This window comes from Coloeus monedula, assembly GCF_965178545.1.
Source record: "Coloeus monedula genome assembly, chromosome: 3".
Taxonomy (NCBI): domain Eukaryota; kingdom Metazoa; phylum Chordata; class Aves; order Passeriformes; family Corvidae; genus Coloeus; species Coloeus monedula.
The window spans coordinates 91,157,696-91,301,874 of NC_138783.1; the positions used below are offsets into that span (position 1 = coordinate 91,157,696).

Genomic DNA, 144,179 nt, shown 5'->3' on the forward strand with positions numbered 1-144,179 from the left:
AACAGGCAGCAGGGCTGTGTCCTTGGCTTCCTCAGATCTCTGCAGAGCTGGACAGAATGTGATAGGACTGCTTACAAATGCCTTCAGACTCCTTTTGGTATTAAAACACTAAGTCGATACATTAGATATTGCTTCCTTAGTAAAATCATTAAAGACAACGTTTCACCATAGAGACTTCATTAAAGTAGTGGGTGTATGAAAACATTTCAACACAAAAAGATATTGCTACCAAGTAAAGAGACCATGAATTGTTGTGTTAGAGCACAGCTTTGCTTTTATTTAATGCAACATTGTTTAATGAAGTCAGGAATCTCTGTTTAGTTTTACTTCATTTTTATCTTCTAGCATTTTACTAAAGTTTAATGTCAAACTGCATGAAGTTGATAGAAGACCAGAGGGAAAAAGTCATCAAACCCAGGCAAGGGAGCCCCTGAGGCAGGGCCCAGCCTGCACTGGTCCAAAAGCCACAAAGCTCTGCAGCCAGGGAGACATAGAAGAACAAGGTGTGGCCAAGTAAGGGAAGGTGGCCGGGGACCAACAGAAGCCTGGGGACAGAGCAGACTGGCAGCCCCTGAGAGCTGGAGGAGCATGGTTCATTCCCAAGGGGGTGAGAAGCAGGTGAGTGGACTGAGCTCTGCAACTTAGGAAGTCATTGAAGTTTGTTCTGCTTTGACAGAAGTGAAAACCTGACTTGATAAGACACAAGGTGGGGAATTTGCTTGCAAACCCCTAAAACTTTCTCCCTACTCAACTCCTGAGCTTTTTCCACTTCAAAATTGTTCTGGCTCATGATTTCATTAGGCCTGACTTTTGCATTCAGAGCCCTCTTGGTACTTTTAAGGGCACCTGTGTTGGAAAAAAGGCCCTGTCATCTTTTTGGCTGCTTTCAAATTTTGTCATGGCATGGCTTCAATTAAGAAAATCTTCCCCTTTTCCCTTCCACAGGGAGGAAAGTTATCAGCACAAGTGATTATTTGTACGAAACCCTACACACTCTTGTGATTTGATATCAGGCAGATAGGAAAACTAAAAGTGTAGGGTATTGAGGCATTGATAATTAACAGCAGCTTAACAAGAGACTCCTCCCTCCTCTGGGACTGAGATTTCTTTGGTTTGTAGTTTTTAGTTTTGACCATCTGTTCTGGTTTTGGATGTGATAGAGTTAATTTTCTTCAGAGTGGCTGGTATGGGGCTGTGGTTTGGATTTGTGCTGAACACAGGGTTGATAATACAGAGATGTTTTTGTTATTAGTGAGCAGGGCTTACACAGGGCTGTGTGGGTCTTGGCTGCTGGCTGGGGTTAAACCATGACACCAGCACAGTTGTATGGCCATTCACATTACAGAGTGAGCAATTGTGAGGAGAGGTACTGCTGACACACTGACTGGAGTATCTGGGGGGGATGTACTGAGTGGCTGCTATCCAGAACAAGAGACTTCAGGAAGGTTTTGAAGCAGGAACACTAAAACTTCTGCTTGACAAATCAGCATGTCACAAAAGGCCATAGAGATGCTTTGAAATGAGATATGACAAGTTAAAACCTAAAGATGGATCAAAACCGTATAGAAATGAAAACCTCCTTTCGCTTCGCAAATATAAATCCCCAGTGAATGACACCTTTTAAAAAAGCAGATACAAATCCATCCTGTACTCCTCCCTCCCCATCTTCAACTGCTTGTGATTCAAGTAGAAAAACCCCTACTTCTGTCACACTCTGAGATCTTTCTGGCATGGCACTGCAGAGTAACCCTGTATGTTAGAGGGACTAAAGGGATTGAAACATCTTTGCATGCTGTCTGTGACCTTCAAACAGATATCAAGAATTTGCATTTTGTTTGAATATACTTCTCCAGGTTAGAGAGGCACCAAGTGCATAATCTTGAATCTGTCACCAGTAACTTGCTAGTTTTTAGAAATTCCCTGTTTATTTAGTCTTTCTGTAATATTTGAAAAAAAATAAAAACCAAAACAACAAAAACCCAAACCACAAAACAAACTGAACTATTTATTCAAAACAAATGTACCTTTTAGCCTTTTACCTTTCTTTACCAGAGAGTATTTTGGATGTTTAAGCAATATATTCCTCTGGCAAAGACATGACAAGAAGACACTTGGACCCTTCCCAATTTGGTTTCAAGCTTGTCAGCACTGGTCTAAAACAAGAGAAATAACCCGATACAGGGTGACCCTGCATCAAGTTGGGCTTGGACAACACCACCTCTGAAGAACTCAGCCAGCCTAGATTTTTCTAGGATTTTAACATGCATTGGGATGATCAGACCCCGCTCAATGCAAATACCATGTTGACAAGGTGGTTACGGGACAATATCTTCAGGGGGTTATTGGCAATTACAGGCACTGGTAATGATGTTCATGACTGCTATTGGATTTTTAGGCACTATAATCAGCCTTGTTATCTAATGAAAACCTGCCATGTGTTCAGCCATCAGCTTTCTGCTGGCAGCCCTGGCCTCTGACCCTATGCTGTCCTGCAGCTACAGTTGTTGCAGTGAACTGGACCTTTGGGACTCATTTCTGCCTAAACTCAGCTATACTCTATTGATTACTTGTCTTGGAAGGAGTTGCCATCTGGATGATTTGCATGGACCATCTTCTAACCACTGTCTAGAGGCAAAACCAGCTGAAATCCCACTGTGCTGGAGTCACAACTGGGTTTTGGGCTTTTTTTAATGCTTTCTGCATTACCTTTCGATGGATGGATGGATGGATGGATGGATGGATGGATGGATGGATGGGGAAAAGCAAACCGGGCCTCTCCAGGGTGTATTTCCTGCTGGCTGAGCTAATAAAGTCATGCTTGTAGCAGTAGTTTTTCATTCCTTTCAGCATCATGCTGCACTAAGCATCTGCATCCCAAACACCCTCTGTAAGAGCATCCTGAGGACCCACCAATGTTCCCCCTGCCTTCGCTTCAGCCAAAGGAACAAACTTCACCTCATAGGCTGTAGAAACCTTGTCAAGTGACCACAGACCTGAACTTCACAACAAGAGCCCTTCCCTCTAGCTCCCACTGTGTTGGATTTTTGCCCCTCTGGATCCCCAGTTATGCTGTGCACACAACCCATCCTCAGCATCCAGGAGATGCCTGCAGCACTGCCAGTGCCTGCACTGCCTGGCAGAGTGGGGCTGGACTGGAGAGCAGCTGAATTAGGTCACACCTGCATGTCCTAAGCACTCCTTTAGCACTTCTCCTTTGCATTCCTCTGTCCCTCCCCTTGGAGATCACACGGGTTTCCTTGGCTTACCACAGACTCTTTACCAGCCCTTACCACCCTTCCTTTCCTGGCGTTTCCTTACCAGCAGGTCCTACAGTGCCACTGTGGTGGCTCCTGCCCCTCTTGCTGGAACAGGAGGACACTTGGTCCTTTGGCCCTGAAGCCAGGGCCATCAGTCCTAAGTGGTGAGGAGGAAGATAAGGAACACTGCTGCCTTCTGCAGGGTATGTAAGCACCAGCCTCACTTCCACATGTCAGGGATCTGACTCCTCTGTCAGTCACCCTGATGAATCCTCTATTTATCAGTAGATAATCTTTTTCCTTCACTTGGACATTCACATTCCAGGGTTTATTTATCTATGAATCCATGACAAATTTAATTAAAAGATTTTTTTTATTAAAAATCAATATATTTATACATTTGTACATTCCACATACTGCTGTGTATGTTCACCAATATAACCACTAAGTCCAAAAGCCTTAACAGAACAGACTTCCATCTGAACAAATTTACTGCAGGGGAACTTCAGTTTTGAAATCAATCATACATTACAGAATGTTATTAACTTTTCTTCTTTTCCCTTAAAAAGTAGCAGCACATTTAATTACCAGTGTTCACAAGGCATAAGCCCCAAAGTGTTGTACAGCAAAATTAATTAGCAAATACAAGCAATAGGAAGAGAGCTCACAATGAAAACGTATTAGTTGCTGCCTGTTATGAACAGCAGGATGTTAATAAAACACTTAGAGCCACGCTGAATAAGACTGCAGCAAACCGAGAAGAGTTATAAAATAAAAAATTCCTTCTTGATAGAACTGTATAAAACAAAATATTTTTAATAGGATTCAGGATAGGAGTCCTGTGAAGAACAGATGTTGTTATAAAGACTCAGCAGTCAGGATAATGCTTGTGTGTTTAAACATGTAATAAAGTTCTCAGAAAACATACACATATTCCATCCCTACCACCACCTTTCCACAGCTCACATTAGTAGGGATTCATGTGGCTGAGTAATAAAGCGACATTTTACTGAAAACAGATGTGCTCCTGAGTCCCTCAGACCTCTCAAGATTTGTACCCATGTCACTTAAGTGCTAGAAGAGTGACATTAATCAAGTAACAACGGCTGGAAATTTTCTGGAGATTGGGAGCAAGGGAACAAAGAGAGAAGTTCTCATTGTATGCTGGAATCTTGTGCACACCTGAGCCACCTCAGTACGGGCTGCCTGAACAAGTCAGTTCATAGGTACCTGTGGTGTGCTCTGTGTAACAAATCCCAAATGCTTATTTCCCCCTGGCTTAGACAATATTACAAGAATACTGATCTCAATGTGACAATGTATCCATTTACACAAAAAACAGGAAGATGTAGCAGAATCCTTTCTCATGAATATACAGCCATGATTCTTATTTTGAGCTGAATGCCAGATTCTGAGCAATTTTTTTATTAGGGTTTTTCCGCTTTTTGACTTAAAGAGGCAAAACCTGCATATGATGATGTACACACATCATAGGGAATTTTTATGTGAGGAAGCGTGGAGATATGAAAGTGTAGAAGAAGGTTAAACAAGTCCTTTCTGTATGTACCGTCATGTGTTGCAGTGGATTACTAAAAAAAAAAAAAGTCAGAGCCGCAGTATTTCGGTGACTGGAGGCTACGTTAGACAAATGTGTCTTGGTATCTGCAGAGACATCAGTGTAAGAGACTAATCTCATTTATTATGACCTGAATCACAGACATGGTGTCACATTAAAAAATAATCTGCACTTCTGTTTTGGTTTTCACACATACAAAGCTGGAGGAGACTCATTGGAAAAAGTGAGAGAGATGAATTACAAATAATTTAGCAACAGCTAAATTAAGGAGAAATATTCTGGCAGAATCTCCAGTCTCCAAGGGCAGGTCTAAGACACCACATTCCCTAACTGGAGATAAAAAGATCACATCAAGCTTAAACTTCCAGAAAGCATTTAATTTCCAAACTAGAAGAATGCTCAAAGAAATATTCCTCTTTCCTGCCTCTCCTCCTTCACAAATGCAGTCATGCAATTAATAACCAAATCTGGTTCCTTCCCTGTTCATTCCCTCCGTGCTGCTGCAGCCATACCAGAACTTACCACAGTAGCAATGCTGGCCCAGGATTGCAGGGACATAAACCAAGAATGATCAAACTGACAGTGCCAAAACAAAAGAAGGAATGAGCTCAGGTTCCCCAGAATGAAGCTCTCTTACCCAAGAGGTGTTCAGTTGTCCCACCTAAGGAAATCTGAATGCAGACCTTTCATAAATTTCCTGGTGACAAAGCACAGAACACCACACAACCACTCTGATGTGGGCCGACATCTCCTCTGGTTGAGAATTATCCCAGTTGCTCACGTACTGGACACACACGGGAAGAGCATCGTCCACCTGCCTGCTGAGCTTTTGCTCAGCCTCAGCCTCACACTGGTTTCCTTTGCTTTTTCCTTTAATTACCATGGGATTTCCATATAAATTATTCAAATGAGTTCTAGTATAAAACTTAACAAAGCAACATATGAATACAATATCAAGTTTTCCAGTCCACGCTTTGGGGGAACTGGGCTTAAAAGAACTAGACGCCCCCAACTTAAATATTAATCACACTTTTGATAGCAAAAATGCTACCTTGCATTATTCTGATTTCTGTATTTGTTCTGTACATACAATTATTGGTTTTGCTGCATTTTAGCCGAAGTACATATCTGCAAAAAGATATTGACTATTAATAAGGAATTGTTTAATCTTTTATGGACATATCTTTTCATGCAATAGCATGCATGAAATGGAATGATATGATCTTTATTCCATTGCAGCAGTAGTTCAACAGTGGCTAGAATTACTCTAAATCATGGAGAGGGGTCTTTGTTTTAGTACCTCCTTACTAAATAGAAAAAAAAGAGAATACTGAGGATGCTGGCAGCAAAAGAAAGTATTTCTTATGAAATGCAAGCTAGTGTACACAAAAGGTTTATAGGGTCTTTTTAAAAATTACTTCCACTCTTATCAGCAAGTATTTTGAGGACAGGGGACTACAGATTTTTCTACATCATCACTGTCAGTTGTATACACAATGTTCAAAACCCATGACTACGAGACAGTGAATCTGCTTATACCAGTGTCACAGCAGAATCACTCATGCCAGAATTGAGTCAGAAATGCCCACACTTGACTTCTTTCTAAGTGCCTCTCACTAAACTTGGCTTACACGTCTTAGTACAAAGCACTACAAAATTCCTTAGTCAGGCTTTTAAAAATAAAAAAAATTCAACACAACAGTTATACTTTCCTAATTTCAAAATCAGGAAAAAGAAAGACGCAAAGGTCTTTTGCTTTAAAGCAAAGTACTCCCCACCTTGAGTACAGCTCTGCAACCCACAAGAAGGATGTTGAGCTGTTGGAATGAGTTGAGAGTAAGGCCACAATGATGATCACAGGGCTGGAGCACCTCTCCTGTGATGACAGGCTGAGAGAGCTGGGGCTGTTCAGCCTGGAGAGAAGGCTCTGGGAAGACCTTACAGCACCTTCCAGAACCTGAAGAGAGCCAGCAAGGGAGCTGGAGAGGGACTTTGTACAGATGCATGCAGTGATAGGGCAAAGGGGAATGGCATTAAGCTGAAGGAGGGCAGGTTTAGATCAGCTGTCAGGAAGAAATTCTTTACTGTGAGGGTGGTGAGGCACAGGCACAGGTTGCTCAGGGAAGTTGTGGACACCCCATCCTGAAGTGTTCAAGGCCAGGTTGGATGAGGCTTTGAAGAACACGGTCAAGTGGAAGGTGCCTATGGAAGGGGGGTTGGAATAGATGATCCTTAAGGTCCCTTTCATCCCAAACCATTGTATGTTTCTGTGAAAGAGATGGATTTCTTTTTCCCCTGGATGAGGTCTGGTTGCCCCCCCTTGGAGGCAGCACTACACTTAGAAGGCAGCTTTCTAAGCCAGCCTTTCCGTACAAGGAGGCTGCATATGGACAACACTGAGCCCCATGTGGGGTGTCCTGTGTGGGGCCAGGAGCTGGACTCAATGATCCTGATGCATCCCTTCCAACTCAGCTTATTCTGTGAATCTGGAAAGGACAATGCAGACACTCTATTCTGCTGAAAGCCTCCACTGATTTGGAATTCTGAAATGGGGAACAGCAGTACTAACTCAACTGCATGCTGGTCAGTAAGCCTGGTATTTATTAGAGCTTTACAGAATTAAAAGAAATGCTTTCACTTTGCAATACTTAACTTTTATTTAAAGTTGTCATTTTTTTAACCTCTCTTGGGGGAAGCTGTATCTTTTAAATTAACTGTTTTAAAATAGTTAAATAGCAATGTGAACACATATGAGGGCAGTTAAGTAAGGGGTTTGTGTTATTTGAAAAACTTTAGTTTACAGAGTATTTAGTAGACTGTAACAAATCCAGTATCCCTGTAGTGCATTTTTGTAGATTTCTTAAAATTTTATACCTTCTTTCTGTAGTTTTGATTGCACAAAGTCATCCATAAGCACTAAAACCTATTTTTGTGGAGTTCCAACCTGCCTAAGTTATGTTATAGCAAACACTTCGCACATAATCTGTACACTTATGTATCAGCTACATCTTAATCCTCCAAAGAAATGCTAGAATGATAAGATCAATTTATTCAACTGTATGTACAGCATATTTGCATATTAATAAATAAATCAATATAAAGGTAGGATCTCTTCCCCCATATAAAAGTGACTACAGTCTGACCAGACAATCTTTCTTTTTTTTTTTTTTCTTCCAAGCTCACCTGTGTGTTTGAGGCTACTGGTTTCCACTCAGTATGTTACAGTAACTGCAGGAGCAGAAACCTAACAGAGCAGTGCTTACATTTAAATTTCATATAGCAGGTGGATGGGAGGGAGGTACTAAAAAGTGCATCAAAAGCCACCATTTTGTAGAGCAAAAAAAATCAAGTTTATAATGTGATCCTGGGGAAGAGAATCCAGCCCAAAAGAAGACATGCTGCAGCAAACACTATAATCGATGCACGTTTCTGTCTTCGTAGCAAGCTGCACGATGCTGATCTTGTCCCATCACTCTTCAAGAATTCCAACTCTAATAGATGCCATCTTCCCCTCCACAAATTTACCAACACCACAGTCAGTGCAAAGTGACAATTCTTAAAATAACTGTTTGCCTTCACTCTGTAACATTCATCCTCACTGTGAAGAAAAGGCTCCTTTTCTCGTAAGTGTTGATTCCTATTCACAGAAGAGCCCATATTTGCACCTCTCCATGTCTGGTAGTGAATTTTCTTTTCTATCTACATTCATTAGAAATCAAAAGGGTAAGTAGCAGTATTTCATATTTACTGGAAGTCTTCCCATTAACCCAAAAACTAGCTGTCCATCTTGATTTATACTTAAAGTAGCTGCACTTTTGTCTTTCCAGACCACTTTCAATGGGGTATAAGTCATGGGAACTGTGGGAATATTTCAAGTCTGATTGCTGGAGCTGGGAGAGTGAGGAGTCACATTGGAATTGAGATGTCTGTTTGCAGCACAGTGTGTGTGGGCCATACTCCCATTCGGGTATCTTACAAACACAGGCTCGCAGAAAGGATTTTGGCACACCTGACACACCTTCTTGTCTGAAAGATGAATCGGGGATCCTTTTTGTTTAACCTAAAGAAAGGGGGAAAAAAAATCTAAATGTGAATCTAACCAGAAAGGAAGGGAAATGATGGAGCATAATTGCCACTGTACCAAATAGATAAAACAAAAACAATTTTAAGAATCTGCTGTGAACTCTAAGCAATATTGCCCTAGCTAGGAATAGAAGACAGCTTCACAACTGAATTTACCATTAACAAAATCTACTAGCAAGCTTCAATTAATACGAAGTGCTGGATAATTTTTTTAACAAATTTTGACAGGTGACATTGTAAAAAAACTGAATTGGAAATTCTGACACTCCCTCCTAGTGAACAAAATGCTAACTCACATTTGTTAAAGTTTCTGCAAGAACTTTGTTAATCTGCAAATCCCAGATTCACTTCATATTCAGCCCAGAAGCTCACCAAGGTTATTCCTATTTCAAGGCCCACATTTTCCCTTTTGTTTTACAGAGAAAACATACAATTAATTTTGAATCTAGTAGTCATGGCAAAAAACCCCTAATAAATGCCAAAGACATGAAGACAACTTTTGTACTAATTCTTCAAACTTCTTTTGATGACTGTATATCAAAGGACTTCACTGTAAAGCTTCAAAATGCTTTTATTTTAAAACACCCCAGTAACCTACCTTCTCATGCTTGTAGATTAAGTTTTCAGCTTGTGCTAACCCAAGTGCCACCTGAGTCATTCTTTTTGTGTGAATGCTTTGTCTCACTGCTCCAGCCAGGAATGGGGAGAGGAGCTGCACTGACCAGCTGTCAGGCACCACCTGCAGAACTAGACCTGCATCAAATTCCGCAGCATGGTTATTCAAGAGATCCACAGCAGCCATGACGAGTGCACAATCTGAAGTGCCTGGAGTTAAATACACTGACAGCAGCATATGGAAAAGCCTCTGTCTGTACTGCACATCTCTCTTCTCAGAGTTCCATATACAGTATTCTTCAGCAGCATGGAAGTCCTTCAACTCATGGACAAGGATATGCAAAGCCTTCTCGTGTTCCTCTAATTTCCCATATAAAATTGCACTTTCCATATGAAGGTCTGTGCCCTGGATTTTTTCTGTAAAATGAGAAACAAGGCAATATTTGCTCAGTGGAGTAGACAACTGCTCCCTCTCCCAGTCAGTGCAACTGTAGAGAAGACAGATGCTTGTAAGTACAGGAATGCCCAGATGTATGGAAACACATAAAATCAGAGCACCACAAAATATGGGACAAAGAAATTACTAAATAATAATGATGAACCAGTGTCACTGACATCTTTTAAATTCTAGCAGACACTGCTACCATGTATAATGAGCTGTGAGATGAAGCTGCAATATTTTTAATCTCTGCTTCTCCCAATATAGGAGGTCACAGAATAAACTCCATAAAAGACAATAAAAATCAAATAGTACATCTCTTTAAGAAAAGGGCACTACGAACCCTTAATCCAGTTTAAAGTTTAAGTGTCAGCAACAGGCAGATAGAGTGGCAAGTTAATCTGACATTTCAAAATTAAGTAGAAAATCATCTAATTATTGTAAAGGTGATAAAGATTTGGCATAGGCCTATGTAAAATGCACGGAAATACCAGGTTTTTCTCACCAAAATGTTTTGGTTATCAGGGAGGAACACACTAGCTTGCACTGATCTCACTTTTATGTAATGTAAGAATTGTCAGGTAAGAAATCCTTTATTTTGGAGTACATGGATTTCAAGTAATCCATTTTGTAACTCTTGCCCTGAAGAATTTGCTTAAAAACTAACTAAAAGATGAAAAAGAACAAGAGTTTCAATGACTGTGCCTCAGTGACTTGTACATTACACATCATATAACATTTTGCTGCCTGGAAAGGCAAGGAAACATTAAGCATTGGTAAATTATTTTAGTCACTACTCAACTATTTTGATTTCCAAATACACTGGATTTTTTCCACTGAATTTCAAAAAATCATTTCACATCTTTCAGTTCAATAACAAGTCACTTCCCTTTCATCCACTATTCCATCATTCTTCAGCCATAATCCTCCATACCAGAGAGGATTTAATTTAAACACCTGGCTTGCTTAATTGCACTGTATGTTTGCATTCCAGTGGATAAAACATTAAAAATTAACCAAGATAAGCACTGACCAAGGAAAATATTTAGCTGAACTGTTGTTTGCCTTTTACCAACAGTAATATGTATGTCACACTTCTCACCTAAGAAGATGCTGATATTTTTATTTAACATGAACCCCAGAGTGAGTTTCAGGGTTATGGATAACAAACAAGTCCTTGGCAATTAGATTCCTCAAAGTTTCCCTTCCATTCACTAGAAACAGGCTGCTAAATAAATAGACTTGTAGGTCTTTCATTTGCAAAAGGTTGTTACAAGTTACATGCTCATCATTAAACAGAAGGTGACTATTAAGGAAATTATATTTGTTCTGGCCAACTGGTATTCTGTCTCTGGTGCAGTGGCAAACACACCAGTGGAGCTATGGAGACCAAGGACAACACCAACAGATATTCTTTCTAAATTAACCTGTGTCTGTTAGAAATACAGCCTATCAAACAAACACACATAGAAACCCTAGATCTTTCAGTTTTCTATGCTTGCAAGGACTATTATTTTGTGTCCAGCTGGAAATGACATACAGCATTTACAACAGACAACATGCAACCTACCTAAAATAAAACGAATTCTATAAAGATCAGATTTCTGAAGCAGACTGCGAAGTTTCAACAGCAGTTCAGTTGTTTCTGTACAATTATCTGTGGTCACAGATTTTAGCTGAAGTATTGCCTCCAAGTACAAGACAGCTAGATGAGTATGGTACTTTTCTTTCTACAGATGAATAGAACAATGTTAGCTCAGTTTACAAAGACAATCTCTTGTCCCCAGCAATAACACTGATGAATATTTACTTAATTACATAGAAATGTGGTTTAAGTTATTTAATTTGAATTAATCACAAAGTATTTTGTCCCTATAGATAGATAACTTATTTCAGAGCAGCCTCACAAACTACATTGTAAATATGGGATCCCTCATATTCAGGTTTGTTCTTTGACCTTTTCTATTTCTGCAATAAAATCTGACAAAGCCACCCGAGGTAGAAAAGCACTCTGAAGGCACAGTGCTTTCTTTTGTTATCCACTATCAAATATTCATCAAAACAAGCTAATGATTTGACTGTTTTAAACATTCTCACTAAAACATTCACAATAATCTAGTAATTTTTAAAGACCAAATTAATTTATAACCCAGCCTTTACTAGCAGATAGATCTAATTGTAAAATATTTTCACAAATATTCTACAAGGCACCGTGTTTAACTCAAAAAGTTTGTTGGGAAATATCCACAACATCAGAGACTAATACATTCATCAGTCATGGTATAACACACTTGCAATACCAATAAGGGGAAATCACTGATCCGATATGTATTTGAAGAACGTGAATTAGTCACTGACCATCAGTTCTGCAGAGTTCTTTCACTGTTCATTTCCTTGCTTTATTTCCAGGTTAAAAAACTTCTGTGCTTAAAATGTCTCATAACCAAATACATAATTTGGCTGCTTTTGTATTGAGCTAAAACCCCCAAAGGTGTAATACACTGTCACTTAGGACTTGTGAATGCATCTTTTGGGCATTCAACATCAAGAGTGGTTTGGAATTCTAGTGAAGGGTGCATGGTTTAATTTGACTGCTAATTGTTCAAATCTCTCCAGAAAGACAGAATGAAACATTCTCACTTGTAAAACACTGAACTAGCAATTTTAATATATTGCTGCCACAGTGCAATAGGATCAGCAGCTGCTCAACCTTTTGTTGATCATTTTCCATGATCTTACCAGAAGGAGGTTTGAGCCCCATCAGTGAAATAGAAAATTATGCAATGACCATATGTAAAAAACGCCCTAAGTCTGAGGGGACACAAGCAACTGTCTTGCTATCACAAGCATTGAAAAATTCAAAATAATAAAGGTATCCATGCCTCACCTTCTAGTTTAATCTTAAAAACACTCCTAGCCTACTCTGAGTACATTTGAAAGACTTCATATTATGCCTATTTCTTCCAGACATTGCCTATTTTCAGGCTTGTTGATTATAATCTGCATTCTGAATCCTATGCCTACTTTTAGCATTCTCACAGAACTCACCTCTACTTTTCTTTCCAGTACTAGATGTTCTAGATATTTGACACGTGCTTTAGGGTATTTGTTAAGGCAACTGACTATATCATCTGGATTAATGTTGTTTTTCTCCTGTTCTTCCAAAGGTCTTTTAGTGAAAATCTGTACGCCAACCTAGAAAGAGTTAATTGCATTTAGGAACTCAATGGCAACCATTTTATTAAATAAATACTTAAAATGAAAAAGGAATAGCATTTGTTAATACATTGTTCAGGAAGATAAACAAAACCCTGCCCAACACCAGAGAATTACACTACTCTGTGCTTATCATGGTCTCACTCACTCCTATCTGCACTACCTCAATTTGTAGACTATACATTGTCCAGCTGATAAACTTTGGCTTGGGCACAACTTCCACAAAAAATATCGAATGGATTTGCACAACAGAGAGACCAGAATGTTCTAAGCCTCTTCACATGTGATGACATAGACGGAGCAAGAGACTTTTGTAATTAAACCAAATCAAAAGCTTAGAAACCTGCCACTGCACAAAGTAACTAAGCTTAAAATTAATAAAAATCAGGCAGCAACAAGTTCCAACAGCACAGACTGTCTGATACAGCATCAAACATCCCCACTTAGCAGCACACATGCTGATGGATGTTACAATTATTTTGGTTTTTAATTTTGGCAGATTAATTTAATTCTTTTAGCAATGAAGTTTCATCTTGAATGGGGGCTATTTAGTCCATGTCCTGGTGTACACAGATACCACCCATCCCCTTTAAAATAAGAAGCAGCAGCAACAGCTAACCTGTCAGGTGATTTATTTATTTATTTAAAGATTTGAAAATTATCTCAATAATGAATATCTCAATATGAAGAAAAAAGATGACATGCTGTATTTTTCCTACCCTAAACTTTGATTTCAGAATAAAAAGAGGCAATTTTCACTAGCACTTGCTAATAGAGGGACTTGGAAGAATTGAGAAACCTGCAAGTTTTCTTCTGCTGATCACTGTTTGACTGGCATTAAGTATGCTGCAAAAGGTCCAATCAGCTATCAAGAAAAACCAATATTAAGGGAAAGCCAAACACCACTGCAGGGAAATACTGATGTTCTGTGATAAGTGTATCACTCACAAACCTCTTCATTTTTTTGTAGAATCCATTCAGAGTACTTCCACACTAGGTCCTGGTCCGAGCAGAATGTAAGGAAGTCTACTATGTACTCATAGAGATCTGAACGTGTAGAATCTTGAATATCTCCATCAACTATTTTCACCCATAACTGCAACAAAAACACACAGATTAAAGTGATTAAAACATATACTAGCTCTTCCACCTCAAAATTTATGTGAGCTACTGAAAGACTTAGTACAAGACTTGTGGAATTAGAAAGAGTTGACAGGAACACAAATTGCAAGGAACATCGCTGGTCACTCGCTTTTGCCATCACACCCTTTTGCACCTGCCATATTCACCCAATTCAGACCCCATATCATGTGGGCTGTCATTGTGAGAGCGACTAAAGGAGGTACACTAATCACAAAGAAAGCTTTTATCAAAAGTCCGTTTCTCCAATGCATAGTATACTTTTCATGTGTTCTGTGTGTGCAAGATTAAAAGCAAATTATACAAGCAATTTGGAAGAAAAACTGGTTTCTGCTTTTCTTTCATTTTGGCTGAAGAACTGCAAGTTCCATGTGATATTGTTTTCATGTACATTATAATTGGAATTAAAATGTGCCACACCTACCTGACCAGTTTAGCAATAAACCTTGTTTTTTCCAGCATCAAGATTCTTCCAAGATTTCTTACACATGACAAATGTACATACTGTTTTTGTTGCCCTTATTGGTTTTCTGCCCAGGTTATTATTACTATTTATATAACTGACCTGAATGCATCTGATGGGGTTACTGTGATTAATGTGTTCAAGAAGCCACACAGTAAGGCAAACTTAAAATACTGGATATGGTCTGAGACACATACTATGCACTCATCAAGAATATACTGATTTCTCCAGATGAAGTTTTGCAGACAGGAACAACAGAATTATTTAGTCTGCAGTGTACAGGCCACTGCTAGTATTAGTGACATCAGTTGGAAGATCCCCAAAGGGATTACTAATCCATCTAAAACCCATAGATCTTGCAGAATGTGTTCACTCTTCATCACCAGATAAGGGAGTAAACTCTCAGTTGCTGTCAGTGTCTGCCATTAGGTTACAATGCTGTTTTGCTGTGTGTATACAGATCAGTCAGCACAGGGCATGCTCCTGGAGTCCCATAAATATCTTTTAAAGTGAGTGCTTGATTATTTTAGCACTTCTGTCCATCTTTTAGGAGTATAAACATATGTTCTGGTATGTACAGTTTTGCTTTAAAAATATGATACAAGCATCTAAATAACTGCCAACTTCAGTAAGCTCTTCAGACTTTTCACATCTAGCATATTATTTTATTCAAGGAAGTCTTAACATAAGTTTCAAGTTATAATATATTTTTCATATACACACACACATATATACATACACATCACAACTTTTCAAACAGATAAACTAAGACCTCAGATTTTTTTATCTCAGACCTAAAACAGTATTTTGGAATGGTTTACAGATTACACTAAAAGCTTTATTCTAACCTGCAGTGCTGCAGCATCCTGACCATTGTAGTGATACAGGAGACCAAGTGCAAAATACCTGTAAAGAAAGAAAAAATTAATATTAAAATTGCTAGAACTTTCCCACTAATTTCATTATGGACTGATTAGCACAGAGTACAACAAATAATGGCTTACAATGACATGCACATGGCCATGTCTGTACTTGAACAAGTCTCTGTAGGCTGTTTTTATGAATCAAAGGAGAGAAGTTCTGCCCTAAAAGTGTGTCTCCGTCACTCCTGTAACTAGAACCTGTCTTGGGGACTAGAGCCAACTTACACCAAGTATATGCCCAATTAGAGATATTTCCCACACCATTCGGTCAATTTTATGTACAGACTTAACACCTACCTCCAAGCAACTATTCCTCCAATAGTTCATCAGCTGTCATTAAATCAAATTTTATTATGTGTTTATTTAAAACTCTCTTTTACTACCAGAAACTTTTTTCTTTACTGTGGCAGGGAGTCAAGTCAGGCAAAGAAGAGCTTTGTATGGTGCTATTACAGAGTGGGCTTTGTGTACTCTAAGAAAAATACAGCCAAATTCTGTAATGGCTGTCCTCACAGAACAATGTTCTAACATTCATTCAATTCAAAAGTTTGCCATGCAAACCACACTTACCGAAAGGTTTTAACAAAACACCTAAAATAAATGAAATTACCCTAAATATAACCACAATGAAAGACTCTGCCTCACCACTATAGCTGCTACTACTGCACCAGACAGTTTAAAGCTAAAGAAAGGAAAACCAAGATAGACATACTACCTATGGCTGGAGTTTGTATTTTACACATTTACTACCTAATGTTTCCTGCTTAATGAGAGTCAATTCTCTGCCCACTGGCATTTCTGGTTTGAAGTAATTTGCAGTCATCTTAAGGAACCTCTTTTTGGTCAATCAGTGGAACACAAGGTTCGCAATTCGGAACTAAGAGCTCCTTCCTTGAATAAGCAACTACAATTTCAAAGCCACTAACTGGTTAATAGCTTTTACCCAAGGTAGTGCACGCTTTAAGGCATCTTTTCATTCTGTGTACAACTGCTGCAGCCATTCAACTCCCCCATTATCACAAGGGCAAACAATTAACTTTTCCCTCCCAAGCTTGTACCAATTCTTTATTTTTGTACTGGATACAGAAACTTCCATGGAGAACTCTGCATTTCATTTACCAGGATAAGACAGAATGCATTTCCTTTACCTCAGACTGTCAATTAATAGCTTTTCACCAATATTTTTAAATGCTAACAATGTTAATTCAGACTGAGTCGTCTTTTGGACAAGTGTAAGCACAGAAACTACAAGTACTCAAACACATTGTTCTAGAAGCCAAGAGCATCTAACACAATTTTTCCTCTGGTCCAGAAGGCGCCATAATGAAAAAATCCACTCACTTTTTGTGTTTTTCCAGCCAAGCAGCACTATCTGTTAGAAGACAGAAGTTCTCTGAAACTAGGAGATCCAGCAGGCTTTCATGATTTGCCTCTGCATACAGCTTGAGTAAAGCTGTGTCGATATCCTCCTTGTAGCCATTTGCAACCTCAGTGCTGCGGACTTCATTCAAATAACTCATGAGGAATCGTTTGCATTTTGTCATCTTCTCCTGGTCCCCTTGGGTCAGCTGGTTCAGGTCCGCGTACTCGTGCAGAGGGGGATGAGACCGGATAAATGAAGAGGAAGTAGGCAACAGGAAGGGGTAGAGAGAGATCAGCTCCCGGACATCAAGCTGGCCGCTTCTGCAATTACAGTGTCAAACTAGATGAAGCAAAAAGAAAGAAAAAGTATACATAGGCACAAAAAAAATGTGTGCTCACATATGCTTAGAGTCAGGACACTAACATGTAGTCAGTTTCTGGAGTATTTTTTGCTGTATCTTTATTTATTTGTTTATCATTGCTCTTACTCCTCTAGACATTGGCCAGTCTCCAAATTCTCAGAGCTTTCAGCCCTTTGCTTTTGACCTTCCACAGCTCCTCTCTAGCATGTACAAAAATCAGCTGAACAGCCCTATAGCAGTCCTAGGACTGTCCTAGACTTCATCCATACATTGTGGGAGCTAGTCTTCTGATGGCAGCAAAAAAAATATAAATGGAGAAAGTGAACCCTTTCAGACAAGCCACAAAAGACTGTCAGTGTAATTCTGAAGAAAACAGCAACTTCCTGTACAAAACCGAAGCTTTCAGAACATGTGTTTGGATAATGAAAACATCTCCCCAGCCCTGAAATGCACCAGATTCCTCATTTGGCTCTCTTCCTACAGAGGTTCTGTAAACAAAGCACAGATACCGATTATGCACTTTAACCAATAAGTCTGTTGTACAGGCAGAGGCCTTGGGTGCACATCTATGGAGGCTCCTCTGGAGTGGCTTTTCCACTTCAGGTGTGAAGGACACCCTATACTTTTATTCTGCAGCAAGTTGTGACATAGATACACCACAAAAAACATTTTTCTTTCAGCCTAGACTGAAATTCCTCAAGCTTTTAAAGAATGCATGTTTTGACAGAGTAATTTTTTTTTTTTTACACATGGTAAATAATCCCTAATTTTCACAGCTAGAGTGAACCCTCTTTCCAGGCCTTACTTTAGAAGAACAGCAAGACATCAGAATTTATATTTTATAGTATTTTATTTCACTGTCAATGTTTTTATTCAGAATTCACCTTTAAAAATTAATGTTCCTGAAATGCAGGAAATACTGTCGCTGAAAAAAAAAAAAATCAACATTAACTTGACATTAATCTTTCTCTAAAAGAAACCCTGTTTAGTTATTTTGTTGCAAATAACTTTTTAAAAATAATTTTTATCTATCTGGTGATCAGCAAACTCAAAGACTTTCTCTTCACAACTTTGATTGGAATGAATTCCAGGAAGAAATAAATGAAAACGCAGAAGTAGAAAAGCAGCAGATTTCTACAGGCAATAAAGTGTGAAAGATCATCATAAACAGGCTCATCCCTTCACTATGGGCACGCCCTGCATCGTTCACTTCTTGCTAGAGACACAATTCCAAAACAATCCAGGAAATATGAACTAGTAGGAACCATCACCATGACAATCCCTATTTAGAACTTTTCTTTCAAGTTAATATAGTCCTTTGGCTCCAAAAATCTATACCAGAAGAAGGAAATTCTGGGAGACAGCAGCAACAGCAAATTTAAAAGCTGCATCCTCTCCTCCAGAACCTAGTGACTTCAAAGCACAAGAGTAGCAACATAGCCAATAAAGAACCACAACAGACAAAAATGGGAAGCCTTCCCATGAGGAGAGGTTTGAACAGCAGGTTTTCCCAATTCATACACAGGAATCCTACTGCCTAAAACCTACCTCCACAGCAGAAAGGCCTACCTCTAACCAAGGGTAAAGCATTCAGGTCTACTTCACAGATTTCTGCAGTTCAAATTTCTTTTAATCCCTCTTTTCGCATTTGGCTTTGAAATTCTTCGATCTACATTATGGTAAGAGACAGAATAACCAAGCAAGTTCTGTCAGTGTCATGACCTGATGGTTTCAAGAATATTTGAGTTTTCAGTATGAACTTAATACAGTAACTTAACTGCAGTTTTAGCTACTGCAACTACTCTGAAATTTCAAGTCCTGAGGACCACCAGATTAAATATGAGACACATCACACTGGAAAATTAACCCTATTTGAAGAAAGAAGAGATTTTTTTCTCCCTCCAATCCAAATGAATCTTCTCTGATTTGTTTTAGAACAAAAGCTAAACCGTAACTTGAATAACATCCACAGGCTGCTCAAAATTTGTGCAGAAACAAGGAGTCTTAATAAATCTGGAGAAATTCAGATACAAACATTGGTTCCCTTGCTGGTTATGCTGTCAAGTATTTGGAGATGGCCTAAGATTGAGTTGGAGACTATGACCATGGAGATGGATGAAGTTAAAAAAATGCTGTATTTAATATGCCACTTTTAATACATTTTAAAACATTTTTTAACTTCTACAGTAGCTTCTGAGTCCTTTCGTCTTCTCATCCAAGTTTTCCTAGATGATGAAGTAGTCAGCTACTTTACCTCTGACTTCACAGATTCTGGCCTCAATGATAATCTGTTTCCAAAAGGAGAATGAGCTTTCAACCTGGGCTAGTCTAAAGCCAGGGCTGTGAATCATCTGTGGTTTTCTCAGCAGGTCTAACTCGAGCTCAGCTGTACAATTTTGTTCCCCTCACAGCAGTGGTAAGCAGCAATCAAGCAGCCTCCTAAAAGCACCACATCATCCACAAGCTTCTTCCGAAAAATACTAGATACTAAACAATGACCCCACCTGCATGAATGGCTAACATTCAACTCAAGACTTATGGCTCCTGGGATTTGTGGATGTCTTGTGGATCTTTCCATCACATCTGTACAAGACCCTTTTAGAGCAGCTACAAAGGATCTCATCTCTTTTGAAAAACATGTCTGAGCCTTCAGCTTCTTGCACCTCAGGCTCAGCAAAATACAGACAGGAACTTATCTCACAGCAGAAAACAAACTCCTAAATTGAGACATCAGTGTTGTGAGGCAACTTCCCTTTGAGCAATTCTGCATTAGTTCTCTTTGGGCTTCATATATATAGACAATGCAACAGGCAGAATCTACAAGTTTTCAGGAAATTTAGGTCTAAATTCAGAACCCCATATCTACAGATATCAGAGATGCCAAAGAAGCCGACAGTGTTAGCTGTTTTGCCTAAATTGATTGTATTGGAAGCTTATATTCTTGAATCACATTTAAGATGCAAATTCCACATCATTCCTACTTCTTATTTCTCCAGGTGTAAGTACCGGCAATTTTTTTAACCTCTTCAGTGTAGGAGAGACCTATACCTAAAGTCTCTCTATAGGCTTTCCAAGGTGAGAAATACTGTGTAAAGAGTTAACATTTTTATTTGTTAAAAACAGCAAAGTTCAGAAAAGTTCCAGTATCCAGTGTGTCAGAAGGCAAGCAATATCTAACCAGTAAACACCGAAGAGAACTGGTTTCCCTGTGACAACTGCCAAACATCTTGGTAAGGCATGTAAAATTCAGCAAATGGCCTCCTAAAAAGCACTGTTTGGTATAGCTCTAATGATAGCAATGTGAAATAGTATAAATCACAACTACATAACACAAACACAATTTTGTTACTGCTAATAACAGATTTTTTCAGACCAAAGAAGCTCTACTGTTACTTCTCACTCAGTTTTAAGGTTAATGGATCTAGCTGAAGAAAATTATGCTCCTTTTGTTGAACTATTTGAGTTTCAATAAAGCTACCACTTTCTTCCTTTTTGTCAACCTTCTTCAGTATTCAGAAGCATCAGCATTAACCACAAGGAACTTGGCAAATTATTCCTCTTAGAAGTTCCAGTCTTTAAGAACTATGAATTCAAGCATAAGATATAACAGTTTCTTGACAAGGTTATCCAAGATGGGTAATAATGCAAGAAAATGAAGACCTTTAGTCCAGTATAATTCCCCCTGCTAACCTGTAACTGTCAGATATTTTCCAAGTAGTGAGATAATCTCACCTCATATTTAGACAGAAGCAGGCCCACATACCACACCAAGAACTCTGAGGTACTGCTGCTACCCTGTTTCACTGCTTAAATCTGTCTTTTCTCAGGTACCGAATTTCCCTTTGACATTAAGATTGAAGTTATTTCTAAGACAAGGTTGAAACATCTGCAGAGCAACACACCGGGATGGGAGCAAGTGCTTTCACAGACTGCCACTCTCTTTCCCATTTTTCCTCTGAGCATCAGTAAGTTTAAAATGAACAAGATTGATTGAGACTGTCTCAGGGCACACGGCACACCCAGCTATTACTCTAGCTCGGTGTGCCCACCAGGGCTAAACATCGAGGAACATGAACTCCATAACAAGTTTTTTCAGAGTCACCAAAATACTCTGCTTAGCTGATGTATGGCTGGACAGAAGAAAAGCACAGAAACTTACTCTGGCTTTCTTCCCTGAGCAGACACCAGCAATTCACAAACCGTTGCTCTGCTTTGGAGTTGCAGCTTTTAGAGGAAGGGAACACCCTGCGATGCTGATTCAACTACAAAATTTGTGGCTGGACAGCACATTTTCTCATGAAGCACATTTGTTACTACAGAGGAGCTCCCACAATCCTATTCATTAAAGCTTGTTTGTCAGATGGACTGAGAGTGGGATGGAGGATGCGTAACAAATCTGGGCTCCTTCCACCTGTGGTAGACCTCCCCACAGGATACATTTCTCTCTTTCCACTGTTCTTAAAATAGTCTTAACTATGTACAGCTTGTACTTCTGCTTCAGATACACAACCCACGGGTCAGATACACAAGTGTCTGAAAGTTCATAAGGGTGGAGAAAGACTGCAAGTTGCTCACTAATGACAGAAATTACTAGGTGATAAAAAAACTGGTTGTGGCCAGAACAAATTGTCATTAAATGCTGTTCAGGCCTTTCCTGTCATTCCCTCATCTTTCCTCAGTGTACACTGCTCATCCAAGCCCAGTGTCTCCCATTATGAGCAGAAGGAAAAATGGCAAAGTCCCTCACGAGTAGCAACATTCCTCAAAGCTTTACTTTCCTCAACGCATTTCCATAAACCCAAGGACAACTTTTTTCCTACACTGTAAATATGCTTACGATATACTGAAAATCGTCTAACCTTAATCCTATTCCATAGACTCTAAACTGATTTAAAGTGAATTTCAGCAGATAACAAGGAGAGTTATTTTATGTGGTCAGCATGCATTCCACTAACTACAGAGGGTGCCACATCACAGAATGAGACATGGCTAGCAGAAATGAAATTATCAGGTAGAATAAAGATAACGAGCAGCATTTTCTGAATGAAAGTGGAATATCAAGGTCAATTTATAAACAAGTGACTGCTGAAATGGCTAAATCGGCAAGGTTAGTACGGACTTCAAGAACAAATCTGTCTTCTGGAAAAGGTCTAGCAGAACAAGTGTTAAAGCAAATTCAATATCAGCATCCTCATAAAAATTAGTGCAATTGTGTCAATAATATTTAAATTGTAACTAATAGGTAAATTATACCTTTAGTTAAAAGTATTAAAAAAGAAAAAAGGAACAAAGCAATATTCATGCTGTAAATCACAGCACAGACTCAATAATAAAGCCTTGACCTTCATGGGATAAATTTTAAAAATTGCCAAACATACAACACTCAAACTCTTAATGCTACTATATGTTAGCATCGCCAAAAAAAAAAAACCAAACCAGTTGCATTAACTCGTCAGCTATAAAGTTGTTTCAATGCTATTCTGTTCTTAACCCCAACAAAACCATTTTATCACAGTGAACTCACATCGACATCAAAAAACATTCAAGCAACTAAGTTTTTCAAACCAAGAACACTAACTCCTTATTTAAAGAAGGTAAATTATTAAATTTCTTGTCACACAATTACCTGAAGAGTTCTTTTGCTTCAAGGAACTGAAGCTGTGCAAACTGTATAAAACCTGCTTGCTGCAGGATTCGTTTGTACATTACCTATAAAAAAGAAGGAGGGGGAGAAAAAGATGTATTATACTTGTATTTATGCAGTGCTAGTTACTACTGCAATAGCTGCCTGCCAAAAAAAACCAAACACATGATCTTCATCCACACCTGACAAGTCACAAGCAAAATAAACCTTGATCCTCTACATTTTAGTTTATGTACCTGAATATATTGAATCTGCTGCCCAGACTCAGTTTCTTACACAAATGTGTGTGAACACAACACTGCTCATGAATACTTAGTAAAAGCAAAGTCAACAAACAGCAAGTTTAAGTTTTCTTGTTCAAATAATGACTTATGTGACATCATGCTGACTTGCCTCAAGTTTTTTCTTGGGTTATTTGCAAACATAAAAGCCAATGGTTATCTTTGAAGTTCCCCACAATTCAGTAAGTGCAAGAAGTGAAGATGGTCCCGCTTGACCACACACAGCCACTTCCTTCCTGTCTCATCTCTCTGGTGCAGCAACCTTGCTGGCAATTTTCATAATCTCATCTCCAGCTGATGGCCATATTTCTGACTTTCTGCCAGTTTTGTTATTTTGATTTTTTTTTTAAATAAAAAATTCTTTCAAAGCAGTTCAACCTATCCAGTATGTAGTACATTATGCAATGTACCATAAAAATATGGTTAAAAACCAAGTAAACCATATGGAAAGTTATTTGTTACGAAGCTTTATTGTTAATGTCACACCTAGACAGAAAATGTTTAAATGAAGCTCAATAGAAAGAGAACACAAAAACTACTTTAAATGATAGGTAGTTATTAAATCTGAATGGTCAATCAACTACCAATTACAAGATTAAATTAAATCCTTGTGCTCAGAGTATTTCCAACAGGAAAAGAGAAGTACTAAAAGCCAGGAACCTAAACCGTGCTCTGCAGAGCATTCCCATTTATGACAATGCTGGAATTTTGGCAAATACACCCAGCTACCTTCACATGTCCTCAGTTTGTCTCTTCAACTTGCTCATGAATACACAGCTTTCTAATGTTTCACACTGTACATGAAAGCTGTTACTAATATTAGACTTTAAAAAACAATTTTCAATAAAAATATCCAGAGAAACGACAATACAATAGGAACATATTCCAGACAGGAATTGCTGAAGAGCACTAAGCCTCAAGTACAGTGGACTGACTCTAATTGATGATTTTTCACCTTGATTAAAGGTTATAGATTTGCCAACAGAAAAGCTTGGCTTCAGTCCATTTAGTCTGTGAATGCTTTACTAATGGTTTGTCTTAAGGGAATACTTAATCTCTGTTGTTAGCAAGTCTCTAAAACGCTTTGTAAGTTTGTGGGACTTTTCTTGCGTCCCCAGTGCATAGGAGAAAAGGGTAACAGAGAAATGTTACCAGGCACATTTTTTCAGACAAATATAACAATATAAAATTAAATCAACAATACTTCATGACATCTTTATATTAACCAATGCTTTACATTCAAGTGTAATAATTAAAAATAGAGTTAACTAAAGCTAATAGAGAATTTAATTACAGTTACAAAGTAAAACTTCTTTAGGGGATTAACTCACAAAATAGCCAAAATATTTTTGATTTCTGACAGTGTTATTACATCAATACACAGTAATGTGTGAACTGATGAATACCCACTTGGTCATCTTCCTAAGGACACTGCTGAAGGATTTCAATCTGCAAATATTTGCATCTCATGGCAGCAGAAAAATGTTAAAATCCAGCCTGACTTTCCAGGGAAAGACTTCTCACCCTGCTGACTAGTATCAGAAGTAGATAGGCTGGATTCCCACCCCCAACCCAACCTGTTTTCAATTTTTGCAATGGAGTGATCACTAAAATTTATATATTTAGTCAATTATGATATTGTAACAAAATTTGAAATAATCTCACTGAAAGCATTGCTTTAATTGCAGAGCTTAGTCTGTACAGCATTTTTTTAACAAAAACTTGAAAAGAGCTCGTTGATAGTGTAACTATAGGCTGAAGGAACCAGTTTTAAATTTGAACTGGTAAAGTAGTATTCACTGTCATTTAAATGTTGACATATCTTCGATTTTCCTTTAAAGACATGAAACAAAAAGTTGTGGAATATCTATAGACAGACACTTTCAGAACTATTTAAAGATGTAATGATGAGATAAGCAGTATCCAGGTAGATTTTTAGCTGACAGTATAAATACTAGATATTAAGATGCCCTGGGGTAAAGAGTATGGAAGAAAATAGACCAGACTGTGGAAAATCCAGTATTCCCCTTCTGACAGATTTTTAAGAATGGGCTAGACCTACATGTCAAACACACACAGTTAACTTCTGTTTATGACAGAAAAAACACCTTCTGTTCTTCCAGATCCGTTTGTCAGATCTGGAACAGGCTTCTTTTCGAAAGGTTCTAAGCCACACCCAGTCAAAATTCAACACGTTGTTTAGTCCTTTATAATTTCTGAAGAACCACCATAGGACTTGCAATTCTTTAGGCAAATTCTGCACTGTTGACTGAATTCACAGGAAAGAAAATAGTAGCTATAAAAATATGACAAAAGTTTTGTATTAATTCACATCTGAAAAAGCAACAGGAAAAAGAAAGGTGACTACTGAAGCTGTGATTGCTGTAGTGAAGTCTTAATTCTCTCAACTACTAAAAAAGTCTTTTCTAAAATAGTCAGAATTACCAACTATATTGTCCAAAAGAATTTTTCTAGAATGCCACTTTGTCTTTTGGTCAGATTTGGGTGCAGTTAATATGTTTTTTGAAACTAAAAAGAATTAGGAAGAAAAAAAAAAAATAAAAGAGAGATACCTATGCAAGATGTGTGTCAATCTAACCAAGGTCTTCACTACCATCAACCATGATTTCTGCAAACGTCAGCTGTCCTGAAAAATTAATAAGTAGTATTCAGTCATTTCATGGTGGCATGGTAGAAAGGCCTTTGTATTCTTCTATCAAAAATGATATCCAGCAGAGTCATCTCCTTGGAACACTTTTGCTTGGCATTTTTCACCTAGCAGGAATTCCTGATGCTCAAAAACAAAGAAATTTTCCTCCGATATGGCGGAGCTAAATTTGCAGTCTGCAGGGACCACAAGTTAAATAACAGGTTAGAACTACTATGGCATGACCTGCTACTTTCCAATAACTAAATACTGACTGTACAAATAATTCTGAGAGTACAGGACTTCACTGCTGCTATTCCACCATCATTCTGCATTACCAGCATATATTTATATATATTTATGCTGATATACAGAGGGAGAGCATGCACCCATGTATGCATGCAATGACAAAGTTTTGAACTGTAGGGGGAAAAAAACCCCATGTCCTCAAGATCTGCCCTGCAGCACCCTGAGTTCAAGTCACTCATTAGATGGCATCAGCCATTGCAAACTGCAGAATTAAAGCATCATGTGACAAAGGGAACACTACACGTCATGAAACAGACAATAATAATCACTATTACGTATGGATAGATTACAGTGCCTGGATCAAGTGCCTTAATGCCAACCCTATGCACTCCTTCCTACTGCTTGTACAAAATGGCAAAATAAGGCCTTTAAAGTGTCAGCAGCTCAGGATTCAGTAATGCTTTCAAAATAGATACCTGAAGATACCTATTAGAAGATACCTATTATCTAATAGATATCTATTATCTGAGGATAGCTCTCAGAAAGGAGTTAGAAATGAGTGACTGTGTGATTAAAGTATGCCAAAGAAATGTTTCAAAAACATATGTAAGGCATTTAATTTGTTGAGCTCCATCAGATTTGTATTACGTAAGACTACAGTAAAGAAAGTCTGACGTGCCTGTAACAAACCTGTAACGACAACACCAGGTACCAGCGTCACCACAGAAAACATGTCACATTTCCAGCCACAGATAAGCTCTGAAAAACTGGAGTAATGTCTCAACAACTAAGCCAAGTTGAGCCATTTTAATACCAGTCAGTGGGAGACTCCATCAATTCAAGTTGGTTAATATCAGTTTGCAAATACACTCCAGAAACAGAACAGGCTATTTTGCTCGCAAGTACTACGTTTTCTGGTTTTCAGCTGTAGCATTGACTTAAAGCAACTGCACACCCTTAAAAGCACACTAAGTTAGAAAGAGCTTATAATATTCTAGGAAACAGAATAATTTCAGGAAGACCAACACTGTGCACTTAAGACATTTGTGAAAAGAAAGTAACTTATTTTAGAGACTGAAAAATTCTAAACACAAGAAAACTAAGATGGAATGAGATTCTACATCATGTATTTTAGATAATGAATTGTGGTTCATCCTGTGGCAAAACACAGAAAGTCATCTCCTACACTAAATCCACGTAAACTGTAAAGAAATAATTGGAAAACTATAGTTCATCACACATAGAAGACATTGCTTAGATTATGCATCCTGCCCCCACAGCAAGAGTTTTGTTTGCTTCTTTAAACAGATTGGAAGGGAAAAGTTGGAAGTGAAGATGCAAAGCAAAACACGCTGGAAACTGAACTCCATATTTTTCTAAGTACTTTTCAGCTTCAAGTACTTTCAGGTAGTTGGACTTTCACAAAACAATGGGAAGACTTTTCTCAAAAACTTTTTTGGTTCCAGCAATCACCTAGCTGCTCATTTAAGAGAGGAGTTACAGATCAAAATGAAAGCTGATACAAGTTTCATTTAATTTAATGATTGCCTTTCAAGTGCCTTGACTGAAACTGAAAAGGAATTAGAACCTTCTTGAAATTAAAAAAAAAAAAAAAAAACAACCTGACAGTCTGAATAACTTTGAACCATTGCAATCCTGTAACTTCCACATGTTCCAAACTTTACACCTTTCTAAACAAACCAGAAGTAACACAACTGTTTTAATGGCAAAAAAATGCTCCAAAGTATATTAAAAAAAAAAAAAAGAAAAACACAGATTTTTCTGCAGGTCACAGATCAAATTTTTCTTTTACAATAGCAAAGAAACCAAGCCAAATATTTATTCACCTACTCTATGAGTAGAGATGTCATGCTGCTTTTTACAATTCTCTAAATAGGAGCAAATACAGAGGAACATGTATTGCAATATAAATCACAGGTAGAAGGGAGTGAGTACAAATCCCTAATCAACACTCTAATCAGAGAGTTTGTAAGACACTTTGCCACACAAAAACCTTTGAGTTACACAGCAGTACAAGTGCTACTTGTAAGAGCTTGGAAGTAGGATTTATTTGCTTAAGATTTCCCATCACTTAACTTCGAAGGTAGGTGCTACTGTGGAGCTTAGAATACGATGAGAATCTTCAATAAAAAATGACACAATTCTAATTTGAAATAAAGTATACATTTTTAAACAGCAATAGCAAATAATAACAATCTAGTATTAAGGAAGAATCCCACTGGATTTTCTCTCAATAGGTTTTTTTGTTTTGCTCTGTTTTCAATTCTCTCAAGTCACACACTTGAAAAAATTCAACAAAACCCTAGAAGAACAACAGCATTCAACCCTGCCAATGTCACAGCCTCTACAAGTACAAAGCAATTTAGCAGAATACCTATTTCCTCAGGCTGAAATCATAACAGGTATTACAACTTCTCTACAACGTAAATCCCTCCCCCACCCTCTCCAATCACTTGACCAATGGAATACATGACCCCACTGTGAAATTAACATTTTCATGAAAATTAAAGGAAGGACAGACCTGAAATTTCTCTTTTGGAATATTCCTTCGAGCTCCTTTTGCTAGAACAAGGGCTTCTTCCACTCTGTGGCTAGCTAGAAGATCCTGAATCTGTTTTTCCAAAGGTAGTGGAACCAAGATATACACACCCTTGTTAGTAGCAACAATCACCTTTCCTGGACAGAACAAACAGATATATTCAATTTACAGCCTCTACAGAAAAAAAAAAAAAAAAAATTCAGAAACAGGCTTTAAGATACACAATTTAAGATACAAGAACCTAAACAGTGTTAAAGTCCCAAAAGTGACCTTTGCTGCTTACCACATTTACTACATAGTACAGTTTGCCTATAAATTCCAGCTCAGAAATACAGAGATAATGGTAAATTCATTTAGTTACAGCAGATTTTGTTCTACTCTAAGAGAAATTGGCTAGAATCACTCATGATGAACTAACCTGGTAAGGTCACTGAAATTAACGCCAGATTCCAGAAAGTAGGAACTTTTAACTAACAGGTACTTCCCCAGACTTACATTTGAAAATTTTAAGCTGTACACCAAATCTAGCAAGTAACATACAGTTCACAGTGCTAGAGTTTGTAGCTTTTCTGGAAAAAAAAATATAGTAGCATAGTATATTCCACACTTAAGAGTTCTCAATTGAAGAACGGATCAATAGAAATTTTTGTACTTTTTTGTTTAATAATTCTATGTGAAAGATCCAATTTTAAACCTCTTACACAGATATTTTAGAATTTATTATTCTTTTGTATTCCTTTTTAATAAGTTAGAAATTTGTCAAGATAGTCAATGGACAAATACCTGTAGGTCACAATTATTGAGTTGTAGCATTAAATTAACATTGCTCCTTTGAAAGAAACAATCAAGTTACAAGATACAGCTCTAACTCCATAGACTCCTACCCAACAATTAACTTGACAATTACAGCACATTTAATGAGCATAGATTTTGTTAGAAGTGTGGAATTTTGGATTACTGAAGTCTGCAAGGAATCTAACCAGGAAAGCACTTGCAATAAAAGTTTCAACAGTAAACATACTTGTTGGATACTTTGTTTAAAAAACAAACCCAAGTGACTGCAGCTGTTGTTCCAGAATTACTGATGCGACAAAGCGTCCTTTTTAATACCTTCAAAGTCCTGTAGAATGTGACCTTCTTTAAAAGGCAGGGTTTGCTTTTGCTGCTGGTCCAGCATGCTGTGCACCGTAATGAACTCATCATCGAGAGCAACCACGTAAGGAAAGCACAAAGCTGCCCCAATCACATTCTCTGACCAGTGCACTGGGGCACGCTGCGAAATCCCATCTACAGTAGCAAACATGCCTACAAAAAGGGAAAAACAAAGCCTGAGGCTCATGCTAGTTGAAGACTGTTGTTTTCCCAACAGAAAGCATGGGTACCAAGGTGCAGCAATGGAAAGTCTCAGAGCAGATGCAGTATCAGGCAGCATGATAACAACACATCACACCTCCCTGGACCTGAACTGATATGTTGGTTAATTCAGTTCAATTTTTTTTTTCATCCTCTGTCAGCACAGGAACAGACAATGCCAAAAACTGAGGAGAGATGAATACTGAAACAAACTAGCAAGAATTATTCAAGTTTAGTAAGTTTAAGAGCTTTCTTATAGGAATTATGCAATGTAGTTCGAATTCATTTCAGAACAGTAACACTTATTGAGATCCAGCTTCCAAACAATCTTGCCTTAGCAGGAGCTGTAGACCTGCACCACCTGACCAATCCAGCAATGCAGATGTGTTTGTTCTTGTAGTGTCAAGTGTCTAAAGAGCATTTTAGTGGACACAATTGTTTACCACACTTCTTCACTTTTGCTACAGCCAACATTTTCCGAGAACAAGGGCCCATCTCCTTGGGATGAGTCACTTCCTGTGAAGCATCTGTGTTTTCAATCATTTGAAAAAATGCAGAGGCTGTGTATAAAGCAGCACAGAGTAAAGACTTTCTATTATCCCAGTGATAACTCCTATGCTGTCTTCAGAATAACCAGATTCAAACTTCAGTTAATTTGCAGGGTGGCTTTTTGTCACTACCTTTCTTCATATCTATTCTGTCCTCCATTCTTCTCCTACCTTAACAGACTTTTAAATTGCTTTGGGACCACATGCCACTGGTTCGATTCATGCTACTTGATACTTCCCAATTCTGAGACATTAATTGAAGAAAAATTTCAGTTACAATTTTCAGGCCTAGTTCAGTAATCATTTACCAGTTGAGCCATACTGAAGCACAGTGTAAACTTCTGTTCAAAATATGAATTCACACCTCTTAAAACAAGTATTCTCATGCCATTAAAAAGACATGCCCATGAAAATTGATCTTTGGCAGCAGTGAGCCACTTGACAGCTGGCAGAATAAGTCTGAGCTCTAAAGAACAGAAGAGATTAAAAGATTATGTTATTCAATTTACAAAATCTCTTCCAAACAGAGGATAATGAGGCAAGGCGAGCTGAGTACAAGGACCTCCTTGGAATGAAAAAAAAAATAAAAAAAAAGGAAAAACAGAGAAAACAAAACAGAAGGTTGTAGATTTGTACAGAACTACAGTGTAGACACTAAGCTTCTGGATCCCTTACAGCAGCTTTCAAATGATCAGACCTTTCCCCTTGACTAAGGGTTCTTTTTCACTACAATGATCAGCTTTTCAACCAGAGCACCTTACAGAAAATACTTTCTGGGTCATAATACATAATTCCTAATTTACTCTCTAGATCTTGATATTCTTATGACTCAGAAGTAAAGTTTTATGTTAGGCAAAATGTACTGTCCAGTTTTAAAGGCTTTCAGTTGTTATTCCATGATACAATCCCATTTCAAAACATGGGAGAAAACCTGTACTAACTATATACTAACCAGGAGTAAACTTAGGGCTTATTCTATTTGAAAGACTAATTCTTAGGCTTTTCTATTTTTATGATGTTCTAACACAAATAATTATAAACTCCATACTCTTTTTAAATGAAAAAGCTCTTTTTCAAGTAATTTTAAAAATCCTTATGGAAGTGAAAGGGTATGCATTCAAGTCAATGTCTCTCTACATCCCTCTGCATTCAATAGCTAGGGCTTCTGTAGCAGAATGATGCATTTTCTGTCTCCATCCAGCTTTCACCTAAGGATAACAATAAACATAACTACATTCAGAAACCACAACCTTTTTATAGTACAGGAATGCATTTGATGAAACTTGAGATGAGGCCAGAAATCAATTCCGTATTAATAATTGCAAAGGCTACACAAGGATTACAAGAGTTACCCAAAACAAAGCTACACTGCTTTCAGCACCAAGAGATACAGAAATGTTTTGTATCATCTGCAAACTTGTTGAAAGTGTGCTCTTCCCTACCAGCCAGTTGTTGAAATTATGTTAATATTGACCGCGCATTGGCCCCCTAGGGTACAAGACTGGTCTCCAGCTGCACTCTGACTCCACTCTGCACCGCTGACGATGAATCTTCCAGCCAAGCTTTCAATCCACCTCAACTGTTTCTCCAGCTCATTCTTCATCCATTTGTCTACAAAGGATGTCATGGCAGAGAGCATCAAAGCCTTGCTAACTTCACAGGATCACTGCTGTCCCCTCATTTGCCAAGCCAGCATGTGATCACAGAAGATGCTCAGTCTGGTCAGGCCATTTCGCCTTTTTAAATCTACATGGATTACTTCAAATAACATTCTTGCCTTTTGTATATTTGGAAATAGCTTCCAGGATTTTCCCAAATCACCTTCCTGAGGATGAGGGTACAGCTGGCTGAAATTCCCTGGTTCTTCTCTCGATCACCTAAGGCAGGAGTGAAAACATTTGTTTTCTTCCAGTCCTGAGGAACATCCTCTGATCTTCACAACCTTTCAAATATAATAAAGATTGGCCTCACAATGACATTGACCATCATCCTCAAGCACTCATGGGAACATCCCATCAGGTCCCATGGATTTGTCTGCCCAGTTTATTTAAATGTTCCATAACCTGATACTTCTCTGCCAAGGGCAGGTTTTTGTTGCTCCAGATTTTCCCACTGTTCCTAAGGACTGATGATTCCTGAAAGAAGGTCATACCAGTAGACTGACGTAAAGAAGGCATTAAGCACCTCAGCCTTTTCCATGCCCTTTGGCATCAGGTCCTCCGCCCCACTTACCAGTGGGCTTCCAGTAGACTTCCTGTGCTGCTTATATGCTTGAAGCTCTTTTTGTTGCCCTTCATGGTGCTCAGCAGAGTCAATGCCAGATGGACATTGGCCTCTGCCCTGGTTTTGGATAGAGTTCATTTTCTTCTTAGCAGCTGGTGTTTTGGATTCAGTATGAGAACAATGTCGATAACACACTAATGTTCAACAGAGCACACCCCTTCATCAGCTCCTCTGCCACCATCAATGCACTCCAGAAAACTCGTGGACTGCTTGTCTTTGCTGTGCGGCCCCTTTAGCAGGTACTGGAGTGGTTCAAGTTTACCTTAAAAATCAGGGCCTGCAAACGTAGATCTCTTCCTGTTACCCAAAGGTCTTACCTACACCTTCTTCCTGATGAAGTGGTCTGTTCCAGGCACTCACCACAATGTCAACTATGTTAGTTTGCTCTCTAACCCAAATCCATAAACTCTCATCTGCCTCCTCCTTTGTTCCAAGGCACCCCACCACATCTTCCTATTGCTCCCATGTAAAGGGTAACCCCCATTTCAGCTCTTAACACGTACCTGTGCTGATTTCTCAGAAAAAGTGAGAGTTTCCACTACCATGATGTTTTGTAAAGACTTCTTTCTCTGCATATGCCTGAAACAGAACTTCTTCAGCTCTGTTTACTGCTCATGAAGTCCTTAATCACACTATCTTGCACTGATTTGCTTGCCAACACAGTCTACCACCATCATGCCTAATCTAAATCCAACTCACCATGTTGTTCAGACAAGTCGGCAAAAACGCTTTTGCCTCACTTGACCTGGGGGATCCCATCTCTTCCTTAAAGAGGAATCCATAGTCCTAAAAGACAAACCCCATTACCACAAGTTGTACAATTGGTTGGTGATCTGCACAATCCACATACTCCTCCTCAAGATGTTCTTCCCTACCAGCTGGCTGGATGAGAAAACCCCCATCTCCAGTATGAGGGAATCTCCCACTACTATTACTTGCTAATTCCTCTGGTGCTCCTGCATTGTTCAGGCTCAGATGATTTGTTGGACAGAACTTCTGCTTTTCATCTGCTACTGTAAGCACTGAGCATATTATATAGCTGTAAATCAGCAAGCAGAGAAGGAGAATTCTTCCAATTATGAGAAGTCATGAGTTTCCAGTGTCAGCCATCACAGAACAGCAGAGACAGCCTGTCCTTCCTCTCTGTACAGATGGAGGTTGAAGGCTCATGCCTGGGTCCTGGAGAAGACTCAATTTCCTTTTTGCCATCTCTGGTGTCATGTATTCTGCTGACCTCCTACTGCATCTCGTTTACTTGGCAACAGAAATCCTCAATCAAGTACACATCTCCCATGGGCAAGGACAACATTTTTCCTTGGTCCAGTCTCAGGAAGAGGTATGAGGCGCTCTGTTCAGCTCAAGGTGTGAGGAGCTGCACCCTCCATTGGGAGCTCAGCCTGAGCCAACACCTCTGATACATACAATACATACTTTTGGGGCAGTTGCTCCAGCTGGTGATGGGAAGCATATCCTGTGCCAATATCAAGACATGTCTGCTGTAATTTTAAACACTTAAAGCCTCTCTAGAGCACGAAATCTGATTAAAAACATGCAACAAGAGCTTCACCAACTCGAAAACTGAATTTTGGTTTGCAGTTTCATACATATCAGATAGAATTGATTTTCAATTGTAAATTAACTAATTACTGGACAGAATGAAGAAGCACCAAAAATGAAGCTCCTCCTCCTTTTGAAAGAACAAGCTAAATACTAACTGCAAGTAAAGACAACAAAATACCAAATGGCCAATGATTTGCTATGAACAATTCTAACAATCAGCTTAAAATCCAGAGTCCAGAGAAAGAAAAAGGTTACATACATAATAAACTCAGAGATGTTTTACTTTATCATTTTGAGCACTTGCTTTTTGCCAATCTAAATTCCAGTCAATTCAAAAAGCAAATTAATATAAATAAATGTCACTTCAAACACTCTAAAGCCAAATATATTAATGCAGAATATATCCACCTCTGTAAAAGAGGCTGAACTTAGCATAGATGCTCTACCAAGTGCCAAACCAGCATGCCCTAATCAATGAGACATATGAAAGCAAATCAAAATCAGAACTGAAGATTTACATCAAGCCTTTTCAAGTCCATTCACTTTACAGCAGAGGCCCACCTGAGATATCAAGATGCACAACGCTTATCTACTATAAAGGTGCCCAACCATGTTCATAACTTCAAAGAGACAAGTGTTAAAGACACTAGGAATTCTACCAAGGAGGAACAGTAAGATGGATAATACTTAGTCAAAACATCAGTGGGAAGGCAATAGAGAACAGGAGACAAAAAAAGATTAATTAAGCAAGGAAAAACTACTGTTGACAGCAAACACCCTATAAGGTCTCTAAGGCAGTACAAGAAAGAGTTTGCCTGTATCATGAAGAAAAGAGTAGTTTATAGCATGTTTACAGCAGCAGAAGTGCACTTGCTTAAGATCTCCCGTACTGGACATTCTAACCCCAGGACGTTCTACTTACACAAGGATGTTGGACTTTGTAAGTAACCTTTTTTCATGTAACATTTTTCATGTTACAGGACACCAGACAAAAGCAAAAGTCAGACTAAATAAAATTCTGATTTCTAGCTAAATACAATTATGCTTTTGAAATTATATTCTTAAAGGAAAAAAAAAAAAAGGAAAGAAAAGAAAAGATAAATTACTTAAACAGAATCTGGTTTGACATATCTAAACAATTTTTAAAAATGAAAATAAGAATGGAATCTTCTTAGAAAATCAGCTAATTCACAAATTTTAACTTCCCTAGCACTGCTAAAAAGTTGATGTCCACAAATACATGTCTACATTTAAAACAACTAAGAGCTTTAATAGGACATGGGCAGCCAAAATGACTTAGAAAAGTTCTGTATGCAAAAAAAACCAAAAACCCAAGTTCATCTTGGAACATCTTTAACTCATATAAACTCAAATTCTACTGAGAGTCTACTTCTTTAAAGAAAAGCTGGTGAGTTGATGTACATCTTGCATTCCGGTCACAAAGCAAAACTTCAATATAAGCAACTGATTTTCTTTGGAATTTATATTGGACACTTGATTCTCTTTGAAATTTATATTAAAAAGCCAGAACTCGAATTAAGAACCTAAATAGCTGTGAACTTTGTGTCATGCTATTCCTAATGTTTCAGGGAAAATACATAAACCACATCTCCTGAAAGGAGAATCATATGGCAAACAGCATGAAAGCCCTCTGCCTGTGGTCTGTCAGCTCTGGGATACTGCAGCTTTTCCAAAAAAAGCTCAAGATTACCGACCTCACAGCATATTGTTGATTTAGACAGATTACAGTAGTCCTTACAGTCATCTCTTAGACAAGAGCATGATTTCACATGATCTAACTTTAGTTTTGCAATACTTAAACTATCTGTAACACAGAGCTGAGAAATACTATTAAAAAACTAAGCAAATGGGAGCATTAAAACCAGTAATATCTAATAACATCTACAGTTAGGACAGCATTTACTATTATAGGAGTTAGGATGCAACTTACTTCCACTAAAATTTCTTACTAACACTGTAGTACAACATACCTACTTGTGAATCTGTTAAAAGCTATAAAATACACTTCATATTGATGCCTTTTCCTGGTCTTAAAATCAAGAGTCAAACACATTTAGAAGGGGAAAAGGGATTTTACCTTGGTATTTCTTTTAGGACCCTTAGGTGCACTACATCCAGGTCGAATGCACCCCAAAGCACACTGCAATGCCCACACCCACAACAGATCTGCTATAACATTATAGGTCTTATTAATCAGCATATCTATCAAAGATTCCCCAATGAGAGGCTCAAGTGAGCCCCCCTCCCCAAGGAGCCTTCCCCTGGATGGTTCTATCTTGGTTTACAGAATGTGTTCTGGAGAGGACCTTGGGGTCTGGGGCACACTGATCCCTAACTACGAAGCTTCTAAAATGTTTAGTCTCTCAGCTTGACAAGTAAGTCCAAGAATGCAGGCAAAAAGCACTAAGAATACAGAAGTTGTAAAAAGGTATAAAAGAAAAGGCAAAAAAATCATCATGGCATCAATATGAGCTCCTCTGAATAGCAACTGAGGAAAAAATTAACTCATTTACACTAATGTAACAATTTTGTAGCAACATGGGACTCCACATACCAAGACCCACTAGTCACTACAGACTGTGTATCAATCTCTGAAGTTTCACTTGGTACCCAACAATTTTTTTACTACGGGCTGCAAGATACAATGAAATGAAGCTTTCTACACACATGATGAAAATAAAAATAATAATAGATTTTTGTGCATTAAAAAAACACTTAGTGTGGTTTTTTTTATAGTTATAATAGTATTATAGAGTTATAATAGTACTAAGTACCAAAAATTTACCATCTCCCTTTTTATCTCAACATTCCAATATAGACCTGTGAAGGAAAGCATCATTATTATGCATAACACTTTATTAGTAAATCTTTGCCTCAGAAATTCAGAGAAATTAAGAGAAGTTAAAAAAAAAAAAAGCAAAAAAATTAAAATCCTTAGTCTCACCTAGGCCTCCAGGGCCAGCCAACAGAAACTCTTGTCTGCCTATCCTTTTCACAATTGGCCGTTTCTCGTCACTGCAATATGGAAATAGGTCCTGGGAGACACCAGTATTATAATTCAAAATTATATATTGTGTAGTAAGGGCAAGGCATAAGTAGTAACCATCTACAGCCACAGCACAGGGTTGTTCTGGAGTAAACACTTCCTTCACTATCTGGACTCTGTCTTCAAACACCATGAACATTTGAATGGTCCGACGTTTGACCGAGATAATGCAAACTTCAACGCAGAAAGGATCCCCACTCACAGGGTTTTCATTCAGTGTGAACGTCACAGCTCCTTTGATCCTAGCACCAGTGGGGACAGGTTCCAAGTTGATCATGTTCACTAGTGTTATCGTGTTGTCACAAAGCACAAGCAGTCTGGTGAGGGCAGAGGCTGCTTTCAACTCGCTCACAGGCTTCTTCAAGCCCAGGTATTTGTGTAGTTGCTTGGTGGCAGCAAAAGTTATTTTTCCAGCTGTCGATACCTTTTCATCCAACAGAAAGTGATAGATAAAGCAGTCATTGGTTCCAATATAGAGGTTCTTCCCACAACACTCAATGCACTCGATGTTGATGTAATTTTTGTCTCCCATTAACATCTCCCGCTCAACAGCAGAAACGAGCTTGAAAGCTTTAACGCTCATTGTGTCTTCTGGGTGATCTAATTAAAGAGAAAAAAACACTACTGTTTACCTCTGCACTTCGAATCAAGTATCAGAGGTAGCAATTTAACATTCACCAATACAAAAACTTTAACAAGTGCATTTTTTAATAGCCTATACTCTATTTCCAACCCAACTACACAAGCCGGTGCAAGCACATTAATAACCACAGAAATTAATCAAATGGTATGCTTCCACTTCTAACCTATTCTGAAACAGATTCACAACAGCACCCAGCTATTCTGAAGTGATGCTTTCTCCACAAGTAACCAGCATGTTACTGGCTCTCTCAGACACTCTGGTACTACAAGGGGTTATTGCCAGTACTTAGTGACTTATAAACCTGTCATGCACAGGTTTCTATCACCTGTACACAAAAACAGACAAGCTTCAGGTCTTAGATTTCCTAAGAGGCTGCAAGGCATTTAGCGCTACTAGTTAACATCTCATGTTGCTTTACACTCCATTGTAGGCCTCTTAATACACAGTCTTTTCACAAAATATCACAGGTGTATTCCATTTTAGCATATATTTTACATTCCTTACTCTCCAGCAATCAGAAATACATACTTTCCAAGCCAATTAAATAATAACTTATACAAGGTATCATCCAACTCATAGTAAAAGTTGTTGGTTTCCGGTTGTAGCTTGTTTGGTTTTTTTTTTTTAAATATCTGCAGAGTGCACAGCCCATAAAGCATTCATTAAGCTCAAGATGCAGTATCACAGAAATTCAGAGTGTTTCTGTTCTCCACTATCACAGTCATTCCAAAAGTCTGTCTTTAAGTGCTAAGCAGCACATCTAATATTTATTCTACAAACTATACCTACCCTTCTGCAATCAAGCACCGTCAAGGGAGAGATGCAATTTATGAAGCAGATAATAGTGTTTTAAAAGCAGTCCATGCAATGTTACTATACTCCAGATATATATAACTAATGTTATAAGAAACCAGCAGACAACTGTGCTCAACACTCTAAAAAAGAGCAGATGAGAAAATGCTGACCTTGTAACAGTCACTTAGCCAACACAGGGGAAGACACAACACCAAACATCTGGAACATACACAACTACTTCTAGTCCACAGTACAATGGTGATATAAAACATCAAAAGAATCTCTGTGGACCAACAGAGAAACCAACATCAACAAAACACTCCTGTGAACAAAACTGAAACTAAACACAGTCAAAACAAATTTAGTTTCCAATTATTACGTCTAACAAAACTTGGTTTTGCAAGAGAACACTAAAAACCATGGTAAAAAAAGTTCATAATCGAGTGATAAAAGGTAAGGTACACAACTTGCAGGTAGCCATGAAACAAAATTATATAAAACTAAGATTATGGCTAGAAGCAAACCATATTACCAAGATACAGCATTAATGCCAAATACTTCCGAATTAGTTTTTTGGGTTTTTTTCAGAAATCAAAAAGATTTTAGTTCGGGTTTCCAGGACATTTTCAAGTTCCATCCTTACCTGGAGTGTGAATTACTGTGATGACCTTCAACAAAAGAAACCCAACCAAACAAACCCAGGAAGCACTAGAGAAATAGCCAAAGGTAAAATGATAATGCAAGTCTGGCAACACAGCCATGTATCCTCCAACATGAGCAAAAGAAGAACAGCATTTTAAGTTAGAGAGATCTGTCCAAATGTTGACTGCCAAAACAACCCCAACAGTTCTTAAGAGGCCATGTGTAGCCTGAAGTGATACACTACTGTCTGCAGAGGTCAGGCAGCTTTCATACCTGAAGTTGCCAAGGACTTAATTAATGTTCCTGAAGCCCAAAGTAAGAATATTAATGTGTGCCACTGAGAGAAATGCAGAATTTTGCTCCTGACCAAGATGTGTTAAAAAGTCCACACTAATTTCCCACATGAAAGTAGATGAAAAGTAAAAGTATGAAAGAACTCTTAACAGATACATGACTCCTGAACAGAAAAAACAAAAAAATCCATAGTGCTACATAAGTCTGGCAACAAAGAAATAAATACATCCATTCTAGGAAAAAAAAAAAAAAAGCCATGAGAAAAAGCTTTTAGGAACAAACAATGCCAGCACTCATGACCCGGCTGTAACTTCTTTTTTAGCATTTATCTTGTTCTTATTTATGAAACCTTAGGGGCCTGTGAGCACTGTAAAGGAACAGGTCCTACAGAACATGCTGTTCCTTTGAAGTGGAAGAGGCCACCCCATAGTTACAGATAGCACTTTTTATAGTACATTTGTATGTTCAGAATTCCGGAAAACAAGACAATGGGAATGTTTTGCTGTCAAAGAAAAATAAAGCAATAATCAAGTAAATTATCAGTCTAGTAGACACTGATCTGTAAGCGCAATAACAACCCCACACGCACTCATTTCCTGCAAGAAGTGGGAAGCAGCTCTCCCCCGCTCCAGTTAAGCAATAACCTTGCATTACACTGCGCTGGCCCCTGCCTTGGAGAGCAACACCCTGCCTCCCTCACCCTGCACGCACTCCTACACCCTGTGCGGGCTCTAATTAACCTGTGGACACGATTCTCCCGAGCCGAGGAGCCCCCGGGAGGACAGGGACGCGCTGCCCGTCCCCCCACACACACCGCGCGCAACCAGGCCCGCCACCGGCCGGCCCCGCCGCGCCCGCCTCCACCCGACCCGACACGGAGCCTCTCCCGCCGCCCGCCCTCCCGCAGCACCTGCCGCGCACAGCGGGAGCCGGGCCCGCCGCTCCGAGGCCTCGCGGTGCGGTGGCGGCGGCCGGGGCCGCCTCGGGGAGCGCTGGGATCCGCCGGCGGCGGGCGGGGGGCAAGCGCCGCTTCCGGTGCGGAGCCGGCCCCGCCCCGAGCCCGCGTCACCGGGACGGGGAGCGGGGGAGGCCGCGTCCGGTCACGTGCGGGAGAGGCCGCCTTCGCAGGCCGGGAAGCGCCCAAAGTGCTCCGCAGGCAGCTCTACAACCTCGCATCCAAGAGAAGAGACTAATATAGATATATAATATATTTATAATAGAGACATAAGAGAGTCCAAAGCTTTGGGATTGTTGGACTTAATAACAGCGATAGTCTAAGTCTCAGATCTATTGTAAAAGATTTACAATAACGCTATTTGTATATAGTATATGTGTCATATATTATAAGAGATTTATACCGTTCCTATTATTTATATGTATATATAACTCTCAAGTATTATATGTTAAAAAGATAAATTACTTGTCGGTAGAATTGCCTTGTTAAAGTTTAGAGCTTGACATGCCTCAGTGACCTAGGAGGAGGTTAACAAAGCTTAGAGAGAAGGCTGAGCTACTGATAGTGGACACAAAGAATGCAGACTTTATGTGCCACAAATATATTTGGCAGAATTCCCAAGATAAGGAAGAAACTAACAAAGCCTGCTCAACAACTCCGCTGAAATCAGCTCCGACTGGGTAAAAGGTAATTCCAGCAAGGGGGAGAGCTATGATCACTGACTCACGGCCACTGACCCAAGAAATTCACTGGCTCAAGCAAAAAGAACGACTGAGCGTGCAGGCTAATTAGCCTGAGAAGTGAGGGAATCATTAACCAATAGAAGACTAATTAATAAAAGAACTATGTAATTTGTAGCCAGTGAACATTAATGCCTTTGTTTGCTAAAGTATATAAATAATGAGAAGCTTTGATGGTCGTCATGCTAGCTTTGCAGATTTGCTACCCAGCAGGCCTTTCTGCACAGAACTCTAAATAATTCAAATATCTCAGTTCTCTGTGTGGATTGGCCTCTTGCACACTGGGTGAAAGAAGCTATTTTGGGAAAACACATATAGCTGCTGAACACATACAGCTAAAGAGGAATGTATTGGAATGATGTAAAGCATTCTTTTTCTAATTTTAATATCTCTAAAAGAAAAATAATGGGAAATGGTACCTGGTATCATTTATTTAAAATTACCCTATTGCAGTTACAAAAAAATACCCAAAAAATCTCTGCTATGAAATGCAATAGGAACACTCAACAAATCTATGAAAATAATATTGCTTATTAAAATTCTATTATTTTTACAGCGATTGGAAAAGAAACATTACATTTTTATCAGACTGTTTACGTTTCATCCCTATCAGAACTTTATTGTGAGAGGACGTTCTTTGGTTAACCAAAGAGGAAGTGTAATTTTGGGTACAAATGCCTACAAAGTAAATAATAACATAAGAAAATCACAGGGTAAAAATCTTGATCAGCACAACTAATTTGGTTAGCAAGGATATGTTTCTGTGAGGACAGAACTTATGAAGTACTTTAGGAAGAGGGAGATGATCCATGTAATTTAGAAGAAAGTAATTTCATTCATTGAAATAAGTGCCAAAATACAGGCTGAACACTCACCCTAGAAGCTATATTCATTTACAAGATTACTTGAGTGCAGTTGATTTTGTGACATAATTGGCTGAAGTGAGAAATGAACGAGAAGATGAAAGTAGAACTAGTCTATAGTTGTGTGCCTACTAGGCACAGAACTATAGTTAGGGCTTTGGGCAGTTGGCAGCACTGGCACCCAGCCTGCGCTTCCCCTCGGATGCAGCTTCCCTGAAGAGGAAAAGCACAAGGGAACAAAGTGTATATACTGCCAGAAGACACTTTTGAGGAAGCCATATGACATAATGTTACTACTTACTTGTACACTTAAATGATTTTTAAATATTGAAAATTTGAAATTATGCCCTTTGAAGTGCTGCATCTATGTAGCTATAATGTGACTTGCATAGTCATGTATCTGCAACCCCTTCCACGTGGATGTACTTTTATTGTGTTACATTGTTGCCTGTGCCTTGTAATTCTGTAAAATGCGTCAAGTACTTCAAATTATCTTGTAATTTTATGTTGTAACAACTACATGGTTATTTACTCATGTAACCATTTGTAATTCCCTACTCTTCTTTTGAACATGTGAGCGGGTGACAAACTCCAATGGGCAGGCAGTTATTGTACTTTCGAATTACAAAGCAACTTTTGTTACTGCATATCAAGTGGCGTTAACCAGTGGGTGTCGCAACTATGGGCAGGACGGAGATCCTGTTTAATTCCGTAGCAAAGTTCCGGCATGCAGCAGCACAAAGGCTTCATACTCTTGTATGCTGACAGAGTGACAGTAAAATAGATGTTCTCCCGGTTCTGTGCTATCACCTGGGGGTTGACGTCATCTTATCAGCAACACCTAACTCCCTCAAGGGCAGAGAAGCCTTGCAGAGAAACCCAGACAAATTAGAGAGCTGTGCAATCACCAGCTGTATGAAGTTTAACAAGGGCAAGTGCTGGATTCTGCACCTGGGATGGGACAACCCTGGATGTACAGACTGGGGAACAAGAGGCTGGAGAGCAGCGCCATGGAAAGGGACCTGGAGATCCTGGTGGATGACAAGCTGAACATGAGTCAGCAGTGCCCTGGCAGCCAGGAGGGCCAAGCGTGTCCTGAGAGGCATCAGGCACAGCATCGCCAGCCGGGCAAGGGAGGGGATTGCCCTGCTCTGCTCTGCACTGGGGCAGCCTCACCTCGAGTGCTGGGGGCAGCTTTGGGTGCCACAATACAAAAAAGACATTAAGCTACTGGAAAGCATCCAAAGTAGGGCCACGAGGGTGGTGAACGGTTTTGAGGGGAAGCCGTGTGAGGAGAACCTGAGGTCACTTGGTCTGTTCAGCCTGGAGGAGACTGAGGGGAGACCGAATCGCAGTCTACAGCTTCCTCATGGGGGGCAGCGCAGGGGCAGGCACTGATCTCTTCTCTCGGGTGACCAGTGACAGGACCCAAGGGAATGGCATGAAACAGTGTCAGGGGAGACTTAGGTTGGATATTAGAAGAACGTTCTTCATCAAAGGATGGTCAGGCACTGGAACAGCCTCCCCAGGAAAGTGGTCACAGCACCAAGCCTGGCAGATTTCAAGAGGCATTTGGAAAACGCTCTCAGACATATGGTGTACTACTTGGGCTGTCCTGTGTAGGGCCAGGAGCTGGACTTCGATGATCCCTGCAGGTCCCTCCCAACTCAGGATATTCTGTGATTCTGTGGGATTCTCTGCATTTCTCCTGACCCGGCTGCCGCGCCTCGCGCCGCCCCGGGCCCCGCTCGCGCCGCCCCGGGCCCCGCTCGCGCCGCCCCGGGCCCCGCTCGCGCCGCCCCGGGCCCCGCTCGCGCCGCCCCGGGCCCCGCTCGCGCCGCCCCGGGCCCCGCTCGCGCCGCCCCGGGCCCCGCTCGCGCCGCCCCGGGCCCCGCTCGCGCCTGTGACGCCACTACGCCGCGCGGCTGCTCTGGAGACGCGTTTCCCTCCCCGCGCGGGATTGTGGGAGTCCGGGAAGGGGCTGCCGGGGGAAGAAGATGGCGGCGCAGGGAAGGGGCCGGCGGGGCGGCGGCGGCGGCGAGGAGGAGGAGGAGGAGGAGGAGTGGGGATCTGGGCGTTCGGAGTCAGAGCTGTTGCTGCACCCGGAGCTGCTCTCGGAAGAATTCCTGCGGCTCACCCTGGAGCAGGTGCGTCCGGGGAGCCGGGCCGGGTGGAGCGGCGGCTCCTGAGGTGGGGCGAGAAGAGTAACGGCGCACAGGGAAAAGCAGGCATCAGGTCGTGCTCTGGACACCACAGACTTGCAGAGAGGAGGCCCTGGCGCGGGAGATGTCTCCGTGTTCGCAAGGGGGCTGTGTTTAAACACCGAAGCTGCTAAAGAGCAATTTGCCTAAATCGAGACAATGTCTGTATATAGTAAAACTGGCGGTGAAAGGATGAGCTTTACATTAAAGTTGCCACGTCCATACCCAGTGTATCCTGCTCTAGATGATCCTGCCTTTGCAGGTCAGTTGGACTAGAAGATGTCCAGAGGTCCCTTCCAACCCTAATAATTCTGTGGTTCTGTGAATTAACGAAATGCAGCCTATGTAATCAGTCAACCTAATGCTTAAATATGTAAGCATTATGTTTATTAATACTTGATAATTGAAAAAAAAAAAAAAGAGTTTGAAAGTGAGTTATAAACAGTTTAGGACCATACAAAGCTTTAGTTGATGTTGTTTGGAATACTAGTTACTGCCTTGGCTGAAAATTTCGGGTGCATGAGACAATAGTAATCAAAGTTTCAGGGTTTTGTATAAATTCAAAGAATTTTCTTACGCTTTTGTCCATGGAGCCTATATGGACAGGTTTCAGGCCAATGTCGCAAGTCATGAAGTGTTGCCAGAACCAGTAGTGGCAGAGGCTTGACCTGCTCTTGGTGACCTCGATTTGTAGGATGTTAGTGGAGTTCTTTTCTCATTCCATAAATTTGGCATGCAGTACCATGAAGTGTTCACAGCCCAATACACGATTAGGAAGAAAACTGGTGTTCTAACTGATGGTTCCTAGAATCACAGAATAGTTAGGGTTGGAAGGGACCTCTTTAAATCATCTTGTCCAACTCCCCTGCCAAGGCAGGGTCAGCAAGAGCAGGTGACACAGGAACACATCCAGGTGGGTTTTGAATGTCTCCAGAGGGAGACTCCATGACCTCCCTGGGCAGCCTGTTCCAGTGCTCTGCCATCCTTAACATAAGGAAGTTCTTCCTCATGTTGGGATGAAGCTTATTTCCATTATTGTTTGGGAACTGGAGAAGAAAACACAGCTCTACATCTGTAAGTCTGACTTGCATTACATTCTAGTTGTCTGTCTAGTGTGAAGAAGAGCTCTGCTATTGTAGTTGGATTCAGGGAAGTGTGTTTAAGAGTGCGTGAAAACATCAGTCATCAACAGTATGTCTATCACAACTTTTCCCTTTTTTGGCTGCTATTTTCCTTGGGAAAACTTGGCAGAATTTTGGGTAGAGAGGGGCTGCAGAGCTGACCTGTGTGGGCAAAGGTGAATAACTGCTCAGTGCTGGTCACAGCTGGATCCATGTGTCTCTCACACTTGAAGAAAGCAGCCCATCACACCCCAGAATTTGAAGCAGAGCTGCTCCTGGCACCGGTGCTCAAATGCACTTAAAGAGCAGCAAACACTGGGGGCAGGACACTCCCAAGGACACACGGGAAGAGGCACATGAGGAGATGTGAAGAAATGCACTTGCAGGTGGTGGAAAAAGAAACCACTAAGCACTGACCAAAACATCCTGTGTTTCCCATTACCTCACTGAAGGGATAGACTGAGTGTAATCCACACAGAAAATGAAGGAAGTTGACAGCAGGAAGGTAGGAGACGAGGCTGTTGTTGGCACTGGGCAGTTTATGGCCTCTCCAAACTGATCACCCCAACCAGCCCTCCACTTCTGGAACCCTGTCCCAATACAGTACTTTACAGTGGATTTTGAAAGAAGGTGTTTGCCACTCAGATGGTTGAATATTGAATTTGCCATAAAAATAACAATTTTTTTTCTGTTCCCCACAGAAAAATATATTAGTCGAAAATGATGTAAAGATGGACAAAGATGGGCTCACTGATCTCTATATTCAACATGCCATTCCCCTGCCTCAGCGTGACTTGCCAAAAAGTAGATGGGGGAAAATGATGGAAAAGAAAAGACAGCAAAATGACTTGAAAAGTGAGAATAAAAGGTAATTTATCTTTATTGGGCCAGACTTGGACAATTTAGGACAAGGCATTTGGTTTAATCTTTGCCTGATTAATGAAGCTTGTACAGCTTTTGGACATTGTTACAGTTTACAGAGAATGCTGTGTTGGATTGCTTGTGTCAGAAGTGTTAGATTCTACTACTGCAAAAATGGGAAAAAGGGGAAGATATATTTTTTTTTCTTTTGTCATCTAAACGTTATTAATGCTATCTAGCTTATAGTGCTTCTTTTCACAGAACCATTGAATGGCTTGGGTTGGAAGGGACCTTTGATGGTCTCTAGTCCAACCCTCCTGCAGTGAGCAGGGACATCTTCAACTCTGTCAGGTTGTTCAGAGCCCTGTCCAATCTGATCTTGAGTGTTTCCAGGCATGGGAAATCTGCCACTTCTTTGGGCAACCTGTTCCAGTCTTTTGGCACCCTCCTTGTAAAAAACATTTTCTTTATATCTAATCTAAATGGACCCTCTTGTAGTTTCAAACTGTTACCCATTGTCCTATCACTACAGACCCATCTTTCTTATATGTCCCCTTTAAGTACTGAAAGGCTGCAGTAAGGTCTTCCTGGAGCCTTCTCTTCTCCAGGATGAGCAACCCCAACTGTCTCAAGCCTTTCCTTTTGATCATTTTTATGACCCTCCTCTGGAGCCACTCCAACAGGTCCATGCCTTTCCTGTGCTGAGGGCTCCAGATCTGGATGCAGCACTCCAGGTGGGGTCTCACCGGAGCAGAGCAGGGGGACAGAATCACTTCCCTTGACCTGCTGACCATGCTGCTTTGGACACGGTTGGCTTTCTGGGCTGCAAGCACATGTTGCTGGCTCATGTCCAGCCTCTCATCCACCAGTATCCCCAAGTCCTTCTCAGCAGGGCTGCTCTCAATCCCTTCACCCCCAGTCTGTATTGATCCAGGGAATTGGCATTGTTTCTTCATACCCCCAGTGTGTGTCAATAATGAATTTTTGGTGCGTTTCAAGGTACTTTATAAGGAAGAGAAAGGAAATATTTTTTGTTTCACTGTATAATTGCTAATTAGTAATCCTGTTTGTAGTGTTTAAGGAAAGTATTAAGAGCATAGTTAACTATCCCTGCTCCTAGACAGGGGTGGCCTACTCTAGAGTGAGGGGTGCATGCTGCAGCAATTGTGTGTGTCTTTCAAAACTAACATTTGCTTTCTGAGAGAAATATTCTGCCTTGTTTTAAAAATCTTTCTGTTTGTATTTGCTCAGAAAGCAAAAGTTTGTTTTACTGAATCTCTTCACCCAACCTTCCCCCTGCCCAACACTTTGACTTTGCCATGTGATATGCATGAGTGGTGTTCTGATATGTTCAGCAGTAAGTCTGAAGGAAGGGTGGATGGAAATTCCTGTAGTGTTTCAGTATTACACCTTGTTGATGTCTTGAGTCTCTTTTAGCTTTACTGAGGTTTCTAGCTGTGAACAGCTAAACAAATTCTGTCAAGTGATTTGGGGTTTTTTTAGGTTTTTTTTAGTTTTTTTTTTTAATTGTAGCAGTGGCCAGAACACTGAGCTGTCTTATATCAGGTGTATTTTCCATGTGCATAAGAGGTTATAGTACCTCAGTTTGTTTACATCTGTGGACTTGAGGATGGAAGTGTGAGGTTAGTGTTTGGGTAGGAAACTGTTGGTATGCTGAAAGAGGTGCAAAAGACCTTTTTATCAAAGAAATACAGATGGCAGGCTGGACATTTTGGACAGAAAGAGGCAATTTTAATTTTTAGGTGGGAGGATGGCTTCATCCAGAGTTTATATGTACAGTAAGTTTAGGGGCTCTTATTTTGGTACACTAAAATGCAATAATGGTTAAACCTAGGCCATATTTTCTGGGAAAACAGTAAGTTTAAGGAGATGAGTTTAATCTACCAGTCTGCTTCTCTCTGCCAGTTGTTCTTTGTACTTAACATCTAGCACACTAGACTTAAGTCTTTTGCTCTGTTTTTAGACAGTCTTAAGATTTTGCAGCAGTTGCTGGTTTTGCTTTTATTACCTCTTTCATATTTAACAAATGCACTGGCAAAAACTGTCTAGAAAAATTAATCTTTTACTGCTAGTATTACTAACCCTAAAGAAATGAAGGAACTTGAGTTGTCTTTTTGGATATTAAGATACTACATTTTTCTTTGTAGTTGTGTGCACCACCTAAACAGAACTGACACAATGCCACTGCGCAGAGGAGGAAGTAGAAGTTGGTGTTCTTGTTTCTAAAAAGAAAACAAAATGCCTAGGTATTTTGAAGCTGTAAGTTATGTGCAAGCCAGGGATGGGAGCTCAGTGTGCTGTTAGTTCCGTTTAGAAATCAGAGAGACTGATGGATTGTATGAACAACAGGAGTTCTCTGATGAGTTTCTCTGTGGAAAGCACAGCTTTACAGCATGCACTGCAATTAGTATGAGGCTTGAAGACTTGATCGGCACAGCTCAGTGTGTGTTGGCTTGCCTCTAGTAGTTACAGATAGAAGATAAAAACACATTGAAATTTAAAAGTCAGTGTTGAATACTGCGTTTACTTTTACTGCTGGTAATTAATGTTGTGCTCTAGAACGCTTGCTGTATATCAGCTGAGTTGAAGTAACGTGTTATACCTCAGTAACAGAGCTAAATATCTGAGGTTACACGTGATGGTTTATGCATCTCATTACTGAATATCTGAGCTTGCAGGCAATCATACCAAATAAAAACAAGCACAGTCTCTCCAACTTCAGATATTGTTTGTGTGCAGGGATGGTTAATTTTGTAGATCCGCAAGATCATCTTGCCTACTGGAAGAAAGAGGAGAGTATGAGTCTCAGAGAGTATATGTAGTTTCTGAAGTGCCATCATATCTGAAGACTCACTGTAAATGCTCAGTCTCCAGGAGCACTGTGCTGTGCATGCTTAGAGTGTGGTCTTGCTTGGGCTCATTATTTCTGCACAGTCACCAAAGAGGCCACTTCAGTGTCCCCTGAGAATTGCTAATATGCTGATAATACTGAGTTCAGGGTAAAACATTGTACTTCTGACCAGTGTCAGATCTTCACAGTAAAGGTGAGCACCTGCCTGTTTTGGTAAGAGGCAAATATTTAGGATAATCAGGGTGTGGAGCTAAAGCTTACATTGCTCTTTGGTTTTAGGTTGCTACCTTAAGTTCTAGACTAAGATAGACAAAATTAGGAGCATTTTTCATTAAACTGTCATAATGATTGGGAGTTGCCCAGAGGCCATCTTGGCTGCATGAGTAATCATGTGAGTGGAAACATGTAATGAAGCTTTTGATTCCTCTAGTAAATCTTGTATTCTTTACCATGCACTACAAAGTAAACAGCAGGGTTACAGCATGCCCTCCATCCAGCCCAGTCCAAAGTGTGGATAGAACATTTCTCTAGGATGTAAATGTACACTGAAATACAGGTTTCGCAGAGGGTGTCCTGCAGAAAGGGACACAATCCCAAAATGGTTCATTTCGGCCCCAGTGTCCTGCCTCAGAAGAGTGCTGGCTAATATGAGTCCTACTCTGTAGCTCTTAAACTGCCTGTACTTGATATAAGCAAAGCAAACATCACACCCAAAGTCCTGTGTTGTTCTGTGAGACATGTATCTAAAAATTGAATGTGACAATTCTTGGTGGGACAGCATCCAAATTCTTCTGGAACTTTCCCAAAGTGTTTCTCTGGGAATGTTATTTGTATTGTGGCATGTGGTCATTTGTACAAGTGCTACAATTCTAAAATTCTGTTTAGCATAGATAACAATCCTAGAATTTTAGTTAGTTCCTAATTTGCCACTCTTCACCAGTCTGAATATATAAAAAAACCCCATCTTCATAGAAAAAGCAGACTGGTTTTGTTAAGGTAGGTGACTGAAAAAAAAGTCTGACTAAGGGCTGAACTTTTTATTGCTTTATGAGCTGTGACTAGTTTCATCTTTTTTAAGAACCCCCCGATTTTGATAGAAATTATGCAGGCAATTTCTTAATGTGTGAGGGTTATCAGCTGCTACTAATCTAATGTTGTTCCAGGTCCAACTGATTGAGTCTCTGCTTGTGGCTTAATTTAAAGTCTGTTGAGATACCTAACATCAATATTGTGAGATTCATTAACTGCAAATTAATGGATATATTAATTTGTTGCAAACAGTGTGTTCTACTTTTATTCATCTGTTTAGAATGAGATGGCTGAAGAGTCAGTGTATACTGAAAATTGAAGTTTCTAAACAGGCATATTATATACCTTGATGGTGGCTTGGGTTTTTTATTTGTTAAATCTGCACTTTCCAAATACTGTCTCTTTGTCATTCTTGAGCATTGCTTTTTTGAAACTCTGAATTCATATAGTGTGAGTTATGTTAGCTTTGTACTTTATTTTTTCTCAGTCAAGATGTTTTCTGATAATACTGTTTTGATATTAGCTTGATAGTATTCCTTTTCATGAATCAGTGGTTACTAAACTGGACAGCTCTGACTACACATAGGCTTAAAGGCACAAACTATTAAAAAAAGGCATTAAAACCACTTAGGGTTCCTATTTAAAGACAGCTTATTTTTAAAAGGTGTGCTTTTTTTGCTTAAAGTTTTTATTCCTTGACTAACAATCTTTTGGATTTACCGTAACATTATGATTTTGAATAAGATTGGAAACAGGGAAATTAAGAAGTAGCAGAATATGAGATGCTGTTCTTGTAGGTAAGGCAGCACACACTTTCTCAAATACTCATCTGTTGAAATACTTAGCACTTACTGTCTCTGTAGTTACTCTGAAATAGCTACAGTGGTATAAGCATAGAGCTTTTGGTTGTACAGCTGTAATTGTCTGCTTAGGCAGTTCCTCAGACAACTCTTTTTGCTGAGGAGCACTGGTCTTCACACAGTCCCCTGTGCCTTTATATTTTGGAAGTGACTTTTATTGCTTTTTATTTTTATTTAAGTATATGTAAGTGTATATAAATGTGTTTATTTTTATTTAAGTTTGGAGCCTCTCAGAGTTCAATATTAGTATTTTGGGATATATATTTACTTTAGACAAGGTAAAATTCATTTTCGCTTTTCATATCATGGATGTGCTATTTTTTGATCATCTAACCTATGTTTCTGAGAACTTTATGATTTGTGTTTTCAGTGTTACAACAGTGGAAGGTTTAAGGAAACGGCCATTAATTGTATTTGATGGCAATTCCACAAGTACAAGCATAAAGGTGAAGAAGACTGAGAACGGAGCTGCCGATCGCCTGAAGCCTCCTCCAGCTGGAAGCACCACCAACACAGTTAGAAGATTATCAGTTCCTTCAAATGCCTCAACATACATTTCAGCCTCCAGTTTGTCAGAGGACGCTAAGCTGGGAATAAGGAATAATGAGGCTAAGCAGAACAATATTTCAAAGACTGACAGCAGTGTGTTGACTAGTCTGAAGGTTTACCCTTTGTCTCCAATAGCAGGAACTACTGTTGTGAAGTTAAAGAGGTCTGTTCCAAAAGAGGAATCTGATTTGCCGGTATGTTTGTGCAGTATCTTGTTTTGCAGCTTTTTTTTTTTAAATTGAGATTTACAGGAACCAAAGTTAGGACGATTTTATTTTTGAGTAACAGTAGAGTATTTGGAAACAGACAAAAGTGGAGCTAGTTTGGGAAATGTCAGAAAGAAAGAAATTTGTACTTGCCCATAGGAAACTTCTGTGTGAGAGATGCAACTCTACAGAAAACATGCATGTAATTTTAAAATGAGTAAGTAAATAATACTTAAGGTGGTGCTGATAGCAGTTAAAACACAAACTAGTTCTACTGGTAGGTCTGAGAGAAAAAACAGGTATTGTAGAAGAATATGAAAACAGCCATGAAGGGAGGACAAGTGATTTGTTTTCTCTAGCAGGGAAGGAAAAATTAAATGATTTGTAGCAATCTCACTTGAATGGTTGAGTCGGACAGGCTTTCATTTGTCAAAGTAAAGGAAGCGATGTTTCAGGAACTGGAGTGAGATGCTGAGAGCCACAGAATATATCCTTAGAGGAGGAATGCCATCTGTTTTAAATGTCACACAGCAATTGGCAAGCTAGAGGCAGGAGCTGGCTGTGTAAATCTGGAGAGTGCCAATTGGTTGTGGGTCTGAATGAGAAGCCATTACAGCAAACCGTATCAGTCGAGGTGAGATGCCAAAGGTCAAGTGCTCTCTTTGAGACGTGCAGAATCCTAATCAGATACCTGGGCTTCTGAAAGTGAGAAAGATGTGCTGAGATCTTGGACGCAAAGGTGCTATTCTCACCTAGAAGTCTGATGAGTGAGTTGTTAACCATAGAGGTAAATAGTCACCTCATTTCTGCAAGTTGGATTTGGCTGCTTACAAATTTTCTGTGCATAAGAGAACTACACTACAGATGAGGGTAGAATGAAGGTGGTGAGCTTAAGTGATGAGTGTAGAGCTAAGGCAGGATCTATGAATTCGGCAAGGCATATCTCTGAAGGTGTAGGTAATAGTGCTGAATGTAGCTGCCAGATGGGAACAAAGAACAGTGGTCTGTTTTGATAGTGGTGTGACTAGGCTGAAAGGGCTTGTCAGTGAGCAAGGAGCAATGGGCCATCTCTTAAAAATATGCCACGATATAGGAATAGGTCTTAACACTTGTGTTGTGTTCATGATACATGATACAAATGAAGGAGTTTTCACATTTCCACTGGAATACAGTAATATCTGGAATGAGTCTGGGCTTCAAAGGAAGAAATAGAAATAGCTGTTGCCAGTTGAGCTGCAGGGGGAGCTTTAGAGATACAGCATGCAGTTACGTTGATTAGAATTTTCCCAAAACATGAGACTGAACTTCTGTTTTCTCAATATTGCCTCATGAAAGGCTTTTTAATAATATCTTTTTTAAAATCCTTTAATGAAAGAATGCAGGTAATATCCTGGTGTGTGGATTGGTACATTCCATCAGACTTCTGTTAAACATGAGTACTTAAACACGTGACTGTTCTGAAAGACAGCTTTAGCAACTTTTAAAAGAATCATGGCTGAGGCTCTGAATGGAATTTATGCTTGAGAGGTGTGTTTCCTACTACCTGTATTACTAACTTTTAGTATTTAGAGCTCTTCCAAGTATTGCTCAGATCTGAACCTACAGAGCTTTTGAAACTTGTTTAGTACACACCTATCAGCTTCTTTATATTTAATTTAAATGCTCTGTAGACACAGTGATGACATTTTTAAGAGCCAGTGTGTGACTGACACTCAGAAGCTGTGACCTCTGACCTTTGACTTTCTATGTTAGCCACAGTTTAGGTTGTTCCAGTTAATACCTGTAAGTTCAGTCGTGCCTTGGTTTGTGTTGGTCAGACACATGTGAAGTTAGACAAGTGTGCTCTATGGATGTTACTTTACCATCTGAAATTAAAGAATGTGCTATTGAATAGTAAGTGATGCAGTCAGGAAGAATCAGTGTACTTGGCAGATGGCTGTAAAGCCTGATCTATTTTTAGTGTAATGACAGTAAAGACAATTCTGTCTCCAAGCAAGTGACTGTTCCTTGACTTCCAAGAAAAACTTAATGAATAGCACAGAACTATCCCTATTATCTTTGGGTCTAATTCCCTTAAACCTTTCAGTAGTTGCAGTCTGCAGGATTCCTGTAAATAAATTAACGCTGAAAGTCTTTTAAAGAGAAGAGAGATCTCTAGATTGTGCTCCCTGAACCAGCGTGTTGCATTATGTTCTTGAAAACTCATATACTTGTCTTTGCTCTGCTTATGTGAACTATTAAAGCTCTAATTTCTCAGATTTTTTAAAAAAATATTATTTTAGATGATGAAAGGGAATTAAATATTTCACTGCTCCATCTGCCATTGCTTTTCTTTGGGCCTTCTTGATTTTACAGGTTTCTTGGGGCAGGGGGGCTTGAAAGATGAGTTCATCTGAGGCTTTGGCAATTATTTCTCTTCTTTTTATCCAGGTCATTACAAAGGCAGACCAAATTTTCTTTTTCTTTTTTTAATGTTTTTACTATTTGACAAAAGTAAATTGGTTTCCTAGTTGTGTATTTGGGGTTTTTTCCTTACATAATCCCATTTCAACAAGTATTTTAAGAAGACAACCTGAAAGAACTTTAGAAGTATGTTTTGAAACTCCAATACGTACCCGTTTCTAAGCTGCATAATTGAAATAAATTTTTTAATATGTAAGAATATTTAATTGTAGGTTGCTAAAAACCAAAACACGTGTGATTTGCAGGTAGTTAAATTCATTGGCTCTGTTTTTGTCTTCACCAGAGAAGTTCTGTGATATTTACCTTTCTCCACAAGATGGCAATAGAAAGCTGTTGTAGTAGCCTGTAGCAGAATACTGTACTAGAGCCAGATAGAAATATGTCAGATTAATGACTGACTCCTGTTTGCACAGTATCTCTAAGAATACTTGTATATTTTCTTGTGTTCCAGAATGACCTAAAGCCTTCGGAAGCAAAGAAGAAAATCCAGCATGTTACATGGCCATGAAGTAGCTAATGGTGCTTGAAACATAAATATTACTTCCATATTTTCAAATAGATAGGTCATATTTAAACAGTTTAAATAGAATTATTTTAAAACTTACAGAGATTCAGATTGCTGTAGAGTTGTTTAACAAAGTTTAACAGCTCCCTGTCGTAAAGCTGGAGTCACTATCACCAGTCACCTTAAAAGTATCCACTCTTGTACACCAAGTAGTTAATTACTTCTTTAAAAGGTGGTGATATTACACCATGCTAAACCCCCCACTCTTAGTTTTCAAGATTATTATAGTTCATCTCCTCCATGTCACTGTGATTCACACATTGTTTCACTACGATTCAGTTTTGCTCCATGTCTGTTTAAATAGTTAAAATAGCTTTTGAAATTTAGAGTGATTCCTAGAGCCTTCTTGGCTTTAAAAAGGTAATTAATTTAGGTGAGAAAACTGACCATTCTGCTGATAAGATAGTCTACAGCAAATTTGTTTCCTTTTTGTTGCACAGGGGTGTAGAATTTGCAGTTCAAGTTAGGTTGGTAATAAGAGATGAACTATTTTAACAGCATTACTTCAAATTGAAGTTTCTCTTGATATGTGAAATAAGGAATGCACAGATGGAAATACGTGATTAGACTGTTTGATATGAAACTTCGAGAGGAAGTAGTGAATGGATTAGTGCCATATTCTCTTAAGTACACAGGCATATTTTATACATGCATAAGTGTAAAAATGTGCCAATGTAGCAAATTTGGTTGTTTTCCTGGTTACAATCGTGCTTATAAAATATGGGGAAAACCAGCGGAATGTAGACCAGTGCTTTCTCAGCTTACAAACAGTTGGGAGAGGGATGTGGATAGGAAGACAGAAGTACCTAGAGAGCATTAACAGATGTAATTGCGCTCTAGAAAAAAACCCACAAAGCTGTTTTTCCTGCCTTTGATAATTTAAGATGGATTTTGGTTTTCTGTGAAACTTGGTGTTTCATCTGGATTATTGGTAGTGCCTTACAGGGCAACAATCCAATTAAGTTGATGGAAACATTTTTATTAAAAGTCAGTGGCTCAGGGTGAAGCCAATTTAGATAAGTTTTAGATATGGATGGTAAATAACAACAATGCTCCCAAACTTGGTAAAACAAAAAATCAACTTCTGAATCCACTTGGTTAAACCCAGTAAAAGAAGCTCAGTAGTGATCTGAAAGCTTGTTTACATTTTTAACACTGGTTTATATTGAAACCAAAACTGTAGCTTATTTCATTACTTTACAGAAGTTCTCCGTTTACTGTTATGATGTAAAAGGCACTTCTTGAATGCTGTAAAATGGTAAGAATGTGTGTTTTGAAATGGTGTGCTGTTTCCCTTTTACTAAACACTTGTGCAGTTTTTGTACTTGAGTACAGCAAACTTTAATGTAATGTACATTTTGTATGTAAAGACTTGTCTTTTAAGTAGCCTTATCCTATTTAAATAAATTAAATTTAAAGCAAACAAAACAGTGCTGACTTGTTTTTGTGATGTAATTAGGCTTGTTCAGTTTATACAGTTATATTTCAGTGGACTTGAAGTGATCAGCACTTAAAGCTTACAAGATAAAAGGGTCAGTAGCTGCTTCGCAGCTGTAGCAGCAGTTAGCATCAGGTGAAGTGCTGGGTTTTGCACTAGTGTCTGATGGGAATTCTGTTTTATGGCTGGCTTCTTGTCAGTGGTCTAGAGTCTAGGATGGATTTGGCATAGTTCCAGTTGCCAGGAGCACATGTGTGTTGGTGTGTGTTGAGCGGGGGTATGCAGAACTGCACTGGAATAATAGCATGGTGCTGCTGTTGCATGGTAGCAGTCCTCTTTCCAGGCTGGGATGCTTTCCAGCCTTGTCATTTTTCACCTACCTTTCCCCAAAGCTGGGGCCATTTTGCCATCTGTTGTAGCACTTGGGAGGCAGGGTGCAAGCTGTGCTGTTCCTACTGCCTTCTTAGAATCAACAAGGTTGGGAAAGACTTCCAAGATCATCAAGTCCAACCTTCAACTGAATTCCACATGCACACTGAGTTACATCACGAAGTGCCATGTCTACCCATTTTTTGAACACTTCCAGGGATGGTTGGTGACTCCACCATTCTCTGGGAGCCTGTTCCACTGCTTTACCATATCCAGTCTAGGAAATTTTCCTAATATCCAGCCTCAACTTCCCTTGTCAAAATTTGAGGCTGTTTCCCCTTGTCCTGTCACACGCTGCCTGAGAGAAGCGGCCAAGCCCCACCTTGCTATGATCTCCTTTCAGGCAGTTGTAGAGAGCAGTAAGATCTCACCTCAGCCTTCTTTTCTCCAGACTAAGCAACTGCCAGCTTCAGCCCCTTCCCCAGCACCTCTGCCCTTCTCTAGACGCACTCCAGCACCTCTGTCCTTGTAGTGAGGGGCCTGAAACTGAACACACAACTCAAGATGTGGCTGCTCATCAGTGCCAAGTACAGGGGCACTACCCCTTTGGCTCAAAGTAATCTCTTCTCTCAGCAAAGTACTAGAGCAGAGCTGCAGTGTGCTGGGGGATTGGCAGACCCCTGAGGAGAGAGTGTTTGCCCTCCTTTTGGATGTGTGTATATAAAAGTGATTTTTGTGGCTATTAGCCACAACTTTCATCATAGAATGAAATCACCAAGGGATAGAATTTATTCACTCAGTGAGTTCTGATTAGTGCAGTGTGCACTTTAAAAATGTCAGCCAGCCAGGTTCTTCAAATGGCATGCAAGAAACTAAATCTGATCTGATACATCTATTTAGCTTGTTGAATTAGTGAGAGGGGAATGACCTGTGAGCACTTTGCACTTGGTACAAAGAGACAAATTCAAGACTGGTGTCAGAAACTAGGAGCAAACTGTCCCTACCCAGTAACACACAGACTAAATATATTCCTAAATCTTAGTTTCACATCTGAAGATTCCTGTTGGAGAACAGGAACACCTGTTGGAGGTGTGACATATTTCTTTCCTCGTTTTTCTGGACACAAATGAATTCCATCTGGAAGGTGTAGTGGGGCTGTACATTGCGTAACATGGCTGTATTTCTTGCAGTTTGCTTTGGGAAAAGGTTTATCTTCCTTTGTATTGTTTCCTTTTGATGTTATTGTCCTGCCAGCATGCTGTTGCTGACAGTTGCCTCTGTGGCAAACATGTAGCAGACATTATGCTACAACAAAGGGTATTTATGTATCCCAATAGAGAACGAAATTAAAGCATGCCCTACTAATAGAAGTTAAACTTCTGACTTTTGCAAAGATAGATGTCTTTTGAGTTGTCTTAACTTCCTTTCTTGCTGAGAAGAAAAATATTTTGGGTTTGAGTTTAGAGCCTATGAACACATTTTTATCAGCTGCAGTCAGTTCAGTGTTTTCACACGCATGTTCATGTTTGCTGATAATTTTCCCACTGACTTCAATTAGTAAAAGACTATGTTGTAAAGCAGGCCCCTTCTCAGAATTGTCTAAGCTTCACACCTTCAAAAACTGCGTGCAAAAAGGGTTGTGTTTGTATGCATTGTGTTTCTTCAGAATGTGAAAACATTTTTGTAAATACTATGTAAATACAATTAAGCCACAATCACCGTTTTGTCTTAAATGATTTTATTTTGAAAAATACAATGTGCAGTGTGATGTCAACTAACTGTAATACTGACACTGTCGATCAGAACTTGTACTTCACACAACGATCAGCTAGTCATGCAATAAAATATGTACCTGTCATGAAGCACTCCCACTTCCACTGTTTCATCATTATCTCTTTATGGCATGTCACAAATCCATGTACATGGAAACACACTCTACTTTTGCAGCCCTTCTACAGACTTCACAGCACACACTAGTCACATAGCTCAAGAGCACTGGGGTGAGACCAGCCTTATTGGAATTGAACGGCCTTTGCCATTAATTTCAATGGGCTGAAGGCTTCACCGAGTATCCACCTATGAATGTATTGTGTGTGGCCATTGTAACCCTTGAGCTGTATCACTTGCTTGTAACAGGAATATTTTTTTAGGAAAAAAACACCTTAAAAATAGTATGTTATGTCAAAACCAGCCAAATAGTTTTATTTAATGGGTTTTGCATTAGTTTTCGTTACTGATAGAAATCTTAAACACCAACACTGCTATTACAGATTTTCAAGTTGTTTTCCCTCCTGATTTGGAGAGTATAAAGAAAAAGGTTAAGTAATGTTAATAGTACAGTGAGACACAGAGTGGCAAAGCTAGTTCTGAACATCCATGTGTTTCAGACTATATTGCAAGCACAGCTTTCCTCCCTTCTTCCTCACCTCTTAGTTTGAGTTTTAAATATCCTTCCCACATTCAGGGCAAAGGATGTCATCTCTTTCTGTGAGGAAGCCACGACCCACCAATGAAAGGGAGCACTTCTTACAGTTAAAGCAATCATTATGCCACTGCCGTTCTTCGAAAGAGATGTACTTGGTTCCTCCGAGTCCTGTTTGAAAAGCAAAATCGTTACGAGAAAAGAATAGTAGGTCAGCCATCAAGTGATGCAGACTGACATGGCGATCCCACATACAGCAGTTAAAAAATGCCATTGTGACAAATCTGTTTGTTGCTGTGCTAATTTTCCCACCCTTATTCTGTAGTGACTAATATTTTCATCCTCAAATACTTCTGTTGCTTTCAGCAAAGTTAATGAGCAGGGCTGTCATCCCTAGTGGTAATGGCAGAAATGAACTTCCAAGGGATGGCCCTGCAACATACAGCAGAAGAAAAGCAAAGCACCTGCCTCTGAATAGAATTCTGATAGTTTTTTACAGAATGTTTTATGGCATCTGAGTATGTTAATTTATGTTTTGTAGAAGTGCATTTAGATAATTAAAAAAAATTTGTCATGTATCATGACTTGATTCATAGCTCTGAAGGAAGAATGCCTCAGGAAAAGAAGCAGGTTAGTAAAAAAGCATTCCAGAGTTTGAGGCTATGGCAGTTATCATAAGGTGTATTGAAGTTGTACAAAAGAAAAAAAAAAAGGGAAAATATCTCTTAGGAGTAACTGTCTTTTGCTTAACCTCAAAAATGACTAGCCGGAGTTCTGTGAAAAGATTTAGTTGGGCATATCTTGTACCAGGTGAGACTTTTTGTTTAGTTTTGCCTTCAGTAGCAACTCAACACACAAAACTGCCACGAAATGTAAAGGCACCAGCCATGAGAAACCTACCACTGATTGGGTTTGTGCATCCAGCACACTTTTTGGCGTAGAGGTTGCAGAAGCAGCTCAAGCAGTATGCAAACTCATCCCGGGAGGTAAAGCGCTGTCCGGACAACTGCTTCTTGCATCCAGTACACACGAAGCACTCCTTATGCCATGGCTGCTCCCGGTAGGTAACTCCTCCTGTAGTGATAGCCTGTTTTAGGAAAAAAAGGACAAGAAAGTATTTTCTTAGGGGTGGCAGGTTCATATTTAGATTTGGTAAAGAGGAAAGGATGAGGTTTTAGTGGGTGGGAGGAGGGGAAGAAGGCTTAACAACAGCAAGATCATAATTTTGCTTGGAGTTGACCTTGAGAAAATCATGCAAGTGCTTTATTGTAATTTCCTAATTTATAAAAAGAAGCCCCATACTAAAAGTACTTTATTCTGCATATATTGTAAAATCTCAATTTCAATTGTACTCTGTTTTTCAAGGTACTCTTTGTATGTTGCTTTTCATATGCATATACTAGAGTTTGTCTCATTACTGTACCTTCCCCTGTCCCTTTCTTCATGGTGGAGGAATTACCTGATGTGTTTCAACTTCACTGTTACTTTCTTTGGGAAAGACTAGTTTATTTCATATTGAAGTATTTACTTTCTGCTTCTGCAGACTTTGTCAGGGAGTTTTCTCTTACCAGTAACCAGAACTGAAATTATATCATCTCTTAAAATCAGGTAATTCTGAATCTTTTTACACATACATAAATGAGACATTTTACCTACTTGGATAAAAAATGGGATGGAATTCAATCCCTTAGGTTTCAGGTAAGCAAAATAATAGCACTACCTTCTTGCACTGGACACATTGCATGGCAAACTGCTTTTCATAGCAGGGTACACAAAAGTTTTGATTGTCCTTAGGGATGAAGCTCTTTGTCCCAATAGGCTGTTGGCAGCGGTAGCAGATAAAGCAGGTCTCGTGCCAGCTGTTGCCCTTGTATTCCATCTTCCGAGTACCTGTAATGAGACCAGAGCATCAACTGAACTTCTGGATGAGATAGATGCAATTCGTAGCTCTTGTTTGCCTGGCAGCTGGCTGTCAGTCAAGAAGCATTGCAGCTATGAGCTAGAGGCTATTTAATGTTCCTAACAGCTTTGCATGACATTTGGTACCATTTTAGGTTTTTGGAGAGCAAGTGATTCTTCTCCTGCAAAGAGAAACATTTATTGCAAATAGCTATAGCCTAGAACAGCTTTTTGTGGTATTATTAGGCAAATAATGAATTCCAATGCACAGGAAGATTCAAGGGAATTGGAGAGACACCAATAAAAGCTGCTGTTAGTGCTGAGCAGAAGTAAGGCCATTCCTCATTAAAGATTGACATCATTCATTCCACAACTGTTTTGTTTCTTTTTCAAATAGCAGCAAGGTACGTGGTTAATTACAGACTCATAGAATTATTTGGGTTGGAAGAAACCTTAAAGATCATCTAGTTTTAAACTCCCTGCCATGGACAGGGACACCTCTCACTAGACCAGGTTTTTTCTCAGAGCCTGATCCAACCTGACTTTGAACACTGCCAGGGGTGGGGCATCCAATTCCTGGCAAGCATCTTACCTCCCTTTCCCAATGAAATATAGTCACTGTCTGAGACAAAGGATTATTTCATACCTGCTTGGGGGCCTTTTTCTTGTTCTCACTGAGGTGTACTATAAGTTTGCAATTGTTTCCAGCTGAGCAGCACCTATCCTAAAGGTCTTTCTGTCTCTTGAAACTTGCAGTAAGAAAGAAGCTTTCTCTCTGTTTTCAGTCGTATTGAAAATATGGGTGAAATGTGGCAGGGAGAAAAATCTTTAGACAGTCCTTTATTGAATAGCAGAAAAGTGGTATGGTAGTTAGTAAATTAATGCCTTCTCTAGAATGTGATTTTAGGGTTCAGATAGTGTGCTTTGCAGATTCAGTTTACTGTATGGCAGGTAGACTCTCAGCCCTTCCAGGAAACTGGAGATGCCCTATTATATGGATAAATTTCTTTGGACATGGTATGACTTACTATGTACCGGTTGGAGTCAGAATATTTAATACTGGCCAGAAGGATAAACAAACAAATGTTGTTTCTACAGTTCTGCATCACTCTTAGAGCCTGTAACAGCAAAAATAAAGTGAAATTCTTGGAAGACTGACAAGCTGGTTGAGTTGGCTGATGATGAAGAACCACACTAATGCCTTTGATGCCAATTCTCCCCGCCCCTATTACTGCAGGGTGAAGTTTTACCTTTTCTCCCCTTCTCAAGCATTAATTCATCTTTGTTTACTAGTTGCATATTTTTCTTCTTTTATGATCTCATTAAATTCTGCTGAGAGGCATAGTTCAGGATTTATTTGGTGTTGGTTTTTGTTTTAAATTCACTTGCATCAGTAGTAAGTGAACTGCTAATTATTTTTCTTTCTGATGCTTACATGCTTGAATATTTCTGTTCCATTTTATTAACAGACACCTTCTAAAAATTATGCCCTCTCTATGCTGGTAACTTCCTATATCATGCCAAGGAGCAAATAAATCAGTCCTTGAAAGAATAATATTCTGGAAAAAGGAGATGTAGATGATTTTTCTTGGTAGTCTAGAGTTTTATTTTCAAATTTTCAGCTGTGCTGTCTTTGGGATGGCGTTGTCACTGAAACTCAAAGCAGGCAGAGCCCTGTTTTTTAGCTGCTAGAGTGAAGTCAGCGTGAGTCATGTTTGCAGAAGGACTGAAAGACTAAGCTTGTAATCACTTAAATGGGCACATCATGACAAAGTTTCATTAAATCTACGTGGTACATTTAGTGGCTCAAAGCAAAGGGCAAATTTAGCATTAACAGTCTCCACAAAGGGTATCCAGTCACTTGCTGGTTCTTTCAAAAAGAGTATGCTTCCATTGGTCACCATGTTCCTCTGGTGTAGCTTCTGTACTACCGTGGTGTGCTGTGTAAGTAGGAAAAACACGCTGAGCTCTTCCAATATGGTGACATCTCAGCTATCTTGGGTAAACAGCTAAAGACCAGCAGGTAGTTGTAAAGCTTACAAAAATTAATTTCTTCTCTTTTGGGTTATAAGAGAAGAAGGGATTCTCTCTGTCACTGAATCCAGCCTCCATTACTACGTATCAATGTATAGCTGGCATAATAGACAAAAAGAGATCCATCCAGTAAATCACTGATAACGGCGATGAATCTGACAAACAGTATTAAAAATATATACACATAAAATTATAGAATCATACACTCACAGGATAGTTTGGGTTGAAAGGAACCTTTAAAGATCATTTAGTCCAAGCCCCCACAATAAGAAGGGACATCTTTAACTTGATCAGGTTGCTCAGAACCCCATCCAAACTGACCTTGAATTTTTCCAGGCATGGAGCATCCACCGCCTCTCTGGGCAACCTGTTCCAGTGTTTTACCTTACCACCCTCATTGTAGAAAACTTATTCCTTATATCTAATCTAAATCCACTCTCTTTTACTTTAAAACCACTATGCTTTGTTCTATTGCAACAGGCCCTGCTGAAAAGTTTGTCCCTGTCTATGTTATAGGTCCCCTTTCAGTACTGAAAGGCTGCAATCAGGTTTCCCCAGAGCCTTCTCTTCTTCAGGCTGAACAATCCCAACTCCCTCAGCTTGTCTTTATAAGAGAAGTACTCCAGCCCTCTTTGTGGCCCTCCTCTGGACCTCCTCCAACAGTTCCATGTTCTTTTTGTGTTGGGATCCCCAGAGCTTGATGCAGGTGAGGATCTCTCGAGAGCAAAGTTAAGGGGCAGAATCACCTCCCTTGTCCTGCTGCCCATGCTGCTTTGGTTGCAGCCCAGGATACAATTGGCTTTCTGGGATGTGAGTGACTTTCCGTGTCATATAGTTCCAGCTTTAAAACCAGCACTGGCTATTCCCAAGTATGTCCGTTTTTATTCCTGTGTCAGCAAAAGGGATGCACATGGAACAACAGGAGATGCCTAAACTCGGTCATGAATAGATAGGGTCATCTGCTTTTAAATATTGCAGTCCTATTTCATCATCAAACCTCATTTTTACACCCCAGGAATAAAATGTTTAAAAAATAAAGTGGTTTTCTCCTCTTATCTAAGATAACCAATGTCAGAACTAGCTGACAATGTAACTAGTAATCATTATGGAGTGTGGATGAGGATTCTACAAGTTGCCTTTTAATATTTTATTTCTGCACTGATAGCACTTTGACTTTAAAGCCCTCAAATCTCACGGAATGCTATAGTATTGACATGAGAAGATGAAATTTTAACAATCTATTACTATAACCTCATGTTTCATGTTGGAAAAAAAAAATAGCTCTTTCCTCGTTCTTCACATCTTTGTACTCAAGAAAGGCCTCAGAGGCACTTTGGCCAATTTTTCATTTGTCTGAGAGAAGCTAAATTTAGAGTAATCACACAAAAAGTTTCACATGAATGCAAGTTCTGCCATGAACCATTATGAATATTACATGTTCTGGTCATGGAAGTGGCCTAGAATGCACCATCACCAGTTTTTTATGCAGTTCACCATGACTAAGCAGAGATAGTCAAGAAAAAACATTTCTCACAAATATTGCTGAATTTGGGCTTGATATTTAGTCCAAAAAGTGAGCATCCTAACCTGGCATAATAGTCTTCTTGCACTCATTGCATTTGGAAGAGTATTCATTGGAGTAGCAGTCAGTACAAAGCAGATGTTCCTCTTTTGCAGCAAAAGGTTTGTCCACCAGTGAATTCTTGCACTGGAAGCAGTGGAAGCAGGTTTCATGCCAGTGGCGGTCCTTGTAAGACAGATCCTGTAGAAATCCAAAACCACAGAGTAAGTGGAATGAATAGTTTGCACAACTGGAAGCTCAGAGAATGCAAACACATCCAAATCTGAACAGCAGGGAGGAGCTGGGGCTAATTTGCACTGCTCAAGAAAACAAATGTTCCAACGAAGGTGAACTTTCGTTGCTGTGATAACCAAGAGCAGCTCATGACAACTATCAACCCTTTTTCAGCTCAGGGTAACCTTTCTTGTGACAGAGGAACAGCTAGTTTCATTTAGGTATTTCCTTTGGGAATAAAGCCCCACTTTTGAATCAGATTAAAGCCTGTTAACCTTACAGGTGTGATTGACTTCCCCTATTTGGCTTAACTATTGCTGATTTCTGGTTCATTCCATGGATATTTACTCCTGAACAGAAACCATTTTTTCCAATTGCCTTCTGGTATTTTTTCGACAGATTTATACCAAGGGTGGAATGAGTCTGATCTCTTTGGGGTTTTTTTCACTGCAACAAATTTTTACTGACTCTTGTGTCCTGGTTTACCTATATTTCAGATGTGGATAGGTCTGAAAAATGCAAGACCACATTGTACCTGCATCCAGGGATCCAAAATACTGGCCAAGGGATTAGTGTGGGCATGTAAGTATTTAAAATACTCTCCACAGTAACTCCTTTTATTATTTAAAAGGAACAATCCTTCTCAAAATTGTGACCAAAATTGTGACTGTGCTTAAATTAAAATTTAAATTTAAATTTTAAGGTGGCCTAATCATGTAACAGTTAACAGTGTCTTTGGACTTCAAATAAAATAGAGCTTGGATGATTACAAGAAACAGTGTCTTCCCCAAAATATATAGGCTCTGGTTTGGGTTGGAAGTGTGCAAGGCTAGAATTGTCATGAATAGGGAGTATAAAAACTCAGCAGAAATAACTTCTCAGGTTCTAGCTCAAGATCTACTGTGTATTCATTGCAGGCACTAAACAAATTGGATTAACTGAAGGAAAAGAGTGAGTGGCAGAACATCAGATTTTTTAGTCATGTAAAGCATCTCAAAGGGTTTGTACCTGAACTGGCCTAAGCTGTGCTGTGTCAGTCAGTACAGTCACAGGTAACTCCAAATGGGCAATCTTAGCCCAGAGCAAACAAAAGATACCACGGATTTAGGCTGATATAAAATAACATTGTGTCTTTGGGAGCCTTGTTCCCATGAATAGCTATCAGGAAACACTGAAATAGTTTCATCTAGCCCAGCTGATATATGGTAGCATGTTAAACTTTACTAATTTCTGTCAGAATTTGACCATGCAATTAAGCATTTTTGTTTGGATATCTGTGCTACTCACCTAAATTTTTTTGAATCATTTTGAGTAACAGTTGATACCTAATGTATTTTTCATCTCTGAGATTGCATTCTGTGACAGAATATCTAAGACTTCTAATTTACAACTTTCCGACAGTTGTTTATTCAGCTCATCTAATAATTTCAGCTACTTCCTTTTGAAACAGCATGAATTTCTCACTGTAAAATTTTAATCTTTTCTAATAGCAAATTCAAACCAATCTTCTTTGGAAGTTATTTACAATCTATTTTTTCTCCTTAAGTGAAATTGAATAGCCTAAATCTGATCTCATATTATATTTTCAGCAGAAAAATACGATATACAGCCAACCGTGTTTTCCAAAATGTGAAATTTGCCTTCTAGAAAGTAGAACAACAGATCCAATTGTCTTTCTCTTGTAACGTGATGTATTCAAGTACTTTTCCTCACTTGCTGCCTTTTTCTGTTTTTGCAATTTTCAGCAAGCTATTTTTTTAATATCCAAAATTAATGCGCTGATGGCTGCTTATTTTATCAATGAAATTATACCCTGAAGAAGGTGCATGCCTTTTAGAAGAGGAGTAATGAAGACAAAGATTAGGGGTCAATGATGAAAGATTTGATTCCTGAGTCAGTTACGATGGCAAGATTTTACAAGCACTAGCTGGGTAGGTGACAGCAGCAGATATTTCATCATGATGAAGTGATGAAGCACAACTACAACAAAAAGTACCCAAGATAAAAAGTGGATTGAATAATCTTTAGCTACTCTGGATTACTACAACTACTATTGTCACTGAATGTAGAGAGAGTCTAAGATGTCTGGCTTTGTCAGTAGAATATTAGACTGATGAAATGGATATTGCTTTCTCTCTCTGAATCTGTCACATCTGAGAGCAAGGAAGTCCAAGGTACTGATTAAACCATTTATGCATCCTGAGTGTTCTTAGGTCACTGAAGAGGAGGTTTGGTCCACTTCAGCATGTTGTATATATTACTGGAGCCTTTGGCTTGTCCATAAGATGTGGATGTATTGGTCTGGAGCAGATTCTACACTGGAAAAACATGCAAAAACTGACTTAAAGCTTTCTGAATATCAGGCTGCTCCTCTGTTAAGCTGAAAGAACATCAGATTTAGTCTAGGCATGTGAATTCTAGTTTATGCTAGCTGACTGTAGCCCAAATAAATCTGTTCCAGCAGAAAGTACAAGTGATATACAGCTAATTGCTCTTGTATTTTCACTTATTTTCTTTATGTCACCCACAAAGAAAACTTTGACAAGATAACTGTTAACACTGGCGAGATCATGTTTTACAGCTTCTCCATAGTTCTGTATAGTTTTGCTCCAGCACTGTTTATTTGGCCTCTAGGGTGGGACTGCATGTCTCTTAGAAAAGTGTGGTTTTTTAAAAAAACCCAAAAGACTCCCTTAGACTAGGGGTATCAGGTAGCTTGGTTAAGCTTGGGCTCCTAATACCCTGCATTTATATTGTCTTCTCCTCAGGCTTTTTAAGTCTAAGCAAGCTGAAGCCATTATGCAGTACCATTTCTCTTGAATTGGGTTTCAACAGGAACCCAGTAGGAAGAAGGAGATGAGAGAGCTTCTTACCAGAACAGTAAATGTATATGTTGTTCATGAATGAAGACTACATTAGGCTTTTTTTGCCTGCCACAATGGTCTTTTCAGAAGGTTGAATGTAGGAAATGGGCTATGCCAACTAAATGCTGTGCAGATTTTAGCTACACACACCCTGTAACAAAACACTTAAGTATGTTAGACTGGAACATACCTATCAAAAGCATGTTGAGAAAAGGTAAAAACAAGCGATACTGTGCTGGACTCAACCCCTTATGTGTATGAGAGGATGTTAAGATAGCCACTTCTTTCACCATTTCACTTTACAACAATTAGTCTGAGATTCAGTAATGAGCTGAAAAAGTGTTGTGTGGCAGGTCAGAGTTTAAATATTAAAAATGAGAAAAACAATTACTTTAACCCTTTCCTGATCCTCCTTACTGGAGGTTTTATTTTTTTGTTTAGTTTATGTGTGAGACTGATCCTTTTGAGCAATTTTTGGCCTGCATGCTGACACAGTAGCTTTATGTCACAATCCACTTATAATTTAATTTTCACATTTCACAGAGAGAGTTTTCATCCCCTTCTGCCTGCCAAGGGCAACTTGTGAACTGCATTAAACACAGGATTACTGTAGGAATTTCCTGTATTTGGAATGGTTTCTATAGCATAGGATCTGCAAGGAAAGTATTAAAAAAGCCAAAGTCAACCAAAAGTAACCCTTCAGCAGTTAAGCAAATGGGTACATGATGGATGGATTTCCAGAAAGAAGCATGAAACTGTAGGTGTGGTGAGCAGTCACCAGCAACTTAGCCAATAAAATGCCAATTTTTCCTAGAAAAAGTAAATTTCTCCTATAACCCGTAGGCATATGGATAATGTGTAATAGGTGTGAGAGAAATGGCACCATGTTTTCATACTGCCTGCTGGTGCCTCCTACCACTCAGTATATGAAGCTTGGTCTGTGAAAGTTTCATGAACATCAGCCAGAATAGTTTACAGTTAATGAAATGGCCTGTGCCCAAAGGTGTAATTCAGACACACATTAACATTCCAGGATTTTTTTGGTGGAAGAGACTTGCTCTTTTAAAATAAAGAACAAATTAGTTACTACTCAGTTACAATCACAGTTACCCATAAACTACCTTAAAAACTAGAAAGATATTGAAAGACATTCTCCCCTGACTTGAATTCAAGGAATGTTTCTCCACAGCATTGTTGTCTTGTGGGGTCTCTGTGCTATAGCTAAAACACAATGTGAAAATCTGGCATCAATTTCATCCTCTCACAGTCCAGTGCTGTCAGAATTCGAGTATTTACCAGAGTTTGAGTAGGCTTAAGCTCAACTCAGGTAAACTGATGCTGTGCACCACTGCTGATGGGCTACAGTAGTGTCAGAGACAGAGAAATGGCTGTTCAGTTCTCAGCACCTGTGGTTTCACTTGGGTGTAACCCTGTCAGTGATAGAAGGGTTGATTGTAATTGGGAGGGTGGGAAAGAAGGAAATTAAGAGCATCTGGTTCTCAGGGCAGATTTTCTCAGTGTAGAGAAACAATGATGACCAAGAAAGTACTTGCAAAGGAAAATCTGATGTGAGAGCTACATGGAACTTCTCAGGTTGTAATGTGGATGTAAGCGTGGACACCACTGCCAGATGCAGAGGCCTGGATGTGACCTTTTCCCATGACACTGTCACTCCATTAGGTTTTTTCTTCCAAATGTTACATTTTTAGGTTATGTCGAGCACACAAACAAATTGGAGTCCGTTTCATACATGCAGTAGACACACTGGTCTCATTCCCAAACATAGTACAATTTATCTCCTTTGTTCAGGTGAAAAAGTAAATGCAACGTGTAAAAAGATTTATGTAAAAATACATACATATATGTATGTGTTCTATTTCTTATCTATTTATATAGCTATGTATCCGTACAGTTTAATGAGAAGAAACCTGATTTTTTGTGACGGTTTCATGGCAGAATTACACTCAGTCACACAGTGCACACTGCATTCGATACTCATCTGGTGTCTGAGGCACTTGTAAGGGCTCTCTCAAATGTGTCCTCTAGAGTCTATTACTGTCATTGAAAAACTGCTCTAGTTTTCATCTCAGAACATTCATAGGATCTCTTTTTCTACTAAGCATGGGGGTTTTTTTTCAAAAACTTGTAGGAATTTAGGTTTCAACTTTTATCCATCTGTCAGAATTTGCTTGAAATTGGTCAACAGCTTCAAAAGCTACAGCATAAAGTATGGACAGGCACAAATAGCAGTCACAGAAACAAAAAAGTACATGTTTGTTTCTGGCACACTTTATAGCACTTTAAGAAATCTTTGTTTACTGTCTCTTAGATGTGTTTTCCACATATAGTTCTGGTTCTTTACATATATAAAATATTCTTAGATTGCAGACAGTTGGGGATTTTTCTTTTTTTTCTATTTTTTCTATTTTTTCTGATATTAGAGTGTGTCTCACTTTAAAGTAAAGAAAAGCAGTATATCAGATAACACCCACACTCCCTAAATACATAAATCTGGGTTGAAAAGTTCAGCCTGATTAATTCCTGAATACTTTGACCGAGATTTGTTGAAGCTGGTCCAAGTTTTTAAATTCTTGACTATCAACACATGGAAATATCTTCTCAGGAGATTAGAAAGAGACCTTAAAACAAAAGCACATTCTGGAACGGGGCAAAAATATTTTGCTTTTTCAGGTCAGGCCAGGCCAGCTGTATCTCTTCTCTAACCTGAATATTTATGAGCTGTAGGAAAGCTGGCAATTTTAGACCTTCTTACAGATTATTGCCAGTTCCCTGTCTTAATGGTGAAACATTTTTACCTTTTTAAGGCTTCTGAAAGGGACTTTCCTACTGATTTGCCAATAGGGTGTTGTAGATTGATTTGGAAGGTGTGAGACATTTCTTCTTTCCAATCTGAGTAAGCATATATTTTTATATCTCTGAACTAGTAATTGAGTGGTAGTATCACTATTAGGAACTAATTGGTGCTTCTAGAGGTATGGATCAGCAGTGGGAAATCAAAAATCAGATCCCCTTGGGTCAGTGAAGAATCCTATGGCCATGCAATACAAATTACAGTTCTACCACAATTTCAGTGAAAATCTTGCCCAGCTTTGAACAAGTCAGTTTTGTGCAAGGGGGGTATAAATCAGATGAAGTCTGTTGGTAGCAGTCCAACAGACAATTCACTGGATGGCTCCCCTGTCTTCATCGGGCAGGATGAAACTGGCATGAACTCCAGTTGTTTTGATTAATTTAAAAGAAATGCACATGGTCACACCTGATCTGTACCAGGCAGGTGTTTCCATGTGTTGCAGCAGTGCATAACTCAAGCTAGCAAGGCGTCTGCTCTGTGATCCCATTCTTTAATTAGATTCCACTATCGTAATTCTGTACTTAAAAGGCGAATTTTTCTAACTCTATCTGATTTATTGCTTGGGTCAGCATTATCTAGATTTCTGTGATCTCCAGGTTGGCACCTTGTCTTGAGTGTGTCTTGTCTCTTAATGACAACAGAAGTGTGGTCACTGCAAAGCCAGCAGTGGCTTAGCTCCCTCTGACCCAAAGATAGGCAAAACCAGCTTCTGTCATCCTTCCAGATCCCAGCTGGCCCTGAGGACAGGCTCTCCCAATGAGTTGCAGAGAATTTCTTACATCAGAGCCTCAGATCTTTCTGTGCTTTACAGGAACATATTTCTATTACCATGTCTGGTAAAGAAGGGTTTGCCAAGTGAAACAATACCGAACAGATACAGGGGTCCAGAAAACATGCTCTCCCATCAAAAGAAACCCACGTGTAGCTGTTAGGCTGGATCCTTACAGATCTCAGAGCTCTGTATCCAGGCTGCTCTGTCAAGATTTCTATAACAAGACACAAATCTGACATACCTTGCAGTCAGCACCAATAGGTTTTTTGCATTCCTCGCAGGTGTTGGAATAAAGATTTTCATAGCATTTAACACAGTAGGGGCTGTCCTCCTTCAGGATGTACTTCTTACCAAACAGAGACTCTTTGCAGTAGTCGCAGTCAAAGCGTTCAGTCATGTTGGTGTCTGGAGTCCAGCTACAAGGACAGGAACAGGCACATGTCAGACTGAGCTACACTTGACCCAATCCCCCAGGAAAGGTTCATCAATTCTAATTTATCACTTTGTACCTCAGTTTTAATCCAACTTTCAGTCAAATAAATGAACACAATAGGAAGGAACAGGACTATAAATTTTGCGGTGCAGGGCAACGAAAATAGCCCATCTAATTCAGCCTTTTGCTGATCCATCTTTGGCCAGACCTAGTGTTAGAAATGAGGGGGAGGAGTAAACCCTGAGTCTGAAGAACTGCCATGGGATTTGTGAATGGAATTTGACCTATAGGTCTGAAAAAAGAAGGTGTCTGCCTAGGGGATGGAGGGAGTCAAGTCCATTAAGAGGATGAGCCAGCTAATCTTCAGAAGCAACATCTCCTGCATAAGGCAAGAGAAAGGTTTACATTGCTTGTAGCCTTCAGTCACAGGCAGCCTATCAGGCACCACAGTTATATGCTTCTGCACCTTCCTTCTCTGCATTCTCAGTAAGCCAGTGTCTAGCAATCATTCTCCCACAGGCAGACACTGACCCTCCATCTCTGCTCGTGCATGGGACTATGTGCACAGGAGGTGTAGGGTCAGTGACTCTGTGTCTGATTCTCCTCTGATGCAACCAGAAGAGTTATCTAACAGCTGTACTGTATTGGGACACAAATGGGAGCTAGGTGTCCTGGCTCAGACAAATGTCAAACAATGATTATGGAAGAGAAAAGGGAAGAAACTGTTTATGATGTTTCAGCTTGTCTGAATAAGGGACAATCACTGTTTGCTCCCCAGGTTTTGTTACGTCTCTCTCATTTTCTGGATGCACACACAAGCAGCGATGACACGAATGCCTTTGATAAACTGCATGAATATTTATTATTGCCTGGGACAATTTATTTTGGGTTTCATTAGAATCATCACCTTCTTTCTTAACCTGAGGCTTGCAGCATGTGTTACACCTAAAATTTGTTTGGAGGTTACAGCTGGAGCAGGGCATAGCTGCCTGCTTAGGAAAGGGAATTTCCCAAGCAGAAAGTACATGCCACCTGGACTGCATGATCTTCACTGCCTGCTAGGCTGCATCTCCTCTTTAAGCCACATCTGATCTATAAATCCTTAAATGTTTTGAGTACTAATAGCTTAAGTGACTACCTCTGTCTTTCATGCACAAGTGACATTCACAGCAGCTGCAGTCCTATTGCCAACTTCAGCTCTCAGTTTTAAACATAATGTTGTTACTTGCTTAGTGTTCCTGGCACAGGTCACTGGATTCTGGAGTTTGTCCTCTCCTTCTGGCGGCGGGAGCCACCCATAGGACATTCTGAAATCCTGAGTTCTCCTCCAGGATTTCAGTCTTTATTATTATCTTTCATTCTGTCTAGCTGGGATGTGATTAAGGTTTTAGGGCTGTCTGAATGGACAAACTTTATTCTGATGACTAGAAAGCATTTTGTTTTTTAAATGGTCAGTCAACTGCTGAATTTTGTGGTGACTAGCACAGACTGAGGGGTGAGTGCTTTTACATGTGTGAAGTAGGTAAGTGATGTCTCAACTGCTGGAAAGCCTTATGAATTCCAAGTAACTACTAAAGAAGAGAGACAAACTACCAAACTCCAGAATGTGCTTAGAGGAAGCACAATCCTGGCAGCTAGTCACGTATGCTACTGATAATCCAGGACTAGCAGTGCAACTACTTTGGCCTTAAAGATGGTCTAGGAACTAATTAACTTTCTTATCCCAGAGGGGAGCTGGGAGTATGTAGAGTGCACTTTGTCCTTAAGGAGTAGAGAGGATCACAGGACTGATAAGAAGACAGAAAGTAAGAAGACAGGCTGGAGAGAGAAGTGCAATGACTGCCCAAAGCTCCCCTCCAGCCCATTTCCAACAGCAGGAGCCAGCAATGGAAGTATAAAGCAGGAGAACAGGGACAATACAAAGGGTCATTTCTTCAGCAAGTTAGTCTTCTCTTGAAGTAGCGGTACAGGCTTTACCAGAACTTTTAAAAGATGATCATAGATTTTCCTCTCTCTTTTGAGCCTGTTTACACCCCTAACTTATATAATATGTTTGGACTTTCCCAGGAAAGAACTAGACAGGACTTAATTTCCTTCTGGAGTAATTTCAGCAAAATGAATGGAGTCAGACCAATGTCCACTGAGTTGTATGTGTAGATGTATGACTAAGTCTGAGAGGAGTGATAGCTTTTGTTCAAATAGTCTGTTTATGACAGAAATCTGTACTTTTACCAGGTTTTACTAGATATTTTTTCCAAATGATGGGATTTTGTTGCCCGTTTAATGTGCATTATTGTTAAGTTAAAGTGTGAGCAGAAACCTCTTATGACCTTGCATTTGTCACCCTTCCTCAGAATTAGTTCTTTATAGTCCTGAATTAAAAGTAGATGTGTAATACTGAAGAGTGAAAAATTTCTCTGCAATGATGATGTGTAAAAGAAAAGCTACAGACTGTGATTCCTTTGCAGGTTTATACCATTTCATCCAAGGCTGCTAAATGTAAAATATAGAAGTGCATTGTGACTGGAAGAAGGACGGTTCCCTTAGAGGTGGACATTCCTGTCTCTTGGTCACAGGACTTTTCATCTTCAGTGCTGTATTGTCTTCTGGGTACATTTCACAGGAGCAGAGGCAAGCATTATGTAATATATTTATTTCACAATTCATATAATAATGTAATAATTCAACAATTCAAAATAATTCAGCAATTATTTTACAGTTGCTGCCGCTATTTCAGAAAATTCCTGGGCACTGCCCTCCTATCCTGAAAGGGATCTAGTTAAATGTGCTCTAAGATTGTCACAGGGCATTGTCCCCCTCACCCTGAGCAGTGAGAGGCAGTCCTTATTTCCACAACTCAAATGGATTTAGGGATGAAGTCTGCTCTATGAAGACACTGCAGGGGCAGCTTTGGATGAGATTCAAGGAACAACTCTAGAGATTTGGGAAACTGAAAGAAAAGACAGGAATTTTTCCAAGATCTGCATTTTGGGTTTAGTTACGTTAATCTTTCGTTGGATCTGGGATCAATTTTGGATCAAATATCTCTTATAGATAGGAATTCAGGTTCATGTGGTTTCGTTCAGTAAGCTGGAATTCAGGGTGAAGCATACCTGTTTAAATCCAGGCCTTGGACTGGATCTCATGATCTACTATGTGGTATTTTGAGCATATTGTACAGGGTTTTTTCTGCTTCAGGGAGAATTAAATGTAAGGTAATAATGGGTCCTATGTACTAAATACTAGCAGGAATTTCAAACAAATAATTTCACTGTTGTCTTACAATCAAGAAATGTGAAATCATACTGAGCAATATTTTTGCCTGTTACTTTGTACACATGGTCCTTTACATCGCCAGTCCATTAATTCCTGTTATATAAAATCCCCTCATGTTTGGCTTTGTGCAGGCTTCATCCATTGTTTTGGGCTTTAAGGGAAAAAAACCAAAACAAAACAGGAGGCTTGCACAGTTGTGGATGGACACAAATTGCAATTCAACCTCCTTGCCATTGATCTATTTCTTTCCCTTGTGTTTGATGCTTGTTGACTGTAAAGTGTTGTGGGACAGAGCTCATCATTACTACACCTCTTTGTGGTAAAAGGTCTTCAGATTTTATCACTGTAGTCATTCTATATTTATGCTTTTTTCAGATTGCTCTCAACATAATCATGAAGGAGAAATTGATTTTTTCTGCCACTCAGTCTCCCTCCTACAGCATCAGACATAACAAGTACATCTCCAAAAGGCAAAGAGCTTTCTGTTGCGTGCCCAAAAGAGAAGCTACAGCTTATGGCAAATGTTAGTACTACCCACACTGTGTCTCCCAGGATGTAAGAATTGGCAGGAAAATTACCAAAAATTTAGCAGACTGATTTAAATTCTATGCTTATTTCCTCCTCTTCCCATGTTGGCTCAGTGTCATTTTACTAGCAGCAATTCCTAAAGGTATCATATTAACTCATAAATATTAGGTCTCATCATGTCATTAAGAAATTATCCAATGTTCTCCCATCCCATGACACTTTTGACTGCTGAAAAAACAGACCTTGCCTCCTTTTTCAGCCATGTCTGCAAGCCTAATAAATGATGTTGTGTGCATCTCTTATTTCAACTCTTCTTAGGGGTGTTGAGCGCTGAGAGGGGCAGGTGCACATGCACAAGAGAGAGAAGGAGGCCAAGGGAAAATATCTAAAACATGTAGGAGTTGTTTAGTTTATTCAGTGAAGTTCTGATCTCTTGTTGTAACAGTATTTGGAGACACAGAATTAATTAAGCCCCTGTAGATGCCAAAGGGGGACTTGCTGTTGACTTAATTAGGTCAATAGTGCTGGGGCTCTCTCTGCCTGTGCCCCTGGATCAGTATGTTGCGCTAGCCACCCGCACAGGAAACATAAGCTCTTCCTTCAAAATGTACACACATTTCTCCCACCTGACTATTTTTCCAGAAGAACAGTGTACATGGAGAATTTTCTATCTGTTTATTTCTCTTCCCCTGAGGAAGGAAGATTTGTGTCTGGCAACTCCAGTGACATGAGCCATGCAGGTCTAGAGCATTTGGAAACAATTTATGTTAATGCTCCAAAGGCTGAAATGCAAAGATTTATTTACAACCATGAACTGACGGTTCAAACTATGCTGGTCTTTCTGGCAAGAGGTGATTCTTTCCCTGTAACTTAGCTGCTCCTACCACATTCATTATCTATCATCTTGTTGCAGCAACAGGAAAACACTCCTGGAAGACCTAACCTTCTTTCCAAACCAGACCATAAGGCCATGCAAGGGGAAAAAGGGGAAATCTAATTTTATTTCTTTTTAATTTACTTTAGAAAAATAAGAGATGACCATTTTCATGTAGTACTGATGAGAGGTGGGGGAAAGTTATATATGGTTGGAATTCACCTGAACCCCAGCATGAGAAAGCTGGTGTAGATACACATCACCAATGTCCAAAGCACTCCTGTGTGTTTAGATTTACCAAACCACATTACAGGCTGGTAGCCCTCTTTGTTTGGCTGTCCAGGTGTATCTTATCCTCTTCATCATGGAATGAGTGCCTACAAACACTGTCATGATGGAGCAAAGGAAACCTGTGTGCTTGGAGGTCCTGCTGGCAATAGGACCCTGATGCTCTGAGTTGCTCGGAGCTGTGACCCTTTAGCAGCAGCTCCTGGCCATGGGGAGCCAAGCCAGCTGATGCACAAAAGGCAGGTCTCCCTCCACGGGCCACAGAAGGACATTTGCTGCCTTACACTAAGGCTGGCCAATGAAAAGGCTAGCCAGGCTGTGAGGGACAACTGATCTGGGTTAATGCTCAGCTTGTAGATGAGACAGGGATGCTTAGGCAGATGTAGCTGCACTCCTTCTCCTTTAAATTTTTAAACTGAGAAGAAAGCAGAAGCCTTTTTCTCTTGTTGCTGCTATGGAAGAGCAATCCTGAAGTAAGCACATCAAAAGAACTTGACACTCTGTCTTCAAGGAAACAAGACCCTTATGATATGTCATTTCTCTCCCAGAACAGCCCTGTTAACAAGCCCAGAGTGCTTACCAGTGTCCACATCAAGGTTAGGATATAAGTACTCAGTTACAGAGGTGTACATTGCTGTTTCTTAAGCTCAGAGTAGATATTCACAGATGTCTTAGAAGCTCTTCAGCAAAAGCCAGGAATATTTGCTTTAATGCTTGAAAATAATAGTAATAATAACAACAAAAAACCAATAAAAAATTGACCCCAAGTAAAATATCCCAGTCATGCCTTTAGATGCTAAATTTTAAAAGCTATTCAAAGAAAAAAAGTTTAATTTTTAATAAAGTTACCTTACAGTATTCTTCAAAATTAGATTTGGATTTTTCCAAGAACTCTCCTTCTTTGGAAATGGCTGACTTATGCGTATAACATTCTGATTTCTTTTTTAGAGTTTTTTTATCTCTTTAGAGCATTTTTCTGACCAGACAGACTGCATTAACATATGCAGGTAACCAAAGCACACCTGGTTCCTGTCTGGATTGCCCAGTCAGCCTATCATGAATTGGAAAGTGGATAGTGTGCTGGTTAAGATTGTATTCCTTTGCAGAATATAAATAATAAAAAAACCCAAACAGAAAATGTTTCTTGTGTGGCAAGGCTCCTCATGCATCTGGCTAAAGTAATCCCAGTTGTAGTAGTGGAGAAGGAGCACTCCACTTGTGGTTTCTGTGTGGTTTATTGCGTTTGGCAGTGTCTTGGGGTGACCTTTTGATGTGTATCCCATATTGCTGCCTATGCCCAGAAATTAAATAAAAAAAAATCTGCTCCAGTCTAGAGCCACACCAGCAGAGGTAGAGCAAGAACCGGTGGTAATACCTACAAATGCCACAGAAGAACTGAGCACTGACACTTTGAAATTGTACCCCACGGAGTTTACTCTATGGTGTTCTCAGGTTGATATTGAAATGACTGCAGGATATATGGTCTTACCAATATTCCTACACATATTTCAATTACAAAAGGACCCTATTGAAATAACATGCAGCATGACTTAAATCTGCCACAGCAAGGAAAAGCACAGTTCAAGTGGAAAGGCTTGCTCTTATTTTCTGTTTTAAAGCCTTTTGAAATTGCTGTCCTCCTTCTTTCTCTTGCAGAATAAGCAAATACTTGCTCAAAGGAAAGGTTGAGTACTTGATACTGCTTAAGCATAAAAATTCATATTTCTAATAAGAACATTTGAGCAGATAAGAGAAAATGATAGCGGAGAAAAATATTATAAGATTAATAAACCTTATTATTATTTCTGACACTATCCTGCAAAATTAGTGTATAAGCTAAATGTCTGCAGACACGAAACTACAACAAAGGTTTGTTTTTCCAGAAAAGGATTGCTTTCTCTTATTGACAGGAACACTGCTAATCTCAGAGAAATTAGACTTTAAGATAAAAATACCCAGAAATGCCATGTGCTACCATTCAGTCATGTTTCCAAATTTTTCTGTCTTTTTGAAATTCTGTGTACTACTACCCAGGGCACAAAACCAGAACAGTGTCCCAAATAGCCTGTGTTTCCTTCTTTATAGAAAGGATCAAAGAAAAGCTGGGACGACTCTGTGGAAGAAGAATGCTTTATTATTTGTTCTGGCCTCTAGCAGCGTAGCTCTGGTTCTGTTTGCCGAGGTAAGACCACAAAGCCCTCTTGTGTCTAAGATAATTGGCATGCGTGGTTTGGGGGATCAGTTAATGTATGTCTGCTGTGGCAGTGAATGCCTCAGGGCATTTGGAGCTATCCAAACTTCCCTGCTGCCATGCCCATGGCCTTCCAAAACATGACAAAGGAGGCTATGTAAACCTTGGGGGGCACCCATTCAGCTGGGCACATCTTAGAAAACCAGATTGATTGCACCTGGGTGGAACCAGTTTGGCCCAGTTTTTGGGGGGTTTGTGGCTGGAGACTGGACACAGAGAGCAGAGAGAACATCTACTAAGGTTGAGCCAAAGTACCTCTGGTGCGTGGGAGCTACAGAAGAGAGCACAGAAGGACATAGAGAGCCTGGTGACATGGACATAGGAAATCTTTTTGTGGGCAAGATTCTTTCTAACTGAAGAAGGAAGATGTTGAATCCACCATGGAGAGCTGCACGCTCTAAATCTCAAGGGTGCTTCAGAGCAAAGACAAAATGCATCTATGTGAAAGCTTACAGGTATTTAATGGCTTTATGCAATTTGCTGCTTTTATTATGCAAGATGAAGTGAAGAAGCAGTGGTGGGTTTTGAGCCCTTACACTTGTGCTTGCCAAGGGTCTAGAACTAACTCACGCCATCAGAGTGATACCTTAGACCTTTCTCTTGAGTGGTTGACATATTTGAAACTTCAATTTCAAACATTTAATGTAAAAGGGAGCATCGAATATGCTTATGTCAGTGTTATGCTCACCTGCATTCCTCTTGCAGCGTATTATTACATGTACAGTAACCATTCAACATCCTAGTTGATATAATCCAGTACAAAATAGAGGGGTATGTGAAAAGGAACAAAATTAACTTTTTCACCTGGCATGGGTATTTTGATGTTCATCCTTAGAAGAAGGCTCTAGTGGTTTACAATCAAATTCTGTCTATATATAGCTAATTAATATTGTTGAAAAGTTAATGCTTCAGTGGCTGTCAATGTATCCAAGATTTATTTTCATGAAACCTGTCATTACCCTGCCATTTCACACTCTCACTTGGGGTGAATCTGCATCACAAATAACTGTGCATATGTAAATGAAACATTAAAATTACACTATTAGAATTAATCAGTCTAAAAATGGAAATTATGAGATTCCCCCAGTCTCTGAAGCAGTACCCAAGTGAGGAAAGATGATTGCCTACAACACTACCCCATTCAGAGTTTGTCCAGAGATGCTCAAGACAGATTTATCCATCAGAGAAACATGAATGAGACTTAGACCTGAATGCCCCTGGTCCGTGGGGACCTTGAAAGAGCGTGAGCATGCTGGCCAGCAGCAACAGGCATTGCTTGTGGCTGATGGTCTTAACCTTCCCTTAACTCTGAATGTCCTGGCCCCTGTGAGATGAGGCAAGGCAGGGAGGTGAGGACATCAGCAGGTAACACACTTCTTGGCTCTGAGGCTCAGGGCTCAATGCCCCAGAGAACTGAGCCAGGAGTCCCTCTAAGGCCCTGGAGAACTGAGCCTTGTGCATATAGGTCTTTGCTGCCTGTCTCATCCCTTTCTTTTGGGATGAAAGCTTGTGTTTGCAGAGCAGTGCAGCAGAAACTGTCACTAACTCTTACAACTGTAGGACTTGTACTTTGCCACCAATGTTTTGGGTCTGCTTATTTTTTTTTGCTTCTGACATTCCAAGCATGATGGAATCCTGGCAGACTGTGTTGTGTGTGATCAAAGGAGTTGTCTGATCTCTTTTCTAATGGTGTGCCATCTGGGAGAGCTAATGTTTGTATGGACAGGAAAGATTTCAGGCAAAGTGCTATCCCTAGACTTCTCTAAGAAATGGGAAACAGATCATTATTTGTACCTGAGTACTTCAGTTAGGAATCACCATTACATGCTCTTCACGGTAGGAACTTCACATGGCCAAACAATATTTGACACGATATAGCAACTGCTGTGAGATAACAGTGATTTCACAAAAGCTAGTAATATTTTCCTGTAAATCCAAACCACCTGGAAGTGACTATTTGGTCCCTTGGGAGCACATTTGGCAGAATGGTGAGAACCAAAAGTAACTGTGTTTTATCCCAGCACTTTAGCCATCTTGGGCTTTTCCAAAAGACCACAAGAACTGGTCCATCCCCTAGCCTCAAGTGTGCTAGTTAGATGGAGATGTCATATGGGAACCCCAGGTAACTTTTACAATTTGATTTCTCAACAACATAATTTTGTCTTTTCAGCTGCCCCACTCACCTCAACCACATGTTGGTTCACAAGCCAGAGATCATTTTGCCCTGTGGCTAGGGTAAACTATAGTTTTATTGATGCTCTGGTCAGATTTTGATAGTAATGCTATTGGTGCATCAGAAACTGAGTTTTCAATATAGCAACTCAGATGTTTTTTAAAAAAAATTTTCTCCGTATGTGACCAAGAATTGGTCAGGTTCTATTTAAAAAAGCAATCTTTAGAATTCATCCTTTCCTAGGTATATCTACAGGTGCACAAAACAGACATAAATTTTTGTAAAATAAACAAATATGGACCTTTTTTTTTGCCTTCCACATCCAAATGCCTGAAGCAATCATTTTCAAAGTTTACTATCTGGCTGATATAAGGCACAGAAGATTTTGGCCAGAAAGCTGGGAGTCCCATAAATTATGAACTGATGAAAATAGGGTTCACAGCAGAAACCCAGAGACAACCTTAACTGTAGCATTCTTTCACATTTGGATGCATTTGTCTATCTAATAACACAGCCTTATGTTGGTCCCTTTTAGAACAATTCCTATTCAAGCCAACATATAAATACACATAGCCATCAATAAAGGTTACAGCTATTGACCCTGGCAATCTCAGTGTCAATTAGCAATCTCAGTTAATATACCTCCAGATTGGAGTCAGGGGAGTAGCAATCGCAGACCGACTGACTTGCTGCTATATATATTTTTGTAAGGTTTGCTGTCTCATGACTGTGTGTGTCTCTGAACACAGCAAAGCTGAAATATGCAGGTATCTGGTCAACCAAATAAAAGCCATATCCCTTGGGGGAAGCAGAAAGTTTGGAACAGCCATCAATGCAGACAATGAAAGTTAGTATTTCCTTTATTATGTACACAGAGAAATCCACCTTAGCATACAGTAAGGACTGGGTTATTGTGGCTGCACACATGCACACAGAGAGAAGCACAGAAAGAAGGAATGCAGAGCTATTAATTGGGATTTGTATTCTAATTTATTCTCTCCACATAAAAAGAAGAAATACGATGCTGATGGCTCCCCGTTTCTCCCATACACGATCTGTCCACACTGTTTGCCTGCAAAGAGGAAAGGCTACCTTTGTTTCATTTGCATCTGCTCTTGCTACAGTACAAAAACGCTCCTTTGTTGAGCTCTGCAGCAGGAGTGCACGGAGGTGTAAGGAATCTAAGACCCCATCTTCTACTTTTTATCACTTCCCCAGTGGATTACACACACAGCACAATACAGTCATTAAAAATAGTTACACATGAAAAGACCCAGCTCCTCATCAGCTCGCTGATGTGTCACTTTACTGACGGACATGCAGCAGTAATTGCTGTGATAAGAAATTTGTCGTTTTCTCCTCTTCACAGCCCTCCCCGAGCACTCAGGAGAAAGGGGAACCGGCCATCTCTCTCCTTGCACCCTTCCCCAACAACCCACTGGGGCATTAAACAACCCTCTCCTCCTCTCTGCACCCTTTGTTTAAAGCGACACCTCCATAGATATGTTCTGTGGGTAGTGGGAGGGAAGGGGAAAAAAGGGATATTTACTTACAGAGCAGCAGCGGGCAGTTAATGCCACCTCCTGGACCGGGGACAGGGGGTCACATCCATTAACAAATGTGCAAAGAGCACACTGGCCTGCTTGCAGCGGAGAGCTGTACGGCCAGCTGGGGCTTTTTGCTGCCTGCAAAGAGCGGCTCTGCCGATTCCAGCTCTGCAGTCAGTGTTGTGTGGAAAGAGGCTGCTGCCTTCCCCAGCCTAGTGAAACCCCTCGCTATCATTTTACCATATAAGGAGACAAAAGCATCGGAGACTCTCATTCTTTGAAGCGCTCTGCAGCTGGCATTCAACACTTTTCTCTATTCCAAGGGTGTCAATACTTCCCCCTCCTAAACATCTTGTCGTTCTTGGCCCCCTTCCTAAAATAAGGCTCCCTCTCCCCTCCTCCAGCCTTTGTTTCTCTAAACCCCTGATGCTTATTAATAACATGGCTTTGCTAAATCCAAGAGCTCACTCTTTACCAGAGAGGTTTTACAGCAACTCAAACCCAATCATTTGTAAGGCTCTTCACCTTGCTGAGAGAATAAAGTCCTTGCTTAAAATTGGTATGAGGTTTTATTTGTTTTGGTCATTTTTCCTGCTTAGTGTCTTGCCAAAGAAGAGTGAAACAACCTGTCTCTCTTCTCCTTTGTGGAGAGGTGCACATTTTTACAAAGACCAAGCGTGCGGGCATTCCTTTACAAGCATTCAGACCCCAGCCTAGTTTCTCTCCACCCTCATTTCTTGCCAAGCTCCCCCATAATCAGGAGGAAAACGAACAAAAGCAGGGGAAATCAATGAAACCAAAACCATCCATCTTTGTGCAAGAGAAAGCCAAAGGAACAGATTGTCTCAGCACATGCTCAGTATCCAGTCGAGAGCCCTGCCAGTGTGCACATGGTAGGAAGAGGGGGAACTATTAATCCCACTATAACCAGGAACTACTTTTTCTGATACAAAATCCAGTTTCATCTATCAACCATTCTAGCAGAAACAAATTCTGCTAATCAAAACAGTGAGGGTCCTGGGAAACCTCCCGGAGGGAAGAATTTGTATCAGAAGCTCATGGGAGATGTCTGCTCTCTGCAGCTTGAGGGGTAGACTGGGAAGGCATTTTGGGGTAATTCTTCAGTAATGACTGGTGTTTGCCAAAGGGAGGAGCTTTAGTATGAATGCTTTCAACCTTAAGGAAAACCAGAAGGATAAAAATGTAAAGCCCATTAGCCCGAGACAGTCTTGCTGTTGCTTTGCATCCAGAAGATGCCAGATGGTCCAGTTTTGGACACTGGGTTCTGGCATGTGCCTGAGCAGTGGTGTAGATGTGCACATGGGTTAGATAAGGGTTTCTCCTGCAAAACAAACTTATGCCTGAACCCTGACCTGTACTTGCTGTTCCTCTTATGCACCCAAATGTAGTCAGATTTGGAATGGGGCTGAAATGTGTTAGTTAGTCTCAGTGCTACTTCAAATATAGGAAAGCACAGAATAAAATGGTGGAAAAGGGCCATTCTTAGTTCTTCTATCAGAAGCTAAATTTCCTTTACAGATGTGAGTTATTCTGATGATCAGCAATGATCTGTTTGTCAGGTGATCCAGCCTTTGCTGTTGAGTTTTCAAAACACAGGCACCATGCCCTGGAGGACTGACAATGGGCATACAGGATTAAGGATGCCATGACAATTAAATCTTATTTAAATCAAAGCTGCTGCACTCCCCAGCCACATGGGGAGTCCCTGACTCTTCCCTTGTATTCTCAGTGGCACTGTAAAATGAATTAAACCAGAGAGTAAACAATTTTCACTGAACCCATGAGCTGCGTTGGAGCTGCACCTGTACCTTGGGAAAGCTACTGGTTGGATTTCCAGCCCCATCAGTGACTTGCTAGATGCTCTTGGATGAGACTTTTCACCTTTCTGTTCTTTAGCTTCACCATCTGTAAATATAAAGCTCAGGACAGCCAAACGCATGTGTAAGTTGTTAACAAATTTATAAAGGACTAGTTAGAGCATAAACATAATAGGAGTAATAGTTTCTTTCTTTTAGATTAAACTATTGCACAGTGGCAACAATGATAATTTATTTCCATCTTAGTTACTGTTCTTACCTCAGCTCTGATTTAGTAGTGCACACTAAAGAGAAAGAAGGCCTTGAAGGTGATTAGAATTGGGATATTTGATTCAGTTTATTTCCAAAGTTTTCTAAACAAACTAAATATTCTGAATGTGTTAATTGATTTTTTTCAATTTCCATGATATTTTTATTTCCCCATCTCTCCATTGACAGCTACTGCAGCAAGTCTGACAGAAATTTTTTGATGATCCCTGTGGTCATACAAGACAAGTGTGTTCCACAGTTACAAGTTTAAATATATACTGGCTCCATCTGAAGTGATTTAGTTTATCTGTTGCAGCTCTGGGTTGACTTAGGGGAGCCAAGGTAATTTTTGCCTAATTTAATATAACACCTCTGATTCCGTGAAGGCAGAAGAGCCTCTGCCAATTTATAACCCATTGATTTGTGGGCTCAGTATGGGACTTGACACTCAGCAGCTACATCAAGATTGTGTGGAGCTGTGGAAGGGGTGAGGAAGGTTACCAGACAGCTTCCCTCATCCCAAGATGAGGTGTATGCACTCCACCAAACACTGCTAGGGAAGGTACAGGGAACATCAGACCTCTTAGCCTCCTTCAGTACCACTTACTCCACATTTTAGCTGGCAAATAAATATTCATCAGTGATTGGCAGCAGCCCCCAGCCCCTTTCCCATCAGAATCAAATCCAACAGGTGTGGGTGGGTGGGAGAGCCCCAAATTTAATTAATTTTCAGAGAGATGGGGAGGAAAGGGCAGGGGTCCTTTCACTAACAAATTTATTATGTAACCCACTTCTTATTTTTCCATATATATATATATTATATTTTATTTTTACTGCATTGGTTCTCTGATGATCCCAGCAGAGATCAGGCATCTTCAAGGCTTCAGAGGAGTCAATGCAATGAAAAAAGGGGTAGTGCTTCCAGTAGGGGGCCTAAATTAAGAGTGGAAATGCAAGTACCATACAGTGATTTAGAAGCTTATCCTATGGTTTATATTCTCCTCATGTACATAGCATTTACATAGCATATATTGCTTGTTCTTCAGTGGTCTGTGTGTTTAACAGGTTAATTCTATGTGTAGAATGCTGTACCTCTATATGGGAAAAAAGGTGGAAATATTATCCTTTTCATAGCAGGACTTCTCACTGATTTTACTAAGCCTTCATAAGTCTCACTTCAGCTACTGGGCTGATGCTGGAATAACTATAATTTCAGCACTTATCTCCTTTTCTGTCTGAAAAGAACGAACTAAGAAAAGTGGTGGAAAGAGACAGCTGGAAGTGGAATATTTCTATTTCCCCCAGTCTGAGACACAGAGAAATATAATGTCTCTGAGAGAGCAGGGGAGAGGAAAATATACACTTTTAGGTTTGAAAATGGCTAAGCTACTGGTTGATTCCTTACTCCACCAATTTATCCTGGAAACTGTTAAGTTACTTTATCAGAATTGAACTAATCTCCTTTTTGATGCTTGAATCTGTATAATACAAGCTTCAATTGAATATGAGAGGGTGCATTTAGGAGAGCTGCTATTTTTGGCACTACCACTTAGGAAGTAGTGTAGACTAGTGCAGATGTTGCATTTTAGTTCATTAAACCTAAAATAACAGCCAGGCAATATTAAATCTTCCTGAAATTTCATTCTCATAAGATGGTCACACATATGTATTTTTCCCAAGATTATGATGAATATGCAAAGGATAAAAAGGTTTTTTCAGCATGCATTTTCTTTCCCAATTCAGTCTCCGAGTCACAAGGCTTTTTGAAATATTCTGACCTTCCTTTCATCCCCTAGGTGACTTGAACCTCAAGTAGAAAGACACATCAGGTAAGAAATACCAGGGTTTCATAGATTCTGATGAGGGAATTACAGACATCTTTGGACAATCCATTAAAATCACCCCAGCCAAGGCAGACAGAGAAAGTCTGGATGCTTTGGGATGATTCAAGACTTATATTATTGATGTTTAGCCTAAATCAATGTGGAAACATTAGTGGTTTAGAAACTCCAATCTAATCTGTAAAAAAGAATACTTCCATGTTTACTTTATTAATATGTTTGAAGAGTTTTCACGTACAGTGTTAAACAATTTTCTACAGTAATTTAGAGAAAGGTGACATGGTTCAGTAGCATCAAAGACCTTCTGTTTTTTAAAGGAAAAGCTATCTTTAGAAGGATAATATGATGATATGTGATAAGATAGATGATTGAGACTCAAATCCAAGTGTGTCTCTGCGACAGAAAGGTCTGGGATGGAGCCGAAAGCATTTTAGACCATTATGGTCAATTTGGACAAAGATTTCATTAATTTTTTAAAGTTAGTCAGGACTTTCAATCCAGTTAGTCCCAGTTTCATTCAGAGAAATCTATCTCCTAAAAGAGACGTCCCAAAGTGAATGTGGCAGTGAGACACTGGTCACCATGGGGTCTGTCACTTTCTGTGTAATTGCTACCATGACCTGCTCTCTGTGGAAAATTGAGATGTAAGATAGAGTTTGCAATGGATGACCCAGGCAGAAAGACAGCTGTGTCCCTTTTTCTGCTGCTTTCATCTCTCCCAGCTGAGTAGACAAACAGCTTTTATCACTGATGTGCAGAGGAACACAATTTGATCACAAAGGAGAAGCATAGTGGTGCTTGATGAAGAAGCAGACAGAATACCAGAAGAAACTTCAGGGATCAACCCAGCATTTAAAGGAATAGTATCTGCTAAGGAAAATCCCTCTTGTTGACGGCTGAGTTTTCAACAGCTTGGAAAGCTGAGGCACCATGTTACAGGACTGGCAGGTCCTTCACTGGACAAGCAACATTGTCAGACAATCCATCCCAGGACCTCATGGATTAAAAAAAAGCCATACAGGCCATTGCAGGATAAAGACAGCCCATCAAACAACTCCCTAAGCAGTAGCTGTCTGTACCAAGTGGGGCAGCCACTCTGAATAGCCCTCACCAGGCTGAGAACTGCATGAAGAAGAAATAATGAAGAGTTAAAACACAGAGTGTGAAAGACAACAATTCTTATGGAATACAGTCTTTCCCCCTACTTTCCCTAGCATCTTTTCTCCTTTTTTCCCCTTACTAAGGAACAGATAGTGCCTTTAATTTTAAGGAAACTAGAGTGAAACATTTTGGTCCTTGCCATCTTCACATTCCTTCTGATTCTAAGTGTTCACTAAACTCAGCTCCTTAATTTTTTCATCTGTAACCAAGGGTAGAGATGTTGGTGGCATGTCTTTGGAAGTGCTTTGAGATAGAGAGACGACCCCCAACAACAGGTAAGGGGTCTTCAGATGATTCTAAATGATGGTAGAGCAGAGACCTATGCATAGGTCTATGTTGCTTCTTTCCTCTGGAGTCAACTTGACTGCCAAGCTGGCCCTGAATGTGACAGACAGGAAGAGACTTTTGGGTTTCCTACTCCTGCAGATGGAATCTGGGATGTCAAATTACTACAGACGTTGCAGTAATTGCTGGTCTTCTGAGCTGGCAAATATTACCCCTTAATTTAAGATTTATTAATTTCAGTATAATCATGATTTATTATTCCATGTTCCAGACGCATGAAACAAACACACTGTGATTGTTCCAAGCAACGAATCACTCTGTGTTTCTGACAGCACCAGAGACTTGCTATTATGTAAAAAATAGCTCACATTCCCTGTGGTGTTCCCAGCAGCACACTTAAGCAGTTTTAGGCAAAATCCCCTTTCTATAGTCCTCTCCCTCTCACTGCCCCACTGCTCATAGCTTTTTCTCCAAAACCTTACTTCTGTGTGTATAATTTGCTTCTGCTCCTCTTAGCTCTTTTTCTGCCTGCATCCCTGATATCTCTTATGACCCTCTGGAAATAACCAACAGCAACATTTGAGACTACCATTTCACTTTATCCGACAACCAGAGGCCTCAGGAACTTCTGAGCAAAGAGAGGTTCGAAAAACGGAGTAGTTGGCAGACATCTTAAGAACTTATCTAATTTCCAAGGCAGAAGTAACAATGTCTAACTCATTCCTGGTAAATCTAATTTGCCCTTATGGATTAAAATTAGGACTCCACAACCTCCACAGATGAAGGAGGGAAGGGAGGAAGGGAGGAAGGTTGGTTCAGACTAAAGTTTTCAATCTAACATTCATGCCTACAAAGGATGAATAGTGTCAGGCAGAACTTGTCATTTGTAGCTATTCAGATCACACCACAGCAATATGAGAAACACTGAAGAAAGGGTTCCTCCAATTTGTTATGCTGCTCTTGGGAAGTGTCGTGGGAAGAAAGTGAGAAGAGAATGTAATGATATCTCTTCATAATACTCTCCCAGCCTCCAGCAACTTTTGGCTTGGGGGTTTCTCAACCTGGAGGCAGTATCCATACTGAGTATCACTTTCATTAACTTGCAGCTCCCTCCTGATTGCCTGAAAGAAAATTCACAGTTTCTAGTAACAGATAGCTCTACTCTGTGCTGCTGAAGAACTATCTTCCTTGTGTTAATTTTGAACATATTACCTACTAGTTTCATCTGAGGCCTCCTAGGTCTTACCTTTGGAGATATAATGAGCAACTGATCTTTATTCATGTGCTACAGGCTGTTCACATCTTTGTCAATCTTTATCATATCTCCCCTCAGCCATCTCTCCTAGGCCAGGGAGTCCCAGTCTACCTATTCAGTCTGTATGAAAGCTACTCCTCATGTCATATCATTCCTCCTCAAACTTTTTCAATACAACAATTTAGTTTTTCAGGTGATGTGGCCGAAACTTTAAATTCAGTTTACTTTTTTGGCTGCTTTTGACCAGTGTATGTTCTGTTGGTTTGGGGGTTTTTTTGTAAATCTATATAACCTCTAAATTTCACACCCTGGTAGACATCTCAGAACCATTACTTTATAGCTAAAGTTACATTTTTCCCCCACGTTCACTGTTTTATGCTCATCTACATTCACTTTAAGATGTTGTTCTAGTGCCCACTCATCCTATTGCCTAAGATCCTTTTCTCTTATCCTGTTTCTCAGTCTTAGAAGAATTTCCACTAATAATCTCCTATTAATCTCTTTAATGTAAAACCTGTCTATCTTTCAATTTATTTTATGCAATACATGAAAATATCTTCCCTCTTATCCTATTACTGCTTAAGTGTTTTTAAGAGTGTGTGGTGAGGGCCCTTACTGAAGACATGGAAAAGGACAAATAGGCAGATGCTGTCAACCAGAGATCTCCTGTATCTCCATGCTGTTTATTGTCTTACAGGAACCTGATGGATTTGTAGAACATTATCTCACCTTACCAAGCTGTATTGAATTTGTCCCAATGTGTCATATTTACCCAGCTTCTCTACCCTGCATAGTGATTTCTACTAAATTTGTCATTCTTACCAGGCTCTATTTCTCCCGTTTTCTTTTGGAAGCATTTAAAAAGGCTGATGCTGTATTGGATACATTCAGGTGCTCAGTTCTAAGTCTGTTTTAAATAAGAGGCCACAGACTATTATTATTTCAGCTAATTCATCCTTCAGTTCCTTTAGATCTGTTGGATGAACACCATCTGGTTTTAACATTTTCTTCCTATTCATTTTCTTTATTTGCTCCACACCTCTTCTACAGACACCAGCTTGAACTAGATCCTCTGACGACACCCATAAGGAAGCATTCTGCTGCAGGAAGCTCTCCAAGTTCCTCACAATGAACACAGGAGCAAAAAAAGGAGATCATTTAGCCTTTTCTGTTACAGCCATTTCTTCCTCAAGGACTGGTTATCTGTTGGCCCTATCATTCCCCAAACCCTTTAACTTGCCTAATATTCAAAAGAAGCATACAGCTGCAAATCACTTCCCAGATTACTTCAGACTCATAATATTTTGATGTAAGTAGAAACAGTCACCCTCTCCAATCTGACCATGACTGGAGATATCCTATTTTGCAGAAAGACCCTTCTGTATGGCAACAATTATTTTTCTTCCCAACTACTGTTTGTATATACTACAGATAAAATGAGAGAGTCTGAGATGTAGGCTCAGACATATATTATGATTGAGTATATGAGCTTAGATTGTGCACTTTGAAGTAGAGTCCTTGCTGTTGATCCTCTTAGGCCTGTGCTTACTTTGAACCCTATAAATGCTCAGGCCCTTTAAATAATAGGATTAAAGTAATCATTTGGTTGCTGATGTGAATATGGTATCTAAAACTTCACATAGAGCTGAAAAAATATACCATCCATTGTCAGCCTGATAGGCATATGGATTGTGTTTGCCTCTGCCAAGTTTATATTCACATGGCTGTCTAGTGGAGTTGCTGTCTTAATGTAAATGAAATTCAAACGTTGTGAGTAAAATGAAGGAAGGACTTGCAACAATGGCTTGTCTTGAAGATAAAGTGTCTCTTGCTGGAAGATAAGTAATTTTTATGAATCATTAAAGAGGAGTCAGAACTCACATTATGAAGCAGTGCTAGTCCTTTTACTTATCCCTAATGTCTAAAAGTCCAGTGAGTCCCAGCTGGGTTGCTACAATGCAAATGCTTTACGTGACTGAGCACTGCCCATCTGTCTGTCCCTGAAGAGCCTGTCCACAATGATGTTGACTCTTCCTTATATCCTGAAGGATTTCCAGGAACTCCTCATTTGCAAGGAAGAGTTTCTAACACTTGGATATCCAGAAAAAAATGTGGAGAAGGGACTGGCTTGTCTGGCAGCAAACACAGCACTGGCAGACAGTGGGAACTTCACTTGCAGGAGAGGGCAGAGGAAGACCTCTGAGGAAGGAAGCTGCTCTGCCTGAGTGCCTACAGCACTTCCACAGCCATGTTCACACTGCTTCTTCTGCTGGCTTTCTCTGTGAGCATGCCCTGGACCCAGAGCTGTTTGCTCTTTCCTTTAGCGATCTGCAAATCCACCCTACATTTGCATTGGTGAACACAGGGTGAAAAGGCAGAAAGGAACCATGGCTGCCTCAGATCTGGCCCTTAGAAGGCCCTTACTTCTCTTTTCTGAATTAGGAAAAAGTGCTATTTTTCTCCCCTTAAAGGATGTTGAGAGAAGAAATACTCGACAATGTGAAATGCAGGCCACGTTAGCGCATAACACACAATGTGTTTAACCTGTGCTCAAGCGAATTCCTGAGTGGGGCTTACATGGTGGAGTTGAAAACTACAACAAACAGAGTTTGTTCTGAGAAATTCCTGTTTTATTGTTCTGTACCAAAAGTGCCATGTTGTATCTCTCTCTTTGAATCATAATTAGTGTTCTTAGCCCCGAGTGTCCCACTGCCTTCTACACCCAACGTGGAGCCTGTGAGATGTGTTGCAATGGAAACCATGCATAGGAAATTAGGATACCCAGCCTTTTAAATATGGGATAAATAACAGAATAATGGGCTTCTGTGTGGCGGCATCTATGGCTTCCAGGTATTTCTGTGTTTTCATATGGTAATCTCTAGGCATGTTGGGCTTTGCTTCCCTAGCCACTGACTACCTAAAAGGAGCACTAGTCAATGCTGTCAATGCTTCCCTCCTACAGAAAACATGCAAATTTCTAGGGAGGCTTTGGTGAAAATCTGCTTAGCTTGACAGGGAATATGCTGGTCTGAAAGCCCATTAGCTTTGATTATGGATTGTCTGAGACAACTTCTGTCTCCACATATGTGCCCATTTTATGACAAAGTACTTCTTTTCCTTTCTAAAGGAGAGTTTTACTCTAATTTTTTGTGATATGGGAGTACCACAGACACAGGAAAGAAAAGAATATTATAAAAGAGAACCTGTATAAGTGGCTTTATAAAAATATTACTGAAAATACGAAGTGAAATTGAAGGAATTTTTTTTTTCTTCTAGCTCTTTCAGTTTCACTAATTCTTGGTAGCATGTCTTAACAGTAGCCATTAAATCAACCTGCAGCAGAAACATTTTGAGTTTTATGGAGCTGATGGATCCCTTTGAAATATCTATGGTTGTCCTCCTTCCATGTTTGTCAGAGGGAGCTGGGCAAAACCAGGCAATATTGCTCCAGCTGCTTTCAGAAAAACTAGGACTCTGTGTAATATGACCTATGCTTCTCAAAGCTGATCAGTGTTAGGTCATGAACATTGTTGAAACAGTGTGAGATTTATCAGCATGAAACTGTACTCATTGTGATATAAAGCCAAAGATAAAATATTGTAGTCAGTAATAATTCATCTCACTGAGAAACAACTGTGTCAGAGTGTCTGTGGTTTGGTTAGACAACACACAGCTACAGAAAAGGAAAAATGGTAAGAAAAAATGTGAAAATGCACTTTTGTGGTACAAATCTACATGAGTTTGGCACTATTAAAATTAGGAGGAAAAGAAAGAGATCTGAGTTTTGTTAAAATAATCCATGGATGCTTCTGAGAGAACTCCCATTGATATCTGTGGGGCCACAATTTCACCCCCAAGTCAGTATTCACAGTCACTTCCTTCTCTGGCTTTCTTCCTTGTAAAATAGCCTTTTACATTTTCTGTATTAAGGAAGTGTTTGAGCGAGCCTGCCCCCTCACAGCCTCTTGCCAGCTGCAGTCAAAGGTCTGCCTTGTTCTGATGGCTTGCTGTTTGGAAGTGAAAAAGTAAAGTTATTCATACATTAATTATATTTTTAAATGCTAGGTAAGAACAAAGTATTATTGTTGGAAAGACTGCCTTTAGAATGGCCTCATTTTGGAAACAGGCTTTGGGTCTTTTTGTTGAATTTCACTTTTAAATTCAAATCCAGTGAAAAATCACAGCATTAGTATGTATGTTCCTGCATTTTATTCCAGCTAAAGACTTTTGGCCAACAGAGTTTTTTTAAAAAGCTAATGCTTTGCTGTACATGATTGGAATGCTGCTTCTGCTCCTTGTTTTTAAAAGGGAACACTGTCAATACACCAGTGGCTGCAGTACTTTAACACTAAGTGCCCAAACAGGATGATTTTCTTATTTTTATTGTTTTAGCCTGAGGCTTGGAAGATAGACAAAGAATTTGAGGACATGAGAAAATTTCTAGTATGCAAGAGGCAGGACTACTCTATTAAAAAATACGAGTTTTGTACATGTTTTCTTTATTGCACAATTTACTGTGCAAGCACATCAGTTTAGCTTAATAGAAAGATCTTGTAATATCCAGACGAGTGAAGGCAGCTGCCATGTCCACTGGTCCCGCTCTAAAACACTGCACTCTCTGGTGGGATACGCTGCCTTTGAGCTCCAAGTAACTTAGGAAACTCATCTCACCAGTGCTGGGGGCCAGAAGATTGGAGCTCTGAGCAGATCTGACCAGACCACGGTGTAGTGCAAAACGGTGACTGCTGGAGAACAGGGAGACATGTGGACGTGCTGGCTGCAGTGTCTGGAGACATTCCAAGGCATCCATGTGGGGACAGTAAGTACCAATATAAGACAGGTGCATGTGCAGACAGTTCGGTATTTTATATTACTTTATTCTTCCACTTAAGTTGTGTGCTGTTCTTGACATGAAAGGTGGAGCAAACTTGTCCCTAAGCATGTTGTCTCAGTGCCATCTACAGTGTCACAGCCCCCACCAGCATAACCCTGGAAAGCTAAGCCAGACATGACATATTACCTGAGCACATCAACCGTGGCAGTGAGTGCCCATCACTGGTGAGGTTGGATACATGGGGGCAACCTTGGAGGCCATGTCTTTACTCAAACCACATAGGACACCAGGATGCTCCCAGGCACTGAGATTCAGTCAACCATGCTGGCTTGTTGATGAGATGCCATGTAGGGCTCTCCCCCTGGGCATGATCTAAGAGCAAATCCTATCCCTAGGACGTGTTTTGGATGTATTCACTTGATTTCAGAGGCCATGAGTGTGTAATGGCTTGGGCACAGCCCCAGGGCTGCATTTGCCACAGGAGCACTGCCAGGCACATTGTCATGGCAGAGCCCAAGAGACAGCCCTGGGACCAGACCAAACTGCTGCACCAATTGCACCGAAGTAAACACCTACCTCTCATCTAAAGTCAGTGCATCTCCAGCAGCTTTAGACCAAGTAATCATCTACCCTTCTGCCTTTGAAATCCTAATGTAGGATCTGACCTCAATACCAAACACTTTGAAGTGGGCAGTCCACTCCTACAAGCACTGGCTTTGGGTCAGGTCTAAGGAGTTCTGCTCCTCAGGGTACCAGGGACCTGAGATCCTGTCAAAGCCTGTGAAGGATTCAGCATTTTGAAAAAAAACTTTCTTTCATTTAATTTCTTGAATAATGGAATAGTACACAAACTCTAGTGAAATCTGTGATAGCTTCTGCTTTTAGGCTAAAAGTAAATTAATATTTCTTACCTCTTTGTCATATTTTGTGATCCTTGGATTTAAAAGCCTTTGGTTATAAGAATATTTATAATAAAAATGTATGTGTAAATACATCTAAACAAATGTACACACATGCACAAATAATCTTATTTTCCCTAAGAGGTGCTCTTTTATTGTCTTCATTTGAAAATTAATGCTCTCTTGAGATGAGGTTAAAAGCAATTTAATGTTACAATATCCTGATTATTGGCATTTGGCAGTTATTGCTAATGCTATTTTACAGGCTAGTTTTGATGGATTCCTGCTTTGACATCCAGTTATGATTCAATGCTTCGCTTTCTTTTCCCTTTTCCCTCAGATGCTGTAATCCATAACAAGTAATTCTTTAAAATATTAAATCAGCAAGTACCGCCTGTAATTTTCCTTTTTTTCTTTCATGGCTACTAGGAAATGGTCGGAAAGAGGAGAAAAGAGTAAAATGTTCCTTCTGTCTGTCCTCTTTTTTTTCTACTATCTATTCATTTTCCAAACATTCAACATAAAGAAGAAAATGCTGATAGAGGGGAAAAAAACCTCCAAAAACTCATTAAAAGCTTTCTGCCTGAGGTAATTCAGTTTGCTATTCAAACCAGGGAAGTGTCTGTAGTTAGATATGGCTGTGTTCCTTGAGAACATGAAGGCATGACAGTGTATTATTAGTGAAGAAACTAAAGAGCAGCTGTTAGCACCTGGCTCCCAACAGCAGAACAGGAATACAAAGAGAGACTCTCTGTGTGTGCCTTGGTAGCAAGAAAGGAGCAAACATCTTAAAGTCCACTCTTCCCCTGAGAAAGCAGCACTCCCCTCAAGATGTCTATGCAGAGCCCTGAGAAGTGATGGCAAATGGTAGCTGGAAAGGAAAAAAGGGCTCAAAAGACAGTGAAAATCAAAACAAGGCACTATCTTACCTTGCTGCAGGTCAGTGCTGCCTCTGCTCAGGAGTCTGTGAACGACAGAGGACAGGACAGACTTGCCTCTTTATTGGATTGCCCAAACTCTATGTTTCATAATTAGACAGTTGGGCATCCGTGCTTCGGGTGAGCTATAAATATGATATCTCCAAAGCAGCAGCCATGGGCAGGAGATAAGGAGTGCAATATCTCTGTGCTAACCAGCCTTTTAAGGCATCATGGCTAGAGCTGCATGAGGGCCCTGATGGAAAGGGCTGTTGTGCTCTTGAGTAGTGCCAGCCCATCACTTTGCTGCATTTGGGAGTGCCTTCAGGAGGTGCTGCAAGAGACCCCAAGGAGATGGTGGTACTTCAGGGCTCAGTATTTTGGCTGAGATACGAGAAACTCTAATTTATTAATCAGATTATTTGTCAGGCCTTTGGGATTGACAGAAACACCTTAAGAAGTGCTGACTGCTCTGTGGATGTAACAAATTCTAACACCCCTTCATCTGTCTGTCTGTCCGCCCCAGGTGTGCAGCCCTGTTGCAGGGTAGTTTGTGTCTTGTGTCCTGCCTTGTTTTTGCCCTGCATCTCCTTGCACAGAAAGCTGTAGTGACGCCTCACTACAAAAGACAGCAACTTTAGAGATTAGCCTGACATCACAAAGTCAGGCTGTGTTGTCAGTAGCTCAGTGGTGAATTTTCTCCCTTCCTGCTGCAAGGTAAGTGTGATGATGAGTGAAGGGGACACTTGTACGTGAAAAAAGCAAGAGGTTTGAGATGGAAAAAAGCTCTTCCAGTAGCTCCCATGGGGAGAGTCTTGCTGGGTGTGGAGGAAAAGCTGTCCAAGCCAGGCTCAGTGTAGAGGCGGGGTTACAACCTGCCCACCTCCTTGCCAATATTGGGTCCATCTCTGCATTTCAGTGTACTTCTGCAGAGGCAGCTGTAGCAGAGACATGGTCCTTGATACAAAGTTGAACTGTTTCAAGGGGAGGAAAAGGAAAACCTCTTTAAGATGGGGAGGTGAAGAAACAGCAGCAGGCAGACTCTGCATGCAGGCAAATGACTCTCCTTTCCACACCAGCATACTCATCTGAGGAAGTACTGTGCTGTTGAACTGAGGCTGCCAGTTTTTCCTCCTCCTGGCTGAAGAAGCAGTACTTGATGAGGGATTCAATTTCTTTGCTGGATTTATTTATTACTTCCATGGTCCTGAAGAACACCTCATTCCCTTCATCTCCCTCTTTTCTCTCTTTTCTTCAGGGGTTTGTTTGAGCAATAGTCCTTAGGACTCCCACATTGTCTCTGAGCAGTTTGGGCAGCAAGTGTAGGTCAAGCTGCAGAGACTGGATACTAACACAAACTGTGTGCCAGGCTTTTTGGCATGACAAACTGATTTATGGTTTGACATGGAGCCCAGTCAGGTTCTATGGTTTTGACTCCAAACCAATGAGAAGTTGGTATCTGAGGCATTCATCCTAACATTAAAAAGCTCACAACAGCATGTCCTCAGCCTCTGCCAAGCAGCATGACTTGACAGCCTCAGTCAAGCCTCTGGGAGAAAACGACTTTCACACATCTGCTTTTATCCATGCAGAAATGCCTAGCTTCCAAGCACTGTGGATGAGGAGCATGGCCTAGAGACTTTGGTTAGGGAGATAAGAAAAATATCCCACAGATTCCTGGGGAAAGTATTGTTCCTCCTAGATCTAGTGCCTTTTGCCTCATGTTCCTTTAGCTACCATGTAAACAGTCCTTTCACATTTCCTAGAACAATAAACAGTGAAATGTTTGAAAAGCTGTTTAAGAAGCAAAAATGGGGTAGTTAAGGCATATGTTTGGACAGCTCTGGAAAGCCTCAACCTTTTCATGTTAGCCAATTTTTTTGTTTGCATGATTCAAAGGTCCGGCTGGTGTTGTAGAAACAACATGGATAAATGATGGTTGTCCCCAGCCCGGTCCAGGATGTTCTGAGCACTAATGACATGTTTAATCCCCAGGTGTTAGCCTGACTACAGAACATATTTGGATCTGGTGTACACATCCAGCATCTAGGGACCAGCTTGGGATAAATGTTGCCTTCCAGAACACTCAATCTAAAAACCTGAGAAGGTGGATTACAGATCTGCTAATGCAAACATTACTGCTTTTCCCTCTGCTAAGAACAAATGTTCTCTAAAGCTGGTTACCCCACGTTGTCCCACTAGTGTCATTTTGGGTGCTGCTTTACTCTTGAGGAGCCTCACCAGGGAAAGGACTCCTTGCAAGAGGATGCTTCCAGAAAGCTAAAGCATCAGCAACAGGTCAGGCCTTGATCCTGTGCTCCTGGCAGCAGGTAACAGCTGAGCCACTTCCTTGAGACGGGCAGGGGAATGCCCCCACACTCAGGGCACCAGCACTTCCAAGTTACAGAAAGGTGGCAGGCTAACGGTAGAGGAGAGGTATTCCTGTGGATGTTGTCAGAAGCAGAGACATCTCCAGGTGTCTCAGCTATACAGTGGTATTGGAATTTAGCCTTTATGAAGACGGATGGGGGCTGAGACTCTCTATCCTAAAGCAGTGATGGTATTGCTTGGCACAGGCCCCCTTGCCATTTCCATGGGGCGGTAGCCTTGCTGCTTCCACGACTAAGGCACAGGCAGGCAGCAAAGCGAGAATTTCAGCAGCTTCCCTACTCCGAGGCAATGGGATGTATGTGTACAAGAAGAGCTGCTTTACAATCACAGAATCATTTAGGCTGGAAAAGTCCTTTAAGATAATTGAGTCCAAATGTGCTTTAGAAATAGAAAGGAAATGCTGCAAGCTGTAAAGCACAGCTCCTGTGGAAACCATACCAAGGTGCCACTAGCCATTCATTGCTCTGAGGTTAGAGGTTTTAGCACTAATCCCTCTCAATCAGGATTCACCCTGCCGTTCTTTGCAAGTCACAGAAGATGCCAGAGTCTGGGCATCCAAGAAGAATGTAAATGTTCAGGATAGGTTTAACAAACCAAAGTCTAACTAGCTTGCACTGGTACTGTCTTTACTAAAAGAAGAGCTCTACTAATAGATATTCATAGGAATTCATAGGAATCTGCCCTTGCTGTCCTGACATTTGTGTTCATGGCAGGTCGCACAGCGATTAAAACTGTGTAATGAGGTTGTTGAGCCTTTAATCTAATTTGGGGGATTTAGAGGTGGGTTCCATACATATGATATTGACTGCCAGAGACTTAGCAGCAGAGCCAGAGGGGAAGAGGGCACCTGTGGAGATTGTGCTGGTAGTTGATATTTTGCAAACACTTCACACTCAGGTCCTCACAGTGAGGAAGATGGGATTAGCATTTGCTGTTATGAACAGGGGATTCATCTGTGTTAGCAAGACATCCGCCTGTCTGCTTCTTCTAGCCCTTCACAGCCACAGGTCACACCAATGCCTTCCAAATTAGACACCTGCACATAAAACTGCACACCTAGCTCCCCCACACCTGGGGGAAGAACATGCTCAAATGCCAACCCCCACGGAAACTTGCCCACAGCTTTGGCCATCATCTGACATCTTCAGGCCTTCCCAGACCTGTGAAAATGTTTGTGGCAGGCAGCATTTGGGCTCTAGCAACAGCAGGCTCAGGGATGCCAGTGACCTCCACATCTCTGAGAATGGGGAGTACCTGGAGGGTCCCAACCCCATGTCCCTCCTGGTGGGCATCTCTCCTCGTGGACACCATTGTGCTCAGACTGTGGAGTACAGGTGAGATGTGGGTGCTTTCGTATGAAGCAGCAAAGCATGGTGATTTCCAAGGGCCTCATCTCTGCCTGATTTCCCCTCCTGCCCTGTGTTTTGAGCTGAAGCTCCAAGAAGATGTCATTGCTGCATGATATGCTCAGGCTTGAGAGCAGGTTGAAACACTCGGAGCCCTGTGACCCGCATGTTTTCCATGGATACTCTCATCAGCAATTTACCTCTCCCAGTTTTTGCCATCAAAAGCTGGCATTTGGTGTAAGCCAGTCATCTGTGTGCTTTCTATTGGGACTGGAGGTGCCTATCTCCTGCTGCTTGCTACCTGGTGAGAGAAAATGGCTCACACCAGAGTTTCTTTCACATAAATTTGGTTACCAGAAAACTTCTGGTCACTGAATTTATGTGAAATATGCCTCACTCAGCATGAAATGCCCTGGCTTTGAGTAGTGTGCCACAAAAATGCCTGTGTTGGGTGAGATGTAGGTTAACCTAGCATATTTTCTTGCTTCCAGCCAGCAGTTCGTGCTTTGGAATATATATATCTCAAAAGAGTTTCTTGAATTCCCCACAGGTTTTGGGTTGGGAACTCTCTGGGACAGAAGCAAATTGTATTTAATGACCTTGATGCATTTTTTTTCCTTTTCATTCAGTGAATTTCCTGCTGTTTCTGATCCCAAACTTGAGGTGTTTGTTCTCTCCCATGCCCAGCCTCTGCAGCTTGTACCCTGGTGGCTGTCAGAGCTCAGAGCACAGGCAGGAGACCTTCCCCTAGCACAAACAATGCCACGTTTGGGTAAATTATGCAGATGTGCCTTAGTTTGAAAATTCAGATGCCCAGCTCTCTCCAAAACCTCTAAAACCAAACTTTGCATGGAAAACTTAGGGAAATTTTCCCTTTCTGCCTCTCTCCTTCCTGTGTCCCACTCACACTGAGGGAGATGAATCCAGTCCCCAGGCTGCCTTTCTGCACCTACTTAATAATGGCCCCATGTCTCAGGGTTCATTCTGCAGACCTGATGGCACAGCACTGACAAATGCCCTGAGTAAAGAGAGAACTGGGTGGTGACTCTTAAGCCAGAGGGAACTCTGGATATATTTTCAGAGTAGAAACAAAGTTGGAAAAGCAGAAATCATTTCTTCTTCACTCCTCCATTTATGTGTCCAGCAAATATCACAGCTCACAAAAGGTCACTGCTCTTAGCAGCTGTTTCATGGCTCCATCTCTGCCCTTTCCCATTTTGGCTGAAATACTCGTTCAGTATGCTTTAGCTGCTGTTTTTGGATCATGCTAAGACTTCTTCAGTCCAAAACTAAATCTACCCTCATAATCCACCAAAATAAGTCCTTACAAAGCTAAGCAGGCTTCACTTAACAATAATAAAACCTTTTGTGGTTTTTAGTGACAGAGGAATCCAAGTGATTGCCTGAGTTCAAAGCAGATGAGAGGAGCAATCCCAGTAACATTGAATTTTGGTGCCCTGTTTGCCAACTTACTTGCCTGTTTGAACTAAAGCCTTTACCCCACTCTACCTAACTCCACCAGTGAGTATATGTGCAAAAAAATTCTTTCAGGACTCCTTTTAGAAGGGATGCATTTTCTCCTGAGGTAACTCTTATCTCAGAGAAGTACAGTGCTGTGACACCAGCAGCGGGATCAGGAGTTGCCCCTAGCAAAACGAAGAAATCAAGAGCCCAGCCTGCTTTGCCTGCCTCCAAGTACGAGGTTGTTTGTATGGATCAGGAATTTTAGCCTAAGCAGTTTTATTTTATCATGCACAAAGACAAGAGCAGATTTTTGTAATAGAAGCTGTAAATTGCCTTAAGCATGGGTGTAATCAGCAGCCCCCCCATAATAAGTAATAATAATCCCAGCTCTGACATTAATTCGTGGTGTGACCTTGGACATGGCACTCACATCCTTTACCCAACCTGGCAAGAACATTCAAGTCCCACCGAAGGACAGAGATGGTGCTAGTGCCAAGTGCTTTGAAAAGTAATCAAATTAAGCTCCCAAGGGCTCAGGTTTCCCACTTGTAGGAGAAATTTTGGAAGAGATGACTGCTCAAGAACAAGGTCTGAAAAATACACTGAGATGATAAAAAATCCCAGCCCCCAGTGGACTTGGAGTTTTCCGCACCTCCACAGACAGTAAAAGGATCTTTCTGTCAGGAGCACATTTCCCTACAAAAAGTCCCATGACTGATAGCTCTTTCCCCATGTCTTTTGACTCAGGTTTCGTGCTGAGTGAGGGGTACCTGGTCCCCAGAAGAGGTGCTTCAGCACCTCAAAATCATCCTGTCTGCATCCATTACTAACCTATTGCAGTCAATAGGTTGTTCTTAGGCTATATAAAGTAGGACTTCAGATGTAAAATTAGTATGACATTCTACTACCTTCAAAGGCACTTCCCAAAACAGTGTGCAAACAGAAACTAGGATAATGCAGCTGGAAATGGTGATAAATCTAAAATCTTGCACAAAAATATTTAAGCCTTATCTGTGTCTGCTCACTGTGAAGTAGGGCAGTAACCCCCTTTCTTGATATTGCCCTAATGTAATCCTGGTGGCTCAGGTTAGCCTGCTGAAGGCCATCATGTGCAATTTGAAGCAAGCCCAGTGACATTAAAAAGTTGTGTTTATGAAGAGCAGCTGCTGGTGTTACAGGGTATGTCCTTCCTTCCCCTGAAGACACAACCAACTGGTAACTCAATCTTTGCTAGAGCTTTGCTGAAAGAAGTGCAGCCTAGGGCTACCGTGTACCTGTTAGGCTCTTTAGCACAATGAGAAGAATTTCACTGTAGAGCCTAGATTAGTCTGGATGCAAGCGCTCAGATTAATGTCCAACCTGCCACCTGCCACTGCCCCAGATCCTGTACGTGACTACAATAAACTTCAAATGCTTCTTTTCTTGTTGGGTCACTTATTTTCTCATCCATGACATAAAAAGTCTGAAGATGATTGAATTAATACTTCATCTGTTTCAGTGATGCCTTTCGTGAGAGCTCATAAGGATCTCACTGGTGGATGAAAAGAGTTACATATATTAAAACTGCCAGTAGTTTTATGCTTAACAGAGAACATGATATTTAGCAGGAGGACAGCTCCTTATGCCACCTCAGTTGAACAATAGCTACTTCTGGCATCATCAGGGTTGTTCAGATCTTTCAAAAACAATTCAAAGACAAATTATCAGCTCTATGGGCATGCATTAATTTGAAAGACTTGACAGACATATTTAGCTATTAAGTTTTTGGAGCACAGAAATCAAAACCAAAGCATGCTGAGCAAATACATGACATGTCTTTGCTATATGGACCTTCTCAGCCAAAACTAGCTAAATTTTTACACACTGATCAAAAGAGCTCTCTAATTTTCAAATTGTTGGGGAAAAAAAAACCCCACAGTGTCTTCCCTATGCTTTAAAAAAATGCACTTACATTCAATATGACTGAAGGACAGTGAGATTAGAGTCTTCATCATGCAAAATCTGCATTCTGTTTTTGCACATACCCTGGCAATGAATTTGCTGACCTTTTTCTAATGCTACCTGTATGCATACCTCACAAAACCATCATCCAATGTAATACTAGACCACCTCAGTATTACCACAATTTTCTTTGCATTTTCTTCCATGTTCCACCACCTCTTTTCCTCTTAGCTGTTATGGCTGGCACACTATGTCTCCCTTGCTTCCTTTCTGCCCCAGACACCTGCAGTGTCAGCACTGTGGTCTTCCAACCTCCCCTCTCCACTCAAGCCATGAAACCTGCAAGGTAATCCTTTGAATTGCTACCTCCTTAGCATTCTTGCCACCACTTCTTTCCCCTCAAGGATTAACAGATGTTTCCTCAAAACACCTGCCGTTTTGCACCTTCCCCTCATTCCCTTCATCTCCCCATTTAACCTTATTTCCCTACAGCACATTATTACTCTTCGTTTGCCATTGACAAATGTCCTTGTGGTATTCCTCACCTATCCAGCCCTGCACAAGCTGCACGTCTGGCCCCGTTTTGGCAGGGTGTGCCAAAGCAGGGCAGGAGCTGTGGCCATCTGCTGCAGCTGTTGTTTTATGGCTCCTCGCCGCGCTGGAGCAGCCCCTGTCTCTCAAGCAGGAGGGCTGCAGAGGGCAGTTGAAATCAATAAATCACCCAGACATGCCAGGTATGCCCAGGGATAGCAATAAAGGCAGCTGCTGAGTGTAACCCAAGCACCTCTTGGAAAACACTTCCGTAAACAAATCTGCCATTGAATTTTTGGGCACAAATATTAAATATTCTGGATAGCACCCTGCCAAGATGGAGACGAGAGGTTCACAGCTCTCTTTGATCTGTGATTGTGCTAAATTTGGCTCCTGCTCAGCAGGCAGCAATGCTTCTTCCCATCTTTTAGGAAAAATTTGCTCTTTTGCAAGAATGTATTGAGAAGAAGGTGTTTTTCTGAGTCTCTGCATGAGCCATGGGCATTACCTGCAGTTTGAAATTGATCTTGGGCCTGAACAGATTCAGTAGTTGCCAAATCTAAAGAAATATGAAAAGAAAGACCTCCTGGCATCATAGAGTCTAGAACTAAGGGAGACGAACAAATAGAAAGAAAGTGAAATTGTTATCTCTGCCTTGCATTCTGAAATGCATTTAGAGCATTCAGCTCTGCATATCATCACAACAAATCCTAAAGCGAGACTGGATCCCAGACCTGTGGTCTCTCTGACTGTGGTGCTGCTCTGGTCCAGATCTTTTGTTATGTCAGGAAGGGCTCTGGAGACAACTTTGCCTTCCGTAAATAAAATTTTTAGTAAAAAAGATATTGACTATTGGCAGATATTGATGATGACATTGATGATGATAAGGAGAAGGAGAAGGAGGAGGAAGAGGAAGAGGTGAAAGTGTGGTAGGGAAAGGCCAGGGGATCCCAGAAACACAGCTCTCAAAGTACCCTTTCTGGCACAGTTGTTTTAAAGGACTGAATTGAGAAGTCTTTCACATATGGGACCTTTGCTGCTATGATGAAAAATGACTTGCATCATCTCTCCATGTGACTCAAGCAGTTCTGTTCCTTTTCAAACATGTCAGCAGCCCAAATTGCTCAGCTTTTTCTTGGTAGCTCTGTAGATTTGAATGCCAGAATCTTATTGAGGACAACCCTTTCTGTATATTGTCCAGCCAGCAGTGCTTGTGAAAAAATGAAACTTATTTTCTAAGTCAAAACCATTTTTCACAGAGATGTGGTCACGTTAATGTCAAACGACCCAAGATTATTCCTCCTGTACATGTGACTATTGCAGAGGTATCTATAGCCCTTACAAAAGAAGTTAAAACTTCTGCCATCAGCAACTGGTTTTGAAACTTTGCAAGTGAGGATTTTCACCACTGTCCCGTATGAAAACTAAACACAGGGACTGCTTGATGCATCAGCTAATGTGAATCCTGGATTTGGGAGAACAGAAGAAAAATAAAATTGTGTTAATAGAATATAGAGTATGATAAATTATTTTTGGTTTTAATGTTTCCCGGAAGTCTCTCATCCAGTACATCAAAACCTTTGAAGGAAGAGGATGCCATCTTGGTGTATTGCAGGGTCATAGATCATGCCAAGCATTTTCATGTCATTTTCATCCTGAAATAATTTGATTGCCATTAATTCTTGTCTCAATACAGTCAAGATCTAATTAACTACATGTATTACCACAGTTTATATCTACTGTGATTGTTAACTTATTCATATATACTAGCTGGTGTTTTCAGTGTATAAAAAATTAATGCAAGGCCTGAATCTTGCTGTGCCTTTGAGGAGAAGCTCTCCTTCACAGTCAACATGCATTAAGGTAAGTAGCAAGATATTTGGTCTGGGCAGAAGAACACACCTATCCAGCAGGCACCAACACTTCCCAGCTCAGGCAATGGCATGAGTGGGAGAGGTGTGATGAGGACCTGAAATACCCTAGGGGAGAAAAGAGGTGTGCAAGGACATGCATACCCCTGAATAAACATCCCTTCTATGAAATACATGCTGTGGACCAGGTCTTGCTTAAAGACAAGTTTCCAGCTGAAAGGTATGTAAGCATGCTGAGAGCATTTTAACAGGATAAAACAGATAACAGAATAATCTGTCTGCAGCTGTAAGTTTTCTTTTCTTTAGGCACAGCTGCCTCCAAATAAGGAGATTGCAATGCTGATCTTTGGATTCCTGAATAAATTCATTCCTTACTTTATCTTCAAGCCTGTCTGGTGGTAGGAGTGATTTAAGGATAACTGGCAAGCCACCATCATTCCATTCCCATACAAGCCACAATTCACTAAAGGGGGGTGGACGATTCTCCTAGGAAAGATACAAAGCCAGAGGTAGCCAGATGCTTCTCCACAAGTTGCATGAGACACTGTGAAAGTTGATAATGAGGCTTGTAAAGGAAGTCTTCTTGGGACACAGTCTTCACCTCTGGAAAGCTGGAAAAGTGCCTCAGCAAAGATCTCCATCAAGTTCAGGGTGTTAGGGTTGGCTGAACTTCGTGACCCTTGGGATAGAGAGGAGGCTGCTGCAGCTCTGTGTTCATGGGTCCAGCCTGTAGTGAGGCTGAGCATATATTCCTGATAGGCAGACACCCACATGCACACAATACGCACATTGCTGGATATGCACATGCTGGATATCCACATGCACATGGATCAGCACCAAGGGGAATCAGTGCTGTTATCAGTATCACCCGCACTCACACAAACATGAGCAGCACAGACAGCCCCACCTTGTTGCCCCTCTCTGGGGAATCAGGTCTGAAGGCTGCTTCTGGGATATAAACACAATGTACGTCACTTCAGGGCATACTTCAGGAGCTGGTCATAGACACCCTGTCCTCCACTTGGCACCTAGCTCCCAGTCTCCTCCAGCTTGGATCTATGAGCCTGAGAGGTTTGTGATTCCTCTCTGGGTACTGGTACTCCCTAATCCTACCAGTCTGGTCTGAGGCTTGGCAGCACTCACACTAAATGGCTCAGGACAGAGAATACACCCTCAGAGAAGACAGGTAGAAATAAGATCTAGTGAAAATACCAGATAGGTGGTGGTGTAGAAGCACCATCAAGCTCCATCAAGCAAGTGTACACTCAATTGGGCCCTTTTATCTCCATTCCCCCTCTATTTCCTCATGTTTGTTATCCCCACAGTTCATCTCAATTCCTTCATTTTTCCACTTCTGGTCTTTCCCATCAGCATCCCTTACTGAGACCCACATATTCCCACATTCCCCTGAAAACCTACTGTGAGGCTTTTTATCCAAGTCTCAAATTGTCCCTCCTGTGCATACTGCTTTAAGTCCTGCATCCTTTTAGGCATTATCTCCCTATCCTGTGTATGGCTCTCTGACCTGTTGGGCTGTCCCATCATGGGGTGTTTCTTTTCTGTTGATGGTGGTAGGGAGTTGATTCACTTGGGCCCTATTTTCACTGCTCAAGTCACTAGGCTGCCTCCATCTGTCATTGATCCTTGCTGCTCTTACTGTTTACTTCTTTCTTACTTGCCCTTTAGACACATAATTTAACACAAAAAACCTAAAGTTGCTCTTTGGGTGGCTAATAAAAGTAAAAGCCAAGCAGAACTTCCCATAGGGAGCCATACTACATGCTCTCTTGGCACTCCTGTCTCCACAGACTATATCTAAACAAAGTAAAAGTACCTCTTAAGCACAGAGGAATACCTGGATCTCCAGATCTGCTTGCATGTGTAAGACTAGGTTTCCACAAGTAATTTTGATGGATTCCATCCTGGAATGTCCAACTTGAAGTACATAAAAGAAGCATGATTTCTAGAGGATTCAAATGCCGATGAAAGTCAGTCCTCTGAAAGCTTCATATGCCCACAGAACAGAATCTATCCCCTCCCCTGGAAGCACAAGTGCTGCATTTATCCTCAGCACCTCTTCCTCACATACTCCTGGAACTGAAATAACCCTAATTGCCATAATTTAATTAAACTATCAATTTGAAATGTCTGACTGTTGTATTGAGACTGCGTGGAAAATATGAGTGCAGATAATTGTGTTAGCTAGGAATAATCAGACAGCTTGCAGTGTAAGAATAGAAAGGCTGATGTTAAGCACAATCCAAGCCAACAAATCCTGAGGCTATGGCATTAGGCTGGTCCTGTTGTGGACTGCTGAAGAACTGAGGCTGTAAATGTTTATTTTAAAATGGGCATCCAAGGTGTGCTCCAGATGATTTGTTACTCCTTACTGAGGTTCTGTGTACTCCCTCAATAACCACTATTGACATTAGCCCAGCCAGTGCTTGCTACAGCCTGAGCAAAGCCATTTGTAAGAGGGAGAGTGCAGGACCTGGGCTGACTGTTGGCAACATCCTTAGAGACTAACCACAGTTAGGGAGGCTTTGGCCTCTTTTATTTATACTCAGACGGCTTTTTTCTTTACAGGCATTATGTTTACTTTCACCTCACTCAAACTGAAGAGCTGTCCTGTGAGAAAAGAGACCTACCGTGGCAGCTGCACGACGCTCTCCACCTCTGAGAAAGCTTTATCAATCCACTGTACCACAGGTGGGAGCTATGCTGTATGGTTTTCTCTGAGCTTTCCAGTGTGCTTTAGCAGCAGAGAATTCTCTGACAGGGCTGTGGTAATAACCTTCTACTCCATCATCCTTGTCACTTCAGCCCTACCGAGTGGTCTCCCCACCCTCAGCCCATTCTAGCAACTCCTGCCCAGGAAGTAGGGTAACACAGCAGATCTGATATGTGGAGTGGCACAGCTGGAGGTGGCTGCTAGTGGGGAGAAAGCAGCACCACTATGTTTGCTTATCCCTTATCAGCATACTTTGAATAAAAGACCATAATCCTTGTTGATTATATTGACATACATTAAAAAGAGCCTCTACCAAGAGACTGGGAAGTCATGGCAGCTAATTAGTAGGAAAGCCATTAAAAGACATTTTATCTTAAAAGTAGCAAGGTGTGAAAACTCTTTCTGTTTCTAAGGCTGATCAGTTGTGTGATGTCAGTTCTAAGGCAAAATCATAAAGCAGGCTGCTAAAAGCAGTCATTAAAAAGCAAAAATCTTGATTTTCCAACTGTTCTGAAGATGTTGTTTTTAGGGTGTGTGCTAAATGCATCTGTGTGCTTCTAAACAAAAAGATGTGAAAGGAAACAAATGTGAGACTTGTATCACATCAGCAGCTTGCCTCATAGGGCTTTCACACTGGGAGTCTACTCTTTGGGCTTTCTCAAAATGGAAAAGCAAAGCTCAGTTCAGCCCAAACACAACCCAGATTATAAAGACTGACTTTGGACCAGGCCCAGACTAAAACAAGTCACAGCTCTCGTTAGTCCAAATCAAACCTCTGCCTTTCCTGCCATTTGCTCACCAGCTCCCAGGACAGTCACAAGGATTGTCATGGGTTTGTAAACTCCCCTGTGAGTCTGTAGGCTCAGGGGTCACCCTGGTACCTCATTCTGCTGGTCACCTTCTGCCCCTCATGACAGCATCTGCCCAGCATGGCTCTGGGGAGGGGACATCCGAGCCTGGCTCTGCAACCTCGTCCTGCCCCAGTGCTTCTTGCTTTTCCTGGCCCTTCAGGAGCCCTGGCTGACAGCTGAGTCATGGACTGCATTACTCTGCAGGAGCTCCTGCTGCTCCATTTCAGCTGCCTGATGGATCCTGCAGCCAAAGGCCCTGTGGGCTGTCCTCCTTATAAATCAAAACAGGAAGAGAAATGTAACATTAAAAATAATCCAGGCATTAGGCTATGAGTTGCTATGGGGAACAGAAACCCAACCAAACAACAAGAAAAAGAAAACCCCCAAAACTTCCTAAATGCCATGGTATCCTAATTATCTCTGCCTGAACTCTTTTCCTGGATCTCTCCAGGAGAAAGAGTCAGTTAATCTTTTTACCCTTCCAGGTTGCTGGGTAGCTTTTGGGGATAATCCAAACTCCCCTGAAGTCAGTGAAAATTTTCCAAGGTCTCTGAATCAAGCCCCAAATGCAAGGTGGTACAAAGTGTGAGTGTCCTGCCTTACACTCCAGCTGAAAATACACACATTCTATAGGTGCCACACATCAGTGCTCAGTAAGTAGTTCTTTCCCTTTCCTTGTTTCTCCAGGGCATGAGCAAGTCTCTCTGATACAGTAGATGAACCTCTTCTCAGGAAGGAGGACAGGTCTGGCTCCCTTCTAGCAGTGAAATTGCCATTAGCAGTGGAGCTGCACATGGCAGGAGTGGTCCTTCTCCTGGTCCTTGACTGCATAATTTCACACAAAACCCTGTTTCAGCGACTTTGTCACCATATGAGACACTTTACCTGCTAACACCATAGGTCTCTGAATAGTAACCTCTCAGTTCTGGTCAGGCTGAAGAACTGTGCACAATCTCTGTGAATAGTCACCAAACTGCCCATATGGCCCAGGCCATCTGTGTTTTAAACAGTCAGCCTTTAAATTACATTCTCCAATCAGCGAACAACCTTAGATAGCACAATTTCAGTGGCAGCCTAAGAGATGAGACATTGACTGATGCCACAAGCAGATAAACTTCTGCAGACCTGAGTGCCTGCTGATGTGATCCCTTGCACCAAGGCTTTTAAAGAGGGCAGATAAGGATCTGGCCATAAAAATAGTTCCATGGGCAGACAGGCAGAGCAGTAGAGGATAAAGTGATGGGAATCATTTTAAACAATCTAATTCATTCAAATTGCTGTGTGTTAGACCAGCTCTGCTTGCAAATAACTGAGGTGAAGGCAAAAAAACTTACCTGTGACTTTATAAGCTCTGTTTAGTACAGTTTGTGCCAGACACAGATCAGGACAAATTTTGCCAAAGCCTCTCATGAAGGTCTGTCATAAAGGCACTGAATTTAGGAGCAAAAAATACACACTCCCCTCCTCACTTAGCACCATCTTCTAGAGAAAATGAACATCACAGAGATGTAAGGATAACCCCACATCAAGCCACTACTTGCTATATCAGCTTGATTTTTCCAGAAGTGCTGCCTCAAGCAAGTTTCAAAATTTAAATTTCTGATACTCTTCACATTTTCCCAAAGTTGTTTTTTTCATTACGTTGTTTTTTTCTAAGCTGTTACAACTCCCTGAGAAATTCAGATTCTGTGTGGCTTCTTCCAGCTTTCCTCCTCCTGACCATGGGACTCACTGAACACCACAGAGTCATAGAAAAACAAAGCTGGATCCTCTGCCCCTGGGCAAGATCAGCTGCAGACATAATTTCTGACAGATGTCCTGACAAAATGTTATCTTGTTCTTATTCAGCAGTCTTCCTGAGCTCTGTCAGCCTTTTTGGGTCATGCCTGACTCAGACCATTCGCTCAATCCATAAATAAAAGCTCATGAGTCCTTCTGCAGTCAGTGGAGGTGTCCGGAAGGTGGGCCAGAGGTGGCTCAAGTAGGGGCACATGTGTCCTGGACAGGTTAGGTTAGACAACATGAACACCCTGCTATGTGCATTCTGTAGTGTGCCAGGCTGGTTTGGAATAAAAGTCTTCTAAAGGTTTTCCTCTCAACCCCTGTGGTGTGGTAAAGGCCAAAGGGGTGAAGAACATCTGGCCAGCTGTGTTGCAGTTACTCAGAGAGAACAACCAGTAGTGGCACCACAGGTGGAGACATGCAAAGATAAGAAAGAAGAATTTTTTTTTTCCCCATGAAAGATGTTTGTCAAAATTCCTCTTCTTGGTACCAGTTATTTTGAAAGCTTCCCATACACACACACCACAAGACAATGAGAGTGGTCTGGGGCTCATCCTCAATCACCTTACATCTTCACTTCCCTGCTGTGGGCAGGCCATCCCACATTGATTAATTATTGCTATTATTATTGTTATGATTATTGCTATTATTATAAAAACTGCTAACAAAGGTAATAAATATAGCCCTTAGTTTAGGTTGGCTTTTTAGTGGAGTAAGGTCCCTGCTAAAACTTCTTCCTGCCTACAAAATATTATTCTGAACCACTTCTTCCATCATACTCACAACAGACACTTTCCAAATAGTCTAGTTCACCAGAACTCTTTGGAAATATAAGATGTGTCTTTTGTGAAGAGCTCCTCTTTTTAACAATAGATTGTTATTTCAAGCAAATAGTTGGTGAGTCTCCAGGTTTTGGCAGTGGGTCCTGGCATCTTTGGAAAAAAAAGGATATTTATGAGCAATGCTGGTGGGTGGAGGGGTGTACATCAGGCATGTAAAATGCATACCTTGTGGTTTTAGTGATGCATGAATTGCAACCACTGAAGGTAGTGAGGTGCATTCCAGTCACTGTGACAAAGGTAGCAGGCAGAGATTTGCCTTCCTAATTATTTATGGAAGTCTGGTGTTCCATTGTGCAATGCTGTCATGGATAGATTTCCTTTCAGAAATGTACTGCAACATTAGCTGCTCCTCCAAGCATCCACGCAGTCATTTTTGCGTAGCTGAATGGTGACATGACAGAGGTGCTATTTGTTGTACAGGTGTCACTGGAGTGTAGGGCACGTGGGAGTGGCTCCCTGTGCTCCCCAGGTACATCATGTTATACCTCAGAGAATCCATGGAGCGGGGACATGTAGCTGCCCAACAATGAGTGTCTCAGCCTCCAGATGGGTACAAATCCTCTCCCTCCTGCTCTTCCTTTTGGTTTTTCTCTCTTCCCTCTCTCTTCACTCCAGATTACACTCTGGTCAGTTTTAACATATCACCTGCCAGGCATCTTTCAGCTATTATCAGATGGCTTAGGTGAACACTGCCTTGTCCTGGTCTTAGCTGCTCATTCTTACCCACAACCAACCTTCCCTGCTAGGCTGAAATAATTTTTTTCAAAAATTTGTCTGATTTTTGGCTCAGTGAGTCACCTCAGGCACCATGTACAGCCCACAGAGCCCAAAGCACCATTCAGCTTACCTGAAAGTGTAGGGACATCCTCACTATTTTAGACAGTGAGCACTGGCTTAAGCAAAACAAGACAAAACGCCCCAGACATTAGCTATAAAGGCTACCTCAGAAAAAGAGTTGCTCCAAGTCAACCTTCAGGTGGAAATCATCCTTGGTGGAGCTGGATTCAGAGAGGGAAGAGGGCAAGAGAACCTGTGATTCACAGATAACTTTTACAGTTTTCCCCTTCTGCCACTCAGTGCTTTTCACACAGCTGTAGCAGCACAGCACTAAAGAAACTACAGCTCTGCCTCCTAAAATAAAGCTACTCCATGCACATACGGGGCTGACCTGACATGGGCTTGCAGCAGAAGGTTTTAAAGGAGATCTGCTTAAAGCCTGCTTGCAGATGGCTGGTCATTTGCATGTCAGAAAACAGTCCCGATGGAAACAAGTAAGCATAAACACCTACCCTTTACAAGCCTGCTTTCATGCTCAAAGAAACCTGATGCTCAGCCATGTGGAGAAATCATTTCTTTCCTCTCCACAGCAGAAAGTTCACTGAAATGGAAAGGAGCTCTTACAGCTGAGTGCTCCAACTGGAATTATTAAGTATTTTTAATAGCTGGCAAAATGATGCAGTTTATCTGTTATCATGTAAATACTCTGTACTAAATACACGAAACCATTTTTTGCAAGATTAGTTTGGCTTAGACACATACTATAATAATTAATTTTAATGAAAATGTGTAAGTCTGAAACAGGATTTAAATATTATTTCCTATCACTTTAGTGCCTTTGTATAAAGGTGAATGTGGTCCTTTATGTTTAAATGGTTTAAAACACCCAGTTTAAACTGCATTACACAAGAACTTCTGTGTTGCCATTAATAGTCCATGCTTAATTTGAAGTACAGAGGAAAAATAGTAATCAAAACCTGAATTTCCAAGCATTTTCTATTTTAAACACATCTCGCTTATATTTAAAAATGTGATTTATTTGCTAAGTTAAGAGAATCTTGGAAAAAGATACGGAAAGCAGAAGTTATAAAGCATACAGTTTACCTTAGCTGCCTCGAGGAGTCCCCCTATAACACATGCTTGCCTGGGCTCATCCTTTAAAACTGAGTTAATAGGGATTTAATACAAAAACAATGCCACAAGCTTACCAGACTGGCAGCCCACAACTGTCTGCAGGGATGCCCTCCTTCTGCATCCTCATCACTGCTGTCCCTGCAGACAGTGGTGGCCTCTTTCCCCTCAACACCCACTTAAGGCTCACCTGGCACCAAAGAGGTACCAAGTGGGTGGGAGGAAACATTTTCTATTTGCAGGACAAGGGGGCGCTGTATTTTTAGTACCTGGATCCTTGCCTATCCCACTGTCCCTCTGGGATCAGCTTCCTACCTTGGTTTTTGAGTCCATGACTCAACAGCTCCAGGAAGAGACCAAAACCTTCTTCTCAGCACTGAGAACTGTACATGCTCATGGCATGTTTCAGCCAATGGACATTCACACACATTTAAATCTTGTTCTGGCCTGGGGTCTTAAGCATGTGCTAAGACTTTAGGAACTGGTTCCAGGGAAACCATTCTTAATTTGCAAGCCACTGCCCAGCAAAATGCAGACATTCGTTGTCCTTGAGCTATTGACACTCAGCCTGAGGACTCTATAGTAAAAGTTTAGGGTGGTCTGAAAGATGAAGCTGGGGGGGAGCCACTGAGTTGTTCACATTTGGTCACAGCTCTTTTCCTTTCACACCAGAGGCAGGTGGTTCTCCACAGTGAAGTTATGCTCCCAGCAGAAGCTCTTCAGCCTAGCAACCCCTCACCTGTGGGCATAATTTAACAACCCTCAGGCCTCTGCTGGAGGTTTTAGCCTTTTACTGTGGAATCTTGTCACCCTTCAGTACATTTTAATTTGAAAGAAGTTAAACTACTTCTATCTACATGCTTCAATGATTTTAAAATATGATTTTACGTTATCTGAACAATTGGTTAATACTGTGCAAGACTTCACATCCTGGAAAAAAGTCTGCATTTTTCACCAGCCATCAGCCCTGCAATGACTAGCTCCCCAGAGCTGTGAGACTGTTTCATAAGCACACAGCAAGGTGATAAGTCTGGCTCTTGCAGCAGGAGCCACCTGCATCCCTCTCTTCTGTAACCCTGTTAAGGCATGGCAGTGTGCCAGCAGGGAACAAGCATCATGGCCGGGGCCCTCCCTACCTGGTCTGCTGGTGGCTGAGTCTCTACCCTCACAGTTCCTTCTCCTGTATGATAAGTAACCCTCTGTTTGTAGTTCTCCTCTGCTGGAGAAGATGATTCGTGTTCCACCACCTAAGTCTTCTACTAAGGGATGGCACAGGAGAGCAGAAAACCTGAACTATGTGAGTTAAGCGTGTGTTGCAATGGCCACAACTGTGATGGAGGAGTGCCTGTTTCAGAAATAGGAGTGAAGCATGTCTAGTAGCCTATAAATAAACAACTTTGGGGCCCAGGCTTTCAGACACTTGTATGTGTCACAGAAATGCCCATTACAGCTCTTCAGCACTTTAGAACTGAAGTTAATAGCTACAGGCACCTGATGGGGAGCAAGAATGTAGAAGACCTGAGATGTATAGCAGGTCACATATGACACTTGTAAATCATGATAGAGCAACTTCACCCACACAGACAAATGAAAGAACTAGCAGGAGGTTACCTGTGCCCCATGTCTAACCCGTCATGCTACATCTGTCTTATTTTGGGCCCACAGATGCTGCCTCTTAAGGTGGTAGCTGTAACCTAGGCTATCTACAGTAATCTGTCCTACTCTAGCTGCCTCAGTTGCCCTGCCTTCTGTAGCCAGAATGCAGCCCTGAGCACTCCCAGTGACCACCACATGCCTGAGGGATCAATCACTTTCCAGGACTATCAGATAAAGAAAAAGGGATGGGTTAAATTGTCGCTAAAAAAATGCAGCAAAGGTGTGATTGTGTCATTTGTCAGCTCAGTCTCATGTAAGGATAAGCAGCATAGGTACAAGGTACCCTGAAGGTTAGATGGACTGCCAATGCTGATTTCTCCAGGGGTGTGCTCTAGATGAAGCTGTACTCTACATCACAGTCTGCCCTGCCATTGTGTAAAAAGATGTCTGGGTTAAGCAAACACAGGTAAGCCTCACACCTTCCCTTTGCATGAAGATGTACTACCAGAGAGTGCTGCCTGAAAGCTTGTATATCTTACTTGTGCAAGCTTAGACAGAATCATAGAATCACAGAATCATCAAGGCTGGAAGGGACCTCCAAGATCAGCTAGTCCAGCCATCACTGTAATCACCCCTAAACCATATCGCCAAGTGCCACAGCTCCTACTGATGTATCTTCATTTCAAAGAAAAGGGAAAGCTTTGAGGAATATTTCCTGCAGTAATTAATTTGCTTTTTTCCAGTCTCCTAAAGCCATTCCTCTGCTCACTGGCAGATCCATTTCAGTTCACAAAGCAGCATTTGTAGGTGGCAAGTCTAGCTGATCTTCTCAGTGTAGCGTGTGTTTCCATGGATAACTCTCCCCACAGCTACACCACTGTCAGCAAAACCCACTCCATCTCTCCTCCTGCCCAAGCCCCCAGATGCCCACCTCTGCTACCACAACACAGGACAGATCTGGCTCAGCTGAGTGGATACAGCTCTGCCTGGGTCTGTACTGAGACTACTGAGCTACCTAAAAGTACTCTTTAAAAAATAATAATAATACCTGGCTTGTTCCCTTGCATGGTTCAGTGTGTGCTTCCCCCCAAAAAATGTAGTAACACAAGTAAAGTGGGAACATGGCATTGGAAACTACTGGTGAAAGTGGGAAGGTTGGCAGAGGATCTTCTAGCTGGAGTCACCAGAAAGAAAATCTGTGGTATCACAGAAAGTTTCCTGCACCATCGGAAGCTATCATAGTCAGAAGGTTTCAGGCTAAGTCTCTGTCTTTCCAACCGTCTGCTTCCAAGAGATCAGGAGAAAAATCAGTACAGCAGTTAACAGAGGTGGCCAGAGAGCATGGTGTGTATCTGTAGGCTTTTCCACAAAAAGATCTTCTAATCTAACACCACACAGAGCCCACAACTCACCCTACAGATCAGCATTATCCAGTGTGGGAAGGTGACAGGACTCAAACAGGACAGCTCAACAGAAGCCTTCTGCTACATTTAGGGTATAACGTGGTTCTCACATTACGTTTCTTCTCTTGACAAGAGGGCATGAAATCTGCCTGAGAGACTCAAGTAACAAGAAGAGTTCAGTCTCAAGATTACAGGAAACAAAGTATTGGGACCAGTTTGTGCATGGGGAGCAGTACTATTTTGAGCACAGCTTGGGAGAGTACTTGTTCAGTGTCATGGTTTAGGAATGGTACTCCCCAATTCAGTGTCCCCACCAAGACCCTCTCAAATCACTGCTCTCTCTTGATCCCACTTCACCTCCCGCTTCCCATTGTGGCAGGATGGAATTGAGAATTGGAGGCACAAAATGTGAAGATCACGTACAGCTTGAGGAAAGAACAATTTACTGGAAACAGCAATGAGATAAGAAAATAAACATTAACAGCAACAGTATTACTAACAAAATTATACAAAAAGAGACACTGATTCACATGCAAAGATGCTCACCCTGGAGGCTCTGACAATAAAGATACCAAAGAAAAAAATACAGGCGTTTTTCCTCCTTCCCTCATCATGTTAACAGGGGCATATAACAGAAGACATTTTTTAAACAAATACAAACCACAGGGTTCTTACAGAATGTTATGATCTTATTATTGAGAGGTGCCTCTACCTCTATGAACGAACAATAGTTATCACTTAAAAATTTCCATGTTAGCCAATTAATGAATTCCAATGCTCCTTATGTCTTCCTTCGATACCTCATCCTTTCATATATCAACAGTGGAGAGGTCTGCATTAAGCTGTGAAAAAGCTTTGTGCCATTCAGGACTTCTGGCATCAGTGGATTGCTATCCCCCTTCACATCCTGACAAGTTCAATTTAGGGAACTATACCACTCTGGACCCAGACTATTCTTCTGCTTGCCATCACGGTCTCTGAAGAGCTGGCTATTACTTATTCTTGTGGTTGAGTCCTTAGAAGGCCGACAAAGGGTCAAAAAGTCAAGACCTCTGGTTGCTAAGCATGAAACAAAAGATGAGTACAGAACAGTGAACCTTCTCCCAAAGTGCCTGCAATCCCATTCAGAAGAGCAGGAGAGTAAAGGGTCCCTTTTCACTGCATTCATCCTGGAGACAGGATCTGCTGTGTTATTCCCCAGTGTCTTGCAGCAGCTCCCTCAGCAGGAGAGCAGGGGACTTTGGCCCCTGAAATGCTTCCTAAGTACTGCTTCAGAGCTCAGGCTGCTCCTGCAGAGCCAACCTTTGCCGTCCCTCCCCAGGAGCTGAGTTTCTGAGAACACTCTCTGCTGCCTATCCGCCTCACTTCAGAGGTGATGAATTGCTGTTGATACCCCTCTTCAAGTGACCCAAACACACCAGGAGGAGTTGTGTGAAGTTTTGACATAGATAAGTCAGGTAGTGGTTATCCACCATCATGTGTCTCTCATTAGCTATTAATTAAGCTAAGTAAAAGATAAACATTGTCTTTAGGAGCCATTTCCAGGTATTAAGGGTTTGCTCTCACTCTATATCTATACCCTAGCACCTGCCAAAAGCAAGTTAAAAAGCTCTTTAATTCTTTGGCTATAGGTTTCACACAGTATTTGCTCTTAATTTTAGAAATGTCATCCTGCTTTTGGAATGGCTGAAATTTTATGTCATGTTCAATTTTTAGCAACCTGCCTACTGTCAGTCTACACCAATGACAGCAACTAAATCTGTCAGGGAGTCTGAAGAAGATTTCCAGGAAAACCCTTGGTAGGATGATACAGTGCATTATTTGAGTTGGTGCTGGTCTATCTTCTTGGATCTGAAGCCAAATGCATATTTTGGCTGATATGGGGCTTCCCCCACAGCCACTGCTTCTCACGCCTTCTGCAGCACATGCGATGGCTCCTAGCAGACCTTAGGCTGTGGGAACCTGTTGGAATCAGGCTGGACACGTGCGTGCCGACATGAGCACCTTCCAGCCCAGCTGCCTGTTACTCAGATCCTCACATCCTCTGATCCATCCGGCCCCCAAACACAGGTGTGCCCATGGAAGCAGAGACCTAGCCAGGACATGTGGGTGGCAGCGTCAGCACTGCATGGACATGCTTAGCTGTGTGGTTCTCACTCAGCCCTCAGTTAATGTGCTTATCTTCATCCATCCTGGGAGTTAGAGGGTGGCTGGGGCATTTTTGCAGGTGAACCATCACCACATGATCCATCTGCTTGCATCCGGCCATGGAGGTGTATTCCTAGTCAGAACTTAGCCAAGGGCCTGGCTTTCTGCTGCTGTGTCAGTGGGCTCTGGCTGCCTTCTGGTACCACAGGCCATTATTCTAAAATCTAAAAGTCAAGCATCTGTTTTTGTGCTATGTTGTTCTTCTTCACTGAGACATCAATATCAAAGTCAGATAGGGAGAAAAGCAGGAATATTTCCTGCCCCAAAAGCAGGAATATTTCCTGCTGTCTGCTGTTTAGACAGCAGTCTCAGGTAGTGTCAGTTGAGTTTAGTCTGTGTTTTTGATAGAGGAATACTTGGAACATTCCAAAACTGCAAAATGTGCAGAAATCTTTCTATGGAAAGGAAATAGTTGCTGGTTAAAAATGATGGTTTGTATTCAAATAAGAGCTATATTTTTCAGGAGTCAACAGAAGATAATGCTGTTGCCCTAAACCTGAGTAAACCTGAAAGAGGATACAATAAGATACACTTCAATTGATGATGTATGTCATCACAAAACTCATCCTAGTGATGCCTCAAAGGAAAAATTCATCTGTGCCTTCCTTCTTCTCTACTCTCATGTCCTTTCCCTACTAATTATTAAATGTTCATAGAAGTCTGAAGAGAAAAATATTAAAGAATAATTTTATTTTTTAGATGCTGCACTCTTCTCTATTTCTTTGCAATACCCATGCCTTATTTCAGCATGTACAGTCAGTTTAATATGTTTAGCAAATTGAAAGAAAATATTTATAACATTGAACCTAATGGACATCTTAATTTCTATTATCTTGACAGAGCCAAGATACCAGATTTTTTAAGATACTAGGTTTTGAAACATCTGTGCCCTGAAGATCCTTGAGTGCTGGGTGTGAAACAAGTGAAGCTATAGCTTTCATCTCAAAGGGGTTTAGCAAAAATTATGTTCAGAGTTTTTTCTCAGCCTCTCACCTCAGAGAATTTTTTTCTATCTTCATCCACCATGAAAAAAATTTAAGCTGCAACCTAAACTAGCAATATATCTTTGTGGATCTCCTGTCTAAGGCTTGCCACATGAAGCAGTGCTTGCTCAAGCCTAGCAAAGGCTCAGCAGTAGCCATGAACCATTTTGCAGTGCAGGTTCTGCCTTAGAAGTGAAGGAATGAACTTTCAGCTTTGGGGGTTCATCATTGCTAAGGCTCATGCATCTTCTCTACCACTCTGCTAATGGTGCCCTGAAAAGCAATACAGTGGAAGGATTTTGAAAATCAGAACTAGCATTTATTGTTTTGCTTGATAGGTAGGTGAGGCTTTGATTTAATGTACCTGTGCCCATCTCAATGCATGGTATCTTACCACCACTGTTTTCCTAGCTTTGCCTAGACGCTCCACTCTGAAACAATTCCTTTCTAGAGTATCTCCTTGCTTTGTGCCAGGCACTTTGCCATCCGCCTGAGCAGATGGATATATGCATGCCTCTAACAAATGTGACCTTGTTGAGCTGCTCATCCTTCATGTCTGAGCGAGATGTAAAACGTTACACCCACTACCTTTCAGAGGGCAAAAAGCTCCAACGGCGCGCACTTGCTGTGCTGTGAGGTGTCTCCTGGTAACGCTGCCTTGATATGATCAACACTGCAGCTACTGCTTCTCAGCATCTCAGCGTTGTTATAAAGCATATGCCTGCCTGCACACCAACGCCTGCTCTCTCTTCACCTCCTGGAAAACGCACCTGGGGGCTGAATGTGTGGTGCCGGGAAGGAGCCATGCACAGCAGTTGCTGTCCATTTGGCAGTCGTTGAAAAGGGAACGTGAGAGATAAGCACAAAAATAGAAAGGTAATGTGTGAATGGAAAAAGAGGACAGATGCAGGTTTGTAAATGTTTTGCTCTGTGGCTTGATCTTAAAAGAAAGTTCTAAAAAATGACTGCAACTGCTGCAGCGTAACTGGGGTTTGTCTCACTTTATACAAGATAAAAGAAAGTTGCAAGTCCAAATTCTGTGAGCATGACCAAAGAAGTACAATATGAACCTCCAGAGAGTAATTCATCTGACCTCTCTTAGGTGCTTAATTGCCCTCTGGAGCAGCCTATTCATTCCTAGTAAAAGAAATTATATTATTCTTAGCTCTAGATGGCTCCAGGCAGTTGCTCACAGGAAGCTGTTTCAAGCTACTGGATATACCCTGGGGTCTCTGAGACCCTGCACAGGGCAAGAGGGAGGACACAGGAGCTGGAGGTGGCTTGTGCTGTTGTGGTTGCCTGAGGGACCCCAGGGCACCACACAGAGTGATGGGCCAAGGTGTGGGCAGTGGAATGAACTCCCTAACCTTCAGGTTCTTACATCAGGGCTGGTAAATCTTCACACAAACATAATACCACCAATAACTACACTCAGCCCTTTGTCTTAATAAGGATAAAAATTGTGCCTGTTATAACTCCATGAACTTCAGGCAACCAAGCCCCACCCCTGTTCCTCTGCCAAAGTTCTCTGTAGAATGTGAGGTCCAAGGAGTGCTTCCACTGTGAATCACAACTGAGGGCCACATTTCAGTGCCTTACAGGTTACCTTCCCATCTTAAGCATCGTCCTAGTAGTGGAAGAGTCTTGAAAAGTGGCAGGGAAATCTGAGGCAAGGGCTGCAGAAATGTGAGGCTGGGGAGTGGGGAGGATTGGCAGTGAGCAAGGAAGGGGTTGCAATGACCTTTGTTCCATCCTAAGCCTTCTCTCCCCTCCTCCACACATCTTTATAGCTTTCACACCCTCTTCATCTACTACTGGCATTTCTTTCCAAGTTTTGTAGCTGCTGAATACAAGGAAAGGAAGAATATGCAATTAGAACATACTAATAGAATATACCATTAAGGATAAATAGGAATTTTTGTCTCTATATTCACATAAGATGCATCTGGCACTACAATCATTTGAAATTGAATTAATCTAGGCCTTTTCAGCATATTTAAGACTGTTGAAGCCTGACAATTGGCAAGAGAATGACTTGGCTTTCATTTTTCACCCTTTGTCTTTGATGGCGGGATCCCACTGATGCAGTGGGATAAGGAGTGAGCTACCAAAAACCTCACATTTGTTTTTCAGACAGGGCAGTGTGGCTGAATGACAGCAGCTCTTAAAAAGTATTAGCTCACTGAGCAGTTGTAAGCAATAGACAAGAAAGTCTTAACAGACAGACAGCCTAAAAATCAGAAACAAGTTAGCACTTGGGACAACTTAAAAGCAGCTACTGATACCCAATATCTCTCCTTTGTTGGAGGTGGCGAGGTGGCTGCCAGCCAAATGTGTGTTCTCTCCTTTTAGGGTGTAAGTCCCTGCTGTCGGCAAATTGTTTTCATGTTTGGTAAACCAGCCAACTTGTGACCTATTAGTTGCTGACAAGTGAAGAGGGTGCTCTTCTATCCTTGGTACAATAATAAAAAAATAATAGGCCAGATTATTAAATCTGATCTGGCACTTCTGTGGTGTTCAGAAGATGAAAAGGAGCTGGCAAACACAGAGCTGCAAATGACCAGCAAAAATGCCTCTCCTGGCCTCCCCAACTCACAAGAAGAGCAAAAATTTAGAAGAAGCAGGTGGAGATGTTCCCCATGCAGAGCTAAGTTTAACCCAGGTCCCTGCATCAGTGTAAGTCTTAGCCCACAGGTACAGACTGTTGAGAAAACACAACTGGACTCATCCTGGTAGCTCTCATTTCCTGAAACAACCTAGAGCAGACTGCACGTCAACCAAGCAACTCTGACCACATGTTTCTGCCAAGCAGCATTTCTTGGGGTAATCCATGGAGGTATGGTGCTGTGTCTGAAGAGGGGAGGAGAGACGCTATCAGCAGCTTTTGACTAATGTTCCAGCAGTGAAAAAGGAAGAGACCCTTTTCCCACTGCTCTAGACCCACAAGAAATTTATAAACTGCCACTTTTCCTTCCTTCCTTCCTTCCTTCCCTCTTGTAAACACCTCTCTTAAAAGGGGCTTGAGATTTCTGTCTTCCTCCTTAGCTGCTCTCCCCATAGACGAGGGACAAAAGGAAGTCTCAGAGTGGGAGGTATCTCCAGGCTTCACTGGAAAAAAACAGAAGAAAAAAACTTATTTTCTGGCAAGGAAAATGTTGGCAGAGTTAATCATTGCCAGTGCCAAGTGTTAAGAAAAAGACAAACAATGAGGCAGATTTCAACAAACATGAGATTAAAAGCAGTGCCTCTGGCTTGTGTTAATGGCCTCCTGATACTCAAGCTGGTGGTGCTAAGGAGAGGTTACATATGTGTGGGAAGGGAAATATTAGATGTTACCCTTACAGGTTTGTTTCACCTATCACAAGGCAGTATGGTGTCTTTTTAAAAAATGAAATCTGGGATTTTTACTCAGCCCTGTATTTTCAGAATGTGAGGCTTGACGTAAAAGATAAATCATTGAAAAAAAATGAGAGTCGTCATGTGCAGCACGTTGTGGTCTTCTCTTAAAGACATCCGTATTTCTCATTAAAGCATCATACAATAATCCTCTACCACGACTAAGGCTTGGGAGAAGCAGGCAGCAAATGTCTCAATTTTAGATCTTGTGGCTCTGTAGACGCTGGTTTCCTCTGATCAGACACTGGAAAACACCATAAACTACAGGACCGAAATACTCTACTTGTTTTAATTAGTGTCCTGGTTCCATTATTTTTGCAGTAGCTGGGAGGGGCCATGGCCAGGAGCTAGAGGTTATTCTACGCCACCTCATCCTTGCCAGGCGTGCGGAGAAGGGACTTTCTCTTCCAGGGAGAAGGGCTTCCTTCTAGCCAAGCCAGCGGGGCAGAGGGAGCGCTGGGGTAACGCTGGCTCCGGGCCGGAGGGGCAGTGCGGGTGGCGTGGAGGAGGGAGCAGTTGGTATTGGCTACTGTCAGGGGTTTCTGTGGTGAGCAACAGCTGGTTTAGTCTGTTAACCCATTGCTTTTGCGACGCCACGTTCCCCCTGTTCCCTGCCCTAGCCTTGGCCTCTCCCCCGGACCCTTCCTATTGGTCCCTGTACCCCAATCCCGCCCAGGGACCGCCCCGGGACCCCTGACAAAACCACCCCGCGCCCACACCGCGAGGTCTCTCTCTCTGCCTCTGGAAATCGCGGGGACAAGATGTGATTAAGGCCATCTCAACCCTCATGAGAGACCCTTCTCACTTTCTTCATCATCACTGGTTGTAACGCTGATAGCTGACCAGAGACAGATCTCAGGGCTGTCCAAAATGGACTTCGGGATGCGACGGGTCGCATTGCCCTAGGAAACCCTCGCTGAGCTCCCAGAGAGCTACAGCCTGCTAAGCAAAATCAAGCAGTTACAACAAATAGCATCTGTTTTCTTGTACCCCCTGTCATCAGTATTGCTACTCTTATTGTTTGTTTTCTTATCTCATTGCTATTTCTTATCTTAACCTGTGATCTTTACTTTTTGTGCCTCCAATTTTCCTCTCCAGCCCATCACAGGGTAAGAGGGAAAGGGGCAAGGAGGAGGGTACCAAGCAGGTAGCAGTGTGGTTTGGAGAGTCTCAGTGGGAACACCAAACTGGGGAGTACCATTCCTAAACCACAACAATTAGTTCAAAATCTTCCTTCAAAACTGTTTTTGGTGAAAACCAATGTAGAGTTTATTTTCCCAAGTAAGTGTTTGCTTTCCAAGATGAATATTTAATTTATTGAGGAAATAAATTTAATTAATGGAAACCTTGACCATAGGATCTTACGAACGCTGTGGTTGAGTGGTTCCCCTGTGCCAGCTTTATTCCTACCATGTTCCACTGCTTCCCCAGGGAACACGACACTGTAGCAGCAGAGTTGCAAGGTCACAGGCGTCACTTGCCAAGCGAGCCTGCTGTGTATGGAAAGGATGTGGATGTGAGAGAGCTAATAAACAGATCTCAACAGTCACTGGAGAGACATTTCTAAAGTACCTTGGTTCTTGGTGGTGATATTTTTAAAAATAAAAACAATAACGTAGATGTTTCTGTTCTTTTTTTTTTCACACAACCAAATTTTCCTTGCAAAGTGAGAGGGAAGCATTGGTTTTCTCTCAGCTGGTACAAGTTATTTTTGCACCTGTGTCATTTGGCACTCGATGCATTCATTATGTTTCTGTATCACCATAGTGCCTGAGAGCCCTGACAGAGACCATAGCTTCAGAGAAACCAAAATATTTCTTTCTGGAAGCTGAGGTAGCAGATTTCTAGATGAAAAATAGCAAATCCTTAAATTTGTTTTACAAAATTCTTAGTACATTTCAGACCACAATAAGAATTTAAAATACAGACAAACTAAAATGAGAATGTGTTGAGATTCCTACCTGTGATAAATTTGAAAAAATGCTGGTTTAGGTGCAACATGTACACCCGATACAACTAGAAGCAGAGACCTTTTAGCAATTAAAAACAAGTGCAGGGTCCTACTGTTTTATGCAAATAAAAAGTTAAAAAATAGTTGTTTATGAATTTGTGTTAGACTCAGCATTATCAAACAATACCTAAGCTCAACCCAAAACTTGCGCTTTGTTTGGGGCATTTTGGGTCAATTCTCTGATGCCTAATGAGGAGATAACTTCAACCCTACATCCTTTTAGGGTTTTGTTTCTCTAGTTAGCTGCTTATTTTCATGACTCCTGTAGGAAGAAAAAAAAAAAGAGTTCTATTTGAGAGCACCACCCTTCTAAGAATGTATATGGAAATTATCAGGTCTTCAATGATTGTTGGGTGATACACACACAGTGTGACTGGACAGAAGGATATCTATAACAATGCACCCAACAAGATGTTCTCCTTCTTCCCGAGTTTTGTGGTGTCCAGCAGCCTAAAAACCTTTCCTATCAGGCTCGTCTCTATCAAGTTAATAGGAAAAGCACTCGAAAGATATGTCCCTATTTTTGCCTTCATGTCGGTCTTTCAAAACTTTCCCCAGAATCATCTCTCATGTGTTAAAGAAACTCCCATGTGGGAGGAGAGAAATAGTGCTGAGCAAGACCATGAACAGCATGGGAAGGCTGTCTGCCAGGTTGTGCCTCATCATCCTCAAATTCAGTTCTGGGGGAGTCATGAGTCACTTCATGGATATAAAAGTAGAAAATTTTCACAAACCTAAGTAAAGATATGGGGTGTGGCTTCCAGTTCTCTGCTGGCTTCTCAGCTCTATTTTTTCCTTGCCTGCTTTTCCATTTCATCCTTGGGTTTTCTCAGCCCTCATCTGCTCAGTAATTCTCTGGTTAATGTCCATAGCCTTGTTAGTCTTGCCACTCAGATGCTACAGGCAAAGACAGTATGCTGAGGTCCAGAGGAAAAGAGGATGGTGGGTAGATCAGATCATACCTCTGATACGTTCATACCTGTGCATGGCTGATGTGCTAAATTGACTGTGGGTGTCTCCCTCCCGGGTACCCCAGAGAGTCCCAGCCATGCCAGAGGAAAGGCTGTCACCTCTCTGACAGTGTGCAGGAGACGGGTGAGGAGGAAAAGGAGGAAAGTCTTCAGGCAGAAGAGAAAATGAAATGGGAGATTTCCCTGTCTCTGGCAAAAGTTAAGGCAAGTCCAGAAAGGGAGAGGAATTCTGTCTCTCATTCAATTGTTGAGAGAGAGAGGGAGAGATGGAAAAGAGTGATACTTAACCTGATATGGCTGTTTCTGGTCCTTGAGTAAGGCAGGCTCAGCAGTTCCCAGTACAGATGCAGATGGGTTAGGCACCAGCATGGGCAGTGGGGTCAAAAACTTTTCAGTCAACAACAGACCCCAAGTCTCTTCCATGGCCAGGGAGAAAGGCACACCTACCCTGAAATTCAGTTCTATTCCACCAGTGCCATTCCCAGCCTGTTTGACTTTAGAAAAAGAAGGACTTGACCCTTACTCATTGCCCTTTTAGTTAATAGCATAAAAGTCACCTCTGGTTTTGATAGCCTTTTAAAATAAGTTAAAAGTCACATGGACTCCAGTATATGGTTAAATGTTGATCATTCTGCAGAGCTTTGCTGTGTCATGGGACAGAAGGAGGAAATGGCTGATGGCCTTTTCTCTTTAAATTCATAAGGGAGGAGATGGAAGATTTTGCCTTCATCTACAGAAGTAACTTAAATGGTAAATCGGGGAAAAAAATCTGCATAAAGATGGTTTCACTGAACTACTGGATCATATGATTAATCTTCTTTTACTGGGTTTTATTTCAGCTTACAAAGCATGGTAACTGAGTTCTTTTTTGTTGTTCTAGTTCTACTGACTTATCTTTTCCTTCTTGCTTCTTCCTCAAAGTTTACATAACAGTCAGTCTGCTGCACCACCTCAGCTAATTATATGAGAACGTCTCAGTCTTTTGATGAGGAATAAAAAGTGTTGTTAGGTCATTCTGCTTATCTGTTTCTGATACCCATTTTAATACCTTCACTAACAAATTAGAGGGAATACACTCAAAGGTCGACATAAAATCCAAAACTAAAACAATAAATCAACAACACATTTGAGGTTTTCAAGTGGTCTAGAGGACTGAATTTTAGCTAGTAATTTCATTTAGGGAATGGTAGCTGATTGAAGATTATAAACTAAGTGGAGGTCATAAAAATTTCTGCCATACCGTGGCTGCTCATTAGCCATTGTGAAATAAAACCTGTTCGATCCACACACACTGCTACATCAGGTTATGCCCCTGGGAAATGTACCCAGGGAATAAGGCTTCTGTATTACTGACATAAAACTACAGCTGCTTTAGAGAGGAATGTTACAAAGCTACTTATAATCAGGGTCTGTCCATCTTTGCCATTATTTAGAAAACAGACTTTTTTGGGGAGGACAAAATTATGATGACATATGTCCAGAAGTCCAACCATATTGGTAATCTGCCTCCTAAAGTGTCTGAAAATATATATATAGGCATGAGTACAAGAACAGCAATCCTCCCCCACAGTATCCTCCCAGTATCCAAAAATGACTATCACATTCCTCTTAAAAAAAGAGTGGTATAGTATGTCTAGACAATAAATTTTTTAAAAAGTAAGACACTGCGTTTTGTGTGTTTCTGATTAGAAATTATGAGAAGCAAAAAAAAAAAAGAGCCTGTTTGAAGAAACCTGATTGGGATTATGGGATTATATATTTATAACATCCTGAAAGGCACATCTCCCCTACCTCCCCCTCATCCGACAGCTCATTTCAACAATCAGAAGGCCATACCCAAGCTCCTGCTGGACAGTCAACAGTAAGCATCATCCTCCTGGGCCTGGGCCTGCAAAGAGACCAATTCCAAGTCAGCAAGTACATCTCCAGGAAAAACATCTTTATTTTTTAGTGCAACCATTGTCCTGTGGCCTCTTTTTTGAAGTTTGTTGCTGAGCCTTTCAACAGTTGTGAGCATCCAGATGTCTCTCGTCTCAACTGAGAGAGCTTTCTGAGCAGTTTTCCTTGCGTGCCCTTCTGCAGTTCATAACTCTGACATGAACCATCTTTTCATGGGATAGAAAATCACTTCATGAAATCAGTAGGACAGCATTTCATGGATCATTAGGCAGCCCAGCACAGGAGGATTGTTTGGAGGAACAAGAGAAAATGGAGGGTACAGTGATGGAAATTTTTACTCTATCATATCCTAAATCCTGAATGCTTGAAAAATTTATGCTTATGAACAGATTCCTTAGTGAGAAGACAAAACAAAATCTGATAATGTTTCTTTCAAGCAAGTCTCAACAAAATCATAGATCTTGCTTGCCAGATAATGAGGCTGCTGTTTTTCCTTCTCTTTTTTGAAGGCATTGTATGAATTTTTGTAGTTTTGGGTTATTGCCCTGGGGAATGGCCCATAATTTGAACGACTGAACATACTGTCTTTGTTATGACCTTAAACGGAGTTGGTTCTAAATAAATCATGAATAACAAGAAAAAAACACAGCAAACAAATGCAGAAGCATCCATGTGACCTGACCAGACAAGACTAGCTTTTTGTATCCAAGTAAATCATGTGGTGGGAAGTGGATCTGCTCACACTGAAAATTACAATTAGAAGTCCTGCTAATTGCTGCAAACTTTACATGTCCATCACAGTGATGGTTCGTGTGCTCCCTTACACTTTTCATGGCAGGCTTTCTTGGGCAGCAGAGAAACCCCTGCCTCAGTAGGAAGGTCAGACAAGTTCAGAAGAGGGAGACATATGAGGCCAGGAAAGGGCACAGACAAAGACATGCCTCCATATATGTTGTGGCCACCTTGAGGGAGAGTTTCCCAACTTTCCTCCTCCAGTTTTTTTGCCAAGCCTGGCAGCTGCAGAAGGAGCAGTTCCAGTGGTCCCCAGGCTGAAGTTACTTCTGGACCCAATGTCTGGTATGAACAAATATTCAGGGGATTAAAAAAACTTACAATGGTACAGAAATGATGCAGTCCAGCACCTATGAAGAAATGAAGAAATATTTCTTCATTAGCTTTGGTCAAGGCCTACAGACTTCACGTTAATAAGATCTTTATCCCTGTTTTCTGCTTTAGAACTGATCCAATTAGGGTTCAAACGTTTCCTGTTTTAACAAACCCTGTGCTGCAAATCCTAATGTGTAGGCGATGTGCTGATATGTGGGAATGAGGGGTGTACTAAAAATATAAACATAGTGAATGGAATAAAAAAACCAGAGGAGAAATACAGGGTGAAACGATCATTTAAATGTTAAAAAAGTAAGCAATGATTTGGTTCACATAAAGCAGGTACAGAAAATACTTCAAGCGTAATTTTTGTCTTTGTTATATCTCTTTGAAAACTACAAAAGTGTTTGTAGCTGGCTGAAGATCCTCTGTGAAAACAGGTACACTTTAGCAGCATTATCTTCTCAGTCTGTTCTGTGTACTGGTGTTGTGACAACTGATCATTTGCAGCCATTCCAGTTTCCAATTGAACTTGGATTAATGGGTCATTTTAAGGTCTTCTCTAAATCTATTGCACACGCCACATACATTTATGTGAGCCAGGGTATTTTGGAAGTAAAGAAAATGTTCTCAAAAGCCCATATATTGATATAGATTTTTTTTTAGCCTCATTGTGCCTTTGTCCTTTTTCCAATGGAAAATGGAGAAAAATGTAGTCCAGAACAATGTACAAACTTTCTCTGTTTAGCTTTATGGTGTTAATATTTCATTCTAGTCCTTCACAGTGTATAAACTTGAAGCTCAGTGAAAAAAATGGGGTAGCTGGAATTCACAAACATAGCTGCAAATCCTATTAGCAGTTAAACACAGCAGGTCTGAAATGCACCCTGGTGTGCACGAAATCTACTGTGCAAACTCAAAATAATCACTTTGGCTTGAGTGACATTTGCAACTTAGAGGTAAAAATATTCAGAGAAGTTAGCCTTTTCCTCAAAGTGTCTACTAAGTCACTTGAAACTTAACATTTAACAGCAGAGAGAGAAAACCAGCCAGGGAGAGATCCTGGTCTAGAGCAAGGTTGGATTGTGACAATAGATAGGTCTGTTACGTAGCAACTAAAGAAAAGCAGGAGGGTGTTTAGCTTCCAGCAGCACTAAAGTAAACAGGTAAGAGTGTGAGGCTGGATGGGGATGTGCATCTGTTACACACTGGAAACTGTTGTCTGGGATATCTAAACACATTCCTGGGGCTCTTCCAGCCAACACCTGTCTCTTACATCAGTGCCCAGGTCTAACTCACTCGTATAAGCAACCTTATTTTAGCTGCTATAACAGGCACAGCACAGGAAGAAATACAGTCCATTTTTAAAATTAGGTATTGGTCCCAGAGGCTCAGCAGGAGACACTGCAGTGACGCAGACTACATGGCCATGACCTGCTCAGTCTTTGTAGGACCAGATCTTCCATTCCATCCTGACGTGAGAAGGTAACTTCTTAATCTGCCTCACAAAGGCCACACTGCAGGATCTTTCTGAGGAAAGGGAAAGAGAAAGGAAAGGGAAATTGTTCCCACCAAAATATTTTCCCTTACTCAGAGACAACTAATGACAGCAAATGCAGCATTTACTTTTATAACTTATTCAGCAATTAACAATCTCACAGCCAAAAACATCTGTTCCTGTTTCTGGTTTAAATGCACTTGGATTTAACTTCCAGGTATTAAACCATTCCCTCCCTCCCCTCACAGGAAATTGCACACAGAACCTCAATCCCCCTTCAGTCTGTTTTTGAAGAATGGAGAGATTCTTCCTGTATCAGAGTACACGGCAGTTTTTCCAGCCTTTACTTAATTTTGGCAGCACTTTGCTGCAGTCTCAGTAGCCTTTCAAGTCCCTTTAAAAATGGGCATGCCAGAATTTTGTGCTGGTATCTATCTGTGTTGACAACAGAGCTAAATTTATCTCACTGCTCTTCTGATTATATACTCAGGATCTCAGATGCCCTGGGTGACTGTGCTGGTCCTTGTATGCCGTCACCTCTCAAATTGCTGTTAGGAGCTGATGTTTCTGAGGATACAGGTCCCCAGTCTGCGAGGATGACCTGGCTCTGTTCCAGCTGAGGTTCTTCCAGGTCTGATCCCCACTTGGCACTGGTATCAAAGCATGTTTTGGCTGTGACACCTCACCTGAGGGAGGTACATCCAGAACTGCTCGTGGATGCCCTAGGCTGGAGGTAGATGTTGAAGCCCAGCTTCCTTGAGTGATCAAGGTTACTCAGTATCAGTCCTTTGCTCACCAGTGTGTTGTGTCTTGCTTCATAACCTACACCTATTTCTAGAAATAATCTTACATATGCTTCTCAATTTGAAGTGATGGACAGAGTTAAATTCTAATACAAATGCCTGTGGAACATGACTAGAAATGACATTTATGACTAACCATGGACAAACAATTTTTGGTGTCTGTCATACAGACAGTTTAGGGCCTTTAGTGTATTATATTGATAGCACTAGCCCATGTGTCAGGTAGGATTTTTTTTAAGGAGAATCCAAGTATACTTCTTGGACTTGCTGTCAAGTTCCTTTATGCCACAAACTTGTAATTTCATCAAAAAAGGAAATCAGACTTTCCTTATGAACAGCCAATTTTCCATAAGGTCATGTTGATCAGTATTGATTTAACACTCTGCCTTTGTTTCTTCTTTAATTTTCAAGACCTTTTATTATTTTGAATTTGCTAGTGACTAATATCAGGCTCAGCAGCCAGAGTAAGTCTGCTGCTGGCACAGAATCAGCATGTTCCCACACTTCTGGGATTTGCATGGGGCTTCAAGACCTCTACAAAATTAGTGTCAGAATAGGCCATCTTGCTTTTTTGCTACCACTAATAGAAATTCTCAATAAATTATCATCTTAAATAGTTTGCCATGTCCCTGTAGCAACTGGCTGATATCACAGCAAATATTTTGCTCCTGGTAGGATTAAAATTCCTCTAACAGTCTGTGACTCAGGTAGAAGATAGGCTGTGCCACTGACCAGAGAGGCAGCTAGCACAGCACTAGCTGCACACGAAAGCAGATGCTGAGGAGAGCTGATAAGGACAGGTAGATAGCCGCAGGTACTCTTCCAGCAGCCAGCCAATGTACTGGTATTTTCTCTTGTTTTTCTACACTGTATATATTCTGATGTGTATTAGTTGTCTCTACATTTCCTATGCTCACCTCTCCCTATATACACAGGTGTATGCACCCTCACGCACATGTGTTCCCACCTTCACTATTAACAAGTTACTCTTCAACCAAAGCTCTCCCGATTGCAGAAGAGATAAGTCTAAAAAAACCTCTGGATATGCAACTTCTTTATCTGTTGATGGATCTCCCCTGTACCGACCCAGCAAGGTAATGCAAACCCCAGTTTAACATAAATAATTAATTGCCTCCTGCTGCTGGCTTCTTTAGGGGTCATATTGATACAGCTCCCCTTTTTTCCTTCCCGTTGAATGGGTGAGGGTCCTTAGAACAATTTTGCAACAGCACTGTGGAATGTATTGGTAAAGTACCCCCATTAATGTCTTGACTGTGCAGAGGTCTCTTAAAAGGAACAAGATGACTAACAGATGATAAGGATGGTACTTTTTTATGCACTACAATAATCTAACTGAAAGCATAAATTATGATATACTTGTAGACCAAACATGCATACCAAGAGAGCATGCAAGAGGGTCTGGGATGGGCTTGCCATTTGGTGAGTACACTATACTAGAGCATGTGTCACTCATTTAATTTAATGTATGATTAAAAACTCCTGAACATGATTAGCACTTCTCTAATTGTGATTGATGTGAGATATTGTGCAGCAGCCTTTCCACAAGTGCAAATTCGTAATTTGTTAGAATGGAAAAGCAAATACATTTGGACATTGGCAACCCAATGTCTTGGAAATTTCCAGAGTCTTTTCCAGCAATGTCCCAGTAAGCCTCTAATTATGTCTGACATGAGTGGCTTTAACTATATCCCTGTTTTTTTTCAGAGCTGACATTCAGCTCTGAGATGTTCTCCAACAGGTGGCCTTTTGCTGGACGGTAATCAAGTGACACTGGTGACAACAATATTCTGCCCCATACATAAAATACAAGGTATGTGACAGTGTTGGGAGACATCATAAAGTACGAGAGGAAAGCATCCAGATAAACTCTGGCCAGATCTCTTTTTTTTTTCCCCTAGTTTGCCTGTTTAAAGATGAGCTTTCCTGACCTTTGCTCTTTAAAAAACCTGGGTTTGCTAGCCCATTTGCCCGCTTCCACCTTTCTTTTGGAAAGGTGGAAGGTAATTTGGAAGGTAAAAAGGCATTTGGAAAGGTAAACACTGTATTCTTTTCTGCCCTCCCCAAAAGAAAAATGTTTGACATAAAGTGTCTTTTCTTTTTTAAAAAATAAGTCTTTTTTTGCTCTTCAGAATTCGTAAGTTTCTTTTGGGTTTGGACCACTTGGTGGAGACTGTGTCTTCATGTCATTGTATAAAACTTTGCTTTTTTTGTTTCATTAAGTTAAATCAAAACTTTGTGGGAGACAGAGCGTAATTCCTTCACCTTGGCTGGGTTGCTTACATCCCTTGGGAGAGTTTTGCAGAAATTTCCTGGACTCCTCTGGCTGTGTGGTGACCAGAGAAGCCAGCAGTGGTTTATGAGCCAAAGGCAAGGGGTACAGTCTGTCCCCAGGGAATTAATAGGCAGCAGCCAGCTCTCCTGGGAAGCACAGTGCTGGCCATGAATTAATTCTGGGAGTTTGGAGAAGTCCCTTGTCCTCTGTGGGGTTTGAAAAATTCTCTGTGAATGAGACCTACACCCTGGGTCTCCTGGGGTGGCTGCTCCCCATTTCAGTACCCAGAGCAAGCCTGGGAAGGGAATAGCAAACACTCTAGGTTCAGACACACTGTCCTTTCCTCTCAGGGAGTTTAAATCTGGGGAGTTAAACCACAATCAGGCTTCCCAGCATCAAGTGATATTCCAAGGTAGCAGAGCAGATGGGACAGCAAGCCACCCATGCTGGGGGTTCTGTTCCATGTCACACAACATGCTGGAGCCACACGGCCCCTGGGCTGCCTTCAGGTCAGAGATATTTCCTCCCTGTCAAAGGGCTTTTAAATGAAATCTTCATAGTCAGTCAGCAGAGAGGGGTGGAAACTGGTACCTGAGTTCCAGCATTGTACTGGGGAAAAAGGAGGAAAGAGTATGATGGACAGGGGAAGAAAGCCAGGTGTGAACCCTGCTCCTTTAGGCTTGAAAGTCAATTGCAAGCTAGAAAGTTAGGTTCAGTGACCACGGTGGGAATCAAATAAAGGAAGATTTATAACTGTGTATTTGTTACGCTCACAGGCATTGCTCTAGCAGCACAAAAGGCCTTTAGACCATCACTGGTCTATTCAGACTGAAAGCCATCCTTACAGCCATGCTGTTCCTGTGACATCCAGCCCCAGATAGCCGGCTGAAAGCAGAAGTTACGGATGAGCAAAGTGCAGCAGAGACTACTGATGATGAAAGGAGAAGCAGATCTGCCCTCTTGTGTACATGGCATCTACTGCAACTTTTTCTAAATTAATCTGAAGTTAATTTGTTCCTTGTAGTAATAAATAAGGGAATGATATGAATGCTTTGAGTGTTTTAACCTTACCATAAAAAGAAGAAGAAGAAAATAAAGGATGAAGGATTAGGTTATTTCTTGTCAGGAATTGGTTTGTAGACCTGAAGGTAATCAATGTGTGTATTATGACCAGGAGAAGCTGCTCTGAACACTTAGGCTATCCAACAAGAAACTATGAAAATACAAGTAGTAAAAAAACCCTAAGAAGATAAATCTAATTGCCAGGGAAATGCAACCATCTGCAAAATTATTACCCATTAAAAGTAAGCTGCTTTTTTTTTTTTTAAACGAGGATGCAAAATAGCTGGAGTGTTTTCATTGCATTCATCACAGCAGGAAGGACCAAGAGAGCTGAGGCAAGCATATTTTGCCAGTCTTAATTAAACCAGAGAGGGGCAGAGGGCTGCTGACTTCATAGGGTTGGGAAGGTACAACTGTGTTTCCATGTCCTCCTCCTTCCAGCTGTTTTCTTTTGAAGCTTCACAGACAGTTCCTTTAGTCCCTAATCTTTCCAAATCTCATGTACTAGACATGACACTTTTAAGAAATTATAACCTGGACAGCTTCTTTGGACACACAGATCCAAAGATCAGACTCTCAACAAAGAGAAAATGTAGCACAGGTTGTTTCCAGTGCAAAGCTCAGGCTGGTTTTGCCATGGGACTGGCAGACCAACCTGTCAGTTTATAAACAGCTGCTCATTTTCTGTTTGCAAACAATTTAGTACTGTCCAGGGGTGAAGAGTAGAGATTGTTCTGGGTTGAGCTTCTAGGAACAGGGTATTTTTCTTTCCTCTTTCCTCTTTCCTTTCATTTTTTTATCGGCAATTATGAAAAACCCAACCAAAGAAAAAAAAAGAAGAAAAAGAAAAAAAAAAAATCCAGGGCAGTACTACAGAAGAACCTGTCAGTAGATGGATTTACAGCTGAATAGGCCATCTGTAAATTGGAGTGAAATCTGGATGCAGCTTTGGAACATAGGCTACAGCAAAAGGTGTGTTTTCAATTTGTCACCACTGTTCTAACAATACTCCAGGTCTGATGGCATCAGTTTTGCTCTTCTTCACAATGAAAAAGCAATTGTACTCTGGGCCTGAGGACACAGTAATATATAACAAAATAAATAAACTCTTCAGCATCTAAGAATTCCATCTTCCATGGAAACAGTAAATGCTGTTTAGATGCATTTCCCTACAATTTTCACTCTCCTGATTCTCTTTAGAGTGTTTTTTCTAAGAGTCCCAGTGAGATCTGCAATAAAGCAATCTAATGTGAGTTAGGCTGTTTTGTCTGAAGCAAAATTACACCAGCAATAAATGTGACTTGGTGGATCCTATCTAATATAACTTCATTGTAAAACAAAACTGACATCCATCCTTACCACAGGAAAAACAAGAACAAAAAGTAAAAGAAGTAATTTCTGCCTTTGAAAAAAACCCAATAATTATTATGGTTCCTTCTTCTCACTCTTTAGCCTTTATCTACTTCAGACTGGTTGTTGAAGATTTGGGGGATCTATGGCCTTTTATGCTTGTTTATGCTATAAAGTTGTGTCTAACATCTGGGTTTGCAGTTTGAAAAGGTACTGGGGACAAAACTATTGAACTGCATCATGAAGCAGGCTGCAAAAGATTTGGTGAAGGGCAGATCAGGTGTTTTCTGTTAATTATTTCCCATTAAAAGAAAGGTCAAAATAAGTACTCCTTATGAGTCCGCTTTACCAAAAAAAAATATTTAAATGCTTTTTTTTGGTATAAGATCCATTCTTTCATATTTGTGTGTGTATATATATATATATGCACACGTATATACAAACCTCCCAGGTACCTTCCATTCTTCTGATATTTCTTTCTTCCCTTCCTAGAGGGCTGAAACTCATGCACAAGTAAAGGAAAACATGCAATATCCCCCTTCTAATTTCCTCTTAGGACACATCATGCTGGTGGATGTAAATAAAACAGCCCCCAGAGGGGGGGATGCCCTTGAATCCAGGAGAACTGGAAGAAATGGAGGTGCCTTCTTACCTTCTTTAATTTGCCATCCAGACTCAAACAGAAGCCAAGACATCCTCAAGAGGTCTTTGGGCCATCACTACAGTGACCTCATTGTTTGCTATTTTTGCAGAGATGTCTGGCTCACTTACAGTCATTACCGTGTGGATGATTTACTGTAAATTTTAAGTCCTATATTTTAAAAATGGAAGGAATCTGCAACAGAGTCAGCAGTTGGTAATATCTGAATGACTAATAGCCAGCAGAGGTTAATGTCCCTTAACTCCCTCACAGGCCATCAACCCTGAGAGCTGATCATTAATTGCCTGCAATAGTCTGTGCCACGGTCATTACTGCTTAGTTATTCAGATGAAATGAGTAATACCAATTTTAGGACTTCAGTTTTCATAAATGGAGAACTCAGTCTTTTTTTTCCCAATGCCCAATCTGACATTACTTTCCTCCCCACTTTAATAATCAATGTTTTATGCCTGTTAAGCTTTCATAAAAGTAAAGACTTTTCTTATGTATTAGACTATAGAGAAGAGAAATAACTGGATAATATTCAGTTATTGATGCATCACTGAAAAAATAACCACAGAAATCAATCATGGTAAGTAATAAATGAATGAACTGGAAATTATAGGAAGAGCTGCATCCAAACTGCAGAGCAGATGCAGTGTATGACTTGGTCCTACTTTCTGTTCCCCAGTCACAGGGACATGGGGCACTCTGAGGAACCTTTGAGCTCAGACTCCTGGGCTTCCCTTCTGAGGAATCACAAGGCATGGGGAAGCTTTGTTTCATCAAGGTACGTAAGTTGCACAGGGTAATCTTCCAAAATCCCCACTACTTCAGCCTCGTTGGTTACACTGCAACATAATTCATAAGCCCAAGTTGCTTTAGGTTTGTCTTGATAAGAAAGTCCTGTAGAGGGTCTCAAAATCATGTGTTCTCATTTTTGCCCTGGAATACATTAACCCTACACCCTCCACTATTTTTTTTTTTTCCAACAGAGGAAAATGTGTGCATGCAAGTCATGCACTTGGTATCACAGGTATATGTCCTTCCTTCCCAGGGCAAAAGTTTACAGGAAGTCTTTGGGAAATCAAAGCTAAATGCATGGTACTTGTTTTTGACACCCAGGAAAGGTATTTAACCTCAAAATTACTGAGCTCAAAGTTCCAAATTCCTCCCATCCCAGATGAAACTTTATGCAAGAAATGACACACCAGATATGCCTTGCATGGATAGCCACAAATAGCAATTACAGAATTACATCCTGGGCATGTTTTATATAGTGAATCTCTGTGGTGGACAGAGTGGAAGAGGTCAAACTTGTCAACCATAGCAGTTTCTCCTGCTTTGAAGATCAGAGAATTTGTCAGTTATAGAGTCAGGAGAAAAGAGGCACCAGCCCATACACAACAGCCCACAGACAAAGATTCAGGGAGGTTTAGATCCAGTGTGTTCATACACTTCATCAGAGGTCACTTCTCAGCTAATCATTTTCCTACCCCGATGTACATCCAGAGTCCTGAAGCTTGTTCTCAAAATCTATAATTCAGTGTATCAAAAATTCTTTGCAATCTGATTGTCCATTATAAAGTACTGTTGTGACCATGTTTGCATACGCTCCAAAGCAAAGTCATAAGACAGTTCTGAGTGCTTCACCTCTGACAGCTCTTTTGCCCAAGGCAGGCTGGCAGACCAGCACCCAGGCTTAGGAATGTGTGTGGGGAAGAAGGGGCGGAAGAATGGGCATCATCACTTCAGCTGCTTTCATTATGAACACCGTTCTGAGCACTGCCTCTGTTTCTGTCTGTATGCATACAAATAATGGGTTGACAAATGGTGTGTATTAGACAGAGTTTGTCTTCAAAAGATGCTGTGGTTGGGTGTTTTGGGGACCTTGGCCTCATGTGCTTGAGAATGCCCTCTCAGTCCATTTGGAGAAGTGTCCTGCAGAATTTCGTGTTACACAGATCTGCTTCTCAATACAGCACTTCCTGCAGGTTCTGCTGGACAGAGTGGGATGGGAACTCTCACTTCCTTTGCACAGCTAGATGTTGTGAGAGCTTGTCCAGCAAAAACAAGGATAAGAAAAAGCATTTACTGGGGAACAGATGTAATATGAGCATGTTTGCACAACAGGGCCAGGCCGTGAGTTTGAGCACCATTCCTCCATATGTCTGTGTGTCTTATCAGTGTTTTCCCTAAACAGGTTAGGTCAGTCAACCAGCAGTCCTCTAGACAGTGCCTAGATGGAACTCAGAGGTTAGGACATGAAAGGACCATCCCAGCATGCCTGGGCGTGACCACACTTAGGATTTTTGGAAAGGAGGAGTAGAGAAAAAGCTTATGAGCCTAAAAACTGTGAGACTGCAAACTGCAAAAAATTATAAATCTTGAAACTCCTCTGTTCGCTTTTTTGTTTGCTATTAGTTCCATTTTAAGTACTCTCCAGTGATGGAAATAGAGCCCCTGTTTAAAAGAGTTCACCGAGAAAATGAAGAGGCAATGCAAAACCTGAGGTAAATGAATGAGAAGAGAATGAGGAAGAAGAATGTCCCATGTCTATTTGGTTACAAACTCTTGACAGGTCTCCTGCATTCATGAAATTATGAATGCATATATGTATATATATATATATATATATATATATATACCCGTATCTATATAGGTATATAGATATGTGCATCATGGTCATCTTGAAAATCTAGCATGTCATTGCTATCATATCGCTGTACTACTTGTCAGGTCCATGACAGACGTGAGCTTTTTGACAGGAAAGGATGAGAATGTAAAAACCTTTCTCTGGAGGTTATTTCATGCATGGAGAGCTGCAAAAGGGAGGGCAGCAGAATGAGAGTGGGAAATGGAGAATGAAAGGATGCCAAGGACACTATTGGGATAAAGCGATAGGAAGAGAAGATCAAAAGATCAAGGACATAGGGTCTTGATAATGAAAGGGGGATACATGTATTTTTTAAGCTGTGAAATGGAGAGAAGACAGGTTTGGAAGATGAGGGGGCATCAGTGGTGCGTACAGTGTGACGGAGGCTAATCCATTCCTAGAAAGGGAAAAGCAGCTAAGAAATAATTTTGGTCCAAATGTTTAGGTTCTTCCTTCTTAACAAATGCTGCTGCTGCTGCTGCTGCAACCCATGGACGGTGGGTTTCCTAATATTTGCTTCTTGAAGCTTTTCTTACATTTAGAGTAATTGTCCACTCTTCCTCACTTAGTCAGGTCTCACAAAATTCATCTCTGCTGTTCCAAAGACAGAGGTAAAGCCATGAATTTGGAGGTCAGGAGGCAGCACCACAGAAGGCTCCTGTCCGATTAGGCAAAGGCTGCCCACATTGTACATCACCTAACATGTCATGTCACAGATGGGACAGAGCTTTGACATATCAGGCAGGCATGTGTCACCCGTACTCAAAAAGGTCCTGATTGCTGGCAAGCTGCCCTGCAACAGCTCAGCATCCCAGTCTCCTGTGCCCTGGGACCTCTCCTTTCAGACATCAGTCCTAATCCCTTGTCATCCCTTGTATCAAGTAAAAAGAAATTTGACAGTATAAAGAAAACAGAAAAAACTTTAGACTTCTACCTTTTCCACTGAATTAATCATCTCTGGCAGATTTGTGGCTTCCTATGACCCTTGAGTTTTACTGTCTGCTAGCACATCAGGCACTGATTTTCCTCTCTCTTTCCCCTACAGCAAGCATTACAGTGATCTTCTCAACACTGACAGAGACAGGGCTTATTTCCAGTAAAAGGGCACCATACTTAGCTGTGCAGGGTAAGTGAGGTTAGGGAAATAGGTGCATGGGAATAATAAAGGCACAGAGGGCAGCAGACTTTCAATATGTTTACGCAGTTAAATGTAACAAGTTCAGGCACTATCATTTTTTTTTCCCCATTGTTCACCAAAAAAATCTCTTTATGTTGTTTTCTCTCTCTGAGTGCTTTCCTATTTTTCTTAACCTCTGCATTGCAGTGCAGCTAGGCTGTGCACATGAAGATAAACTCCTTGCCCTGGGGAAGATCTGAGATAAGCAGAGAAATGACATACAAATGGCAAGGGGGAGAGAGCGATCTAATCGACTGGCCGCAAGCTTTGTACATTAAGATAGCAAAAGCATACACAGAAGAGGAAAGCTGGTTTCTGCTGGGAGAGGCACACTTCTCTCCCCCTTCTCTTCTTTGTCCTTGTCTTTTTGCCCTTGTCTCCCTCGTGCCCTTTTTTATACTTCCCGTGCTGAGATCATGTTAGACTTGTGAGGGCAGTGGCATGGCCTGTGCACATGCATCGGCTGCTCAGTTTGTTTTCTAATTTAGCCTGCTGCCTGTCTCTGTCTCATCTCATGGCCTCCAGCCTGGCACAGGGACGTCAGCTGTTCCTTGCTAAAATTGGCTTCATTCCTCTTGCTGTCTGGTGAATACCTAACACCTGCTGATGGTCTTTGAGTTTGAGCATTTTCCCATGTCTCCCATATTGCACATAAATATGGAAAATGGGCTATTTTTCTACTTCTCCCTTTCTCACACCTAAGACTCTTTTCAGGTATCAAATCTGAATTCAGCAATACCAAAGGACTTCATGCACTTTTATTTCTCTATATTGTTCATCTTTGGGTGGAGTTTTTGAAACTTCTTCAAAACCATAGGGCCATGGTTGCATAGGGAGCATTATATAGGGCTCCTGTTGGTGTCACAACATACTCAGGCTGCTATGCAACATACCTGTGAAGCTGAGGTGACCAATTCCGCTCCTGCACCTCACAGGATGCTGTGGTGTGTGCTTGGGAGGAAGGAGGACATACCTTCCATCTCATTACAGATACTTTAAACTTAAAAAGCTTGTGAATCTCCTGGCACCAAGCTCTCATGGGGTAATGATGCTGTAGAAGATTTCAGAGGTCTAACACAAACACAGTAAACTTCCTCTACAATTAATATCTTGGCTTTGGAAGTGTTGGCCAGGGGAAATGATGGACATTTAGCTTGGCATCTCTGCTCTTCTAATAGCTTTTTTCATCCTCCTTTCTCACAGACAGTTGTGAAAAGAGCTGTCAGATCACAGCTGCCTGTTTCACACCTCTCTGAGTGAACAAGGATAAGGGCAGTAGAGCCAAGCACTCATCCCTGGCTGTCACCCAGAAAGCCTATGTGCACTTGGGCAAGTTCTCAAATGCTCCACAGAACTCGTTTCTGAGCTCTCCAGGATGCCTCCTCCTCTGCAACCACTGTAGAATCATCAGTCTGGATCCATGTTCTGTAACTTCACGCAGGTAACTGAAGAGCCTGGTAAACATCTCATCCCCATCTTCACCTCTCTTTGTGGTCACTGGAAGGCCAGAGACAAGCACTTCCAGGTGAGGTATGAGGTGGGATGTAGTGGTCAGGCATGAGTCTGGACTGCACCTCCGCTCCTCTGAGTCCACAGCACCTGGTGAAAAGGTGCTGAAGCTGGGGCATTGATGTATCAACATGTCGCTAAAGTGACTTCTGAGTCGGAGTGTATTGAATGAAATGTCTGAGACATGATGGAGACTTTGTATCCATCTTCTGGGAGGACTTTGTCTGCTATGTATTATGAAACTCTTCCCAAATGCAACTTAATTGCTTATCCTGATAGTAAATTGTATATATTCGCTGACTTTTCAGAGAAGAAAGTGTGTTTCTTTCTGTGTCAGTCACAGGAACAGACACATTGGTAACTCATTTCACTAAAGGTGATGTTGCCTTTCTCAGAACGCAGATAATGTAATATACAGATTTGTAAAGTAACTTCTGAAAAGGCTGCTTCAAAAACATCTAGCCTCATTAATACAGAGTGAGAGCTTCAAACAGCCATCTTTGCTGACCTAGCTCATAGAAACGTGAAGATTTAAGCAAAGGAAAGGTCCCAGTGAAGTCAATGGGCTTAAAACTGAGGACAGACTAGAGGGATCTACACGTACGCAGGGCTAAAAGTAGGCTGACATGCTTTGGCAGGGTGAAGCCCTGCTGTCAGGCTCACTGCTGTGACCCAATTTCCTTGCAGGTCTCTGCAGGGGAAATGCTCACTCCTACAGTTCATTCCCTTCCTTCAGTGTCATTAGTTCTTATCCTTCCGTGTCAAACTTTGCAGAGGAAGGATTTTGCTGCACTGCTGAGTGTCTGGGAAATGGCATTTCATTTTTGCTTTGTGGTTCAGGAGAGGCTTGTTTGATTCTGGCAAAAATACCCACCCTGAGTTTTCCCCTGCAATTTAAGGTCTGGAAGGGAGTTGGAGCCCTGCTTTGTCCCCTTCTCAGTCAGTGAGCGACTTCATTGCTGTGAAGTTTTGTATAACTGCCCCTCAAGGAGGTGGTGGCTTGAGCAGGAGTCAAACTGTCCCTTTTTGTTCCCTCAAGTAAAGCTTGAGGCATAATCCACTGGACAACAGAGACTCGAGGACCCACCTCCACAGAGTAAGCAGGAGATGGGGGCAACAGCTAGGGCTGGTACAGAGGAGGAAAATGGTTTGGTAGCTGCTTTGAGCTGCCAGCTGTCTGAAGACGAGATTAGGTTTCAGATATCTTGGCCTGTATCCAGCACTGCCTTTCTTATGCAAATGTCTGTATGTTATTTGATTTCCATTTTCCACAACATCCCCCTCAGTAGCATGTAGTTAATATTTATATATACTTAGCTAATGCACAGTTTATATGTACACACTTCACTGCAGTTCTGCAGATTGGTTAACCAAACTCTGTCCAGATCCTGCCCTGCCTACAGATTTGTGTGGGTGCAAACAGGTTCACAATTTATCTATTGCAAAGTGCTCAAGAAGTGAGAAAGAAATTGAATTTTACAAGCAAAGTATTCAGTGCTAAATAAAGTGTATAATTTTTTGTACATTACTTTAGAGAAGGAGATGTCATAAAATAAAA

At 40.9% G+C, this 144,179-nt stretch overlaps 3 protein-coding genes across 5 annotated transcripts; 1 reads left to right on the forward strand and 2 right to left on the reverse strand.

Moving 5' to 3' along the window:
* Positions 1 to 3,665: 3,665 nt before the first annotated feature.
* Positions 3,666 to 41,020, reverse strand: TGFBRAP1 (transforming growth factor beta receptor associated protein 1). Its single transcript, XM_082278817.1, has 12 exons — positions 40,913 to 41,020; positions 37,527 to 38,228; positions 29,928 to 30,122; positions 28,800 to 28,954; positions 23,063 to 23,145; positions 17,054 to 17,395; positions 15,638 to 15,695; positions 14,139 to 14,282; positions 13,019 to 13,165; positions 11,541 to 11,700; positions 9,515 to 9,948; positions 3,666 to 8,893 (listed from the first exon to the last, which is right to left on the reverse strand). The coding sequence occupies exons 2-12, from the start codon at positions 38,209 to 38,211 to the stop codon at positions 8,705 to 8,707; spliced, it is 2,592 nt and encodes an 863-aa protein (XP_082134943.1). The 5' UTR covers positions 38,212 to 38,228; positions 40,913 to 41,020; the 3' UTR covers positions 3,666 to 8,704.
* Positions 41,021 to 44,557: 3,537 nt separating this feature from the next.
* LOC309570643 (ashwin) lies at positions 44,558 to 56,709 on the forward strand (the record flags this gene model as incomplete). Of its 2 annotated transcripts, XM_082277622.1 has the most annotated exons (5): positions 44,558 to 44,707; positions 46,584 to 46,750; positions 51,875 to 52,247; positions 55,174 to 55,241; positions 56,491 to 56,709. In XM_082277622.1, 4 exons carry the CDS (start codon positions 44,558 to 44,560, stop codon positions 55,228 to 55,230), a joined length of 747 nt encoding a protein of 248 aa, XP_082133748.1. In that variant the 3' UTR covers positions 55,231 to 55,241; positions 56,491 to 56,709. The 2 variants fall into 2 exon arrangements, with proteins under 2 accessions (XP_082133748.1, XP_082133747.1); XM_082277621.1 differs by having other exon boundaries at positions 55,174 to 56,709.
* A 2,112-nt stretch (positions 56,710 to 58,821) lies between these two features.
* Positions 58,822 to 96,552, reverse strand: FHL2 (four and a half LIM domains 2). Of its 2 annotated transcripts, none has more exons than XM_082278096.1 (6): positions 96,414 to 96,552; positions 71,994 to 72,168; positions 65,037 to 65,211; positions 61,237 to 61,406; positions 60,417 to 60,603; positions 58,822 to 59,687 (listed from the first exon to the last, which is right to left on the reverse strand). In XM_082278096.1, the coding sequence occupies exons 2-6, from the start codon at positions 72,147 to 72,149 to the stop codon at positions 59,536 to 59,538; spliced, it is 840 nt and encodes a 279-aa protein (XP_082134222.1). In that variant the 5' UTR covers positions 72,150 to 72,168; positions 96,414 to 96,552; the 3' UTR covers positions 58,822 to 59,535. The 2 variants fall into 2 exon arrangements, with proteins under 2 accessions (XP_082134222.1, XP_082134221.1); XM_082278095.1 differs by lacking the exon at positions 96,414 to 96,552 and adding an exon at positions 84,952 to 85,014.
* Positions 96,553 to 144,179: the final 47,627 nt, after the last annotated feature.

Bases quoted from the DNA above. Each gene is read 5' to 3' on its own strand.
- TGFBRAP1 (XM_082278817.1), bottom strand. From the start codon at position 38,211: ATGAGCGTTAAAGCTTTCAAGCTCGTTTCTGCTGTTGAGCGGGAGATG. The intron at 28,955-29,927 runs GTATTAAAAAGG...TGTTCTGTCCAG, and splicing joins CATTCTACAGGACTTTGAAG to GAAAGGTGATTGTTGCTACT. The intron at 11,701-13,018 runs GTGAGTTCTGTG...ATTCATCTGTAG, and splicing joins TACTGGAAAGAAAAGTAGAG to AAAGAAAAGTACCATACTCA.
- FHL2 (XM_082278095.1), bottom strand. From the start codon at position 84,986: ATGGGGCTGGAAATCCAACCAGTAGCTTTCCCAAG. The intron at 72,169-84,951 runs GTACAGGTGCAG...CTGTCCTTGTAG, and splicing joins CAACCAGTAGCTTTCCCAAG to CTGGACTCCAGACACCAACA. The intron at 59,688-60,416 runs GTAGGTTTCTCA...CTTTTCAAACAG, and splicing joins ATGCACAAACCCAATCAGTG to GACTCGGAGGAACCAAGTAC.